This window comes from Phocoena sinus, chromosome 3 (genome assembly GCF_008692025.1).
Source record: "Phocoena sinus isolate mPhoSin1 chromosome 3, mPhoSin1.pri, whole genome shotgun sequence".
NCBI classification, from domain to species: Eukaryota; Metazoa; Chordata; class Mammalia; order Artiodactyla; family Phocoenidae; genus Phocoena; species Phocoena sinus.
In genome coordinates, this window is record NC_045765.1 from 147,054,632 (window position 1) to 147,189,377 (window position 134,746).

Here is a 134,746-nt window from a genome sequence, read left to right on the forward strand (position 1 = left end):
ATTTCAGCCAACAATTAGACAGGGTCAAATTAGATAGGCTCCCTCACTCAGTCACAACTAGTCCTGGAGGACTAGAACTTGCCACATAGTAGATAACAGGTCAAAATGCAGTGTCCCTGAGAGTCATCACAAAAGAGAAAAAGGAAAGGACTTAGCTGAGCATGCCCAGTTCTTCCTCCCAAATTCATTAACCCTAGGTGTCCCCTATTCCCATAGAGAGGTATGAATAAAGGGACAGGGGTGTTACTCGAATTTAATACTGTTTCATTAGAAATATGAAACCAGAAAAAAATGGAGGTTCCCCCAACATATAGTATGGGTTTACCAGAATTTAACAATTTCCCTGTTCATGGATATTTAAGTTGTTTCTAATCTTTCTACAGTGAATACCCTCAGGGTAGATCTTGTATATGTTTCATAGTGTACATGTGCAAGTTTTCCTCTAGGCTAGCTACCTGGAAGTGAATTTCTAGGTGGAATGTATAAACATTTAAAATTTTAATAAATACTGACAATTTGCTTTCCAAAAAGGCTGTACATGATTTGCATTTGAGCTAGAATGTGTGCAAATACCTGTTTCCCCGCATCTTCATCATTACTGGTTACTATCGATCTTTTTAATTTTTGTCAATATGGTAGATAAAAAGGATGTCTCTGTTTTGTTTTGCTATATATGATTCTATCACTGGGGAGAATGAACATCTTTCTATATGTTTGCTGGCCATTTGTATTTCCTTTTTACAGAGTTGCCTGTTCATTTCCTTTGCCCATATTTCTATTAGGTTATCTTTTCCTTATTAATTTGTAGGCATTCTTTATACATTTTGGATACTAACATTTTGCCTTTTATATTTGTGGCAATTATTCTTTCCAGTCTTTTGCTTGTCTTTTAAGTTGAGTGTGTATCTATGATAATACAGAAAATTTTATTTTTATGAGGTTACTTTTTTTTTCTTTGCTTCTGCATTTTGTTTCTTGGTTAAGAAAGTCTTCACTATTTCAAGATTCTTTTATATTTTATTCTTCCACAGTTTATTCAAATACTTTTGTTGCTTTGTTTTTGAAATAAATGTAAAAATCCATCTGGAACTTACAAAGGAGTTGTCGACTTAAAGAAAAATGCACAACATGAGATCTGTGAGTTTAAGTTTTATTCAGGGTCTTACTGAGGACTATTGTCTGGGAGACAGCTCTGATGAATTGCTCCAAAGAGGTAGGGGAGGAGTCAGTATATACCTGCATTTTTTGGCTAGGAAATATGGGCGTTCAAGCATACAGCCCGGCAAAAGATTACTACTCTTCGCAAAGAACACATATCTCAAGCTAATGATTTTAGTGCTTTTCTATGTATAGGAAGAGACAAGAATCTAGAGTCATTGAAATTCTTCCTGAGATATACGTCTAACTATCTAGGGGCCCATTTATCTAAAGTACAGAGTGCCTCATCCTGTTTTTTCATCCTGAATTCCCCTCAGGATGCACTACTGGAGGGCCACTGCAGTGGGTTTTGACTTAACCTTTATATAACTGGTTGATGAATGACACTATTTTGTTCCTTTTTCTTTGTTCACAGAGTTAAGGAGGTCAGTTTACTATTTTTTTCCCAAATGAATAGCTAATTTTCCATTTGTTCCCTACTGATTTAAAATGCCATCTTTATCAACTACTGTCTTCCCTTGCATGTATGGGTCTTAACATATGTTTCTTTTTTTTAATTTAATTTAATTTATTTATTTTTGGCTGCATTAGGTCTTCATTGTTCTACACGGGCTTTCTCTAGTTGGGGCAATCTGGGGCTACTCTTCACTGCAGTGCGTGGGCTTCTCATTGTGGTGGTTTCTCTTGTTGTGGAGCACGGGCTCTAGGCACACAGGCTTCAGTAGTTGTGGCACGTGGGCTCAGTAGTTGTGGCTCACTGGCTTAGTTGCTCTGTGACATGTGGGATCTTCCCGGACCAGGGCTTGAACCTGTGTCCCTGCATTGGCAGGCGGATTCTTAACCACTGCACCACCAGGGAAGCCCCAACATATGTTTCTAATAAAGCTAGATAACTAGGTTCCTTGCCTACCATAGATTGGAAGCAAGGAAATAAATTGAGGAATTTGTTTCTTGAGAAATGAATCAAATGATACAAAAAGGAAGTGAAAGCTGAATACAAAAAGGAATACAGATAAATAGAGGAGGAGAAATTGTGTTGTGTTGCACAATAATGGGCAAAGAAATATTCTGAGTCTTTAAAAAAGGGTTGAATTATGTTTGGGCTCATTTGATTTTTAAGACAGGTAATAAATTTTATATTTTAGAACAATTTCTATTTTTAAAAAGTGATAAAAATACACACTGTTTTGGCACTTGAAGGGGCAAGTTTCCATTACGTGGAAATAGCAGTTACGCAGAACCTTGATTCCCATGCAATGTTGGGTACACTGAGTGTTGCTATAATTCTTAGATATAAAAACAAGCCACTGCAGAACCAAGCTCATAAATGCAGAGAAAGGAAAATCTTACCTATAATTTTAAGCAAACCTGAAGAAGACCCAGGTGCTTCTTTTCCCATACCACGCCTGGTTCATGCATTGGACTGCACGGATATGTAGCCCTTTATCTTACAAGCTGCAAGCTCTGTGTGTTCAAGTCCTCAGCCTTGTGGCTTCCTGCTGAAGATAGAAGGTCATGGTCCTGTAATTTGAGCTTCTGTGGGCTCATATTTAGCCTGGGGGGTAAAACTCAAGGAGGCTGGAAATTTAGCCTGGAGGGTAAAATCGAGGAATATGAATCCAAAGTAACAGTAACAAAGGAGCAGTCTTCCGCTGCATGCCCTTACCATTGAGATATCACTCTTCTTGCGCAAGGTGTCTCCATGGTAACTCACTTTTGCCTCCAAACAGCCTTGATGGGCCCTGTGGGAGACTGGGTTCCTGCTCCTTTACTCCCTCCCTGCAGTAGAATGAAACATCCACAGCCTTTGCCATTTGACTTTGTAGGGTCTCCCACTGCAGTACATTTTCAAGCCCCATGGATGTGGGGCTTGACTATGTGATTTGTTTGTCAGTGGAATATTCATGGGTATCACCTAAGCAGAGGTTATAAATGTGCTTGCATGGTTTGGTTTTTTCTTCCAGTTTTATTGAAATATAATTGACATACAGCACTGTATAAGTTTAAGGTGTACAGCATAATGATTTGACTTATGGTTTGACTTCTTGAACTTCTGTCATCCTCCATGACATGAGAGTCGTGAAGCCACAGGCTGAAGCAGAACAACCAGCCTGAAACTGAAGACCTAGAGTGAGAAACATGAATGTGGTGCTGATGTTGCTGCAAGCCATCGAAATCTGGGTTTGTTTCTTTGTTTAAACAGGATGATTGGGCTTCCCTGGAGGCGCAGTGGTTGAGAATCCGCCTGCCAATGCAGGGGACACGGGTTCGAGCCCCGGTCCGGGAAGATCCCACATGCCGCAGAGCAACTAGAGCCCATGCACCACAACTACTGAGCCTGCACTCTAGAGCCGCGAGTCGCAACTACTGAGCCCACGTGCCACAGCTACTGAAGCCCGTGTGCCTAGATCCTTGTGCTCTGCAACAAGAGAAGCCACCGCAATGAGAAGCCTGTGCACCGCAACGAAAAGTAGCCCCCGCTCGCGGCAACTAGAGAAAAGCCCACGCGCAGCAACAAAGACCCAACACAGGCAAAAATAAATAAATAAATACATTAATTTTTTTTAAAAAAACAGAATCATTGCAGTGAAACCTGACTGATCCACTCCCCTTCTTTGGCACCCCCAGACCCAGTGTTAGCCGTGCAGCTCCCCTGTCCTTCCAACAGTCACTCCTCGCCTGACATGCACTGTGACTCTTGTGCCTTGGTTTCCACTCTCCTGCTGTGCCAGGTGCCCCCATCAACCCCTCTGAGAGCTCCCATGTCTCTGGGGTCAGAGGCAAGGTACAGCTCCCCTCAGTTGCTGATGAAGTGAAACACTTTCTTCCAACCTCAGTTAGACACTGTGAGGCCATAAAACAGAACCACCCTGTGCTGTATTTACAGCTCTTAAACTTGACTAACTTTTTCATTTTAGTACAAGACTCCTCTCCCCAGAAGATAGATACAAGACAGCTGGGCCTAAAGATCATTTGGGACTCTCCTCAGAGATGCATTGGCTCTTGTTGGGGTGAGTTGCTTTCCTTTTAGAACACCACCGAGAGGGTTAAGGTAAAGTCATTGCTCTCTGATTGCATGTGGATTACAATCCTGGGGGCCAGCTGTCAGTCCCAGTGCACCAGGTACAAGACTCTTGGGAGAAAAAGATCCGTGGGAGCCCATGTGGAAATTTACATGAGCTCCATAGCTTGTGCCTGCCCTATGGGATGCTAAGTAGACTAAGTGGCTGGTAAATAGTATTTTCACTTTCCTATCCTCTAGAGAAGATAGGTGTGTATCAGACCACTTCTGGAAGATTCACTCAGTAACTCATTCAGAAAATACTTATTCAACTACAGTGCTAAGCACTAGAGATACAAAGGTGAAAGAGACAAAATTCTTGCCCTCATGAAGCTTACATTCCTGGGAGGAGGAGAGGAAGGAAATGGAAAATAAAGAGAAAAACATGTAAATGTGTAATTTCAATCAGTGATAAGTGCTATGAAAATCTCAAAAGCAGGGTAAATGGTGGGAAGAAGTAGGGCTTTTTATATAGGGCAGAGAGAAAGCATCTCTGAAATCCTAACATTTAAGTAGACACCTAAATCAAGGGGGGAAAAAGCCATTAGAAGTTTTAAGGAAGGACAATCTAGAATAGGAAAAATGAATATAAAGATCCTGAGGAAGGGCTTCCTTGGTGGCGCGGTGGTTGAGAGACCGCCTGCAAATGCAGGGGACGCAGGTTCAATCTCTGGTCCGGGAAGATCCCACATGCTGTGAAGCAGCTGGGCCTGTGTGCCACAGCTGCTGAGGCTGCACTCTGGAGCCTGCGAGCCACAACTACTGAGCCCACGAGCCACAACTACTGAGCCCGCTCACCTAGAGTCTGTGCTCCGCAACAAGAGAAGCCACCGCAATGAGAAGCCTGCGCACCACAACAAAGAGTAGCCCCTGCTCACCACAACTAGAGAAAGCCCGTCCACAGCAATGAAGACCCAATGCAGCCAAAAATAAATAAATGAAATAAATAAATTTATAAAAAAAGAAAAAAAAAAGATCCTGAGGCTGGAGCAAACATTCAAAGACTATCTTGAAGGCCAGTGGCTAGAGGAAAGTGAGCGAAGAAGAGTGGGAAATCCCTTAATAGTGTCAAATGTCATGTCAGTGTTTAAATTTTCAATTGTCTCCTAAATGCTGTGAATTTTTCTTTTTTCATTTTGTGGAGTTTTTTTTTTAATGGAATCCAAATAATACCCACACATTACAAATGGTTGTTGTTTTTAAAATCTCTTTTAATCACAGGTTTTCCCTCCACTTCTTTTTATAACACTTGGAATTTATCTGTTGAAGAAACAAGGTTGTTTATCCTGAATAGTTTCCAGTAGTCACGGATTTTGTGTACTGCATCGTGTGGTTTACAAATATCTTCCTCGGTCTTCTGTATTGTCGATAACAGGTATCAAAAGTTGGAATTAGGGCTTCCCTGGTGGCGCAGTGGTTGAGAGTCCGCCTGCCGATGCAGGGGACACGGGTTCGTGCCCTGGTCCGGGAAGATTCCACATGCCGCGGAGCGGCTGGGCCCGTGAGCCATGGCTGCTGAGCCTGCGCGTCCAGAGCCTGTGCTCTGCAACGGGGGAGGCCACAACGGTGGAGGCCGCAACGGTGAGAGGCCCGCGTACTGTTAAAAAAAAAAAAAAGTTGGAATTAAATCTATTTTCAAAACACAGGCAACCCTCAGTATCTGCCGAGGATTGGTCCCAGGACTCTCACAGATACCAAAATCCTCCAATGCTCAAGTCCCTTATACAGAATGGCGTAGTATTTGCATATAACCTATGCACATCCTCCCATATACTTTAAATTATCTCTAGATTACTCATAATACCTGATACAATGTAAGTGCTATGTAAATAGCTGCCTATGTGCAGCAAATTGAAGTTTTGCTTTTTGGAACTTTTTTATTTTATATTAGATCAAATGTTTAATTAAATGGTTCTGTTGATTAGCTCTTATTTTCAACCTGCTAAGATTATATTGAATTTGATTATCCAATTCATTCCATTTGTTTTTTTCTTTGTTTGGTTTTTGTTGGTTTATTTTTACATCTTTATTGGGGTATAATTGCTTTACAATGTTGTGTTAGTTTCTGCTGTATAACAAAGTGAATCAGCTATATGTATACATATATCCCTATATGCCCTCCCTCTTGCATCTCCCTCCCACCCTCCCTATCCCACCCCTCTAGGTGGTCACAAAGCACTGAGCTGACCTCCCTGTGCTATGCAGCTGCTTCCCACTAGCTATCTATTTTACATTTGGTAGTGTATATATGTCCATGACACTCTCTCACTTCATCCCAGCTTACTCTTCCCCCTCCCCGTGTCCTCAAGTCCATTCTCTATGTCTGCATCTTTATTCCCATCTGCCCCTAGGTTCATCAGAATCATTTTTTTTTAGATTCCATATATATGTGTTAGCATACAGTATTTGGTTTCCTCTTTCTGACTTACTTCACCCTGTACAACAGACTCCAAATCCATCCAACACGCTACAAATAACTCAATTTCATTTCTTTTTATGACTGAGCAATATTCCATTGTATATATGTGCCACATCTTCTTTATCCAGTCATCTGTCGATGACAATTAGGTTGCTTCCATAACCTGGCTATTGTAAATAGTGCTGCAATGAACATTGTGGTACCTGTCTTTTTTTGAATTATGGTTTTCTCAGGGTATATGCCCAGTAGTGGGATTGCTGGGTCATATGGTAGTTCTGTTTTTAGTTTTTTAAGGAACCTCCACACTGTTCTCCATAGTGGCTGTATCAATTTACATTCCACCAACAGTGCAAAAGGGTTCCCTTTTCTCCACACCCTCTCCAGCATTTATTGTTCATAGATTTTTTGATGATGGCCATTCCGACTGGTGTGAGGTGATACCTCATCGTGGTTTTGATTTGCATTTCTCTAATGATTAGAGATGTTGAGCATTCTTTCATGTGTTTGTTGGCAATCTGTATATCTTCTTTGGAGGAATGTCTATTTAGGTCTTCTACTCACTTCTTTTTTTAAAATTATTTATTTATTTATTTTTGTCTGCATTGGGTCTTTGTTGCTGCACGCAGGCTTTCTCTGGTTGCAGTGAGTGGGGGCTACTCTTCGCTGTGGTGTGCAGCCTTCTCATTGTGGTGGCTTCTCTTGTTGCGGAGCACAGGCTCTAGGCACGCAAACTTCAGGAGTTGTGGCTCACGGGCTCTAAAGCAGAGGCTCAGTAGATGTGGCGCCCTGGCTTAGTTGCTCTGTGGCATGAGGGATCTTCCCAGGCCAGGGATTGAACCCGTGTCCCCTGCATTGGCAGGTGGACTCCCAACCACTGCACCACCAGGGAAGCCTCTTCCACTCATTTTTGGATTGGGTTGTTTGCCTTTTTTGATATTGAGGTATATGAGCTGCTTGTATATTTTGGAGATTAATCCTTTGTCATTGCTTCGTTTGCAAATATTTTCTCTCATTCTGAGGGTTGTCTTTTCATCTTGTTTATGGTTTCCTTTGCTGTGCAAAAGCTTTTAAGTTTCATTAGGTCCCATTTATTCATTTTTGTTTTTACTCCCATTATTCTAGGAGGTGGGTCAAAAAGGATCTCACTGTGATTTATGTCATAGAATGTTCCGCCTATGTTTTCCTCTAAGAGCTTTAGAGTGTCTGGCCTTACATTTAGGTCCTTAATCCATTTTGAGTTTATTTTTGTGTATGGTGTTAAGAAGTGTTCTAATTTCATCCTTTTACACGTAGCTGTTCAGTTTTCTCAGCACCACTTATTGAAGAGGCTGTCTTTTCTTCATTGTATATTCTTGCCTCCTTTGTCAAAGATAACGTGACCATATGTGCGTGGGGTTTTCTCTGGGCTTTCTATATTGTTCCATTGATCTAGATTTCTGTTTTTGTGCCAATACCATATTGTCTTGATTACTGTAGTTTTGTACTATAGTCTGAAGTCAGAGAGCCTGATTCCTCAGGCTCCTTTTTTCTTTCTTAAGATTGCTTTGGGGGGCTTCCCTGGTGGCACAGTGGTTGAGAGTCTGCCTGCCGATGCAGGGGACGCTGCTTCATGCCCTGGTCTGGGAAGATCCCACGTGCCACGGAGCGGCTGGGCCCGTGAGCCATGGTTGCTGAGCCTGCGCGTCCAGAGCCTGTGCTCCGCAGTGGGAGAGGCCGCAGCAGTGAGAGGCCCGTGTACCGCAAAAAAAAAAAAAAAAAAAGATTGCTTTGGCTATTTGGGGTCTTGTGTGTTTCCATACAAACTGTAAACTTTTTTGTTCTAGTTCTGTGAAAAATGCCATTGGTAGTTTGATAGGGCTTGCATTGAATCTGTAGATTGCTTTCCATGTGTTTGTGTCATCTTTGATTTCTTTCATCAGTGTCTTATAGTTTTCTGCATACAGGTCTTTTGCCTCCTTAGGTAGGTTTATTCCTAGGCATTTTATTCTTTTTGTTGCTGTGGTAAATGGGAGTGTTTCCTTAACTTCTCTTTCAGATTTTTCATTGTTAGTGTATAGGAATGCAAGAGATTTCTGTGCAGTAATTTTGTACCCTGCTACTTTACCAAATTCATTGATTATCTCTAGTAGTATTCTGGCAGCATCTTTAGGATTCTGTGTAGTATCATGTCATCTGCAAACAGTGACAGTTTTACTTCTTCTTTTCCGATTTGGACTCCTTTTATTTCTTTTTCTTCTGTGATTGCCATGGCTAAAACTTCCAAAACTATGTTGAATAATAGTGGTGATGGGGGCACCCTTGTCTTGTTCCTGATCTTAGAGGAAATGGTTTCAGTTTTTCACCATTGAAAATGATGTTTGCTGTGAGTTTGTTGTATACAGCCTTTATTATGTTGAGGTAGGTTCCCTCTGTGCCCACTTTCTGGAGAGTTTTTATCATAAATTGATGTTGAATTTTGTCAATAGCTTTTTCTGCATCTATTGAGATGATCATATGGCTTTTATCCCTCAATTTGTTAATATGGTGTATCACATTGATTGATTTGTATATATTGAAGAATCCTTGCATTCCTGGGATAAATTCCACTTGATCATGGTGTATGATCCTTTTAATGTGCTGCTGGATTCTATTTGTTGATATTTTGTTGAGGATTTTTGCATCTATGTTCAACAGTGATATTGGCCTGTAGTTTTCTTTCTTTGTGACATCCTTGTCTGGTTTTGGTATCAAGGTGATGGTGGCCTTGTAGAATGAGTTTGGGAGTGTTCCTCCCTCTGCTATATTTTGGAAGAGCTTAATAAGGATGGGTGTTAGCTCTTCTCTAAATGTTTGATAGAGTTCACCTGTGAGGCCCTCTTGTCCTGGGCTTTTGTTTGTTGGAAGACTTTTTTTTTTTTTTTTTTTTTTTTTTGCCGTACGCGGGCCTCTCACTGTTGTGGCCCCTCCCGTCGCGGAGCACAGGCTCCGGACGTGCAGGCTCAGCGGCCATGGCTCACGGGCGCAGCCGCTCCGCGGCATGTGGGATCTTCCTGGACCGGGGCATGAACCTGTGTCCCCTGCATCGGCAGGCGGACTCTCAACCACTGCGCCACCAGGGAAGCCCCTGTTGGAAGACTTTTAATAACAGTTTCAATTTCAGTGTTTGTGAATGGTCAGTTCATATTTTCAATTTCTTCCTGTTCAGTCTTGGAAGCTTGTACTTTTCTAAGAATTTGTCCACTTCTTCCACGTTGTCCATTTTATTGGCATATAGCTGCTTGTAGTCATCTCTCATGATCCTTTGTATTTCTGCAGTGTCAGTTTTTACTTCTCCTTTTTCATTTCTAATTCTGTTGATTTGAGGCTTCTTCCTTTTTTTCTTGATGATTCTGCCTATTTATCAATTTTGTTTATCTTCTAAAACAACCAGCTTTTCGTTTTATTAATCATTGCTGTTGTTCCCTTCATTTCTTTTTCATTTATTTCTGATCTGATCTTTATGATTTCTTTCCTTCTGCTAACTTTGGGGTTTTTTTGTTGTTTTTGTCGTTGTTGTTGCTCTTCTTCTTCTTCTTTTCTTCTTCTTTTTCTTCTTCTTTCTCTAATTGTTTTAGGTATAAGTTTAGGTTGTTTATTTGAGATTTTTTTTGTTTCTTGAGGTAGGATTGTATTGCTATAAACTTCCCTCTTAGAACTGCTTTTGCTGCATCCCACAGGTTTTGGGTCATCATGTTTTCACTGTCATTTGTTTCTAGGTATATTTTGATTTCCTCTTTGATTTCTTCAGTGATATCTTGGTTATTTAGTAGCATATTGTTTAGCCTCCATGTGTTTCTATTTTTTACAGTTTATTTTCCTGTAATTGATATCTAGTCTCATGGCATTGTTGTCGGAAAAGATACTTGATGCAATTTCAGTTTTCTTAAATTTACCATGGCTTGATTTGTGACCCAAGATATGATCTATCCTGGAGAATGTTCTATGAGCACTTGAGAAGAAAGTGTATTCTGTTGTTTTTGGATGGAATGTCCTATAAATATCAATAAAGTCCATCTTCGTTAATGTGTCATTTAAAGCTTGTGTTTCCTTATATATGTTCATTTTGGATGATCTGTCCATTGGTGAAAGTGGGGTGTTAAAGTCCCCTACTATGATTGTGTTACTGTGGATTTCCCCTTTTATGGCTGTTAGCATTTGTCTTTTGTGTTGAGGTGCTCCTATGTTGGGTGCATAAATATTTACAATTTTTATATATTCTTCTTGGATTGATCCCTTGATCATTATGTAGTGTCCTTCTTTGTCTCTTGTAATAGTCTTTATTTTAAAGTCTATTTTGTCTGATATGAGTATTGCTATTCCAGCTTTCTTTTGATTTCCATTTGCATGATATATCGTTTTCCAACCCCTCACTTTCAGTCTGTATGTGTCCCTAGGTCTGAAGTGGGTCTCTTGTAGACAGCATATATACAGGTCTTCTTTTTGTATCCATTCAGCCAATCTGTGTCTTTTTTTGATATGTATGTTCAATATATCAATACATGTTGATATGTATGTTCCTATTACCATTTTCTTAATTGTTTTGGGTTTGTTTTTGTAAGTCTTTTCCTTCTGTTGTGTTTCCTGCCTAGAGAAGTTCCTTTAGCATTTGTTGTAAAGCTGGTTTGGTGGTGCTGAATTCTCTTAACTTTTGCTTGTCTGTAAAGGTTTTAATTTCTCCATCGAATCTGAATGAGATCCTTGCTGAGTAGAGTAATCTTGGTTGTAGTTTTTTCCCTTTCATCACTTTAAATATGTCTTGCCACTCCCTCTGGCTTGCAGAGTTTCTGCTGGAAGATCAGCTGTTAACCTTATGGGGATTTCCTTTTATGTTATTTGTTGCTTTTCCCTTGCTGCTTTCTTTATATTTTTCTTTGTAGTTAATTTTTGATAGTTAGATTAATATGTGTCTTGGCGTGTTTCTCCTTGGATTTAACCTGTATGGGACTCTCTGCTCTTTCTGGACTTGATTGACTACTTCCTTTCCCATATTAGGGTAGTTTTTGACTATAATCTCTTCAAATATTTTCTCAGACCCTTTCTTTTTCTCTTCTTTTTCTGGGACCCCTCTAATTTGAATGTTGGTGTGTTCAATGTTGTCCCAGAGGTTCTGACACTGTCCTCAATTCTTTTCATTCTTATTCTTTATTCTGCTCTGAGGTAGTTATTTCCACCTTTTTATCTTCCAGGTCACTTATCCTTTCTTCTGCCTCAGTTATTCTGCTACTGATTCCTTCTAGAGTATCTTTAATTTCATTTATTGTGTTGTTCATCATTGTTTGTTTACTCTTTAGTTCTTCTAGGTCCTTGTTAAACATTTCTTGAATTTTCTCCATTCTATTTCCGAGATTTTAGTTCATCTTTGTTATCATTACTCTGAATTCTTTTTCAGGTAGACTGCCTATTTCCTCTTCATTTGTTTGGTCTGGTGGGTTTTTACCTTGCTCTTTAATCTGCTACATATTTCTCCATTTTCCCTTGTTTAACTAACTGTGTCTGGGGTCTCCTTTTTGCAGGCTGCAGGTTTGTAGTTCCCATTGTTTTTGATGTCTTCCCCCAGTGGGTGAAGTTGGTTCAGTGATTTGTGTAGGCTTCCTGGTGGCAGAAACTGGTGCCTGTGTTCTGGTGGGTGGGGCTGGATCTTGTCTTTCTGGTGGGCAGTGCTGTGCCTGGTGGTGTGTTTTGGGGTGTCTCTGAGCTTACTATGACTTTAGGCAGCCTCTCTGCTAATGAGTGGGGTTGTGTTCCTGTCTTGCTAGTTGTTTGGCATGGGGCATCCAGCACTGGAGCTTGCTGGCCATTGTATGGAGCTCAGTCTTAGTGTTGAGATGGAGATCTCTGGGAGAGCTCTCGCCGATTGATATTACATGGGCCTGGGAGGTCTCTGGTGGTCCAATGTCCTGGACTCGGCTCTCCCACCTCGGATGCTCAGGCCTGACACCAACAGGAGCACAAACACCCTACCAGCTGCACTGCATGGAAGAAAAAGAAAATGAACAGACAGAAGCCCAAAACAAATTGTAAAAGCAAAACTGAACAGACAAAATCACACAAAGAAACATACACATGCACACTCACAAAAAGAGAAAAATAAAAAAGGAAGAGAGCAACCAAACCAATAAACAATCCCACCAATGAAAACAAGCACTAAAAGCTAAACTAAGATAAACATGAAACCAAAAACAAATCAAATGCAGAAAGTAAACCCCAAGTCTACAGTTGCTCCCGAAGTCCACTGCCTCAGTTTTGGGAACATTTGTTGTCTATGCAGGTAGTGCACAGATGCAGGGTTTATCAAGCCGACTGTGGGGATTTTATCTGCTGCTCCTGAGGCTGCTGGGAGAGATTTCCCTTTCTCTTCTTTGTTTGAACAGCTCCTGGGGTTCAGCTTTGGTTTTGGCACTGCCTCTGAATGTAGGCCACCCTCAGGCGTCTATTCTCAGCCCAGAGAGGAGCGGGTTAAAGCAGTGGCTGATTAGGGCTCTCTTGCTCACTCAGGCTGGGGGGAGGGAGGGGTACGGTAGTCATAATTGGAATGCAGGGTGTGCCTGCAGCGGCAGGCCTGCATGACATTGCAACAGCCTGAGGCATGCCATCTGTTCTACCAGGGAGGTTGGCCCTGGATCACAGGACCCTGGCAGTGGTGGGCTGCACAGGCTCCCAGCGGGGTGTGGGTAGTGACCTGTGCTTGCACACAGGATTCTTGGTGACAGCGGCGGCAGCAGTAGTGGTCTGTGCCCGTCTCTCAGGTCCAAGATGATAGCTGTGGCTCGTACCCTTCTCTGGAGCTTGCTTAGGCAGTGCTCTGTCATCTATGGGCACACAGAGCAGGAAGTCTCTCTCCTCGCACACCCCAAAACAATGGTTTCTTTCCTCTCTGGCAGGTCCAGACATTTTCCCGGACTCCCTCCCGGCTAGCTGTGGCACACTAGCCCCCTTCAGGCAGTGTTCACACAGCCAACCCCAGCCCTCTCCCTGGGGTCTGACCTCCAAAGCCCAAGGTTCAGCTCCCAGCCCCACCCCACCCTGGTGGGGGAGCAGACAAGCATCTTGGGCTGGTGAGTGCTGGTCGCCACAGATCCTCTATGCGGGAATCTCTCCGCTTTTCCCTCTGCACCCCTGTTGCTGCAGTCTCCTCTATGGTTCCGAAGCTTCCCCTCCCCATCCCGGTTAGTGAAGGGGCTTCCTAGTCTTTGGACACTTTTCCTCCCACACATCTCCCTCCCAGAGGTGCAGGTCCTGTCCATATTTTTTGTCTGTTTTTTCTTTTTTCTTTTGCCCTACCCAGGTACGTGGGGAGTTTCTTACCTTTTGGGAAGTCTGAGGTCTTCTGCCAGCATTCAGTAGATGTTCTGTACATGTTGTTCTGCATGTAGATGTACTTCTGATGTATTTGTAAAGAGGAAGGTGATCTCCATGTCTGACTCCCCTGCCATCTTGAAGGTCTCCCCCTGTTGATTAGTTTTTGATCAGATTGTTTTCTTTTTTCTTTTTAAGATTTATTTATTTATTTAATTTATTTTGGGGGGCTGCATTGGGTTTTCGTTGCTGTGTAAGGACATTCTCTAGTTGTGGCGAGCGGGGGCTACTCTTCATTGCGGTGCACGGGCTTCTCATGGCGGTGGCTTCTCTTGCTGCAGAGCATGGGCTCTAGGCACATGGGCTTCAATAGCTGCAGCATGTGGGACCTTCCTGGACCAGGGATCGAACCCATGTCCCCTGCATTGGCAGGCAGATTCTTAACCACTGCACCACCAGGGAAGTCCCCAGATTGTTTTCTGATATGGAACTTTCTTTTTTTAATTTTGGGTGATCATTTTATTAATTAATTTATTTATTTTTGCTGTGTTGGGTCTTCATTTCTGTGCGAAGGCTTTCTCCAGTTGTGGCAAGTGGGGGCCACTCTTCATTGCGGTGCGCGGGCCTCTCAGTATCGCAGCCTCTCTTGTTGTAGAGCACAGGCTCCAGACACACAGGCTCAGTAGTTGTGGCTCACGGGCCTAGTTGCTCCGTGGCATGTGGGATCCTCCCAGACCAGGGCTCTAACCCGTGTCCCCTGCATTAGCAGGCAGATTCTCAACCATTTTGCCACCAGGGAAGCCCCTTATATGGAACTTTCTGGAAAAAAAATGTTTTTGATATCTTCTATCTATAGTTGATTGAATCTGTGGATTTGGAACTTGCAGATACAGAGGGCTGACTGTATAGATGATTTGGAAAAGCACAAATGGAAGGTAATATAGAAAAGCAACAAAAGAAGAAAGTACAATTTATTCAAAGTTCACCACTTTTAACCCTCTTTTTGAATAGTAAAGAGTAAAAATGGGAGTTCTCCCTTCGCCTCCTGGAATCCCATCCCTCAAGAGCAACCACAGGTAACAATTTGGGGCTTGGAGGACATAGTTCAAATTAAAAAATGAAGAAAGGTGTGTTGGTTAATGTATGTGTCAACTTAACTGGGCCATGGGGTGCCCAGACATTTGGTCAAAATTTATTCTGGGTGTGTCTGCAATGGTGTTTTTGGATGAGAGTAACAATTCAATCCATGGACTGGGTAAAGCAGATTGCCCTCCCTAATGTGGGTGAGGTTCATCCAATCAGTTGAAGGCCTTGAACAGAACAAAAAGATTGACCCTCCCTGGAAAGGGAACTCCTCTTGCCTGATAGCTTGCTGGGACGTTAGTCTTTTTCCAGCCTTTGGACCCAAAGTGAAACACTGGCCCTTCTTGGGTCTTGAGCTTGCCAGCTTTTGGACTAGAACTTACACCATCAGCTCTCCTGGTTCCCAAGCCTTCGGACCTGGCCAGGAGCTACACATCAGCTCTCCTGGGCCTCTAGCTTGCTGACTACAGATATTGGGAATTCTTATCTTCCCGACTGCATAAGCCAATTCCTTATAGCTAATTTATATATGTATATTCTGTTTTTATATTCTGGTTCTAGTTCTGGTTCTGGCTCTCTGGAGAACCCTGATTAACACAGAAGACTAAGTGGAGGTGATGGAATTTGAGCTAAGTGGTGAAGGATTGGTGGTATTTCAACGGTTAAAGACAGGGGGAAGGGGTATGCCAGGAAAGGAAAGTGGAAGAGTCTGGAATATGAATTTGTTATGTGGGTCTCAGTGGGGAGATTGGGCAGACTACAGCTGAGACTTGGGGTTGTTGAGTTACGCAGGGTTTTGGAGGCCAGGGTAAGGAATATGTACACAGTCCTACAGGCAAGCAACAACCATGTCCACCGTCACCAAGATAAGAGGCAAGTGTTGAAGAAATTTGATGTGTGTGCAAAACAGCTCAAAGCAGCAGGATTTGCTGGACAAGTTCCACTGTGGAATTCTGAAGGAACCCAAGATTCTCATTATCAACCTGGTGTCAGAAGTCCCACGTGGAACCTCTAAAAATCACATTTGGGAGCCCTCCAAAAGGGAGGTGCAGGGCTGTACAGCATTTACCTCAACACAGTCACACCCTAACTCTCTGACACTCCCTCCTGCTCGCCACCGCATTTGGCTCTCTGGTTCTCATCCTTGAAATGCACCTGTATCTGTGTCTCCTTGACCTCTCATGCATTCTGGTTCCCAGCACTTGCTCAGAGAGTCAGCTTCAGGTCTATGTTTATCTGCCTGGCTTATGTAAGAGGCAATGTAAGGTGCAGAATGTATCTCTGGAGCCATATTGCCAACATTTAAACCCCAGATCTGCCTCTTTAAATAGCTGTGTGACCTGGGGCAAGTGCCTTAAACTTTCTGATCCTGTTTCCTCATCTGTAAAATGAGGAGAGTAATAGCAATTTACATGAGAGTTATTAGGAGGATTAAGTAAGATGGCACGTGTAGAGTGCTTAGAATGGGCCTGGCACAATAGTAATAGTTGGGGGGGTTTTAATTAATTTTTTCATTAAAAAAATTTTTTTAAGTTTACTTATTTTATTTATTTTTGGCTGCGTTGCGTCTTCGTTGCTGAGCGGGGGCTTTCTCTAGTTGTGGTGAGCGGGAGCTACTCTTCATTGTGGTGAGCAGGCTTTTCCTTGCGGTGGCTTCCGTTGTTGCAGAGCATAGGCTCTAGGGCATGCGGGCTTCAGTAGCTGTGGCTCGCGGGCTCTAGAGCGCAGGCTCAGTAGTTGTGGCGAACGGGCTTAGTTGCTCTGCGGCATGTGGGATTTTCCTGGACCAGGGCTCAAACCCGTGTCTCCTGCATTGGCAAGGGGATTCTTAACCACTGGGCCACCACGGAAGCCCTTTTTAATAAATTTTTATTGGAGTATAGTTGATTTACAATGTTGTGTTAGTTTCTGCAGTACAGCGAAGTGAGTCAGTTATACACATCCATATATCCACTCTTTTTTAGATTCTATTCCCATATATGTCATTGCAGAGTATTGAGTAGAGTTCCCTGTGCTAAACAGTTGTGTTTTTTTATTGAAACATAAAGCACAAGGTCTCTGCTTCCACAGCTCTATCCCCTGTTGAGGTCACCAGTGGCCCTGTATTTCAGCCTCTGGACCTCAGAGCTGTGTACCGCACTCTCTTTGAGAACTCCCCCAGGAACACTGGATTTCCACACTGCTAAACTCCCAATCTGGCTCCTTAGCCCTTGCCCCAGCTAGTTAAGCACCTTCATTGGGAGAAGAGATGCATGAGCCCCTACCTGTTCCTGCACAGCTGTGGGCCCTGAGACCCTTTGCCAGCAGGCTGAACTGGCCTTGACCAAGAAGGAGGTGCAGTGGGAAAACCTGAGCCACAGTAGAAGGGATCTGGAATCCTTCCAAGGCTGCCATGTATATTCTGTGCTTGAGCTTCTCAAACCGCTAAGCCACAGGCATGCCCCACCCTCCAAACCTCTGGGCTCTGCCTCCACTCCCCATTCCTGGTCTAGACCAGGAGTCTTCCCTTTGGCAAACCAGGCTTGTGTTTGATACCCTGCCCTGCCCCCTCTGGCCCAAAGAGGCTATCTTCTGTTTTCCTCTAAAGGCTTTATTGATTTTTCCATGCACATTTAAATTTGCAATCCATCTAAAATTGATCCTGCCTCTAGTTTGAATGTTCTGCAGAGAACCGAATTGAAAATGGTTGGTTTTCATTATTTAGGCAGTGGTGTCCATCCAGGCTGCTCCTGCCTCTCCTGCTTCCTTATCCTCCAGAGCTTACTGTTCCTGCCCAATTCCAAGCCTGATTTTCCAGCCTTCCTGTTAAGTATATGAGCTTTCTAAAACCTCTTCTAAAGTCCCCTATTAACTCCCTGGTGGCACGGTGGTTAAGAATCTGCCTGCCAATGCAGGCGACATGGGTTCGATCCCTAATCTGGGAAGATCCCACATGCCACAGAGCAACTAAGCCTGCGAGCCACAACTACTGAGCCTGCATGCTGCAACTACTGAAGCCTGCACACCTAGAGCCCATGCTCCACAACAAGAGAAGCCACCTCCACGAGAAGCCCGCGCACCACAAGGAAGAGTATCCCCCACTTGCCACAATTAGAGAAAGCCCGCGCTCAGCAACGAAGACCCAACATAGCCAAAAATATAGATAAATAAATAAATAAATATATATATATATATTTTTTAAGTCCCCTATTAGTTGTATCATCCAGTGTTGGTTTCTATTGCTTGCAGTTAAAGATCCCTAATTTTTACACCCCAGAGAAGTGGATGGCTCATGTCTAGCTATCTGGGGTGAAGGTGGCAGAAATGAAGACCTTTTGGGGTACCAAAGGAATACTAATGGTGAAATAGTAATCTGTCACATTTACTTCCTTTACGCAGGAGACTAGAAATGACCATCCCCAGGCCTTGCCTAGAAACTGGGCAGTATGGCTAGCCATAAGTTTGTTGGTGGTGGAGACACTGGCCATAGGCAGACAAAGATTGCATGTGTAGGATATTCAGGAAACTGTCAATAGGCTACTGTACATCTCCATAGATTCTGGACCCTTTGGGATAAACCAGGTCACGTTCTGACAGAAGCAATGCCCCACCAACACTCAGCCTGTCTCATGATGGCTGAGATGATCTACGACACACTCTGTGCACAGATCCCATGACTAGTTGTTTCAGGCTCTAGAGGTCTGTGAGGGAGCATGTGTGAGAATGTGTCTGGGCTAAGTGGCTAGACACACATGATTTCACTTTTACTGAGAGCACCATAATCATAATTTTGGTGTCCCCTGCAACCAACATAATCCCCAGTCTGCTACCCAAGCTGGGACCACCTAATCATCCCACAGAGAAGGAATGGCAGGTATTGTTTATTGCCTACTTGGCAGGTGTGATGGGCTGAATATGTGTTTCCCCCCAAAATTCACATGTCAGAGCCCTAACCCCCGAATGTGATAGTATTTGGAGCTGAGAACTTTGGGAGGTAATTAGGGTTAAGTGAGGTCAGGAGGTGGGACCCTCATGATGGGATTAGTGCCCTTATAAGAAGAGATGCCAGAGAGCTTGCTCTTTTTCCTCTCTCCCACTGTCTCTCTCTCTCCCAGCACACACCTCAGGAAAGCCACGTGAGCACACAGCAATATGATCGCCATGTCCAAACAGGCAGACAGTCTTCACCAGAAATGAACCCTGCTGGGCCATGATATTGGACTTTTCAGCCTCCAGTTTCCTGTTGTTTAAACCACCCAGTCTATGGAATTTTGTATTAGATGACTAACACAACAGCAATTCCCTTTCTTTCCTAACAGAACCCTTATTTAGTAATAGGTGGAAACCTCTCGTAACAGAATCCCAGGGGATGAATAATGATTTGTCTAAGGCAACCATCCCCCCTTTCCAATAATGGGTTTAAGAGTGGGTATGTCTAGCACAGTAGAGGAAAATTGACACCTGTAGTAACCCATAGGAAATAAACTGTAGAGTTCCATATTCTGGTATTGTGATTATATTGTTTTATATTAAAAAAGAAAAGAAAAGAATTTTTTTTTATTTTATTTTTCCCCATCTTGCAAAGTATAGTGACCCCTGTTTCCATTAAATTTGAACAAACACTATTTTTGCTTGACAAAAAAAAAAAAGAATGGGCATGTCAATCTTTTGATTCTCAGTTATGGCCAATGAGAATCAAAAGAAAGTTGGGATAGAAAGCCATAAAAAATCCTTTTTCCTCTGCCCCTTCCTTTCTCTTGTGCAGTTGGAGCAGCAGCATCCATCTTGTAACCAGGAGATAACACACATGAGGAAGCAAAGATAATACCCTGATGATGGTGAGGCCAAGGATGCTTAACGATATTACTGAGCCATTTAACCAGCCCTGGGATTTCATGTTGAGGAAGCAACAAATGTCCTTATTGTTCACACTTACCAGTCAGTTTTCTGTTATTTGAAACTGAATGTAATAATCTCATTGATACGGGAGGAGGTCACTGGACTTCTCCTCAGACAGGCTGAATTCCAAAAGGCACTTAGCCAATGGAAAGCTGTACCATTTCTAGATGTCCAGGGTACAGGTCCTTGGCAAAAGCGTATTCTCCCCCGTTGGGGGCAGAATACCATAAAAGTTAAGAGCTCCAGCTTTGGAAACAGATGCATGGGTTCAAATCCTGGCTTTTAAGCTGATTAACTATGTGACCCTAAGAATGTTACTTAACGTCTGTGCCTCAGTTTCCTTCTCCATCAAAACCTAAGAATAATAGCAGGGACTACCTCATAAGGTTGTTGTAAGAATATAATGAGATGATACCTGTGAAGTGCCTAGCACAATGTTGGTATATAGCCTGGCATATAATAATCACTCAAATATTTCTATGATCCATGACAGAAGATGAAATCTTCAGTAGAAGATGAAGGTCTTCAGTGTTCAGTGGACAAGAATGTCCAACATGGATTCATGCCACTCTTGATTGTACAGGCTGACAAATCAGGGAGACTCTCTGCTCTGGAATGTCTAAGGAGTCATTTATAAAGGGAGTGAGTCTCTCAGGGCAGAGGGAGGGATACAGCTTGAAATTACAGGCATAATTTTCAACTGTTTATTTAGGAACATTAGTCATCTCCTTATTGGACTTTGACTTCAGGCATCAACTACAGAACACCCAATTCTTCATTAAGCAAGTACCTTAGAGAGCCTAATTTTGGGACGGATCAGCAGTGCAATGAGCAGAGAAGACTGAAGGCCTGAGAGAGTTTATTCAAATCGTTATGCCCATCAGATTACTTTGATGCAGGTACTTCAAGGGTTTCATGAATGAGAACATTAATGGCTTGTAGCCTAGAAGTTATCCTCTACACAGATGATTCTCCACCAAAGTGACCCTGTTCCCGGGGGAATATTGGAAGTTTGTGGATGTTGCAATGACACCCCTGGCATTTAATGGTCAGGGGCCACGGATATTAAACATCCTGCAATACACAGGACAGTCCTATAGGACAATGGATTATGTCAGTATCAAATTGGACATCCGTGTGCAGGCAAAGTATGTTTATAAGCGTAGAATCTAAGCCTAGAATCGAAGTTGGCTTTGATATATAAAAACAAAGTATTTTTACATTTTAACATGCTCTAGATTTGAAAGGGATGTCATTATTGTGGAAATGGAAGGATGGTTGCACTGTGTTCTGTTTAAAATGTTAGCACAGATTGTTTACCATTTCAGAAAATTCCATCACCAGTGCCTTAGTAATTAACTAGTACATTACCTGATGCCATTTGCACTTGCAAATGTTGCATTCATGGAGATTTTCACACTAGGTACAAGCACCTGTTGTACTCAGTGTCTTCCAGAGTAGTCCTAACCAAACATCAACACACTGAAATACACATTTTTTTATTATAAAGTTTTTCCCTCTCCTTTTTTTAAAAAAATATTTCTCCTAAGGCACTATGTTGATTTTAATTATAAAATTAAAATTTTATTTTAAAAAGAAAAAATTTTAATTATACATGTTGTATGTACAATTATCTACAACTTTCATTTCAGGAGAGTACAGAGGATGTCACAAAACATTTGTTATAAAAGGGGGGCATTTGGGGGCTTCCCTGGTGGCGCAGTGGTTGAGAGTCTGCCTGCCGATGCAGGGGACGCAGGTTCGTGCCCCGGTCTGGGAAGATCCCACATGCCGCGGAGCTGCTGGGCCCGTGAGCCATGGCCGCTGAGCTTGCGTGTTCGGAGCCTGTGCTCGCAATGTGAGAGGCCACAACAGTGAGAGGCCCGCGTACCGCAAAAAAAAAAAAAAAAAGAAAAAGAATCCGCCTGTCAATGCAGGGGACACGGGTTCAATCCCTGGTTCAGGACGATCACACATGCCGCGGAGCAACTAAGCTGGTGTGCCGCAACTACTGAGCCTGTGCTCTAGAGCCCATGAGCCACAGCTACTGAGCCTGTGTACCACAACTACTGAAGCCCGCGTGCCTGGAGCCCGTGCTCCACAACAGGAGAGGCCACCGCAATGAGAAGCCGGCACACTGCAACGAAAAGTAGTAGCCCCCACTCGCCACAAGTACAGAAAGCCTGTGTGCCTCAAAGAAGACCCAACACAATCAAAAATAAATAACTAAATAAAATTGATTCTTAAAAAAAAAAACTGGGGAAAAAAAGAAAAAAACTTCATGTAAGTGACTTCATAAAATTCTGTATTTATGATGGCTTTTTTTCCCTCAGCATTGTATTTCTGAGAACCATCTATGCTGCTACACATATCAGTCATTCACTCTCATTGCTGATAGTATTCTTTTTTTTTAAATAAATTTTTTAAAATAAATTTATTTGTTTTATTGTATTTACTTTTGGCTGCGCAGGCTCTAGAGCACAGGCTCAGTAGTTGTGGCGCACGGGCTTAGTTGCTCCGCGACATGTGGGATCTTCCCGGACCAGGGCTCAAACCCGTGTCTCCTGCATCGGCAGTCGGATTCTTAACCACTGCACCACCAGGGAAGCCCTGATACTCTTCTTTTGTACAAATGTAAGAGAATTTATTTTACCCATTTGACTATTGAAGAATATTCCGGTAGTTTCCAATTTTGGACTGTATGAATAGTTGCTTCTCTGAAGATTCTTGTACATATTTTTTATAAAACACATAAACATGTATATATATATATATATATATATATATATATATATATATATATACACACACATTTCTGTAAGTGTACCTAGGAGTAGTATTGCTGGATCGTAAGTGTGCGTTTGTTGAGCTTTAATGGATTCTGCCTGTTTTCCAAAGTGGTTGAAATGATCTGCACTCCCTCTGAAGCTATGACAGTTCCACTTGCTCTACATCCTCATATCTAGACATTTAAATATATTCTTCTAACCCCACCTGACACAGAATCTTGCCCTCCAGGCTTTGAGCAACTAGCAAGGTAGGAAGGTGACCTCCCCCTCTGAATGTGCTCAAGGCTGAGTGCTGCTGAGGGGCATAGCTAGCAAGTGCTATGATCAAGGCCTTGGCTGAGTGACAGCCAAGCCTCGCCACCTCTGGAGCTCCCACTGCATCTCAGGGGGAGGATGACTTCACACCAAGGCCCTTGAGGCAGAGAAGGAGTTTTTCGAATGCCCCTGGGCTCCAGCCTCGTTGGGCTGCGCAGGTGGAGCGTGGAGTAGGCAGAGGGAAGGGAAATGAGAGGCTGCCTGTCAGCTGGAAAGCAGACTCAGGGTAGGTGGAGTGGGGGAAGTCAGGGTACAAATGGCTGCATTTCCAAGGTGTTTGCCAATCAGATATAACTTAGAACTAGGTTTTTAATTGAAAAGTTAATTCACTATACAGGGAAAACTTTTTTTTCCAACCACCACAAGCAGGCATGTTAAAAAAAAGCCTCTTCTGTCTCTTAGATTGCCAATCCTCCAGGCCCCTTCCCCAAAGAAAGGTATGGTCCTCCAGAAGCAGCCTGTGCTTACACAAGAATAGACACAGAGCTATCTTCAATAAATTACTCAACTTCTTTGGGCTTCATCACCTTCATCCTTAGCACGAAGGGGTTGGGCATAGTGTTCCCCAAAGTTCCTTGTTGATAAGAATCACCTGAGGAAACTTGTTCAACGTATAGTTTCCCAGACCACACATCCTGGGATTCTGATTTAGTGGGTCTGCAATTGGATCCAAGAATTTAAATTATTGGAAGACTCCTTAGGTGATTCTTATTATCAGAAAGTTGAGGGGAACACTGGATTTAGAGTAATTTTATTGTAATTTTACTTGGTTTTGCCTGGGGCAAAGGGGTGGTGGGGATGAGGGGTGCCAACCCTAAAGATCCAGCCCCTATTTTTCCTGGTATCCCTGACATAAAGCAAAATAAGGGCACTTAAAACATTTATTTTGAAAAGTTGGGGGTTTATTATTCATACTAATCATGAATAATAAATTTATATGGTGAAATGAAACTGGCTTTGGGCTGAAAGTCAGGAGATACATCTGGATATGGCACTAGGAGCTGTGTGATCTTGGAAAAGTCACTTAATTCTCTAGACCTGTTTCCTTATGTATGCGGTGGAAGGGTGGATTAATGATTCTAAGGTACACACATAGTTTGGATTTTGTTTTGTTTTGTTTTGTTTTCATGTTTTGACATCTCTGAACTTGGAATGCATCTTATAATCAATGGTGTCTTACAAATCTTATTGGCAGAATTTTTTTCTTTGCTGCTTTCACAATCTATAGCAGATTGGAATCAATTAAACATCATACCTAGAAATTTACTTCTAGCCTGGGAGCCTTCCGGGCCCTGGTAAAGATGGAACACGTGACCATGGGACACCAACTGACTAGGAGAACTGTCTGTCATGAACTGGGTATTATCTTACCTTCCAAGCCGTAAAACTAAACCCATACAGCAGTCTTCCAAAACAGAAGCAGCATATATATATGAGACCAGGCTGGAGTAGTCCAGTAGGCACAAATAAACTCTCACAAGCTGGTGGCCCGGAATCCCATGTTACCTGCTCCCATTAGCTTGCACTCTCTCCCTCCAGCCATCCTTATAGCCCATGGGAATTCCCTACGACCAGTTAAAGAAGGAAGCGAATAAGGAAGAGTCGTTGATTGATCTGCATGGTATACTAGTTCCAGCTGAAATTGGACAACCGCTGCTCTACTGTCCCACTCAGGGTGACCCTGAAATACGGTGGAAAAGAGAAGTCCTCTGAGAGGGCAGGATTTGGGTTGTACACTTTATTGTCTACTTCATATGTAAGTAAAGATAGACTGAGTACAGATCTATACTTATTAATAAGCACTCACAGCTGATCAGGGACTGGGAAAGAACAAGGCTAGAAAATGTGACATGAAGGTCTGAGGAGAGGTACGTGGATAGACCTTCCAGAATGGTCACTGAATGTGAAAATGTTCATACCTCACGTGCAGCGGTCAGAATAATGGCCCTCAAACCTAATATATGTTCTCTTACATGGCAAAAGGAACTTTGCAGATGTGATGAAGTTAAGGATCGTGAGATGGAGAGATTATCCTAGATTATCCGGGTGGGCTTAATGTAACCACAAGGGTCCTTATAAGAGGAAGCCAGCAGTGTCTGAATCAGAGAGAGATGTGAAGATGCTCGGCCGGTGCCTTTGAAGACAAAGGAAGGGGTCGTGAGCCAGGATTGTAGGTGACCTCTAGAAGCTGGAAAAGGCAAGGAAATGGATTTTCCTCTAGAGCCTTCAGAAGGAATGTGGCCCTGTTGGCAATTTGATTTCGGCCCAGTGAGATTTCTGAACTACATCATTACAATGCATAAATGTGTTGTTTTAAGCCAGGAAGTCTGTGGTAATTTGTTATAGCCGCAATAGGAAACTAATACATCATGGAAATGCTCACCAGAGGGTGTTCCCAGAGGACGAGGCACCCTATTAATCAGGGGGACAGATGACCCATTTATGGATGTGGGTCAGCCTCTTTCCCCAGCCACCCAAGTGCTAGCTTGATAGACCCATGTACAAAGTGTATATTTAGTCATTTAATCCTCACATCAAATTTACAAGTTAATACTACTATTATTTTTCCTATTTCATAGATAAGGAGACCAGGGCATAAGGAGTTTAAGTAAATTGGCCAAAGTCATACACTCAGTAAACAGTGGAGCCAGGATTTGAACCTAGATCATCTGACTCTAGTACTGTACTATCCAATATGGTAGTCACTAGCCATATATGTGTATTTAGATTTAAATTAAAGAAAATTAAAATTTTAATTTCTGTCCCACTAGCCACATTTCAAGCGCTCAACAGCCACATGTGGCTAGTGGCTACCCTATTGGAGAGTACAGATATAGAACATCTCTATCTTTGAAGAAATTTCTACAGGGCAGTGTTGCTCTAGAGTGTGCGCTCTAAACCGGTGTGCCCTTCAGCATCTCCCATTAATGATCATATCAAGCTCTAAACCAGGTCACAGTGTGGCTCGGACTCTTCTCCAGTCCCCTAAATGGCTATTCCTTGTGGCTGCCTTGATTTCTGCAAGTTCTTCGGATTCCAAAGAATATGTCATTGACACAAAGAAACGCTTACAACACTGGCGTGAGGTGTTGAGACCTGGCAGCCGATTACATGTGCTAGAGGGTCAAGGTTGCTGGGAGGACTAAAATAGGTTGGCATTTGCTTATGTGCCTGGTACCATGCTGGGTGGCAGTTGGAAGAGGGTGGAGGAAGATACCAAAGATATATCATAAAACCATTGTTCTCAGGAAATGAAGGACACAGGATTAAGCTCATCTATCCCACAAACTGTTATTTAGGACCTACTATGTTATTGTCATGGTCCTAGGCATTGGGAATTTTGTGGCTGATAAAACAAACTTCCTGACCCTATGGAACTTATGTTCTTTCCTTGGGGAAAGAAAGACATTGAGTAAGAAATAGCAAGTCTGATGTGTGTTAGGAAATACAAAGTATGGCATACTTTGGGATGAAGTAATTAAAGAGCTGATAATATAAGTGTTCCAGTAGTTTATAAATGAGAAATAGCCATGTACACTAATAGGACATGTTCTTATTTTAGGCAGGTAGGAATCTTTGTAACATTTTCAGCAAGGTAGTGACATGTTGGTCAGAGGTGCTCTAGGGAGGTGGTGTGTCATGCAGGCTAGGCATTCTGGGATCACATTGGCCGAGATGTAAATCCTGCCTCTACCACTTATTAACTTCATGAACTCAGTTTTATCATCTCTAAATGGCATAAACATAATAGTCCCTACCTCATAGGTTTCTTTTTTTTCTCATAGGTTTTTTTTTAACACCTTTATTGGAGTATAATAGCTTTACAATGGTGTGTTAGTTTCTGCTTTATAACAAAGTGAATCATCTATACATATACGTTTATCCCTATATCTCTTCCCTCTTGCATCTCCCTCCCTCCCACCCTCCCTATCCCACCCCTCTAGGTGGTCACAAAGCACCAAGCTGATGTCCCTGTGCTTTGCGGCTGCTTCCCACTAGCTATCGATTTCACATTTGGTAGTGTACACATGTCCATGCCACTCTCTCACTTCATCCCAGCTTACCTTTCCAACTCCCCGTGTCCTCAAGTCCATTCTCTAGTAGGTCTGCGTCTTTATTCCCGTCCTGCTCCTAGGTTCTTCTCTCATAGGTTTTTATGAAGAATAAATGATTGTAATGTACATTGATGTTCTTCTTACTATTACTACTATTTTTAAAATTTTATATCGTTTGATAATTTTTAAGAAGATGGGTTTGAGAGAGTTAGATCCTTAGGAAGAGAGACCAATTAGTGGGCTGCTGAAGTGGCTCTGGGCAAGAAGCTGTGAAGAGGAAGAGAATTAGACATTTTAAAAAAGTGGTGGTGGGGCTTCCCTTGTGGCGCAGTGGTTGAGAGTCCGCCTGCCGATGCAGGGGACGCGGGTTCATGCCCCGGTCTGGGAAGATCCCACATGCCGCGGAGCGGCTGGGCCCGTGAGCCATGGCCGCTGAGCCTGCGCGTCCGGAGCCTGTGCTCCGCAACAGGAGAGGCCACAGCAGTGAGAGGCCCGCGTACCGCAAAAACAAAAACAAAAAAAAGTGGTGGTGAAAGGGGGCCGTATTTACCAGCAATCCCATTCAGGAGAATTGAAAATATATGTCCACACAAAAACTTGTATTAGTCAGGGTTCTCCAGAGAAAAGAACCAATGAGATATACAGTGATATGTATAAGAGATTTATTACAGGAAGTGGCTCATGCCGTCACGGAGGCTGAGAAGTCCCTTGATATGCCATCAGCAAGTTGGAGAACCAGGAAAACTGGTGATGAAATTCAGTCTGAGACCAAAGGCCTGAAAATCAGAACCAACAGTGTAAGTCCCTGTGGGAGCCAAAAGGCCTCAGAACCAGGAACTCCAAGTCCGAGGGCAGGGGAAGACGGATGTCTCAGCTCCAGCAGAGAGGGAATTTGCCCGGCCTCCACCTTTTTGCTCTATTCAGGGCCTCGATGGATTGGATGGTGGTCACCCACAATGGTGAGGGCATCTACTGATTCAAACGCTAATCTTTTCCAGAGACACTCTCACAGACACGCCCAGAAAAAAACTGTTCAACCAGCAATCTGGGCATCACTTAGCTCAGTCAAACTAACACATACGGCGGCTTCCCTGGTGGCGCAGTGGTTGAGAGTCCGCCTGCCGATGCAGGAGACACGGGTTCGTGCACCGGTCCGCGAATGATCCCACATGCCACGGAGCGGCTGGGCCCGTGAGCCATGGCCGCTGAGCCTATGCGTCCGAATACTGTGCCCCGCAACTGGAGAGGCCACAACAGTGAGAGGCCTGCATACCACAAAAAAATAAAATAAAACTAAAAAAAATTGACACATATGAATAAATGTTCATAGTAGCGTTATTCTTTTTTTTCTTTTTTTTTATTTGATGTGGACCATTTTAAAGTGTTTTTTGAATTTGTTACAATATTACTTCTGTTTTATTTTTATTTTATTTATTTTTTGAATTTTTGAATTTTATTTTTTTATACAGCAGGTCCTTATTAGTTATCTATTTTATACATATTAGTGTATATATGTCAATCCCAATCTCCCAATTCATCACACAACCACCAACCCCCACTTTCCCCCCTTGGTGTCCATACGTTTGTTCTCTACATCTGTGTCTCTATTTCTGCCCTGCAAACTGGTTCATCTGTACCATTTTTCTAGATTCCACATATACGCGTTAATATACGGTATTTGTTTTTCACTTTCTGACTTACTTCACTCTGTATGACAGTCTGTAGATCCATCCACATCTCTACAAATGACCCAATTTCGTTCCTTTTTATGGCTGAGTAATATTCCATTGTATATATGTACCACAACTTCTTTTTTTTTTTTTTTTTTTTTTTAATTTAATTTTATTTTTTTTGGCTGCATTGGATCTTCACTGCTGCCCACGGGCTTTCTCTAGTCGCGGCGTTTCTCTACTCGTCGTTGTGGTGCGCAGGCTTCTCATTGCAGTGGCCTCTCTTTGTTGCAGAGCGCAGGTTCTAGTCACGCAGGCTTCAGTAGTTGTGGCACATGGGCTTAGTTGCTCTGCGGCATGTGGGATCTTCCCGGACCGGGGCACGAACCCACGTCCCCTGCATCAGCAGGCGGACTCTCAACCACTGCGCCACCAGGGAAGCCCGTACCACAACTTCTTTATCCATTCGTCTGTTGATGGGCATTTAGGTTGCTTCCATGATCTGACTATTGTCAATAGTGCTGCAACGAACATTGGGGTGCATGTGTCTTTTTTTTTTGGCGTTACGCAGGCCTCTCACTGTTGCGGCCTCTCCCGTTGCGGAGCACAGGCTCCAGACACTCAGGCTCAGCAGCCACGGCTTACAGGCCTAGCCACTCCGCGGCATGTGGGATCTTCCCGGACCAGGGCACGAACCCGTGTCCCCTGCATTGGCAGGCGGACTCTCAACCACTGCACCACCGGGGAAGCCCTGCATGTGTCTTTTTGAATAATGGTTTCCTCTGGGTATATGCCCAGTAGTGGGATTGCTGGGTCATACAGTAATTCTATTTTTAGTTTTTTAAGGAATCTCCATACTGTTCTCCATAGTGGCTGTATCAATTTACATTCCCACAAACAGTGCAAGAGGGGTCCCTTTTCTCCACACGCTCTCCAACATTTATTGTTTGTAGATTTTCTGATGATGCCCATTCTAACTGATGTGAGGTGATACATCATTGTGGTTTTGATTTGCATTTCTCTAATAATTAGTGATGTTGAGCAGCTCTTCATGTGCTTCTTGGCCATCTGTATGTCTTCTTTGGAGAAATGTCTATTTAGGTCTTCTGCCCATTTTTTGATTGGGTTGTTTGTTTTTTTAATATTGAGCTGCATGAGCTGCTTGTAAATTTTGGACATTAATCCTTTGTCAGTTGATTCATTTGCAAATATTTTCTCCCATTCTGAAGGTTGTCTTTTCGTCTTGTTTGTAGTTTCCTTTGCTTTCCAAAAGCTATTAAATTTCATTAGGTCCCATTTGTTTATTTTTATTTCCCTTACTCTAGGAGGTGGATCAAAAAAGATCTTCCTGTGATTTATGTCAAAGAGTGTTCTTCCTATGTTTTCCTCTAAGAGTTTTATAGTGTCTGGTCTTACATTTAGGTCTCTAATACATTTTGAGTTTATTTTTGTGTATTATGTTAGGGAGTGTTCTAATTTCATTCTTTTAAATGTAGCTGTCCAGTTTTCCCAGCACCACTTACTGAAGAGACTGTCTTCTCTCCATTGTATATCCTTGCCTCCTTTGTCATAGATTGGTTGACCATAGGTGCGTGGGTTTTTCTCTGGGCTTTCTATCCTGTTCCATTGATCTATATTTCTGTTTTTATGCCACTACCATATTGTTTTGATTACTGTACCTTTGTAGTATACTCAGAAGTCAGGGAGTCTGATCTCTCCAGCTCCATTTTTTTCCCTCAAGATTGCTTTGGTTATTCGGGGTCTTTTGTGTCTCCATACAGATTTTAAGATTTTTTGTTCTAGTTCTGTAAAAAATGTCACTGGTAATTTGATAGGGATTGCATTGAATCTGTAGCTTGCTTTGGGTAGTATAGCCATTTTCATAATATTGATTCTTCCAATCCAAGAACATGGTATATCTCTCCATCTGTTTGTGTCATCTTTGATTACTTTCATCAGTGTCTTATAGTTTTCTGAGTACAGGTATTTTACCTCCTTAGGTAGGTTTATTCTTAGGTATTTTATTCGTTTTGTTTCAGTGATGAATGGGATTGTTTCCTTAATTTATCTTTCTGCTCTTTTGTTGTTAGTGTATAGGAATGCAAGAGATTTCTGTGCATTAATTTTGTATCCTGCAACTTTACCAAATTCATTGATTAGCTCTAGTAGTTTTCTGGTGGCATCTTTAGGATTCTCTATGTATAGTATCATGTCATCTGCACACAGTGACAGTTTTACTTCTTCTTTTCCAATTTGTATTCCTTTTATTTCTTTTTCTTCTCTGATTGCCGTGGGTAGGACTTCCACAACTATGTTGAATAAGAGTGGTGAGAGTGGACATCCTTGTCTTGTTTCTGATCTTAGAGGAAGTGCTTTCAGTTTCTCACCATTGAGAATGATGTTTGCTGTGGGTTTGTCGTATATGGCCTTTATTATGTTGAGGTAGGTTCCCTCTATTCCCACTTTCTGGAGAGTTTTTATCATAAATTGGTGTTGAGTTTCGTCAATAGCTTTTTCTGCATCTACTGAGATGATCATATGGTTTTTATTCTTCAATTTGTTAGTATGGTGTATCACATTGATTGATTTGCATATACTGAAGAATCCTTGCATCCCTGGGATAAATCCCACTTGATCATGGTGTATGATCCTTTTAATGTGTTGTTGGATTCTGTTTGCTAGTATTCTGTCAAGAAGTTTTGCATCTATATTCATCAGTAATATTGGTCTGTAATTTTCTTTTTTTGTAGTATCTTTGTCTGGTTTTGGTATCAGGGTGATGGTGACCTCATAGAATGAGTTTGGGAATGTTCCTTCCTCTGCAATTTTTTGGAAGAGTTTGAGAAGGATGGGTGTTAGCTCGTCTCTAAATGTTTGATGGAGTTCACCTGTGAAGACTTCTGGTCCTGGAGTTTTGTTTGTTGGAAGATTTTTTTTTTTTTTTTTTTGCTGTACGCGGGCCTCTCACTGTTGTGGCCTCTCCCGTTGCGGAGCACAGGCTCCGGATGCACAGGCTCAGCAGCCATGGCTCATGGGCCTAGCCGCTCCACAGCATGTGGGAACTTCCCGGACCGGGGCACGAACCCGTGTCCCCTGCATCGGCAGGTGGACTCTCAACCACTGCGCCACCAGGGTAGCCCTGTTGGAAGATTTTTAATCATAGTTTCAATTTCATTACTTGTGATTGGTCTGTTCATATTTTCTATTTCTTCCTGGTTCAGTCTTGGAAGGTTATACCTTTCTAAGAATTTGTCCATTTCTTCCAGGTTGCCCATTTTATTGGCATAGAGTTGCTTATAGTAGTATCTTATGATGCTTTGTATTTCTCCTGAGTCCATTGTAACTCTTTCATTTCTAATTTTATTGATTTGAGTCCTCTCCCTCTTTTTCTCGATGAATCTGGCTAAACATTTATCAATTTTGTTTATCTTCTCAAAGAACCAGGTTTTAGTTTTATTGACATTTACAATTGTTTTCTTTGTTTCTATTTCATTTATTTCTGCTCTGATCTTTATGATTTCTTTCCTTCTACTAACTTTGGGTTTTGTTTGTTCTTCTTTCTCTAGTTCCTTTAGGTGTAACGTTAGATTGTTTATTTGAGATTTTTCTTGTTTCTTGAGGTAGGCTTGTATTGCTATAAACTTCTCTCTTAGAATTGCTTTTGCTCCATCCCAGAAGTTTTGGATCATCGTGTTTTCATTGTCATTTGTCTCTAGGTATTTTTTGATTTCCTCTTTGAGTTCTTCAGTGATCTCTTGGTTATTTAGTAACATATTGTTTAGCCTCCATGTGTTTGTGTTTCTTAAGTTTTTTTCCCCTGTAACTGATTTCTAATCTTATAGCGTTGTGGTCAGAAAAGATGCTTGGTATGATTTCAATTTTCTTAAATTTACTGAGGCTTGATTTGTGACCCAAGATGTGATCTATCCTGGAGAACGTTCCATGTGCACTTGAGAAGAAAGTGTAATCTGCTGTTTTGGGATGGAATATAAATATCAATTAAATCTATCTGGTCTTTTGTGTCATTTAAAGCTTGTGTTTCCTTATTAATTTTCCGTGTGGATGATCTGTCCATTGGTGTAAGTGAGGTGTTAAAGTCCCCCACTATTATTGTGTTACTGTCAATTTCCTCTTTTATAGCTGTTAGCAGTTGCCTTATGTATTGAGGTGCTCCTATGTTGGGTGCATATATGTTTATAATTGTTATATCTTCTTCTTGGATTGATCCCTTGATCATTATGTAGTGTTCTTCCTTGTCTCTTGTAACATTCTTTCTTTTAAAGTCTATTTTATCTGATATGAGCATTGCTATTCCAGCTTTCTTTTGATTTCCATTTGCATGGAATATCTTTTTCCATCCCCTCACTTTCAGTCTGTATGTGTCCCTAGGTCTGAAGTGGGTCTCTTGTAGACAGCATATATATGGGTCTTGTTTTTGTATCCATTCAGCAAGCCTGTGTCTTTTGGTTGGTGCATTTAATCCCTTCACATTTAAGGTAATTATCAATATTTATGTTCCTATTACCATTTTCTTAACTGTTACGGGTTCTTTTGAAGGTCCTTTTCTTCTTTTGTGTTTCCCACTTAGAGAAGTTCCTTTAGCATTTGTTGTAGAGCCGGTTTGGCGGTGCTGAATTCTCTTAGCTTTTGCTTGTCTGTAAAGCTTTTGATTTCTCAGTCAAATCTGAATGAGATCCTTGATGGGTAGAGTAATCTTTGTTGTAGGTTCTTCCCTTTCATCAGTTTAAATATATTGTGCCATTCCCTTCTGGGTTGTAGAGTTTCTGCTGAGAAATCAGCTGTTAACCTTATGGGAGTTCCCTTGTATGTTATTTGTCTTTTTTCCCTTGTTGCTTTCAATAATTTTTCTTCGCCTTTAATTTTTGTCAGTTTGATTGCTCTGTGTCTTGGCATGTTTCTCCTTGGGTTTATCCTGCCTGGGACGGGACTCTCTGTGCTTCCTGGACTTGGGTGGCTATTTCCTATCCAATGTTAGGGAAGTTTTCAACTGTAATATCTTCAAATATTTTCTCGAGTCCTTTCTCTCTCTCTTCTCCTTCTGGGACCCCTATAATGCGAATGTTGTTGCTTTTAGTGTTGTCCCAGAGGTCTCTTAATGTCTTCATTTCTTTTTTTTTTTTTTTTTTTTTTTAAATGTCTTCATTTCTTTACAGTCATTTTTCTTTATTCTGTTCTGCAAGAGTGAATTCCACCATTCTGTCTTCCAGGTCACTTACGCATTCTTCTGCCTCAGTTATTCTGCTATTCAGTCCTTCTAGTGTATTTTTCATTTCAGGTATTGTATTTTTCATCTCTGTTTGTTTGTTCTTTAATTCTTCTAGGTCTTTGTTAAACTTTTCTTGCTTCTTCTCAATCTTTGCCTCCATTCTTTTTCCGAGGTCCTGGATCACCTTCACTATCATTATTCTGAATTCTTTTTCTGGAAGGTTGCCTATCTCCACTTCATTTAGTTGTTTTTCTGGGGTTTTATCTTGTTCCTTCATCTGGTACAAAGTCCTCTGCCTTTTCATTTTGTCTATCTTTCTGTGAATGTGGTTTTCCTTCCACAGGCTGCAGAATTGTAGTTCTTCTTGCTTCTGCTGTCTGCCCTCTGGTGGATGAGGCTATCTAAGAGACTTGTGCAAGCTTCATGATGGGAGGGACTGGTGGTGGGTAGAGCTGGGTGTTGCTCCGGTGGGCAGAGCTCAGTAAAACTTTAATCTGCTTGTCTGCTGATGGGTGGGGCTGGGTTCCCTCCCTGTTGGTAGTTTGGCCTGAGGCAAACCAGCACTGGAGCCTACCAGGCTCTTTGGTGAGGCTAATGGCGGACTCTGGGAGGGCTCATGCCAAGGAGTACTTCCCAGAACTTCTGCTGCCAGTGTCCTTGTCCCTGTGGTGAGCCACAGCCACCCCCCCCGCCTCTACAGAAGACCCTCCAACACTGGCAGGTAGTTCTGGTTCAGTCTCCTATGGGGTCACTGCTCCTTCCCCTGGGTCCCGATATGCACACTACTTCGTGTGTGCCCTCCAAGAGTGGAGTCTCTGTTTCCCCCAGTCCTGTCGAAGTCCTGCAGTCAAATCCCGCTAGCCTTCAAAGTCTGCTTCTCTAGAAATTCCTCCTCCCATTGCCAGACCCCCAGGTTGGGAAGACTGATAAGTGTTTTCCAGTTTGTGAGTCACCCATCCAGCAGTTACAGGGTTTGATTTTATTGTGATTGTCCCCCTCCTACCGTCTATTGTGGCTTCTCCTTTGTCTTTGGATGTGGGGTATCCTTTTTGGTGAGCTCCAGTGTCTTCCTCTCAGTGATTATTCAGCAGTTCGTTGTGATTCTCGTGCCCTCGCAAGAGGAACTGAGCACACGTCACCCTACTTTGCCATCTTGAACCAATCTAGTAGCATTATTCTTAATAGCCAAATAGTGGAAACAAACCAAACATCCAGCAACTTATGAATGATAAACCAGATGTGGTATATCCAAACAATGGAATATTATTGTCATAAAAAGTAATGAAGTACTAATGCATGCTACAACATAGATGAAACTTGAAAACATAAGACTAAATGAAGGAAGCCAGCTAAAAATGCCACATACTGTATAAGTCCATTTATATTAAATGTCCAGTATAGGCAGACCCACAAAGACAGAAAGTAGATTTGTGGTTTCCAGCAACTCAGAGGAGGAGCATAGGAAGTGACTGCTAATGGATACAGGATTTATTATTGGGGTGATGATAATATTCTGAAATTAGACAGTCGTGAGAGTTGCACAATTTTGTGAATCTACAAAAAGCCACTGAATTGAATATTTTAAAAGGGTGAATCTTATGGTACGTGAATTATATCTCAAAAAATTAAATTGAAAAAAATTAGTATAATAGGGTGAGAGAAATCAGAGACTGACTGTCTATGCCAAGAAATCCTTTAATATCTATTCTGTCTGGTATTAACCAAAGGATTGCATTGAGCACTTGCCATGTGCCGAGTAATGCCCCAGGAATACTTTACATGTATTCATTCATGTAATGCCCACAACAATCATATAAAGTAGGCGTCATTAGTTCCTGAAGAAACTGAGGTCCAGAGAGGTTATATAAATTGCCCTAGATCTACACAACTAGTAAGTGGTGCAGGTAGGATTTGAACCCGTAAACACCTGGTCCTAGGGCCTTCCCTAGTGGCACAGTGGTTAGGAATCCACCTGACAATGCAGGGTACATGGGTTCAAGCCCTGGTCTGGGAAGATCCCACATTCTGTGGAGCAGCTAAGCCTGTGCGCCACAACTACTGAACCTGTGCTCTAGAGCCCGCGAGCCACAACTACTGAGCCCACGTGCCGCAACTACTGAAGCCCATGCATAGAGCCCGTTCTCCACAAAAAGAGAAGCCACCACAATGAGAAGCCCGCGCACCGCAACAAAGAGTAGCCCCTGCTCACCGCAACTAGGGAAAGCCTGTGCTCAGCAATGAAGACCCAACGCAGGCAAAAATAAATAAATTTATTTATTAAAAAGAAAAACCTGGCCCTAGAAGAAACCACTATATCATAAACTCTCTTACTGAGATAAATACGTCATCTTCTGCACTAAATTTCCCTTTCACAACAGCAGCTGTCGCTGTGCTTATCAAGGATACATGTTATCTCTGTGGATTACCCTACTATCTGATCCTGGATCACGGTTCTCAGTTTGTTCCTTAATTGTTTTAAAGGCCTTCATGTATCCATCAATCTATCCACCATCCAACATCCATTGACCAAAACTCAAGAAAAAACTTCAACTGGATTCTAAAGAATATCTCTCAGCATGTCTCCCAGACCACAGAGTTATTCCTCCAAGGGAGAGGAGGAGAGCAGAGGGGAAGGGAGGGGATAGAAGGATAGAAGGGGTGGGGAGGGAAGAATCTAGATGGGCCTGCTTCCTGGTCTTTCACCTTCACACCCCACCAGCTGGAATGGGTCCTTCTGATAAGGATTTCCTAAAGAGAGTCAGAGATTTTCCTTTGAACTGTGAGCACCGTCCTACCCCATTTGGCCCTTAGGAACTAATCGGACAGCTGGGTCAGCTCCCTAGCCCGGCCCTGTTGTCCTCCACATGCTACCCCCTCCCCCCCCTACCACCTGCCTGTGCTGGTAAGGTTCCAGAATGCCTGGAGTCTGAGCCTCATTTCCCTACTTTTATTTATTAGTCCCAAGTACAGTGACTGTAATTATCTCTCGTGGGAGAGGATCACAGGTTCCACTTGAGCTTCCTGGCCTCCTTGCTCTGTCCCTGGGCTCCAGGACCAAGAAGGAAGCAGCAGCTGCTTGTCCCTCACCTCCCCTTTCATGCTTCACTATCTAGGTACCTCCCATTTTATGTCCTGTGGGCTTGGCCTCTCCCTCCCTCTACAAAAAATATTCCCATCCTTTGGCTCATTTTTTTTTTTTTTTTTTTTGTGGTACGCGGGCCTCTCACTGTTGTGGCCTCTCCCGTTGCGGAGCACGGGCTCCGGACACGCAGGCTCAGCGGCCACGGCTCACGGGCCCAGCTGCTCCGCAGCATGTGGGATCTTCCTGGACCGGGGCTCGAACCCGTGTCCCCTGCATTTGGCTCATTTTTGATTGTAATAAGAATGGGTGGTGGTTGGAATAATAGCCAACACTCACAAAGTGCTTATAGTGGGCAGGCACTAATCTAGGAGCTTCACATCTAGGATGATGTTAAGCCCTACCAACAACCCCCTGCTGTAGGTAGTACTTTCATCATCTCTATTTACAGAGGAGAAAAATGAGGCACAAAGAGGTTGTGACAGAGGTGAGTTACAGCACTGAGTGACGGAGCTGAGATCTGAAGCCAGCTGAGTCCGGCCTCAGAGTCTTTTTCACTATGCCATACTCCTCATAGTACAGAGTAGCTTATATATTATTCTTTCTGGCTGACATGTTTGTATTGTAAGAAGGCCTTTCAGGATACCAGTTCTTGACTCAAAGGTGTGAGGAAAGGCAAACAGATATATTTTGGGTGAGTTTAGGTGCAGGCCTTCTCAGGCTGGCTCCACCTATTCTGGGTCTGCCAATTGACATTTCCTCATTTGGCCTCAGATGCTAATTAAGGTTTCTCTTGATGATGCTGAGGCAGGTACTACAGGTTCCTGAACTGCCTTCTGAGTCATCCAAGAAAGATTAAGCTGTGCGCAGCCTGGTTCATTCATTAAATAAGTTCTATCACCAGGCACCCAATATTAGCGCCCTGCCTTCAACAAGCTGCAGCTTGATGGGGGAAGTACATACTAATCAAATAATCACGCAATAAGTGTAAGATTGTAACTGTGACAAAGGCAACTAAGTGTGAAGCATAATAAGGGTCTGATCCATTCAGGGGGTCAGGGAATTGACTGAGGCTGAGGAGTTGACTGAGTGGAGATCTTTCTTTAAAAATAAATTTACTTATTTATGGCTGTGTTGGGCCTTCGTTGCTGCTCACGGGCTTTCTCTAGTTGCGGAGAGCAGGGGCTACTCTTCATTGCAGTGCGCGGGCTTCTCATTGCAGTGGCTTCTCTTGTCGCAGAGCACAGGCTCTAGGTGCACAGGCTTCAGTAGTTGTGGCACATGGGTTTACGTGCTCCGCGGCATGTGGGATCTTCTGGGACCAGGGCTCGAACCCGTGTCCCCTGCGTTGGCAAGTGGATTCTTAACCACTGTGCCACCAGGGAAGTCCTGAGTGGAGATCTTGAAGCACAAGGGTCAACTAGGTGAAGAGAGGAGGGAAGAACATTCTAGGCAGGGAGAACATGCAAAGCCCTGGGGTGGGACAGTGCATAGTAAATAGGAGGCCAAGGAAGCTGGAATGGAGAGAATAAAGAGGAAGATGCTGAAAAGGTGGGGAGGACAAACTACACAGGGCTTGTAGACCACATGGAAGTTTTGCTTTATGCTAAGAGGGAGAAACACAGAAGCATTTGATCAGATTTTCATTTTGAACTCATCACTCTGGCTGAAGTATGAATGACTGTTGTTTTACAGAAATGCTACCTCATTTAATCCCCACCACAATCCCCACCACAATCCTCATTTAATCCCCACCACAATTCCTGTCATACAGGTTCAGAAAGGTTAAATAATGTACCCAGGTCATTCCACTACTAAATGCCCAGGAAAAGGACCCAAGTTTTCTTGATTCCAAGTCCTGTCCAAAACTCCTTCCTTAAATAATCCCAAATCAGGGACAGGTTGAGGCCATTCCTGCTGCCACACCTACCCTTACCTCTGGGAACAGTTACCAAAGAGAAGAGGCATGCCTCCCTCTTTCTGGTTACCTGACTGCTCATTGGGGTGTGCCTGCAGCCCAGTCCTCTTCCATCCTCTAAATACCTGCCAAGCAACCAAGCACAAAATTGGCCAGAAAAGAATCTTCTTGGGCGGGTGATTAACACCTGACTTTTCTCCTCCAGTTTTAGTCAAATAGCCTAGTAACTAACAGTGCAAATTTATCAAAGCAGTTACAGTCAGCGCCTTGAAGGCTTGATTGCTCCGTGAAGTTCAAGGCAAATTACCTTTAACATGCAGTTCTAATATCTTATGTGTAGATTTTTTTTTTTTCCTAGCAACACACTTGGAGCACAAATAACTTTTGCCTGGAGAAACATCGGTATTCTGAAAAACAATGACATTGATTTTTCTCAAATAGTCTACACTTTCTCTCTTTTGAAATGAATAAGAGGATAATTCAGACAGGATTTTAGAAACTGTACCTTTCTAGGAGGTATGGGGGAGCAGGGTTGGCACAAATAAGAACTGAGGTACTGTCTCTGCTCTGGCATGAGAAGGTGGGATAAGGCCCTAAACTTAGTGAGTCAGTTCTGATTCACCTTTTGTGTTTCTTTTTAATGCTCATATCCAGCTCAATACAGAGAGGCAAGTAGCAGAGGGTCTGGGGGATGGCTGTGGACTAGGTGAGGAAGAGGTGAAATGGATCACTTAGGAACTGATGTAAGGCAGGAATGATGTAAGGTGGGAGAAATAGTCAGAAGAGGGACTGCAGGAGGAAAGAGAATGGTTGAAAATGCACAGGGAAAGTAAAGACACAACAGTGAGAAAGCAGAGGGAACAAAGACACGGCTGCACGGTTGGGAGAGTATCCTTCTGTCCTTACCATGAAAGATTCACCACTCTTACCAAGGACTTCTGTGATCTGGACTCCCCGTCACTCGACTCCAGTCAGTCTAACTTCCTCGCTGTTCTTGAGCACGCCTGCCTTAGGACCCTCCATTTTCTGTCTTTTCCCCCCGACCGTCAACTAGGTTTGCCCCCTCACCTCCTTCACAACTCTACCCGTTGGCTGCACTAACCACGCCCTACATAAAGTAGCACCTCTCTCGCTCTCTAACTTCTTTACCACGCTTTATTCTTCAAGCTGCAGTCACCAGCCGACATCGTATTTATTTGGCTATTGTCTGAACCTCCTGCCGCCCACCCTCCCCTTTCCCAGAAGGTAAATTCCGTGTGAACAGGGACTTTGTTTTGCTCACTGCTCTATCTCCAGCACCCAGAAGAGGGCCTGACGCTTTGTGAGGGCTCCGTACACGCTGTAGGAATCAAGCGGTGGGTGCGGGTGGGAGAAGGGACCAGAAGAGAAGTGCTCGGAAGGGGTGTCCAACGCAATAGCACACCTGCCGTTCTTTTTCTCTTTCTCTTCTCCCCGTCTTTCCTTCTCCACTTTAAAGGCTAAGGACAAGAACCGGGCATGCGAGAAATAAGGAAAAATCCAAATTAGTCCAGCTCAAGTCCTGGTGAAAAGTGCACGATGGAGAAGGGCAAAAGGGAGAGAACAAATGCACACGCAAAAGTGAAAGAAGTGAAAAGTAAGAAGAAAAGGCTGGTAGACGTCACTCTCTCGGGTCACTCTCCCCGACTCCCCCTCCCGGCCGGCGCGGCTCGTCTCGCCTTCGCCACCAACGCGGAGGAGACCAAGCCCGCCTTCCCCGGAGGGCGCCCCAGGCCCGCCTCAGCCGAGGCCCGGCACGCGCCCGTCAGAGCCGCGAAGGCGGCGGGACTACAGCTCCCAGGGTGCCGAGCGCGGGGGCGCCTGCGCAGTGCGGCGGGAGGCGGCGGTCTGTTCTCCGCTGAGGAGGAGCGGGGCAGAGGAGGGAGGCAGCGGGTGAGAGTTCAGAGTTCAGCAGCAGCAGCCCGAGCCCATGATTCCCATATGCCCTGTAGTTTCTTTCACCTATGGTGAGTATAATGTGCCCCGTCGGGGTCCCCGCGTGGCCCCTTCCCCGGCCCGGGGCGGCGGGGAGGCGCGGGGGGTTGGGGCAGGCTCTGGGGAGGAGGCGGCGGCCGCCACCCGGGCGTGCGAGTGAGTGAGGGAGTGCGAGGCGGGAGGGGGAGGCGGCGCGGCCGCGGCCCGGCCCGGCGAGGGCGGCTTCTCACGGAGCCTCTCTCTCTCTCTCCCCTTCCCTCCCTCGGCGTCTTTGCCCCTCCGCGCTTCTCCTCCCGCCATGGGACCCGACTCTCCGTGCCCGTCGCAGTGCCCAGCCGGCTGGGGGAAGATGCCAAAATGGCGACCGGCAACTACTTTGGATTCACCCACAGCGGGGCGGCGGCGGCGGCGGCTGCGGCCCAGTATAGGTAACGGCTCCCCGCCCTCTCTCTCCTCTCCCCCTGCTCGCCCCTCCGCCCGGATCCCGCCGACACGACGCCCACACGCCCGCCGCCCCCCCGTGCCCCCTCCTCTCCGAGCGCCTGCCGGCGGCAGGCCGAGCCCCGCGGCCTCGCCTGGCCCGGGGCGGGCAGCGGCCCCGGTGGGGGCGGGAGCGGGAGACGGTGAGGCGGAGGGCCTCCCGGGCCTTTGGCGGCCCCGCAGCTAAAATGGCCTCCCGCGGCCTCTGAGCCGAGCCGCCACCCCCGCCGGGCTGGGAGGGAGGGAGCCGAGGCCGCGGCCCCTGCGGTGCCTCCGGTCCCCGCCCCCGCCGGGCCGGTCCCCACCTCCGATATCCCTCCCACTTGGGGAAAGAGACGGTGGGCGAGGGCACCTTTCGGGGAGTGCGTAGTCGCGCCGCCGCCCGGGCACCGGTCTTCGCCCGGTGCTCCGGCCCCCCGAGCCCAGATAACGTGTTGTTTTCTTGGGTGCCTTCTCCTGCGTCCCGTGGTCTTCCCTGGCCTTCCACCCGATCCCCGCACACAGACTGTGGGTGTCATCGCATTCGTTTGGTTCTTTTAGTTCTCCCTTCAAGGAGAGAGGTAAACACACCAACCACCTGTGAATTGTGTAGCTGGTAGGCTGGAAGAGATGTGCGAAGTTTCTAGTGCTGATAAATGAGTCCACAGCTTTGTTCTAGCTGTTGCGTTTAGGCTCCAGGTGGGCCAGTAATTTCCCTTGGCGGGTCTTTCCCCTCCAGGGAAATGAAAAGTGCAAGTGAGGTGCCGTGAAATGCACCCTATGAAATCTCTTACCTAAGGGAAGCTCTAATTTCTGAAGTTTCTGTAGTTCGTTATATATCTTATCAAAAGAAAGAAAAACACTAGATTCTGTTGTTGTTACTTTTGAGTCAGTCTGAGACAGTCTCTTTAGACTCAGGCCGTAAGCGTTCAGGGCTCCTAAGTGATCAGCTTTTTATAGAGAGAGATTATATTAGATATCTGTGTACTAGGTAAATTAGCTATTGGTTAATAAACCCAGGTAGTTTTCTCACGTCATTCACTTAAGGCGGCGGGTTGTCTAATGGAAAGGACATCACTGGGAACCAGAAGACCTGGGTTCCAGTCTTTTTTGCTCCGGATTTTAATGACGTTGGGGACATCTCTTATTTGGTCTTTCATTTTTCTCATCTGTAAAATTGGGCTATCTTTTTTGGTTAAAACGTGTAATTCTGAGGAACAGAGTTGCCATATTTCATGGAATTATAAGATAGCATTTATTATAAAGGAAGGGTATCATTATTTTATGTATCACTGAAAAAAATCACCACCAGTTAAAATATGACTCAATGCTTAAGACCCCATTGATTTTTAAGAGATATTAAAATGTGTAAATGTGTTTTATTGATGAAATTAATATTCTACTAATTGTCAAATGCGTTGAACGCATGTGGCATTGTTTTACAAGTCTCTCTTACCTTGAAGCTTATTTCCAGAAAAAGAACTGAGATGACAAATTATTGGGGCATGATCTTGGGGCTTTTCAAACTTTTAAAAAATTCTTTACTTACAAATTGTGATAATTAAACAACTAACAAAGTCCCAGCCACTTTAATAAAGAGCAAATAATTTTCGTGGAGAGAAAAATCAAGCCATTTTCTTTTTCTGGGAAACAAGATACAGCTAATCAGCACTGTGCTGTAAATCTACTGCTAGCAAGTACTGTGTGTCCTACACAAGGCTGTATTTAACCATTTAAGTTTTAATTGTTTTACACAGTATTTTTCTGTTACTGTGGGCAGAGTGATTTGTTGGATTATTAACTGTTTACTGAAAATGTAGTGGGTTTATTCTTTGTGGCAGTTTTGAAATATTTTTTCGAATGCAAACCTATAGATAGAAATGAGGGGAGGAAATGCCAATTTAAAGATAATCATTTTTTGATCAAATATTTGCATGTATGTATTTTATCCCAGTATAGGAAGCTATTACAGAATTTCTGTACCTAGTTTTTCTTTGGCTTTGAATCTTATAAAGTTTCAGTAAACTGTAACAGCAATCCAAAGTATTAAATTGCTTGTTAATATGTGTGTCTAATGAGAAAAGACTAGTCTTTTGACATTACTTATTTATGCATGTATTGGCAAAACTAATTGTTAAGTTGCTCTGTCCTTGTATATAACATACTATATAGAATTGTTTGTTTTTAATGGAAAGAAATCAGGTCCAGTAATGCTAATACCTTGGTTCAAGGAAGATGAACAAATAACATTAATAATAAAAGCATATGCAAAAAATGCAGTGATGGTGCTCATCTTTCTTCCTGTCTAGAAATCATTAAAATGTAACTTTGAGACATGGAAGACCAAGGCTTACTTTGCAAAAAAGAATTTTTTTTGGAGGATGTAAACTTAAGGAGATCTTAAACATTTACCTGTAGATTATGTGAATAGTTGCTTCACCTGTCGTTGAGTGCAGATAACTGAGAGTAACTATTCTAAGTCTAGATTTAATTCCAGTTCTTAGTTTTCTTGGTTACCACTATGTGAGGTATTTGATTAAATTTATTTTAAATTTAGACTTTCTTTTTGCTTGTTAATATTTGAGATTTATAATGGCATACTAAGTATCAAAGTTCTTTAAGAGATGTTGTAAAGATCTCTTATAAGTTCTACTACTAATAACCTTTAGATAAACCAGGTTTTTCTTTTGTATAATACATATTAAATATTTTTGTGGTAAGCATTTATTCAGTCTTTGTGCTACACGTTCCATCAGCTACTGATTGCTTTTCTTCCTGCTTCTTTATTTTTTTAAGGCTAGTAAATAAACCTATTGGTGCCATTTGCCACTATTGCAAATGTAATCTTTTCATTTTCTTACCTTTCATGTGCTTTTTTTCCCCTTGGCAGTGACAAAATCAGAAAGGTTTTAAGTATTAATTATTGTGTTTATAAGTATATATTTCTGGTAGAATGTTAATTTGGGGTGTGTAGGACAAGGCAGATCTCAAGCATGATGAAAAAACAGGAATGGCTTCATGGCAGAAAGGGAACTTGGTTAGATAGGTACCTACTTCAGTAGAGTACCTTTTTTGTTTGAGAAGATATACTTAAAAACTTTTAGACAGACATTAATTTTATAATAAATCTTGAAAAAAATGATTTCAACAGTTGTAAGAACTTAGGGTAGCAAAGAATGTGAGAAAGATAATTCTCAGTGGAAAAAACTTTCTAATTAACTATCGTAGGATCAAATGAGTTTTTTTGTCTCCTTCATTGGCAGTTTTACAGAAGTTCTCATAGGAGTTCTTAAGTTTTTGAAGGGGATTTGTGGCATAAACAAATATGCTATGTATATGTAATATAAACTAAAGTAATCCCATTATATCCCACTATGAATAGGACATAACTTTTTCTTGGAGAGTTTTAAACAGCTAGTTTCTTGTATTCTTTAGCAAAGCCTTGGTCATATCTTTCTTGTCACCTTTCTATCTACTCAAGATGCTTGTCTGTTAACCTGCATAACCTAAATGTTTAGCTTGTGCTTAAACTAATTTTCTTTGTTCTATCTGTAGCTCTTAGTGTATCATTGGTATCTGAATGTTATTCTACCTTCAATAAAGTTAGCTATTTAAAATAATCATTCGCCAACTTTTTTTTTACCCTTTTAATATCTAGAATTAATTGAGTTCAGAAACTTTATAGAGTAATGATTGTATAAAGGTACAAAACAATTGCCCCCATATTCTTAGGATCTCAGCAAATGTTGTTAAATAATAAATGTTTAAGTGGATTTCGACTGTTGTCTGGACATTAGCTTAAATTAAGCATCTGTTAGTCAAAAGAAGGCATCTCATCTAGTGATTCTTGAGATGTCTTTAGGACATCTGTTCCTAAAGGATAAGTATCTTTTCACATCACTAAGATAACTTGGGTAGGTTGATTGGCCAGTGAATTTTCCTCCTCTTTTTTGCTTTTTATTTGAATGTAGAGTTAAGAATATTGTATCTTGAAGGAAAGAAAAAAAGTGACACTAGTAAGGTAGAAAGAAGTAATCACTAACTGAGATGGTGAGAAAACCAGGTGAACAGGTTTTTGAAACCGATCTTAGTGATGGAAATTTACTGGCTCTACCAAAAAAAAATTACTGCAACTGCTAATTATATCAGCTCCTCCGTTGTTGAATCAGAGATCTTAGGATTCATATTGCATGAATGAACTTGAAATAATGAAAATTTTCTTTCCAGAAGGATTAGTGCTTTTACAATGATGATATATCCTGTATATGTTATTAATAGCCTTAAGAGTAGAATGAGGGAGAATAGCCCTGTATAGAATGCTTAAGGTGTATGTTTGACTGTGTTTTTATAACGTGCCTCACAGTATACTATAATGAAAAGGCTTTGGATTTGAATCTCAACTCTATCTCTTTAGACACTTATGCAAGTCACCTAATCTTTCTACAACTCAGTTTCCTCAACTAACTTGCTTTGAGGCGAAGTTATTAAATATAAACCTTCCTAGCCTAGTGCTTGATTTTCAATAGGCATTTTACCAATGCTAGTTTTCTATAGAGATTTGTATAATAATACTAAAAGGGTTTTAAAAGCTCTCCATAGTTGATGGCTATCATACACTTAATATATAGAGCTTCATAATCTCAAATGTTTTAAAAGTAGGTACTTGAGTATCAATTGGAGGCCTCGGTTTCAGTGTCAGTTTAATAGGGACCTCCAAGTTTTTAATTGTTTGCAAGCAACATGATTATAATCAACAGACTAATATGAGAAATAATAAGTTCAAATTTTCTGGATCTAAGATCACTCCTGTTTCAGCAATGTTGAATTAATTAGATTATCAAATTTCAAATAAGTCCTTTTTATATAGCCACAGAATCTATTAAGTAGAAATAAAACTAATGAGATATACAAAACACTTTAAGAAAAAAATACAGTAGGCTATAAAGGACATAAAAGAAGACAAATAATTGAAGATGGGCTGTGTTCATGCAGTGAAAAAAAATCAATACTATCTAGTTGTCGATTTTCTCCTAAGTAGTTTATATGTTTAATGTAATTGCAATAAAAATCACAACAGGCTTTTTGGGGTAACTTGATAAAGGAGTTCTCATGTTGATAGTGAAGAGGGTATTTGTCCAAAAGTAGTCATGACAATCTTGTAAGATCATAAGGAAGGTCTTGTATTAGCAGGGACCAAAAGATGTTATTAAACAGGAAAATGTGGTATTGGTAGAGGGATAGACAAATAGATCATTGGCTTAAAATAGCCCAGAAATAGATGTATCTTATGGGCAGTTGGATTAGAATATATAGCTGTTTAAGTAGAGGTATTTGTCAAAAAAAAGCAAATCAACCAAATTATTATTCAGAAGTACACCATCAGGATAATCAGAAGACAGTCCTTGGGCTTATAAATGTAGTAATTGACAAAGTATGTTAGAATTACTAGAATGAGATTAAAGGTGAGGAGTGCGCCAACAACATTGTCCTTGGCATCACTCTATCAGAATTAGGGTCGTTGTTCCGAGTATAACATTCCTTAGTGTTTTGTGAAAGCTGTGTGCAGTGCAGCTCTTAATTCATCCTTACAGAAGGCGAATTAATGAAGCAAAGAACACTGGGCTTTTTTGTTGTTTTAGTATTAGTCTCCTCATGTAATAATATATATATTAAAATATGTTCATAGGGAGTAACTTACAGTATGCATAGTCCCTGCTTTCAAGGAGTTTACACTCCTGGGGGATGAGGGTAGGGGCAGGTATACCTCCAGGTAACTATGCCATGATAGCGATCATAACTGAGTTTTAATGAAATACTAAAATGGGGAATTGGAGGATTCTGACTATGGAGTTTGAGGTAGGCTTCATGGTCTTTAATTCTGAAAATGGAGGGAGGGAAGGTCATTTTAGACAAAATGTGTTGAGCCAAGATAGGAATGAATTAAATCCACCCCCAACTCCTCCCCGCTGGCTGCGCTGTGTGGCATGTAGGATCTTAGTTCCCAGACCAGGGATTGAACCCTAGCCCTCAGCTGTGAAAGCGCTGAGTCCTAACCACTGGACAGCCAGGGAATTACCTAAATTAAATTCTTGGTATGGTTGATAGTTGGTGGGTTCTGAAATCAGGCTAGCTGAGCTGAATCCAGGATCCCTCTACTATTTGTCATGTGACATTGGGCACACAGTCCTTTGGTACTTGAGTTTCTTCATCTATAAATTAGAGATAATACTAATAATTACCTCATAGGATTGAAATTTAAAAAAAATTCTCCGTCGAAGTATGGTATATATAAAAAGAACTGCACATATATTAAGAATATAGCTTGATGAAATGTCATAAGCTGGACATACCTGTATAACCAGCACCCAATCAAAAAAACACTATCAGCATCCCTGGAGGCCTCTACAGTCTCCATTGTGATTTGAGAATTCAATGAGATAAAATTTGTAAAGTGCTCAGAATAGCCCCTCCATACATATATCTCCATCAATGTTAATATTATATTCAGTAGACATTTGGAAATGGAGCTCAGAAGAGGGATAAGGGTCGTAGTGTAAATCCGAATATCATCCATATGGTGGTGATCCACCGTTATAGGTGTGAGCATGGATGAAACCAGAGAAAGTACAGTGCCTGTCATACATCAAACATTTAGTAAACATTTTTTGAATGAGTGGGAAAAAAAAATAGAACAAAGCCACGGTTACAAACTTGGGGGACATCTGTGTTTAAAGTAGGGCCAAAGAAAGAAGCAAATACTGAGACAGGGTCAGGGTGGGCAGAGAGCTGGGAGAATGTAGTGTTCATAAAAACCAAAAGAAGATGGAGTAATCAGCAATGTTAGGGTTTTAGAGAGGCTGGATAAAGGACTGATAGTTAGCAAGATCTTCGGTATAATTTTCATGGGCAGCCAGTATAGAAAAACTAGAATCTGATCGTTTGGAGCTACAGAAAGACAAGCATAAAATTTTGCATAAGATAGGTCTTGTAGTCGAATTTGGTATTCAAATAAATTTTTTTGTTGCTGTTGTTGACGTGTAGTTGATTTACAGTGTTATGTGAATTTCTGCTGTATAGCAAAGCGGCTCAATTATACACATGTATACATTCTTTTCCGTTATGGTTTATCCCAGGATATTGAATGTAGTTCCCTGTGCTATACAGTTGTTTATCCACAGATAAATTCTTGAGGGTCCTAGAGGTTAAATGGGCTTAAAGTATTCGGAAGCACCGTTTTTGAAGATCGATTAAATGAAAATAAAATTTTTAATTCATTTTTTATTTCTGGGAAAAGATACTGTGCCTGAACCACCCCCTCCTGTCCTTGGAAAAATTGTCTTACACGAAACCAGTCCCTGGTGCCAAAAACGTTGGGGACCACTGACCTACAAGGATAGTAAAATAGTGAAATAATTGGAGGATGTTGCATTGTCTAAAGTATTGCATTGTCTTTCAAGAAGGTATGAAAGAAAGGAGAGATGCTGTCTTTAATAGTTGGCTTTTAGCTTTTCTTCAACACAGTTGAGGAGTCAGAATTACTAATTCTCTGTTCATACTGGCAAAGAGAAGAAAGTTAACACAAGACGATATTTGACAACTCTTAGCTAAATAAGATAAATACAAAAATAGCACCACTCTAGACAAATGATAATGGTGAAATTGATTGTATAAGCAAAATCTCAGCCTAAGTCTATAGATACAATGTCCTAGATGATTTTTTTCAAACTGAAGAATCAGTGAGTGAAAAATATATTTATAAGGATAAAAAAGGAAAGTAAGGTATTCTCATCTAGTTAACAGGAAGGACTTCATTATGTAATATTCTGTGACAAGTTCCAGAACATCCCATTTTGCTAAAAGTATATGTGGCAGAAATCTTTCATGTTTTGTGATGTTTGTGAACCAAAATTTACTCGATATGGTTCATTAGTGGACAGATGCTTAAGGCAGATATGTATACAAAGGTAGTTGGAAGGAAATAGATGGTGTAGAATTTAAAAGATTCTTTAGATCATTCCAAAGCAAAAAACTGATAATGTTTTACAGTTATGGAGCAAAGTAGATGACCATCTCTCTTCAACAAAATATGAGCCATAAAACATTTCAAAACTTTTTTAAGCATTGCATTTTGACAATTCAGATGCAGGAAGATGAACCAAAAGTAATGGTAGGTTAGAACTTATTAGAAAAATATTTGAAATGTGGAATTAGCATTTATGGGATGGACATGTTCCATGTTCATGCATGAAAGTTGATGAGCAGTTATGTTCAGAGAACATGGTGCATTTTGTGTATATGTGGAATAAAAATTTGGGTTTATTGTACTCTGTATTTAAAATTTTCTAATAGTATTTTCATTATCCCTTATTCTTATGTAAATTGTCAAATGACCTCAAAAATACAGAAAATGGAAGAGGTCCAATGGACCCAAATGATATTTCTCCTGGTATGTTGAGAGTTAAAAGATGTCAAGAAAACTGTCAACGGTTTTCATATGATATTTAACCACCCTCCCTCCCTTGTAGTCTACCCATCTAAAGAGTTGGTAGAAATTTTAGGATTAGTTATTTTATTTGTTCTAGTTTTTAAGAAGAAAATAGAGCCTGAATTTAAATTTCTTCTAAAATTCTACAATGATGCAGTTATTGTTTTAATAGCACTGTGAAGGTTAATGGGAGCATGACATTACAATAACAAGTTTAGGGAATATTTAAAGGTGGTTTGTCTTTGGGATTATTCCATGAGAAAGTTTAATTTTGCATCATTCTCAACATTATAAAATACTAAATGTAAAGATAAATTTGTCAGTGATTTTGTAGATACGTAAAATGCCATAATTTGACCTAGAAAAGTCCAGCAATGTTGAGCATTAAATTTGGACTAATGGAAAGGTTAAATTTTGTTTTGTGTGCCAAGAGAAAGACAGAAAAAAAAGTTTTATCAGTTACTTTACCATTTTATGCAAAATTGAAACAAACACATACAAAGTATGTTTTCCAGGGGAGAAAAAGCACATTTAATAATGTAAGTGAAAAAAAAAATAATAATAATGTAAGTGACAGGAGCTGCCTACATTTTCTTGCGTGAGACTTGTTTCCCTCATGGCCTTTCAGAAATGAAACATTCCGCATTTGTCCTATAGTGGTTCCTTTAGAAATTTAGCATATTTCACTTAGTCTAAAGTTAATCATCACCTTTATTCTCCTAAACAATACCAGGACTTAAAATGTTTAACTTTGGTCAGTCCACTCCTGATTTTTGTGCTTTTGTTGTACTATATTTCAGATGTTCTTAACCCCACAACCGTTGTTGAACAAAATTATTGTTTTATATAGCTAGTGAGTATTTAAATTTGCCTTCGTATTTACCACTTTTTTTTTTTTTTTTTTTTTGCGGTACGCGGGCCTCTCACTGCTGTGGCCTCTCCTGTTGCAGGGCACAGGCTCTGGACGCACAGGCTCAGCGGCCATGGCTCACGGGCCCAGCCGCTCTGTGGCACGTGGGATCTTCCCGGACCAGGGCACGAACCCATGTCCCCTGCATTGGCAGGCGGACTCTCAACCACTGCGCCACCAGGGAAGCCCCCCACTTTTTTATTATTATTTAATATTCATTCCCTCTGAGATCATTTTCATTCTTCCTAAAGTAAATCTTTGAGAATGTCCTTTAATGTGGGTCTACTGATAACAATGTTTTTTTGGTTTTTCTCTCTTTTTTAATCTCAAAATATCTTCATTTCACCCTTCTCATTCTTGAGAAGTCATCACTTAGTTTCTAGGGATTTTTTTCCCTCAAGCTACTTGTGCTTCTCTCTCTTTGGTGTTTACAGTTTCACTCAGATGTGTCTTGGTGAGAATTCCTTATTTAATCCTACTTAGGGTTAGTTGGGGGCTCCTGGATCTGAGGATTGTTATATCAGACATTCTATTTAGATGTTTCCTCTCTCCCTTTTTCTTCATTTGCAACTCCAATGAGTTGTAAGTTACTATTTTTTATTCTTTTCTCCTGGTCTTTTAACCTCTTTAATATCTTTCATCTCTTTGTGTGCCTTCTGAGTAATTTTTATAGATTTTTTTTTGCCAGCTATGTCTAATCAGTTATGTAATGCCTTTCTGAGTGTCTGATTATAATTTTTATATACTGTATTTCATTTCTGGAAATTCTGTTTTTTTTTTTTTTTTAATTCATCTGGTTGTTTTTGATTGAACTCTTAGTTCTTGGTCTTGGTTTTCATAGTCTCTTTAAGTGTACTTATTTTATATTTCGTATCCAATACTAATACTTGTAGTCTTTTTTTTTTTTTCCAAACTCTTGCTCCTAGTATCTTGTTTCCGTATGGGTTTTGTTTGTGATTTTTGATTGAGATCTCCTCTTTTTTGGAACATGGTAGCATTAGAGAGGAATGAGCATTTTGTGGTACCTGGAAGGAAATAAATAAACGCCAAACCAAGTAGTTAGTTTTCCTGGTCAGCTAATGTGAATTCCAGAGCCCAAAGTAGAGGAGTGCTGGCTTTTTGTTAAGAATTATCAGGAGAGGCTTCTCTCTTTTACTTGGAGCCAAGGCTGAGACAGGAAAGTTTCCTTACAGTTCTACCTTAAAGGGGGAAGTGAGCTTTTTCCTAATTCACCTTCTGTTAGTTTTGTGTGGGAGTTCCAAAATTCTAAGCCATTACTTCCCTATGCCTTTGATGTCTCTGCTAACATAGAAAATATTTGTACAGCAGCACACCAGGTAAACTGGGAGGAGATTTGGAGCCCTAGATAAGACTATTACACAGTTGTAGGCAGCAGACTTGGGGCTCTGGCCACTTTTTCAGTGCTCATTTTACCAGAGAACAAGTACTGTTTCCATGTCATAAGATAGAAGGAAACATTTTGCTTAAAGGGGCAGTAAGTAAAGAGCAGGAAAATGAATGGTGAATACCATTACAGACTCTAAGTTAATGTTCTGTATCGTAAAATGGTGGTTCTCAAACTTTTTAGTTGGGGACCCTTCTAACCTCTAATTACTAAAAACCCCCAAAAGCTTTTGCTTATGCGGATTATATAATACTTACTATTTTAGAAATTTTAAAAATATTTATTAAATTGTTTTAAAATAGTAAAAATACCACTACATGCTAAACAGAAATATCTTTATGAAAAATAACTATATTCTAACCACTGAAAAAGTAGTAAGATGAGAAGCATTGTTTAACATTTCTACAAATGGTTTTTTTTTTTTTGTTTTTTTTTTTTTTTTTTTTTTTTTTTTTGCGGTACGCGGGCCTCTCACTGTTGTGGCCTCTCCCGTTGCGGAGCACAGGCTCCGGACGTGCAGGCTCAGCGGCCATGGCTCACGGGCCCAGCCGCTCCGCGGCATGTGGGATCTTCCCGGACCGGGGCACGAACCCGTGTCCCCTGCATAGGCAGGTGGACTCAACCACTGCGCCACCAGGGAAGCAAACAAATCTTTTTAATATCTCAATTAAGATGGTTGGATTCTCATACCTGCTTCTGCATTGTCTGTTGAAGTAAATTGTTCGGATTAAAATATATGAAGGCAATCTGTAATTGAAAAGGGAGAACCAACCTCCTGAGCCCTCTGAAACGGTCTTAGGGACCCTCAGCGGTCCTTGCATCACATTTTGAGAACCACTGTTGTATAGAAACTAACAGAGGTGTAGGATGCCGCTTATGCGGATGAGTCATTTGTACACATAAGTTATTTTAATTTCAGTAGTGACTATAAATTTAGTAGTGTAGTATGAAGCCAGGTCATATTAATGGAATTCAAAAGCACTTAAAGATGGGCCTGAAGTTGGATATAGATTAGGGTTGAGGCCAGAAATGTAGATATTAGAGTTGTGTTGGGATAACTAGAAAGGAGTATTTAAATTCGGGGTTGGTTTGTTGGTCATTGAAGTTGCCAGCTTGAGAATTCTATTCTGATATCTTTCTGCTTATCTTTCATTACTCCCAGAGTAATGCATTAATTAATTAAAAATAGTATAGAAGGGCTGAATGAAAACAACAGTCCCTTATTTTCCTTCTCCCTGCCTCCCAGTTCCCCACCTTTAACGCATTTTGGTTTTATTTCTAACCTCCATATCACTAAATAGTATGCTGCTTTTTTATGTCTTAATTTATCAACTTTATGCATTATAGTTTGATTTCTTACAATCATGGTTAGGATTTCATACATACTCTCTCATGCTTCTCATTTCTCCTCCCAGATTCAGTGATATGACTATTTCTGTTACTTCAAACAATACACACCAATTCTAGTTCCATCAAAGGTAGACAGTATCTTGGTACTCTAAGAATCTTGAAACCCTTGTGCTTTACTTTCCCTCTTTCTCCTCCCCATCCCCCAACTCAGCTCTTGTTTTCCTTGTGATAACACTTACATTGTGTTCTGTAATCATAGTTTATCTTCCGTGATTTAGGTTGATTCTAAAACCTTAAAGCAGAAAACTGTTTCATTATTATGACTCTAAATAGTATTTACTCTGGAGCCAAGTACTGTTCTAGGATTAGAATTCCTCATGTATTCCATTTTTACAACCCTGTATCACTTAATAGAGAATCTTTGCAGGGTCAATTTCAAACAGATTTTTCCTTTTTTACACCCTACTAATTGCTCAGCTGAGATCATGACTTTTCTTGAGCAGTTTCATATTTCCTGAAGTCTTTCATTACCCTTTTTTCACACAAATCTTCTTGGTGCCTTGATTATATCATGAGATTTTCCCAGGCTCTTGGTCTACTGTCCATTGTCCAGTCATCTGTTTTCCTAGACATCCTTCTCCTGGAGGCTTCTGTCCTTCCTTTGATTTCAGTCTCATAAACTTACTGCCTTTCTGGGCCTGCTGCATAGCTGCCGACCTGGGCTTTTATCTGTCTCCTGAGTTTGAATCCACTGTTTGTAGGATCCCATGATATCTTTCTTGTTTTATTTTTTGCTGAAGTACATTTTCATGTAGCTTCCTAAGAAAAGGCATGTGGGAGGTAAACTCCTTCAGACCTTGAATGTCAGAATCATTATTCTGTGTTAATAGTTTAACTGGGTGCAGAATTCTACATTGATAATCATTTTCCCTTGAATTTTGAAGACATTACCCTATTGTCCTCCAGCCACTGGTGTTATCAGTAAGTCTGATTTTCATTTACTTGTATGTAGGTGATCTGTTTTTCTTCTCTCCGGAGATTTAAAGGATCTTTTTTTTTGTCTTGTGTTATGAAATGCTATCAGTATATGTCTCTCAGTGTTGTTCTTTCATTTCTGTTCTTTACTCTGTAGATATTTGAATTTGAAAATGCGGGCCTCCCTTCAAGAGTGGGAAATTTCTTAATTTCTTCTATCTGCTTTTTTTCTTTACTCTAGAATTCCTTTTTGTTGGAATATTAGACCTGCTATATTTATCCTTTCTCTTTTCTTTTGTCTTTATCTTGTCCATGTCCTTCAACTTTATCTTCTAACTAGTGTAAAATTCTTGTTTTATGGATACAAATTAGAGATTTTTTAAATTCTTATCTGTTGCTTTGAGATATCCATTTTCCATGGGTTCATTCTTATTTCTTTTGCAGTTTATAGTAGGTTTTCTTTAAACATCTGGTGATTTTAGCTGGCTGTTTATTTCGGTAAGGCTTCTGGCTGGCTTCACTTTTTGGTAAGCAAGTAGGGAGCAGACCATTAACCTCCAGCTTAAGTTCAGAAATATGAAGGATGTTTTTACTCTTCAATATTAATAATTTCCTAAATACTCTCCCCCCCCCCCCCCGCCCCCCACTGCCAAGAGAAATACCCTTCCATTTTATGTCTGATTGTTTCTTTTTCTTTTTGGTATCTTTTTGTTTGTTTATTTTTGGTGGCATTGCATCTTCGTTGCTGCGCCGGCTTTCTGTAGTTGTGGCGAGTGGGGGCTGCTCTTCATTGCGGTACACAGGCTTCTCATTGCGGTGGCTTCTCTTGTTGCAGAGCACAGGCTCTAGGCATGCGGGCTTCAGTAGTTGCACCATGTGGGCTCAGTATTTGTGGCTTGCGGGCTCTAGAGTGCAGGCTCAGTAGTTGTGGCACACAGGCTTAGTTGCTCCGTGGCATGTGGGATCTTCCTGGACCAGGGCTCAAACCCGTGTCCCCTGCATTGGCAGGTGGATTCTTTTTTGTGGTATGCGGGCCTCTCACTGTTGTGGCCTCTCCTGTTGCGGAGCACAGGCTCCGGACGTGCAGGCTCAGCGGCCATGGCTCACGGGCCTAGCTGCTCTGCAGCATGTGGGATCTTCCCAGACTGGGGCATGAACCCGTGTTCCCTGCATCGGCAGGCAGACTCTCAACCACTGCGCCACCAGGGAAGCCTGGCAGGTGGATTCTTAACCACTGCGCCACCAGGGAAGTCCCTGTCTGATTGTTTCTTAAACTTTCTTTACCCGTGTTGTTTTTATATGTTTGTTTCATAATTTATTATTTAATTTGTCCCAGTTTAAAACTGACTGAAGCTGATTAGATTTAATTTATTCACAAAGGATATTACCACCTAAGTAAAAGCTTCTGCTCTACTGGATGCTTAGTAAATGAAAATCTTCTCATATTTCACAAATTATTTTTTATGGCACAAGATTTGGGATTTTATGTCCTGTTCTATTTAAGTTTTTTTAAAATTATTTATTTATTTATTTTTGGCCACACGGCTTGTGGGATTTTAGTTCCCCAACCAGGGGTTGAACTGAGGCCCTTGGCAGTGAGAGCACAGAGTCCTAACCACTGGACCTCCAGGGAATTCCCTATTTAAGAAATCATTTAAAGATAGTTAAAAGTCTTACATTTTATGTAGGGATATAATTTAACACCTTTTATTCTCACACCCCAGACTAGGCAAAAACTTTGATTTGAACTGTTTCAACTTAAGACTAATTTTTATGTAAGCTAATTTGAACTTGACCTGAATTTTTAAAAATTAATTTACTTATTTAGACTTAGCTACTTGATACTTAATTGAACGGCTATAGTCCAGTCTAGTCATCTGTGTCATGTGAAAGGCAGTTTTCCTAAAGGTATTTGAAATTGGAAGAGAATTTCCCAGATGGGTCTAAGATAACAAATCAGAGAATCTTTATTCTGAATAGTAGTCAGCTGCCCTAGCCCTTGACCCCCTGGGAACTGGGACTGGATCATCATTCTTCATGATGCTTTGGTAGAGCATGTGGTTCCAGCCCAGATGATGGTTAGGGACCTGGCTCTACAGAGCAAGTTAGGCTAGACAGCCCTAGGGATGTCTATGGTAATTGCTAAATGCACTGGCATCTTTTTGTATGATTCCTGGGAAGGGTGACTATAAAATTTATTGTTCAAACTGAGACACATAGGAGAGTGAGAATACTATTAATAATTACGCTGGGGCAATAGGCATAAACCAGAGCACAAGGTCATCCCTTCCTGAGTCGCATGGACTTTTAAAGATCAGTGGCAGGCTTCCCTGGTGGCGCAGAGGTTGACAGTCCGCCTGCCAATGCAGGGGACACGGGTTCGTGCCCTGGTCCAGGAAGATCCCACATGCCACGGAGCGGCTGGGCCCGTGAGCCATGGCCGCTGAGCCTGCACGTCTGGAGCCTGTGCTCCGCAACAGGAGAGGCCACAGCAGTGAGAGGCCCACGTACCGCAAAGAAAAAAAAAAAAAAGATCAGTGGCAGTATAAGTCAAATTGCCTGCCTAGTGTACTTGACATTCCTATTCTACGCCAACTTTTGTTTTTTGTCCTATAGGACATGTTTTGGGGACCATGAAATGTGAACAGATACTCGATAAAGAGCAGTGGGATGAATGGAAACAGTATAGGAATTCAAGACTGTCTGAATTTTACATAACCATGTAGCCTCTATGTGGGAAATCTTATCAGTAAATGTTAAATACAAGTTTCATAGAACTGGTGTATTTATATTTTAAACATAATTCTTTTTCTCAGTTCTAGGAATTTTGAAGAAGTATATGTTATTGGAATTTTTCTTAAGGACGTGGAATTATCCATAGAAAATGTCAATGCCCAACCAATTTCCCACTATGACCGTTTAAACTTCCCTTTTCCTGTCTTATAATTGGCATATATGTAGGAAATGTTAGCTAATTTTAGTATCAAAATGTGGAAAACCTCATCCAAATAGAAATTATAAGAGTTTCTTTGGACTCTGTTCTAAGTTTTTGTTTTTTTTTCTTTTTCATATTGGGCTGAAATCTGCCACCCTTCCATCCATTGGTTCTAGTTCTGTTCTCTGGAGCAGCATGGAGTAAGTCTCTTCTATTAGAAGGCAGCTATCATATCTTCCAAGGTCACTTTTTCTAGACTGAATGTCCCTAGGTCCTCTACTTTTATGTGAAATAATACCCATACTTATAAACTTCATATTGATTCCCTTTGAACACATCCTAATTATCAGTGTTTTCCATAATACAGTTAAAATATGATGGCCCCAGATTTTAATTCTGTGCCATATTTTTTTTTGCTATTGTGCATACCAGTGAAGAATACCCTGTACTATAACCCATGAATCAAACACTCTAGTTTATTAGTGCAGCTTCAGCTTACGTCAGGTATTTTCTTAGCTATTCTTAACTGTTGGCTCATATTAAAACTTATGGTCAGGGCTTCCCTGGTGGCGCAGTGGTTGAGAGTCCGCCTGCCGATGCAGGGGACACGGGTTCGTGCCCCGGTCTGGGAAGATCCCACATGCCGCGGAGCGGCTGGGCCCGTGAGCCATGGCCGCTGAGCCTGCGCGTCCGGAGCCTGTGCTCCGCAGCGGGAGAGGCCACAACAGTGAGAGGCCCGCGTAACGCAAAAAAAAAACCAAAAAAACTTATGGTCAGGTAAATAACTGTTGGGGCTCTCCTTTTTTTGAGAAGGCATTTTTCTGCCTTGGTAATATAGCTTTAGCAAGTGTGATTGTGAATGTATTACTTACTCAAGAGAACCTAAAACAAAAACGTTTTCATTTGCTAACATTTGTGGGCCTGGTTTTATGTGATATAGGCTCTCAATTTAAAAACTAAAGTAAATGTTATTTTAACTTTAGCTGAAGATTCATCTGATTTACAGTTTTAGGAACTGTTTTTGTCTCTCTGAGGTTTAAATGTTATGATTGCAAAGCATCTGACTTAGGTCTCCTTTTGCAACATGTGCTACTTTTTAAGAGAAAAAGAAATGTGTATAATGAATTGCTGCCTGAAACCTGGAAAATTTATCTAAAATAATAGATATTCCATTGTAAATTCTGTACCTTAGAGCAGGATTTCTCAACCTCAGCACTGTTGACATTCTTTGGATAATTCTTTGTTGTGGATAGCTGTCCTTTATGTAACAGCATCACTGGCCTCTACCCACTAAATACCAGTAGCACACATCACCACCTCCTCCGCAGTTTAACCATCAAAAATATCTCCAGACATGGCCAGATATCTCCTGGAGGGCAAAATCTCCCCTAGCTGAGAACCACTGCCTTACAGCATCAGAAGTATTTAAGTCATCTCGGTAATAGTTTCTACCTTAAATGTTTTCCATAATTGGAGTTAGAATACAATATTTTTCTTGATATGATTTCCTTGTAGAGATTTTTTTTTAACTATAGTACATAATAAAGAACTATACATATAACAAATACTTTTTTAAGTTCCTAGGTTGATCAGTTTTTTTCTTTCTTCCTTATACTTCTTATCCCAGTTTGTCCTCCCTGCTTTGTGATATGATCTTTGATCTGAAACATATGTGTGACTATCTAATTTATTCAGATTAAGGAATGAAAATTATGCAACAATAAAAAATAGGGTGTTGGTTAGGTGGTTTATTAAGCTCAAATACCTGTTCTTTTGTAGTCCATGATTAAATTATTGGGAAATGTGCTTTTGATTTAAGTTGATTAAACTCCTAGATTTTAAAAATTAAATTGTATTATGTTTATTCTTCTACTCCACAATATAGCCAGCAGCCAGCTTCGGGTGTAGCCTACTCTCATCCAACTACGGTTGCTAGCTACACTGTCCATCAGGCTCCAGTAGCTGCTCACACAGTTACTGCTGCCTATGCACCAGCAGCCGCCACAGTTGCAGTTGCCAGGCCTGCTCCAGTAGCTGTTGCAGCTGCTGCAACAGCTGCTGCATATGGAGGGTACCCCACTGCACACACAGCGACTGACTATGGTTACACACAGAGGCAACAAGAAGCACCTCCACCACCACCCCCAGCTACTACACAAAACTACCAGGTAAGAAAACTACTTTCATTAGCCTTAACATATAGGTTCAGTGGCTTCAGTATTTAATGTAATGTCCAAGCCAATGCTTCTCAAATTTGGGTCTTCCAAAATATACCTCTAATGATACAGAAAAGTGAGTGTGTATTCCTATAATTTGGGGGCATACTCCAAGCATTAAGTTTCCTTGCGGTGAGTTTTATATTAATAATCCCCCAGTGCATTGCACTCCACTCTATATATATGTTTGCTTTAATTAAAAAAATACAGTAATTGGGACTTCCCTGGCAGTCCAGTGGTTAAGACTCTGCGCTTCCACTGCAGGGGGCGCAGGTTCGATCCCTGGTCAGGGAACTAAGGTCGCACATGCCACATGGCGTGGCCAAAAAAAAAAAAAAAAAAAAAAAGATACATTAATTACTGGTTAAGTATTTTAATTTTATTACAAGTTTTTGAGAAAAGTTAAGACATATAGGGTCTTTTGCCCCTTTTTTAAAATTTTTATTTATTTTAGGGTCTTCTGCCTCTTGTTGGTACTATGGCATTATTTATCCACTTGGGACACCCCTGTGTCTCCTATTTTGAGAACCATGAGCCTCAGCTGAATAGGACAAATTACATAGTGTCTTCTTGAAACTTATCAAGGGTGGAAATTCTATTGCCTAAATGTACATTCTTCCCTCAAGGTGTTCTTTCTTAGTTTGTAATAGAAATTGATCCTGCTCTTAATTCATCTAATTGCTTCTTGTTAGGTTTATAGGGACATAAAGATCTAAGTCTGTTTATGGTAATATAATTCTCTTTATGTCTGATATGACACTAAATTACTACCTGCTTATTTAATTAAATTTAGTCTGAATCCTTTATCCCATTTTTTGTTTGTTTGCTTTTAGGATCTGTTTTTTAAACTTTGGTCCTTCTGGACTTTGCCTGGTTTTTAAATATTCTTTCTAAAATACGGGGATTTATTTTGTTAACTAAGAAACTGACATGAATCGGCATTATTAGTATTTGCTATTAATATTTAGTAGGTTACTAAACTCAGGATTACTTTAACATGTGTGATTGTTTTCATTTTGTCCAGAGACAGAATATAATAAATTTTATTGGTTTTGATAGGATGTATGAAGCCCATCATTTTCTGGGCCCTGCCAACTCTTTCTGCCTTTCCTCCTGCATACCTCAGGTGTACCTCCCCAGTTCTCCTCACTATATGCAGTGCCAGAATTCACCCAGCTCACCGTGATCTTCATTGCCTTGGAGATTTATATTTAGCGTTCCTTTCCCTTGGAACCTCTGTTCCCCTTTCCTCCACCTGGAAGCTCCTACTCATCATTATGTTAATGAATAGTAGTAAATAAGGAAGAATGAAAAGAAAGCTGGAACAGTCACAGAGCTTAGAACACCCAGGTGTTCTTTACTGTGGCATCCATCTTTAAGGCAGATCCGCCAAGCAATTTTTTAATAAAATTAATTTTTTAAAAAAATAATGCTTATTTTAAAATTTTGATGATTTTTCCGATTGTAAAAGTTAAGCATACTGCTTAAAATGGTTTTGACCTTATTTGATGAAGTCCAAAATGAATGCCCTTTGTATTGAATCTTCTGTCTCTGTTCATACATATTTAGGCTTTTGTTTTCTTTTATTGCGTTTTTAATATAGTAAAGATAAAGGGTTTTTTCCGTCTGCCACTTCACTCATAGCAAGATTTTCTTTCATTCTCTTTCTTTAGGACTCGTACTCATATGTAAGATCCACAGCTCCTGCTGTAGCTTATGATAGTAAGCAGTACTACCAACAACCAACAGCAACTGCAGCTGCTGTAGCTGCTGCCGCCCAGCCTCAGCCTTCTGTTGCTGAGACCTACTATCAGACAGGTGGGTTTTATTAACATATGCCCTTTCATTGTACACTATTGAAACATATTATTCAAGGTGTTTTTTAACGAAAATATGCTTTTGAATCCATCTAAACTCATTGTGTTATATTACCTTGAGGGGCAGGTTCTAACCACGTCCTTCTCTTTTTTCACAAGAATGCCTTTGAGTCCCAAAGAGAGAAGATCTTGGAGGCAATTCATAATCATGTCCTTCCTTCCTGGAAGTGTATTTCATATCTGTTCTTCAGATTATAGTTCTTTTCCTGTTGAAATAAGCTGTACAAAAGAAGTTGTGGCAATAACTTCTGGCCACCTTCTTCTCGTTGTCTGAAATGCCCAGACATAACTGCTGACTGCCTTTGTAACTAGTGGAGGCCCTAGTATGGTTTCCATTTTGTGGACCCTTTTTTTTTTTTGGCTGTGCCGTGCAGCTTGGGGGATTAATAGTTCCCCAACCAAGGATTGAATCCGAGCCCTCAGCAGTGAAAGCTCAGAGTCTTAACCACTCCGACTGCCAGGGAATTCCTGTGGACCCATACTTTTAACTCATCTTTCTCTGATCTGTAATGACAGTTGGTTCCGTTACCAGCCACTGATACTACAGTATGTATTAATGGTTGGAATGCAGGAAGTATTTTGTTTGCAAAGAAGCCTACATATTTGTAGTCTTTTAAAAGATGGGTTTTTTTCATATTTAATTGAGAACTTTTAAAGCAAAGCTCTCTTAGTTCTGAAAAATAGCAACTCCTTAACTTTAATTTTTTTTTTTTTTTTTTTTTTTTTTTGCGGTACACGGGCCTCTCACTGTTGTGGCCTCTCCCGTTGCGGAGCACAGGCTCCGGGAGCACAGGCTCAGCGGCCATGGCTCACGGGCCTAGTCGCTCCGCGGCATGTGGGATCTTCCCGGACCAGGACACAAACCCATGTCCCCTGCATAGGCAGGCGGACTCTCAACCACTGCGCCACCAGGGAAGCCCTACTTTAATTATTTTTGAAGGACCATGAGTGTGTGGGTAGAGCCTTGGATTAGGAAAGAGTAGAATTGGTTTCTAGCACTGGCATTACCACAGTGTGGGCAAGTGATTTTTTACCTCATTTCGTCTCTGTTCTCTTATCTGTGAATGGGGTAGTTGACTCAGATCTCTTTTTTTTTTTAATTATATCTTATTTTATTTTATTTTTTTTGCGGTACGCGGACCTCTCACTGTTGTGGCCTCTCCCGTTGCGGAGCACAGGCTTTGGACGCGCAGGCTCAGTGGCCATGGCTCACGGGCCCAGCCGCTCCGTGGCATGTGGGATCTTCCCGGACTGGGGCACGAACCTGTGTCCCCTGCATCAGCAGGCAGACTCTCAACCGCTGCACCACCAGGGAAGCCCTGATTTATTTTTGAGTAATACTTTTTTATTATTATTTAGTTTATTTTATTATTTTTTGGCTGCATTGGGTCTTTGTTGCTGTGCACGGGCTTTCTCTAGTTGCGGCGAGTGGGGGCTGCTCTTCGTTTTGGTGCACAGGCTTCTCATTGTGGTAGCTTCTCTTATTGCGGTGCGTGGGCTCTAGGCGCATGGGCTTCAGTAGTTGTGGCACACAGCCTCAGTAGTTGTGGCCCACGGGCTCTAGAGCTCAGGCTCAGTAGTTGTGGTGCACAGGCTCAGTTGCTCCGCAGCATGTGGGAGCTTCCCAGCTCAGGGCTCAAACCCACGTACCCTACATTAGCAGGTGGATTCTTTTTTTTTTTTTTTTTTTTTTTTTGCTGTACACGGGCCTCTCACTGTTGTGACCTCTCCCATTGTGGAGCACAGGCTTCAGGCCTGCAGGCCCAGCAGCCACAGCTCACGGGCCCAGCCGCTCCGCGGCAAGTGGGATCCTCCTGGACCGGGGCACGAACCCGCGTCCCCTGCATCGGCAGGCGGACTCTCAACCACTGCGCCACCAGGGAAGCCCAGCAGGTGGATTCTTAACCACTGTGCCACCAGGGAAGTCCTGACTCAGATCTTTCTAGGGTACTTTTAGTTCTAAGATTGATTTTATGAGTCCCTTAAAAGTGGTTTAAAAATATTTTGCATTATAATGACCCTGACTTTTCTTATCGTCTTTTTTCTAATGATTTGTGGGTACAGTGAACTATAATGAACTTCCTGATTAGTTACGAAGGTTAGATAGATTGTGCTTAAGAGTACTGAAGTGAACTAAGAGTCAGAAGACCTTGGTGTAGTCTGAACTCTGACATTGACCATGTGACTTCTGTGAATCATTTAGCTCCTGGACATCAGGGTTTTTTGGTAAAATGTTGTACTCTTCTATATGTTGTGTGGATCAAATTTCATACTATGTGTAGGAAAAGTTTTATAAACTCTTAAGTGCTATTTATTTCAAATACCTTTACTTAACTAGGCATGAAATGAGTTTGGCCCCTGATATTTGGGCCTTTCTCAGAAAATTACATTTGTATGCTTTACTGATTATTAATAACAGATTAATTATTACTTTAGTGATAATAAGTCTCAGATTCTTAAAGTATACATTTGTTTTAATATGTTCAAGGGCAGTGGAAAGTTTAGCAAAGACATTAATGGTAGCCATTTAAGAACAGCTGCACTCATGCTATTGACATTTGAAGAATTAAGTCAGTAGCACCTTGTGGGTTGCAATTAGATTGAAGTTCACTATGGATAAAATCAGTAAAATGCCATGAATAGTATATGAACAAGTTCCATGTAATTAAACATTGAAAACTTCACTGTGACTTAAATTATACTTTGAGGCTCTCTCTATTCTGTTCCCAATATTAAGCGTAACTCTCAAGTAGACTGACTAGCCCAAATACACACACACACATACCCTTTTCTGAAAACTTTGTTTATTGCTAACATGTTTTAAATAGTGCTGGTGTTTTAGTTAGTGGGAAATTTTGACAAATGTCATTTTGGAAATATGTAAAAAGCATATGTGGAGGGATAGTAAATTTTTACAGATGCTGTATTTTATTAAGTTGGTGATAAGAATTTTATCAAGAAGAAATGGCTAACATAAAATTTACAGTTAATGATGTTGACATTTTTTTTTCTAGGATATTGGTACAGTAACTATAGTGGTTCACTCTTCTAATTTTCTGATGTCTCTTTCCCAATTTAGCCCCTAAAGCAGGTTATAGCCAAGGTGCAACTCAGTATACACAAGCCCAGCAAACTCGACAAGTGACAGCCATAAAACCAGCCACACCAAGTCCAGCTACCACTACTTTCTCCATTTATCCTGTATCCTCCACCGTACAGCCAGTAGCAGCTGCAGCTACTGTGGTGCCGTCCTATACCCAGAGTGCTACTTACAGTACCACGGCAGTTACTTATTCTGGTAAGGCTGATAAACTGTGTTTAAATGAGTAAGCAAATTAAAAAGAGACTCACCAAGAAACTATCTTGATTTTCTATGGAATGATCTTACTCCCAGTAGCAAGAATTGGATTAATTGATAGGCATTAATACAAATATATGTGCATAATGTGACAAATGAACCATAATCGAAGTTGTAAGGGTTTTTTTGGTTTGTTTGTTTGTTTTTTATTAATTAGATAAAATAACACCTAGTATTCTACAGGGTCATTTCCTGTCTGACTTTTCCAAATGAGTTTGAAAGTTCAAAGTTAACTTCAGGAAATAACCACTGACAGATTCTTTATATTTTTTTCAGCTCTCAAGAAGCTATATCTTCATATTTATCCTCAGGAATAAGTAACCTTGAAAATATTGGGGGCCTTTATAAACATCCATAAGATTATGGTTATATAACACATCTCTTGGAAGGACAGAGCAGATTTATTTTCCTTAAATAATCATATATTTTCCCTGGAGAAGAATAATTACTAAAACCTTCTTGCTGTGCCCAGTGCTCTTCCTAATTTCCAGCTGAGGTACTTTGTAGTGTTGCAGTGATGAAAGTCACACATGGCTTTTTTGAAGACACTTAGCCTTGTATTACTGTATGGTTTGTTGTTGTTTTGCATTTTATTTATTCCTTAATATGCTGTCTTGTTCCATGGAGGATTTAAGGTGACATAGGCCGTTGCCTTTCTTACCTCTTGATGTTTTTGTGGTAGTCTAGCTACTGAATTTCTAAACTATTTTTTTATTTTTTAGAGATTTTTTAATCTCTTACCCTATGTCAAATCCTGTGTTTGGTGCTAGGGATAGAAATCAGGCAGGCATGATGTATTTGGGATCAACAGTTATTGTGGCTGGAATATAGGATACATGGGGTAACTGTCAGGAGCTGAGGCTGGAAATGTCAGTGTGGAAAGTTTTGTAGGGTCTGCTGTGGTGTCTGTGTGTGGTGTCTGTGTTTATCCTGTGGGCAGACAGGGTGCTAAAGAGGAGATCTCAAGAAGGGGAGCAATGGGAACACATTTATAAGTTAATTAAGACAGCCATGTGGAAATGAACTGGCATGAGGAGATGTTATTCAGGATTGCCCAGATACAACTTTTCTGCCTTTCTCTGATTAGCTAGTTATAACTGTAAATGGAGTTATTTCAATGAAATCTGTTTGGACACTAAAAAAAAAATCCACATTAGCTTTAACAAAATAAGGAATACGATAGTATCCTTTCCTACTCCTTGTTTCTCTCCTGCCTGTGCTCCTTCTCCCATTATCTTTTCTGTCTCAGTGTTTGTCTCTCTCAGTTGCTTGAATATACCTTACACAGAATGAAGATAATTATTTTTATTTACCGCTTTATTATGTAAGTAATATATCATTTTAAACCTTGAAAGTATGGATTAAAAAAGGAGAAAAAATTAAATTACTAGACATCTACCCCTAGACATTAATTACCATTAACATTTTAGTGCATGTCCTTCTAGACTTTCTTCCATGGGAATATGCATATATAAACATCATGGTTTCTTTATAAAAATGAATTTGTCTTGTATCTACTGTAGTGTAAACTCCTTTCCTCATTGTGAATGTTCTTTCTAAGTGTAGAGATATACCATTCCTTGGATTCATGTTTTTTCCCCAATTTTAGAAAATTTTAATTCTGCAGAAAAGTGAAAAAATATTATAGTACAACAAATGCCCGCACAACATTTACCTAGACTCACCAAGTATTATTTTGTTACATTGGCCTTACCTCGCCTCTCTTTAAACATATTTTCAAATGGTTCAGCAGTGTTTTATAAGTTGCAGGCAACATGGTGCTTTGCCTAGAATTCTTCCACATGTATTTCCTAAGAAGAGGGGCATTCTTTTATATAGCCACAATTCAGATAAGGAATTGGACATGGATATTATCTAATAAATTTTCTCCAGTTGTCCACAAATGTCTTTTATGGCTGGGCTTTCTCTGTGGTTAATGTATTTGCGTTTGTGCTTTGTTTTAAATTTACGGTCCAGTCAAGGATTACGGGTTGTATTTGGTTGTTAGTTTCAGTTCCTTTAATGTAGAATAATCCCTGTTTTTATCTTGTCTTTCATGACCTTGATGTTTTTGAAGAGTTCAGACCAGTCTTGTAGAATATCCCACAATCTAGATTTACCTGATTTCTTTTATGTTTAGATTCTGGCAGCTTTTTAGTTAATTAAACTACCTATGTGAGCATTACATTTCAGCACATCAGGTGCACAAAATAAATGTCAGTTTATTCCTTATTGATGGTGCCAAGTATAATCACTGATTAAAGTGGTGACTACCAGATCTTTCCATTGTAAAGTTACCTTTTTCCATTTTATAATTAACCATGTAATCTGTGGGCCTATTACTCAACTACCTTTCTATCTAAGGTGTTAGATCCTATGAAAATCTCAGTAACTGAATCAGGTTCTCCAATGGTGAATGCAAAATCCTTTTACTAAGAATCAGTGTAAAAGGATTTGGATTCTTAGACATTCTTCCCTAAAAAGGAGTCCCCTCACCCTTTCTTTTTTAGTATTACTGTGGGCTCCTTTTTTATTCAGTGTAGTATCCATTGCTTTCATTTTTCTTTCTGAGGCACACAGTGTCCCAAATTTGGCCAGTGGGATCCTTTTCAAACCAACTCTGAGTCTTTTGAATTTGGCATCATTTGTCTTTGAGCACTTCTTTCCTTTCTGGCACAGTAAGATGTTATTCTGCCTGATTCACCATTGTATCCCTAGCATCCAGCATAGCATTTGACATAGGGAAAGAGATAAAAAACCTCTGAGAAATAAAAAAATATTTTTAAAATTCAGTAGCTAGGCTTCTAACAGCCAAGATGCAACAAAACATCAAGAGATAAGAACTGAAATTGCCCATATCACCCTAAATCCTGCGCAGAACAAGACAGTGTATTAAGGAATAAATAAAATGCAAAACCACAACAAACTTTGAACCTTTCCTGCCCTAGACTCACAATTAGCCATTTCACAAAGGAGCATCTTGGTTTCTGTATGGCATTGGTATTTAGAAACCAAGACCTATGCTTAGAAAAACATAGTTTTTAATGACTAATACTGTCTTATTGTATGCATGTACCACATTTTAAAGGTTCTTTTTGGGGACACTTAGTTTCATATTAAGGAAAAACTAGAAACGACACTAGGTAAACATTCTTTTATGTAAAGATTTGTGTGTTTACCAGTTGTTTCCCTAGGATAAATTCCTAGATTTGGAACTGTTACATCAGAGTATACACTTTTTAAGGAACATGTGATACACAATGTGAAATTGCCATCCAGAGAGATCATTATTAGGGCTTCTGAATTCTGTATCTGCAATTTTATATCAGCTACAACTTAAGTCAGCTATTCTTTTTATCTCATTAAAAATGAGTTCTAGAGTATTGGTACCTATGAAATGATGACTTGTAGTATGATGCATTTACTGTTGAAGTGATAGTTTTTGTTTCTGATACCATACCTTTAAAAATTATATTTTAACTGCTATAATTATGCAACTTTCTAATTGACAGGTATTTATAATAAAGGTGCTTTTTAAGTGAAAATGTTTTAGCATTTCCAAATTGAGCTTTTACTTAATTTAGAGACACATCCTTATATTTATTTTCCCATAGTGCTTTATAAGAAATGTACGTTTGTTTCCTAGTAGTTATAGGAGATTTAAAGGTATTCCTTAGCAGAATTCCAGAACCTTCAGCCTACCTTTCAGTTTATGCTTTGATTTTTTTTTTAAAAAGCTAAGTAGTAAGCTATAATTAAGCTTACCTTTTTATTAGTTTTAGACTACATGTGTACAAATGAAGGAGGTTATTTTGTAAATATTTTGCTTAACCTAGTGATTTTTGTTGTTTAAATAACACAGAGGACCTTACGATCTCTTAGCCTCAGTTTTTTCATCTCTAAAGTAAGTATAGTAATACCTGCAATACCTAACTTATAGTTCTGTTGTGAGACTTCACTGTGTCTGGAACACTGCCTCCCATATTGTGGATTCTCAATTTTAAACCTAGGGAATTCCCTGGCATTTCCAATGGTTAGTACTCAGCGCTCTCACTGCTGTAGGCCTGGGTTCAATCCCTGGTTGGGGAACTAAGATCCCGCAAGCCGTGAGGTGCTGCCAAAGGAACAAAAAAAACCCCTAGAAGTCCTGGTCAGCCAGCATTGTAGGATGCTGCTGCCCTTATTCTCCTTTTTATTTTCTTGATACATAATTCCTGAAGTTATATTTTAAGTGGCATGTTCACAGTTCCTACACACAACTAGTCATTTGGAAATTTTATATTAATAAAGATTTTATATAGAAATTATGGTCCTAACCAGTAATAATCCACAAGTAGCTTTGTTATTTTAAAAATCAGACAATTTTATGGTGTTGTTTAAAGAGCGAAATTTAAACTGTACGTGTTTCCGACTATAAATGTGAAAGTATTTGGCTGTGAGCTTAATTATATTCTTTTATCACAGACTTCAGTAATAGAGGCCACTGGTAGGACTGACAAAGAATTTATTGATTTACAGAATTTTTCTTTTAACCAATTATACCAAGTGTTTTCTAATTTTTAGAACTCTGATCGTATGCTTATTATTGATGTGTTTACCTGCTTCTTTCTACTTTCATTTTTAGGTGTTTTCTTCCGTTACCACATTTTCTTTCTTTATATCTTCATAAGCATTTATATAATTTAATAACCTGACGTAAAAGTCTATGAAGGTTTTTCATAAAAGTTGCCCAGCTACTTTCTCTCTCTCTCTCTCTCTCAATCTGTCCACTTTAAGATTCCTATGATTCTGATTTCCCATGCATCTTAACCTTCACCTTTCCAATTCTTATTTTCTCCCCTGTGTGTGTAAGATATATTGGAGTCAATGTGTCATAAGTCTTTACTCCTCAGTATAGTAGCCTGCATTTGAGATACCAAAAAGTTCAGTTTTCCTTAAGTCATTTTCCTGTGCCATCATGGCAACTAGGAATCTCTCTCTTGAGCCTTAACTCTTGGCCCACTCATTTCCACTTTAGGGGAAAGGATGATTATTAGGGAGTCCAACAAATTTTCAGAGATCTTAGTTTAGGAAGCAGTAAGTTTTCCAGTTTTGCGATAACATAATCATAACATTACAGCATGTATATATTATATCAATAACTAGTCTAATGTGTTATTCATCAAAGACTTTGAACAATGGAAATGGATAGAATCCATACATTTAACCAGAAAATTCAGTGCTTTTTCACCTTTTGGAAGATGAGAACCAGTGTATTTGGTTCTTTATTTCAAAATCTTTTCTTTGTCATCCTAGATGTTCATCTGAACTCCAACTCCATATTATGGACTTCTGCTAAGCTTTATTCACCTTGCCTCTCCAGACCAGCTTCTGTCAGCTCCTTGCTTTTGTTGGTTGCACAACCCATCAGTCAGTCCCTGGGATTCAGAATCTTGGTGTCATCTTTGTGTGTTTTCCTCTTCTTTCACATATTTTATCCTCTAAGCCACCAAGCATGTAAAATCTTACTTTCATGACTTTCTTTTTTTTTCCTTTCTAGTATCCTAGTTCAGGCTCTTCCTCAAATCCAGCACTTCCCAAATTATTCAGAGGAATTCTGTTTGGGGAAATACTAATAACAGGTTCTATAACCACATAAGTTTATCAAGCCTATCACTTCACTCCAACGGAGCTATAAGCCTTCTTGAAAGCAGTGTCCAAGTCTTATTCTTACTTCATATCTCCATGACACCTGGCACGTATTGCGTAAATACTATGTTGGTTGACTTACATTAAAAGGAAGATAAGTGAGATTTTTTCCCCCAGGTTTTGTAAATTTTGTAAATAGGCACATGAAAACCTACCTTTATTAGCAGCATTTATTGGATTTACATTCATAGCATTTATCTTAGCCTTTTATAATTATGTAATATAACCTTTGTTTGATTTTATCTGTAAGGTACATCTTATTCAGGTTACGAAGCAGCCGTCTATTCAGCTGCGTCCTCCTACTACCAACAACAGCAGCAGCAACAGAAGCAGGCAGCGGCGGCGGCGGCAGCAGCTGCTGCAACAGCTGCTTGGACAGGGACCACCTTCACTAAAAAAGCACCATTCCAAAATAAACAACTGAAACCAAAACAGCCTCCCAAACCACCCCAGATTCACTATTGTGATGTTTGTAAGATCAGCTGTGCTGGACCACAGGTACTTATGTTGTATGCTTTACCATGAGTCTTCAGTGGTTGGGTTTTTTGTTTTTTGGTTTTTTTCCCATTGCTAAACTTAAAATAAGTGATTTAGGGAAGAGTCTATTTATAAAATCTAGTGAGTTCAGCTCCCTTCCCAACTTTATTTGTTAATACTTTATTTAAGAGTATCTAGTTTTTGTATAAAACTTTGATAAGCAGTTTGGTGGACAAAAGGCATAGTATTTGAAAAGATCAGATTTTGACTCTTTAGTAGTTTCTTCCAGTTATATCCACTCCCACCCTTGCCCAACCTGTGTACCTTCTTTTTAATTTACTAGATTAGTTCTGTCTACTTTTCAAAACAGAATTTGTAGGGTATTTTCAGTTTCCAGCATTTGCTGAGTTACACCAAATTAGGGAATATTTTAATATATGTGACTAGTAACATAAAACCTTCTTTTTTCCTATTTTCAGTATGATAGGAAACAGGTTCATTGTGATTACTTGGTTTGGGGAGAGGAGACAGGTGGGGAATGTTTGCAGCAACCCAAGATTAAACCTGAACGGGAACAAGAATGTTGGTTTTAGGATTTGAGGAGTGTATCTTAGTAGTGGCTGTTTTAAAGGTAATGATGCTATGAGTGGCAAATGCAAACCATAAGAGACTTGTTGAATATGTGGTGCCATATAAAAGGATAGACCATGGCTGTAGGGTGATAGGTTAATTGCAGCATTTAAAATGAGTATATATATAAGGCTGACCATTGATCTGGGGGAGCTGGATGGTTACACAAGAACAGGCCAAGGGTACTTCTGCAAGTAAGAGGCAGTGCCATAAGGGATTAACGAGCCTTAGAGAAAAATACCATTGAGGTGGTGAGGTAGGGTGAGTTAGAGTCTAGTGTAGACATAAGGAGGGAGAATAAGTTGGTTCACATATAAGGGACCATGGTTCCAGTCCTCTTTGCAACTAACTTGTGGCCCTGGGCAACTTGGAGACCTTAACTTCTTTGGGCTTTTGTTTCCTCAGTTCTGTAATAAGGACTTGTCCTAAATAATTGAGGTTCAGACTGCTTCACGGAGCCACTTTAGACTGCTGCAGATAGTGAGAGGAGAATCAGATGGCTAGGTCTTATGCCTTCCTCTTTTGTTTCAAAAACAGTAACTTTCCTTGTGCACAAGATTTCATTTTGAGGAGGGATTCTCTTGTTTAAAATTTAGAAAATTGTTGTTTTAGTTAATCTCCAAAGTCTCATCGAGCTCTGAGATTCTATGCTGTATATATAATTTTATGCTAATCATATGTCTGTATTAAAGCAATTTTTAAAATAATATAGGGAAGAGTAACTATCTAGCCCCGCTCAAGAAGAAACAAACTACCCTGCAGTCCTTATTGACCTCCTCTCATTTTAATAAAGCTACCTTCTTCAGTCATCTGCATTGAAGACAATTTTTTTTCAATGGTTTTTTGTTTTGTTTTGTTTTTTATTTTTGGCTGCATTGGGTCTTTGTTGCTGCGTGCCTGCTTTTCTCTGGTTGTAGCGAGCAGGGGATACGCTTGGTTGCAGTGCGTGGGCTTCTCTTGTCGTGGAGCACAGGCTCTAGGCGCACGGGCTCAGTAGTTGTGGCTTGTGGGCTCTAGAGCGCAGGCTCAGTTGTTGTGGCGCACGGGCTTAGTTGCTCTGCAGCATGTGGGACCTTCCCGGACCAGGGCTTGAACCCATGTCCCCTGCATTAGCGTGTGGATTCTTAACCACTGCACCACCAGGGAAGCCCTGAAGACAATTTTTAATATATAATTTCACTATTTTGATGGCTAGTATTACAATAATACTATTTTTCCTTCGAAAGAGATAAAATTTTGGCTGTTAAATATTTTAAATAGGCTTTTGTTTAGGGTGGCATGGATTCTAACACAGATCCTATGTGAAAATGCATTCTGTGTTTGAAAAATAAAAGAAAGTGTTAGGTAAATGTATTCTTAGAAAACAAGGTACAGAGAACCACTGATATATATGTAGGGAAACCACATGCTGTTGTTCAGTTGCGTTTAAAAAATGTGTAGTGCTGATTTTTTAATGAGTATTAGAGATTTGAGAATTGAATACTTTCAAATGATGTAGATAGAGAATTAGTGAAGCAAAATTTATTCTTTTTGTTTGAAACAGACTTACAAAGAACATTTAGAAGGGCAGAAACATAAAAAAAAAGAAGCTGCATTGAAAGCCTCACAGAATACCAGCAGCAGCAACAACTCCACTCGTGGGACTCAAAATCAGCTACGTTGTGAGCTCTGCGATGTGTCTTGTACAGGAGCAGATGCGTATGCTGCCCACATTCGTGGTGCTAAGCATCAGAAAGTAGGTGTTTTTTTCCCACACACCCTTATGTCTTACTCTGTTTTCTTTTCCTTTTTCAGTGGGGGCTTTAAAGTAAAGGTGGCTTCAAAATTTGAAAACTTTGAGTGCATTATACACCTTGCTTACATGTATATAAAGGTGACATCAAATACTCTTTGCTTAAGGAAGGAAAGACTGGAGACCTTTCTTCTTTAAATTTAACTAGATCGTTTTTTTCCACCAACTGGAAATTGAGTCATGTGATTGTTTTCTGCCTTTTGTCATGCTTACAACTAGGTTGGTAAGCATGTGGCCAAGTCATTTCCTTACCTGGTGGTAGATGGAATATGTATCCATATCTGCTTCACGGAGATTATTTTGAAAGTAATAAGTTTTTATCTAAAAATGTATAACAAAAAATACAGCAAAGAAAAATATAGTTAAGATTTTCATTTTATAGTGTCTTCCAGACAAACTTTTAAAAAAAATTTTACATTCCCTGAGTTTCCTGACAAATAAATGTGCTTTTATTTTGTAGGTGGTTAAATTACACACAAAACTTGGCAAACCCATTCCTTCAACAGAACCAAACGTTGTTAGCCAAGCTACTTCTTCAACAGCCGTGTCTGCTTCAAAGCCAACTGCCTCTCCTTCAAGCATTGCAGCAAGCAATTGTACTGTGAATACTTCATCAATTGCAACTTCTTCAGTGAAAGGTCTTACAACTACAGGAAACTCGTCTCTTAATAGCACAGCCAACACTAAAGTATCAGCAGTGCCTGCAAATATGGCTGCCAAGAAAACATCTACACCCAAAATAAACTTTGTTGGCAAGTACTGAAGATTCTCTGTGTTCCTTCTAACTGTTAAAGTGATGTTTCTCTTCCATTTCAGGACTGACCCTTCTACTTTTGCTGTTGTATCAGTCTTCTCCTTTCCTGGGACCTTATTCAATCATATATCTGTATTTTTTTCTTGAAATTTTTTCAGTTCCCTTTTCTTCAGCCAGCAGGTATACCTGTGTCTTTCATAATCTTAAAAAAATATATGTATATATTTTCCCATTTCTCAGGCTGCTAACCTAATTCTTATTTTCTCTACTTACTATCCAGTCCTCAGTCTCTTACAGTGTTTCGACTCTGTGCTTTTCTGAAACTGCTTTCAGGAGTCACCAAAGACCTGCTTGCCTGATTGATTGAGTGGCCGGTTTTCTGTTTCATGCTGTTGACCTCTCTAACATTTGACACAGTTGACTGCTATACCTTAAAGCTTAAGATATGTCTCTGTCTCTATTCCATGTCCACTCACCTCTTCCTCGGGTATCTTTATTGGTTCTCCTGCCTTCATGTTCATTAACTGGTGGTGTTCCTAAGATTCTGATTTTGGCCCTCATCTCACTTACCTAGTATTCATGAGTGGTCTCATCTATTCCACTGTGTATGCAGTGAGTTTAAAATCAGTTGGGCCCATTCAAAACCCCCACCTGAGTTCTAGAGCCATATTTTGAGTATTTACTGGTCACTATCTGTATGGTTCTGTTGATGCCTACTAGTGTCTCATTCTGACTTTTTGTCTCATTACAAGAGTACCATGAAATAATCTCATAAAACTGCTGCTTTTTCACATGGAGAACTTCACTGACATCATTTCTTCTTATTGCCTCTTCCAGTCGTTTATCTAGTCCTTTTGTTTCTGTCACTACAGTATTTCTCCAAAAAGTGTCGTTTCCTCTTCAGAGCCACTGCCTTGGTTTTTTTTTTTTTTTTGTGGTACGCGGGCCTCTCACTGTTGTGGCCTCTCCCGTTGCGGAGCACAGGCTCAGCGGCCATGGCTCACGGGCCCAGCTGCTCTGCGGCATGTGGGATCTTCCCGGACCGGGGCACAAACCCGTGTTCCCTGCATCGGCAGGTGGACTCTCAACCACTGTGCCACCAGGGAAGCCCCATAGTCTTTTTAACGCCATGTTTTTGTGCTTTTCTTGTACATGCTACTCTTTCTGTTTAGACATTATTCTCTTTTTTTCTGCCTGACAGTTCATACTCATTGCTCTTCTTTCAAAGCCCAGCTCAAGTGTTACACCCTTGGTAAAGCCATTCTTAACTGGGTCAGTTTAAAGGGTTGTGGCTCCTTTCCTTTACATTCCCACAATACTGTTAATACTTATAACAGCACTTGCCACATTGTACTCTAATGACTTATATATTCCCTTAAATTGTTGGCACCTCAAAGGCAGCCACATTGTCTTACTCTTATTATATTACTAGACCTTAGGACAGTGACCCGTTCCATCCCATAAGAGCCATGGTGGGGACAGAGAGCACCACTGGATATTGGGACGTAGAGAACGGGAAAGAAAATTCAGACATGTATTTAATTAATAAGATAAAAAAGCCAAGTGGTTTACGTGGCTCTTCAAACTTCTGACCTGCTCTGTGTCAGGCAGGAGTTTGACAATTGGTAGAAAAGATCAGAACTTTATCTGAAGTTCTTGTTGTATCAAGCCATACATTATACAAAAAGAAAATTTAAATCACTATAATTCTTTTATGCTCTTCTAGGTGGTAATAAGCTGCAATCAACAGGAAATAAAACAGAAGACTTAAAAGGAACCGAATGTGCTAAAAGCACTCCTGTCACTGCTGTACAGATCCCGGAAGTAAAGCCAGACACAGTGTCAGAACCAGTCACACCTGCGTCCCTTGCTGCTTTGCAGAGTGATGTGCAGCCGGTGGGCCATGATTATGTGGAGGAGGTATTGATTTGAGAATACTACTGCTGTGAGATCAGATAAAGGGAAGACATGTGTCTTTGTTACAAGCATGCTTTACATGTATAATTAAATTATATTCAATTATATTTTAGGTTTAGATTACTTAAAAAGGAATATCAAAGGCATCTTCGTTGAAGGTTTTTTTTTAAGCTTGCCTAAGTGACATCACAATTTTTTTGTTAACTTCTCTCTTTTCCTGCTGACAGCCACCACTGTGGTGTGAAGTAACTTTCCATCTATTTGGCAGGCATTCTTTTAATATAACCCTTCTACTGTTCTTCTGAACAGAAAAAGTAATAAAAATTGTGAGCAGCAGAATTGACAAAGACAGCAAATATTTCCTTCCGAACAGTTTCATGTGTAAAATTAAGGTTGCTGATTTAACAGATACTGTTTATTTGAGTTCCCAAGTTGATTAGAAAACTATTCCTGTTTTACAGACTAACTCAATAAATGGAGGATGAGGGAACGTCAAAGGGGCTTGATAAATATTTGCTGTTAGCAGAAAGACTAACATACAGTGGTGTAGCTCTACTCTTTACTTTCGCTGTATTGTAGAACAATTGTAGAGAACAAGTTCTCTGAGCTTCAGTGTCTACATCTATAAAATTTGGTTATCTCCTAGCAAAGTTACGAAGCTTAGATGAAATAAAGTACCTAGCACAGTGCCTAGCCTACAGATTTTTAGCAAGTATTTATTTGTTCCTTCATCCTTTTCCGCATCAAGAAAAATTACATGTTGAGTTCTTTGTTTACAGGGTGGAAAACTGGGCTATGGAGTTTGAAAGTAGTTCATATACAATTTTAATTTAAAGTTATAGCTCTTGGGAATTCCCTGGCGGTCCAGTGATGGAGGCTTCATGCTTCCACTGCTGGAGGCATGGGTTTGATCCCTGGTTGGGGAACTAAGATTCCACAATGCCGTGCATAGCGCAGCCAAAAAAAAGGACATTTAAAGGTTAATAAACTTCTTTAAAAATAAATTAACTAATTAAAGTTATAGCTCTTAAAAGAGTAAGACTTGGTTGTCTAAAAAAAAAAATGTACAGCCAGAACACCTTAATTGCCAGTGATGTTGGGTAAAATCATCTTAAACTTCAGAGAATTGAGTTCAGAACCAATTTTTAAAACTTGCACCGTTTGAACTTAGAATTCGCTGTAGACTTTTTAATAACATTCTAGCCTACTTGTCTTCCTAACTGGTTGTGCAGTTAGAAAAAAATTGATACTGGTTTTCTGTAAAGTTACATGTATAAAGTCTTGGGCTTTATAGAAATAAATGTGAAAATGCCTTTCATCATCTTTATCTCCATTTCCAAGAACAGTACCTGGCCAGTAGCAAGTACTGAGTAAATATTTATTATAGAATTTAAGGTATCTAATTGCATTTAAATCTAAATGTTTATATATAGACACAAGTATTAAAAGTTAATTACAAGAGCCAAATACATGCTAACACGTCTTGCATGCTACAGTTAAAAATTCTAACCTTTAGTTCATTTCTGTAGATTATCCTTTTTAAAAAGTATAGACATTGCCCTGTTTTTTTCTCACTTCAAATTCTAAAGGTTATTTACAACCCATGAGGGTTTATAATTGAAATCTTCAACTGTAACATTCCTGTTGTGGTTCTTGAATTTTTTTTTTCCACATCAAGGTACGAAATGATGAAGGAAAAGTAATTCGATTCCATTGCAAATTGTGCGAGTGCAGCTTTAATGATCCCAATGCTAAGGAGATGCACTTAAAAGGGCGAAGACACAGACTTCAATATAAAGTGAGTAAAATTTCAGCTATTTTCTCTTTTTATATGTCTTGGAACATTCTAGATTCAAAAACAAGACCTCTAAATATAACTCCCTAAGTCCATGAACTCCCACTCTAGAATTGGCATGTAATGTCTCACATAGAGTCAGATGTTTAGTCTTTATTGACTAGTTTGTTATACTTAGGAAAAAATGATATCATATTTCATTACTTGTAGTGGCAAAATAAAGCTATAACATTATTTGGATCAAGTAATCATGTAAAGATAATTACATCACAGGAAGTGTTTGAAAGAAGTGTCAGGTCTCCATTCTTTTCCTTTATCTTGGCAGAATCCCCACTAAAATGAATTATGAGATGAGGAATTCTTCATTGAAAACACTTCAAGTGATAAGTTAAATCTAAATAGTGTATTCAAAGTTTTTAATTAGGTTGGACTAATGCACTAGATTCATGTTTTCTAAACACAGAAGTGAAAGTTAAAATAATAGTCTGTTAAAGGGCAATACATTTATATGAAAAGAAACTTTTTAACCCCACACTCAGGTATCTAGAATCATTTACTTACAAACAAAGGAAAATTAATATCTATCAGTCTTCTAAGGATTTCTTTTACTGGTTAGCACTAAGTTATGTACGTTTTACATACTAAATGTATAACTTTAAACTTTAACAACTAAGAATTTTGGGAGTGGGAAGGAAAGAAGAATGTTTATGAATGTATTCTGAATTTTTCCTCTGATTCAACTTATTTTACTGCATTTACTCTTAAAATAAGAAATTTGCAAATAAAAGCCCCTATGATGAAAGAGTATGTGGGATTGTATGATTTAAAGATACATGTAGGTTGTTGGAGGGGTTGCTGGTTTTTCAAATATCTTGTCTGTATTAACAGAAAAAAGTAAATCCAGATCTGCAAGTAGAAGTAAAACCCAGTATTCGAGCAAGAAAGATTCAAGAAGAGAAAATGAGGAAGCAAATGCAGAAAGAGGAGTATTGGCGAAGAAGAGAAGAAGAGGAACGCTGGAGAATGGAAATGAGGTTAGTATCTTTAACTTTAATAGCACGATAAGTGGTTTAGCCTTTCTAAAAAACGTAGCTATTCTGAGTATGTGACATCCATTCAGAGCAATCCAGATTTATTTAATATACTTTTTTTTAGATTTATTTATTTATTTATTTATGGCTTTGTCAGGTCTTAGTTGTGGCACGCGGGATCTTCGTTGTGGCGCACAGGCTTCTCTCTAGTTGTGGCATGTGGGTTTTCTCTTCTCTAGTTGTGACACACAGGCTCCAGGGCACACAGGCTCTGTAGTTGTGGCACGCGGTTTCCAGAGCATGTGGGCTCTGTAGTTTGCGGTACGCAGGCTCTCTAGTTGAGGTATGCGAGCTCAGTAGTTGAGGCGCGTGAGCTCAGTAGTTGTGGTGTGCAGGCTTAATTGCCCCGCAGCATGTGGGATCTTAGTTCCCTGACCAAGGATCGAACCTGCGTACCCTGCATTGTAAGGCAGATTCTTTACTACTGGACCACCAGGGATGTCCCTATTTAATATACTTTTAGTTTTCACTTCTCAGGAAGATCTTAGGTCTAGGAGAGAAATGCATTAAAACTAAGTTATTGGCTATTCTAATATTTGACTGTGTCCTTGGTATTAGGAATTAAGTTGGAAATGGTATCTTATATATATTTAAATACATAAATAGTTTAATACTATAAATAAGTGCCTCAGTTTAAAACAAGCAAAATAGAACATTTGGTTACATGATAAAAATATCCAGAATATCAGATTTAGTAGCTTCTAGACATTGTGGGTTTTGGGGTGTTTTTGTATCTCAGGAAACGTCTACTATAAAAACTTTAGAGGCTCCAGGGAAGGAGAAATGAGAAACATGTTCAAGAGATATGTAAATGTTTAGTTTTACTGATGTAATTGGCATATCTTTAAATGGTAACAATTAACTGGTTTTTATTATATTTGCAGAGTTGTGCAGTCATTACCACAATCAATTTTAGAACATTTTCATGACCTGCAAGAGAAACCACAAACCCATTAGCAGTCAGTCCTTATTCCCCCCCACAACTCCTCCCTCTACCCCCTAGGCAACCACTAATAAACTTTGTCTCAATAGATTCACCTATTCTGGAGATTTCATATAAATGGAATCACAAGATATGTTGTCTTTTGTGTCTGGCTACTTTCACGTAGCATAATGTTTTCAAGGTTCATGCATGTTATAGCATATATCAGCACTTCTTTTTTATAGGTGAATAATATTCCATTATGTGTATGTATCATATTTTGTTTATTCATCAGTTGATGGACATTTGTGTCATCTCCACTTTTGGGCTATCATGAATACTGCTGCTATGAGGATTTGTGTACAAGTTTTAAAATATAATTAAGATAAATATAAACAAGTGTAATGTATGTGTATTTTATAACCTACTTTTTTCATTTACATACCAACTCTTTTTAAAAGTAAGCTAGAATTATTTTATCTTATTTTCCATGGCTACATAGTATTCTCTTGTGCAGATGTAAAATTTTCCTTATAACCAATTACATATTGTTAGATACTTAGGTTTTTTACAGTATTTCCCTATTATAATTATTACATTGACCATCCTTGAGGCTATATTATTGCATAAATCATGATTAGTTGCTAATAATAAAATCTCAGAAACGAAAATGTTTGACTGGCAGATACCCATACGTTTTGCCTGTACTGGATAGTTTAACTGGTTCTCAAACTTTTTGGTCTCAGGACCTTTTATACTCAATAATTACAAAACTCCAAAGAGCTTTTGTGTATATGGGTTATAGCTGTCAACATTTACTGTATTAGAAATGAAAACTGAGAAGTTTAAATATTTATGAATTAATTTTTAAATGACTTTATGTTTGTAAAAATGTAGTTAAATATTGATATAGTATTAGATCAACCATATTTATTAATATAATGTGGATAAATATAATACGCTAACTATAAAATAACTATATTTCTCCCCCAGAATAATGAGAATGACATTGTTTTATATTTTTTCAAATCTCTTTAATGTCTAGCTTAAGGTAGCCTGATTTTTCTATCTACTTCTCTGCTCAACAGGTTGTGATAACACATTTTGCCTCTGGATAACTCCAGTGTACACTCCTAAGAGAATGAGAATGGAGAAGGCAAATGTCTTGTTATTATTATGAAAGTAATTTTGATGTCATGGATCCCCCTGAAGGTGTCTCAGGAACCACCTAGGGTCCCTGGACCACACTTTGAGAACTGCTTCTATAACTAATTAAAATCTCTGCCAATGAGAGAGTGAAACATGAAAGACAGTTTTGTTTCAACTTTAATTGTTTGTATCGCAGGCAAATTAAATTTTTATTTCATGCTTAACCACTTACATTTCTTCTGTGGTGAATTTGTTTAACTTACCTGTTGTTGATTTGTACAGATACTTCTTATATTATAGCTATTAATGCATTATTAACATGTTACCTTTAAATCTGTTGTTATGTATGTATCGATTTTTATTTAGGTATCTAAATCTATTTTTCTTATTCTTTATGAAGTTTCTGCCTTTGTAATGCCCTGGAAATTTTTCTCTATACCTAGATTACACAGTTACTTCCTCTTTTATTGTTATATCAAATATTTATTAAGCACTTACAGTTTGCCAGGAAGAAGCACGTAGTGTGTTAGACACCAAGTATGAATTGGTAAACAATGGATAAAGGTCCCTGCCCTTATTTAACTTAAACATCTTTAGTAATAACCAAGTATTCAGTACTGGAATGAACATGGTTTTCCAGAGCCTTCAAGCTCAAGACCTAAATAACATAGAAGTATGGTTCTTCCTGTCCTTAGTGGGATGACCTAAAAAGCACTGCTTATTCCCGACTGAAGAAATTGGTGGTTTCTACAGTGCTACTTGAGAAACATACTTCTTTCTTATGTTTTGTGTTAAACAGATTTGTCTGGTTAAAAACTTAATTGTTACAAAAATTTGCTATAAAGACAGGACTACCTTGGGAGTTATTGGTATCCTAGTTTGAAGCTGAAAGCGAAGATAGAACTGAGAAGGAGAGAGTCACATGGTAAAAAAGAAATTAGATTCTGAAAATGTTGACTATTAAAGCAGAGGCTTCACACAGGCTACACACTAGCTGCCCACAGTCCAAGTTCAGTCCGTGGGTGTTTCATTTGGTACACATGGTATTTTTTGGATACCAACATGAACCAACACTTAAAGACCATGAGATTTCACAAAAATGCTGATGACCTTGGGATTACCATCTGTATTCCCTTATGGCAATAATTAATAGCTGTGCTGTGGCTCAGAGCATGTGCTTTCTTCTTTACCATAGTTCCTGCCACCCTTAACATGTCCCCAAAAGTGAAACACGATGTGAGTTGCCATTTATCTCAGTTGTTTTTCCTCATTGTAGAGAAGTGTCTTTGTCTCTCTGCCTGTATCGGTTGAGGAAATTAAAGGTAGTCTTCAGAAGTTCTCTCTTAGAAAAAAATAGGAGAGAGCACATTTCTTTGGAGACATGAAGAAAATTTCTGAATGTATGCTTTGAGTCTTTCACTCACACACATTGTTGGTCTGGCCACATTAGGTAGGCATTTAAGTTTACAGTCTCCTATAAAGAGGGAGAGGTTAGAAGGAACTCTGAGGTATCTGGTGCTTGTTCTTTCAACCCTGTCTTCAGGCTGTGAAATTTTGTTTTGCTTTTATCTTTGTTTACTTATTTTCTCTTTTCACTGGGATTCACTTCCATTTACTGCTAGTTAAAGTAAATAAAGGTAATCAGATACAGTAGGAGAAAAGAGATGTAAGCTAGACTGATTTGGGCTATTTTTTAAATTGCTTTTTATATCATTATTGATTTAAATTCTTGGGTTGTACTTTTCTTATAGACTTACAGTATCATTCTCTATGTTTCAGACGTTATGAAGAGGACATGTACTGGAGAAGAATGGAGGAAGAACAGCATCATTGGGATGATCGCCGCCGAATGCCTGACGGAGGCTATCCTCATGGTCCCCCAGGCCCACTAGGCCTCCTGGGAGTCCGACCAGGCATGCCTCCTCAGCCACAGGGGCCTGCAGTGAGTGTCCACTTTGTTTACATAGGGGGTGAAAGTGTAAGACTGGCTCAGCATTGGAAGATAACAGTTTGGGGAGCTAATTTTTAGACTTAATAATATCCAAGTCTCAATATAAGTTTTTCATCTGATTTAGAATTTTCCCTCCTTTTATTACAGGTTCTCAACTCGTGTCCTTATTTATGAGGACTTCATAGAATTTCCATGCATCTTTCTTACTTTCACTATGAGTTAAGGGAGCAGAGTTTCTTTTGCCAATGCTTCTTTCACATAAGAGATTTTCTTGCCTTTGTTCTTTAGATTGTCAAGAACAACTAATTTTGAAGGCAGTTGCTTTGCTTTCAGAATTATTCTTATCTTCCCATTACCAGTGGTTTAGAGTCTTTTTTCCCTTTTCAAATAATGAAAAAAAAACCCTACCACTACTTCTAAATTAAGTGCAGGACAAGGGGTAAGTAAATGGTCCAAGATGAGCACACAGTGGATGTATTAGGAGAACTGTAGGCAAGAGCTGCATCTTGAGAGTTTGTGTTCTGTGGAAGCTAGATAAAAGAAGACATACTGGGCTTCCCTGGTGGCGCAGTGGTTGAGAGTCCGCCTGCCGATGCAGGGGACACGGGTTCGTGCCCCGGTACGGGAAGATCCCACATGCCGTGGAGCGGCTGGGCCCATGAGCCATGGCCGCTGAGCCTGCATGTCCGGAGCCTGTGCTCCGCAACGGGAGAGGCCACAACAGTGAGAGGCCCACGTACTGCAAAAAAATAAAAGAAGACATACCTGGGTTATGAGGAATATTTCATATAAGTTCAGACTGCAGAAAACAAGATGTTTTTATTCTTCGTTCTGTGTTCTAGAGGGCACTTAGAAGGAAACAGCAACAAATTCCTGCTCTTAAACTATTCTTTCTCATTTGTCTTTCCATAGAATAAGTATTTGTGAAACTTGTTTTATTAAAAGCAAAACATTTCAGAATCACTGGTTGTTAAAGTTGAGTAGAAAGTATTTTTATAACCTTAGATGGTGTGTATTATAATTTTACTTGTTCTGAGGCAAAGAATGCATATATACATAGATGCATACTCATTTTTGATAGTGTAACTTTCCATAGTTTACATGTTGGTTTTTACTGAGATGGAAAAAAAGGGAGAAGATAGCTTTAAATGGACATTTTGCATAATTGACTTTTTTTATTGGAAAGGTGTGACAAACATATGTATATTTGAAAAATAATAATTTACTTTTGCTTGGGAAGCATTGTTTTTTTAATGAAGTTATCTTTTTTGTCTTCTCCAGCCCTTACGTCGTCCTGACTCATCTGATGATCGTTATGTAATGACAAAACATGCAACCATTTATCCAACTGAAGAGGAGTTACAGGCAGTTCAGAAAATTGTTTCTATCACTGAACGTGCTTTAAAACTTGTTTCAGACAGCTTGTCTGAGCATGAGAAGAGCAAGAGCAAAGAGGGAGATGATAAGAAAGAGGGAGGTAAAGACAGGTGTGTTTTCAGAGTTTTTTACTTTTGTTTAATTTTGGTTTCCCTTATGTGGACTTCTTATACTTGAAATAAAAGTTACAAAGACTGAAAACTCTCTGTTGTCAGTCTACGTGTGTTATGCTTGTGTTAGATATTTAATGTATTCAGCTGTTTTTTGCTGAAATGAAAAATAACAGAATTTCATACAGTCTCCAACCTTGTAATTTTACTCATTTTATTTAAATTTATATAAAACTATTTCAAGTCTGTTTTCAAAGCAGCCTTCATAGTTTTCAATTGCATTTAGCTGCTATTCAGTCTTTATTTATCTGTTGCATCTGTTTACTCTTTGTTTTAGCAGCTTATTTTTCCTTAACACATTGACCCATAAGTGAATAAGCTCAAGCTTTAGCAACATCTTTCATATCAAGTTTGCATTATGATCTATAACTTTTCATTTTCCCCTTAACCATTTGGAAATATCTTTGTATATATTGAACATGACTTTTGTTCTAATTTGTAAAGTGAGACGCAGAAAAGTGTTAATGGCCTTTGCGTTGCAGTTGTCCTTGTGAGAACTTAGCTCTTGATTTATTAATTTATCCATATTTCTTATCTAAGTGAAGGATACTTCTAAAAATATTGAATGTTTTTATACTGTAGTTGATTGAGAATTTTAACGGTGTAAAAGTTATTTCATTTACTATTGTGTGTTGAGAGATTATCGTGGTTCTGGTTGAGAAGGGAAATGTCATAATATAACTTGATTTCACTGCAGAGCTTTAAAAGGAGTTTTGAGAGTGGGAGTATTGGCAAAAGGATTACTTCTCCGAGGAGATAGAAATGTCAACCTTGTTTTGCTGTGCTCAGAGAAACCTTCAAAGACATTATTAAGCCGTATTGCAGAAAACCTACCCAAGCAGCTTGCTGTAAGTATTATGGAAATGTTCATTTTTACCCCTTGTCTGGTTCAAAAGTTTTTGGCAGGACTAACTGTGCTTCAGCTTAATCTTAAGCCTGCCTTTAAAGTTTTGGTTTGACTTTCCAAATTGAATTTTTTCCTTGATTGTACAAATTGGTAGAACTGTTTTCTACTTTGTCTTTTTAGGTTTTATAGTGCTCCTCTTTGGCATGAAGCCATCTTGCTAATTTATTTTAAAATATAAATTTGTAGCACATGTCCTCTTCCTGTTCTTTTTTCCAAGAGTTGAATCATTAAGAGATGAGACTTTAGGAGAAAAATGGGGGTTTTTTGTTTTGTTTTGTTTTTTAAACAAAGCCCATGTATATAAAGCAAGCTTAAATTTTTAAAATTCATGAACTTCTTGCCTATTTAGTTGAATATATGTTTTTAATAAAGTATAGTAACTAAAATAGAGACTCTTTCTGATTTGAATTTCCCCAGTTTTATTATGATTACTTTCAGTTTTCTACGTGTTATAGTCGTAGGTCTTAGCTCTCACTGTCTCTCTTCAGCAAATTGTGGCAATGCACAATTAGTAGAATATCCCCTTTTGGTCCTACAAAAAAAACTTTTTTAAGTTTGAATTTTTATATAGTATCTTGTCAGAATCACAGACTAGGATTTAAAATAAAGATTTCTTGAATAATTTAATGTATAAAACTTATTTAGATATTTGAAATCCAAGAATTGACATTTCATTGGTAATATGTATTCCACAGTAATGTCAGAATAAATAGTACCTGACCACAGCAGAGCAACCGATACCAAAAGGGATAGTGAAGCATGCTATTAAACTTGAGCTCTGGGCTCCCCTGGTGGCGCAGTGGTTGAGAGTCCACCTGCTGATGCAGGGGACACAGGTTCGTGCCCCAGTCCGGGAAGATCCCACAGGCCGCGGAGGGGCTGGGCCCATGAGCCATGGCCACTGAGCCTGTGCGTCCGGAGCCTGTGCTCCGCAACGGGAGAGGCCACAACAGTGAGCAGCCCACGTACGGCAAAAAAAAAAAAAAAAAAAAAAAAAAAACTTGAGCTCTGACAACTGTGGCACTTACTGTTGTTTGCTTTATATTACCATTGTTCCAGATGTGAAGTTTCTTATTGTAGATAAGTCTTTTTAAGTGTTAGGAGCCAAGAGAATTGTCATTGTGTGTCTACTTGTTACCCTTTGTTGAGGCTGCTAGAGCAAGGAAGGGGAGGAGACTCAGAAGAGGTTTGAGGACTTGGAAAAAATTATATAATTTGCAAGAAACATCTTGATCCTAAATTGTGGTATTTAGTAAATCTACAAAGCAGGGGGGCTTCCCTGGTGGCGTGGTGGTTAAGAATCCACCTACCAGTGCAGGGGACATGGTTCGAGCTGTGGTCTGGGAAGATCCCACATGCTGCAGAGCAACTAAGCCCGTGTGCCACATCTACTCAGCCTGCGCTCTAGAGTCCGCAAGCCACGACTTCTGAGCCCGCATGTTGCTACTACTGAAGCCCACGTGCCTGGAGCCTGTGCTCTGCAGCAAGAGAAGCCACAGCAGTGAGAAGCCCGCACACCACAAGGAAGAATAGCCCCCACTCACCGCAACTAGAGAAAGCCCGCGCACAGCAATGAAGACCCAGCACAGCCCCAAAAAACTACAAAGCAGAAAATACTATATCCTAACTAAATAATTAACAATTACACTAAAAGCAGCATACTCTTTCCAAATCATTCTATGTACTTATTGTACAAGTGGATAAGCAAGAGAAATAGGATTTATTATCGTCATCATCATTGTCATAGTTAACGTTTATATAATTCTTACTATGTACCAGGCACTGTTTTAAGTGCTTTATATAGTTAATTCATTTATTCTTCCAACAATCCTATAGGTTAGATAAAATTACTGTCCCTATTTTATAAAAACAGGTAAAGGGGAGTTAAATAATTTGCCCATCTTCATATCATTAGTAAAGTAGCAGAGCTAGGATTTGAACCTAGATACTATGCTGTAAACACTCCGTGTAACTTCTATGGAGTCTTCATTTGTTCATATATCCTGAGACTTATTTCATGTGTACTGAATTGCAGTGAATCCTGGTTTTTCTTCTGTTGATCAGGACTTTCTGCTCCCTGATAAAATGTAGATCTGTTGAGTTCACAGACAAGGTACACTGGGAATGTTTGAATTATGGCTCCTGTTAGTTTCAGATATCTATTTTAGTCTCATTCATATTCTGCAAGTACTTAACTACCCAAGATGCTATTAGGAAGGTACGGTAATAAATAGGGCAGTGTTTCTTTTATCCAAGAACTCACCATCTAAGAGAGACATACACACATACAAATAACTCATATGATAGAAGTAATGGTAAATATTAGTTCAACAAAATTCTAAAAGGAAAGAGGAGCAAGAGATTTATAATATTTGCATGTATTACAAGGCTTCTTGGGGGGAGTAATATATGATCTAGTCCTTATAAAATGGTTAAGGTAGTGAGAAAATGAAAGAGCCATAGTGAAACTGCTTTGTTTGATAATGTTAAAAGGTCCATCTAATTTCCTGTACTCTTCATTACATAGGTTATAAGTCCTGAGAAGTATGACATAAAATGTGCAATTTCTGAAGCGGCAATAATTTTGAACTCATGTGTGGAACCCAAAATGCAAGTCACTATCACCCTGACGTCTCCAATTATTCGAGAAGAGAACATGAGGGAAGGAGGTTGGAAAGCCATTAAACATTCTACTTTTTTTAACTTTTTTTTCCCATTTGCCTACTCTTTAAGATGGCATTAAGCCCTAGAAGGCAACATGCTGGCATTACATATGAATTTGGTAGATTTGACTTATATAGCAACCAGTTTTGCTTAAGATCATTTCCCAGATCTTTTATTAATGTCTTTTTAGCAATGTACTTTTATATAAAACACTCATGGTATTATTGATTTTCTTGATTTTTTTTTTCTTTTCTTGCTAACCTCAGATTTCTGGAAAAAAAAAAAAGTTCAAAATTATTCTTACCAGCATAGTTGACCCATGAACAAATTAAAGAAATGTTGCTAGTGAGGGGCCACAAATTTAACTTCTGTTAAGTTCTTGTTCTTGTCTTAAAAAAAGACAAGAGAGTTCCATAAATAAAATTGGTTAAATATTCATAACACAGTTTAAGAGGCATTGTTATATATGTAATCATGGATTTGGCTTGTCCTGAGGTAAATATTTCTGGTTCTCTGAGGTTCCTCTTTGGTTTGAAGCGTTTTCATAAATGCAGAGCATCCTAATGCACGTAGATTTGGGCATCTGACCCTACTATTATACTAGAGATATTGAAAACTAAATGGTGTTGGCATAGCTAGTGAGTTATAGCACAATTCAGGGTTTTTAAACTTACTTTACAATTGTAGAATATGAAATCCTGCTGGTGCCAGCAATGTTGCTTTAGGGACTATTGTGTAACATTTTCAAAGCTTCCAAAGCTTTTAAGCCAAAAAGCATGGTCAGTGTCTGCCGTATGTTGGTTCTGTTGTTTTATGGGTCAGATAAAATTTACTTTGTTTCCTTTCATGTTGTTTTTGTACATCTTAATTTGTTGATATGGAGTTATAGTCTACACTAATATTTCTTTGTGATACAGATAAAGGAGAAAAGAATACTTAAAATTAATTTGTCTAATAGCATAAGTAGGCTCTCAATTACTGTCCCTTTAAATTTGTTTTCTTACAGCAAAGCAATTTTTTTTTAAGGCACTGGGCTTTCCACAACCCAGGAAAAGATGATTTTTACTAAAAATGTGATCATTGGGAGACATGTCTAACTTTGCATACATTATATATACACCATATATCAGGACTTGTATGTTGTGTAAGCTTTGCATCTTAAAAATAAATGGGGTTTGTGTAGAGGATCTTTTATATGAGCATGAGTTCCCACTCAAGGTCTGGCTGTGGATATTGCTGGAAAAACAGTTCCTGAGTCAATCTGGTCAATTCATATGCAGCATATGACTCTTAGGATTTGAAAAAGAAATCTTCGAGATTATGTTATAAATAATAGTTGCTGTATTTCATATGAAATTATACTCATATAACCATTTGACTTTATTTCAGAGCACATCTTGTCCAGTTATATTTAGGCTTGCTTAAATTGGTGCAGTATCAAGTAATTTTATTTTGTTGCAAAAGTCTAAAGTTAATAGTATCATATTTGTAGTAGTCTTTAATAATCTATCCCTTCTAAAGGAAACAAAATTATATTTTTGTCTGACCCAGACTTGAGTTATTGTTCTGAATTTCATAAATATTATGGTGAGAGAAGTGGTCAGTCCAAAATTGAAAGATTTTACTTCAAGACACTGAGCTGAAAAGTTGGATGTGCAAAAAGTGTAGAAACATTGATAGTGTTCTTTGCTGCAGATAACTGCAGTAAATCATGTCTTTAGCTTCATTATGAAGATTGCTGCAGAATAACGGTATGTATTCTCTCTCACTGCAGCTCTGAATGCTCTGTGTCTTAAAATCATTTAAAGCCTATAGCTTGCTTTGGGGAGTTAGTACAGGGGTAAGGAAGGCTTTGCCGGAAGAGCACTTGTAAATCGTGAGACTGGCGACTTGCGCATAGTTGTGGTAGCCTCTTAATGCGTAATGGTCCTGTTTGATAACCAAAAATTATTTAAAGGAGATGATTAAATTGCCCAAATAACTGTTAAACACATTACAGATCTATTTTATGTTACTGTGTTTGACAGTTAAACATTAAGTAAACATTTAATTGACTTGAAGCTTGAAATGTACAAAATGCTCTAACCCTTGCTACAGCGTCTCTTCTGTAGCAAGTCAAGTATTGTGTGTGTTTTTTTCCACCTTTAGCTTATCAGGCCCGGTCCAAAGCCTTCTAGCAGAGGGAATTGATTCCTGTCAGGGGTTGCTGCCAAGACATCGGAAGGATTTTTGACCAAGGTTTTCAAAAGCTCAGTGTCACACCTGCCATTTGATTAAGGAGGGATTTTGGATGCAGAGTCTGGCATTTATTGTCCTTTGTGTGGCTGTTTTGTTTGTTTTGTCTTTGTCTCTCCTAGAATTGAGCAGTGTTCACACTAGTTTTTAAATTGTTGGGTGGATTACATATTTTACATAACCATGTTAATTTAAATTAATATATTCCCATTAACTTTTAATCATAAAATAGTGTGGACACAGCATGTCTTCTAACTGGTGATTAACCCCTTAAAATTTATGAAACACACTTTTGTAGGGTAAGAATTTGCTTTCTTTTAAATAACTGGTTTTGTTTTGTTAACTGGGTGTTAGGAAGAAAGTATGATCTTAGTACAATATATCTAAGGGGTTAATCCACTTGAAATATAGAATGGGTGCAAAAATCCACACTCTAAATTTGACAGAAATTTCCTACTTATAGCTCTTAAGTTGTTTTTAAATTGCAATAGGTGTCTTGGCATCTTTGAAATTGTATCATTAATTTAAATTTCCAAAGTTATGAATGCTTGTGTGCAAAAGGAAAACTTCTTCCATATTGGAGGAAATTAAAACATGAATTAACATTAAAAATTCAGAAACTTTTAGAAAGAGATTGCACATTATCACCTATTTGCATTTTAGCTTTAGCAGATAATGTAAATAAACAAGGGACATGGAAAGGGTTCTTCAGCATGTTCTGTAACCTTGCTTTGGGGAGTGGTTTTTTGTTGTTGTTGTTTCTCGCTTTTTTTTACTTCTTTAATTAGCTGTGCTTTCCTGTGTTCCTTTTCCTTCTCTCAGAATAGCCCATTTCTTATGTTCATTATATTTCTGGATTCAGTAGTTGGTTTTTCAGGTTTTGAGATTGTTTATTAGTTTTTTAAAATTACTACCATTTCTGACTTGATACTTTTCTTTTTAGTACCCACATTCCTCTTTCAGTGTTCATTTTCAGAATGCCACACAGTGTTTGATTATCTGTAAAATTCCCTTCTAATATGTATTCTGAAAATCTGTGCCATCTGATTATGTAAGGAGTAGGAACTAAGAATAAAAAGCCCAGACAAGGGATGGAATTCTTTATTACTTTTTAAATATGCTTTTTAATATGTCATCTACTCAAAATAAGGACAGATATCTTTTAAGATTTCTGAATGCTCATATAAAAATAGACAATCAAATAATTTGCCCAGCGTTGCAATAGTACTCTTAAAGTAAAATCATCTTCATGTTTTCTTTTATCGTATATTTCATCTTTTGTCCCACATATTCATTTGGTGCCCTCAATGATTTATAAAATTATATCCTAAATGTCCCATAATTTTGGTGCTTTTTATCTAGAAGACTGTTTTCAGTAGCTTACTTGCCTGGTATGTAATTTTCCTATATTTAGAAAATATTTTAAAATCACCAAGTGTTGTGAATTAGATTGACTTATACCTATGAATAGTTTGATTAGCAAATTTGATTAGCAACTTTTATACACAGTTTACAGATATGTTTTAGATGAACGTAAAGCTGGCCTTTTATGAATGAAAAGTTAACTTCCTGTCCTGATTTAGGTTCAGATTTTCTTAAGTTTTATATAGCTCATTTATGTTTTAATACATGAAATCAGTTATTATAACTGACTTTGCAACTTAAAAGATTCTACATATATATTATCAAACCATTCTGCTTACTGCATCTGTTCTATTTCTATACTTATTCTATTTAACCATGTTAGTTCCTATTGCCCTTTTCTACTTTACTCATTGTTTCTCTCCAATTATTCTTTGAAATACTTCATGGGAACTTTGAATTTTAAAGGGCATTTCATATTCCCTTAACTCTTAAAGCTAAAATTCTCTTGTGGAAGAGAAGTCATTGAACTCTTAGAAATGCCTATTTTTGGCTCTTTATTTTTTTCTATGATTATTACTTCATTGATCATCCCATATTTATTGTTAGTTCTTTGACATATTAGCCCCAGAATAACTTATGACCATTTAAAATACTGAACAAACTCAATAGTTTATTGTACATTCTCATTTATTAAGGTGGATTTTTGTGTTCCCTTTTGTCTTGTCGTCTTTGTGCTGGTGCGCTGTGTCCAGTAATCCTTCCTTTTGATTTTATTTTGGTGGGTAGGGTTTATATTTGCAGAAATTATTTATTATATTTCTAAAATAAAGAGTTTAATTCTCATCTTGATCTTCATATTAGATTATGTGAATTTGTTGAAAATAACTCCCTGGGTACTTTAAAGTGTTGACAGACTCTCAAATGGCTCATGTGACACTGATGCTACTTTAAGGAAGTGTCTTGCTCACCTGGTCAAACACCCATTCCTCACTGCATTTTGCCAATTCAATCCATTTTAGATGTAACCTCGGGTATGGTGAAAGACCCACCGGACGTCTTGGACAGGCAAAAATGCCTTGACGCTCTGGCTGCTCTACGCCACGCTAAGTGGTTCCAGGTTCGGAACATCATTTTACTTTTTTCTTGTAGCCTTATGAGAGAGTAGTTCAGTACAACATGTTTAACTGTGTTTAAACATTTCAAAAGATTGCCCAAGCAATACTATTTTAAATTAAATATCAGAAAATGTTAACATAGAAAGCTGGGTATGAAGATCTGCATATTGCAGTTACTATTAATTTGACAATAAACTCAGGTTTTGGGGGTGTTTTGTAGTTTGGGTTTTTTTATTTTTATTTTTAGTGGCTATATTTAAAGTTGACTTGTTTAGGAACATCACAAGTTTGTGTACATATATTATATTCCATAAGGCTGCAGATTAACTTTGCTTTAAATAATGGAATATGTGTTTAAAGCTTTGTGTATAGTTTTAAGATTTTTCCCCCCCTCTTTCTCTAAGTTAATAAGTGTAGGGAATGAAAGGTGAGGAAGCAGCTGTTTGGTTTAGTGACTTTGCAGTTATGCAAAGGCACAGAAAGGAAACCAAACAGATTTCCTTAATCTTTCAGTCCCTAGACAAACTTTTTAGCTCTTTACTTTTTCTTTTATTTCTAATGTAGGCAGACTTTTTTTTGAAGTTTACTGTTTTAAATGAACACAGGTCAAGGTTCACAGGGGATCAAGAACAATTATTCTTGTATAATCTGTTTACTTTGACCTAAAATATCAGCTTTTAAATACTAACCCTGGCATAAAATATTGCTGTAAATGGCAGCTCATTGAATCCAATTTTAAGCGTGGTTATTTTTGTTTTATTTTTATCTGAGCTTCCATTGAACAGTGGTATTTTAACTTTTTTTTCATCAAGGGATACTTTCAGTATTTCTAAGATTAATTCAGTTGGTTTTTGTGTTGCTCTCAAGGCTAGAGCTAATGGTCTGCAGTCCTGTGTGATTATCATACGTATTCTTCGGGACCTCTGTCAGCGAGTTCCAACTTGGTCTGATTTTCCAAGCTGGGTGAGTAATATGTAATTGTATGGTGTGAAAAATAAGCATATAGGAAATATTTATGCAGTTTTTTAATAGACTCATCTTACATCTAATTATCAACTTTCTTTTCGTTTCCTAAATGTAGTTTTTTTCTTCTAGTGAGAAATCCTGGGGTCTTAATTTTCTGAGAATTCCACTTGATTTTCTTTCTGTATTTTCCTCTCCTTTTTTTTTTTAACTCTTCTCACAGTGTTTATTACTTTCTTTAAAATAGGACCGATTATGAGTTGTACATACATAAAGGTACAAAGAAAACTAAAAGTGAGCTATTAATCTACCTATGCAAGGTTTTGTTGACGTTTTAACAAAATAATGTAAAAGGAATTTTTAAGATTTAGAAATATACATTATTCAAAAATGCATAAAATTAGGAAATTCAAATAATGCAGAAAGGCATGAAGTAGAAATGAAAGTCTTCTCGTCATTTAAAGGCAAGCCATCTTGACACAGTTTGTTGTGTTTTTTTCCTAGGGGAAAAAAATGCATGCATATATATCGTGTATGTTCCTTTTTTAAAAAAATATTTATTTATTTGGTTGTGCTGGGTCTTAGTTGTGGCAAGCGGGCTCCTTAGTTGGGGCTTGCCGGCTCCTTAGTTGCAGCACGCCAGCTCCTTAGTTGCATCACGTGGACTCCTTAATTGTGGCGTGTGAACTCTTAGTTGCAACATGCATGTAGGATCTAGTTCCCTGACCAGGGATCGAACCCAGGCCCCCTGCATTGGGAGCATGGAGTTTTAACCACTGCGCCACCAAGGAAGTCCCATGTATGTTCCTGTTATTATTTATGTACATAAATCTCTTTGATATTGAACCGTTTGGGTTCCTACAAGAATTCAGATAGAGAGGGATTCATTCAGAAATATAACTGAAACTACTGATTCCAGAGTTGGGTTAGAGAGAGTTGAATAGCCAGGGTTATCAATTCTTTTTTTTAACACTGGAGTGGGTCATGCTGTTTACATTGTTTGCATCTTTCTCAACAAAATGCATCTTGGAGCTCTTTGAGAGCTGTATTGACTATATGGTGTTGCCTTTGTATGGACATGCAGTATTTTATTTAACTGGTATCCATTTAATGGACAGTTGCATTGTTTGCAGTCTTTTCCTATTAAATTTTCATTGTATTGTTATCAGGCTTTTATGAGTATTATATACAAGTGATAAATGGCTAGGGTCAATTGCTATAGAATTCCAAGGTCAAAGGACATGTGTTGATTGTTACCAGAAAGGTAGATCATTTAAAACTTCCAAAAATCGTTGAACTGATCATTTCCTTCACACCCTCGCTAACTTTGGGATATCATCATGCTTCTTTAACATGATAGGTTAAAAAAAATGGTGTCTCATTTTTTATTTAGATTTCTTTACGTGATTATTGGCATTTGTAATTCTTTTTCTCTTAACTGCCAGTTCCTTTATTATTCGTTTTCTCAATTTATAACTATAAAAATTAACTCTTATCTGTATTAAAAAATAATTTTTTCCAGTTGTTCATCTGCTTTTCAACTTAACTTTTGCTGTTTTATAAAAGCTTTAATATCTTTGCATATTCTAATCCATTAATGTTTTATGACTTAACGGTTTTATTTCTGCTTATAAGATTCTTTCATATTTTAGGTTATAAATTATTCACACATGCTTTCTTCTAGAGCTTTTTTCCCCCCATCATATTATATTTTCTACAAATGCTTGCTTGCTTGTTTATTTAGTTGTTTAGTCGTAATACATAGCAAACCTCCTGGAAGGATCTATTTCATATTACAACAGTGGTTGTCTCTCAGTAGTGAGTAGTGAGATTGGTAGAGATCTGTAATGTTTGGATTTTACTAGGATGAAGTATATATTTTATTACTTGTATAATTAAAAATTAATTTAAAAATCATACATGGATTAAAGGTGGATCCAGCTATGTTTTTCCAGACCAATTACCAATTATTCCAGTACCATTTAACATTTTATTTAGTAGTGATGTTTGTTCTCCCAACCCCCACTTTGAAATATCACCATTATCATAAACCAGTGGTTCTCAGCCACCATCAGTTTTGCCCTCTAGGGGACGTTTGGCAATGTTTGGGGATAACTTTGGTTGTCAAAACTGGTTATCAGTAGCACTGAGGAAGAGAAACCCTGTCACAAACCAAAGTTCCTTTTTTGCAGGCCTACTTCTGCAGCCCTCTTTCATTGCTCGGTCTTTTCTAGTACCAAACTCGTAATTTTTAAAGCTTCATAGTGTGTTTTAAAATTCTGATAGTCCTCTTCATCAGAAGTCTTCCCTCTTCATTCTCTGCTATTCATTATAAACACCATCTTACACAGAAGATTTTTTGGGGGGTGGTGGTTTTCTCATGCTTCTTTTTCTGAAAGAACTTGACTACCGTTTTGTTCAGTTTCTCCGGTTCTCTTGATGATTTTTAAGTAGCACTGTATTGAATTAGTAATTGGTGGAATGTCATCACTTTTATAATACTGACTCTTCTTTATGGGATGTCCTACTTATTGGAATGAATGTTACACACTTATTTAGATTTGAATGGGTTCTGAGCATAGTTGTTTGTGCCTAGGTATTTATCTTTTAGAGTTTTTTAAAATACCATTTTCTGGTTATTGTTTATATATGTTAAATATATTAATTTTGTAACCCACCACCTGACTGCATTCCTTTATTTGTAGTAATTGTTTTCATGTGATTCTCTTGGCTTGGAATCATATCTACCAATCTCTTTCCTAATTTAGTTGGTTGATACTCCTAGAATAATTATGGAATAAAAGAAATAATACTTTACATGCATGTTATGTTTTAATTGCTTTGGAAATGTTTCTAGTATGTAAAGTCTGTTAGCACGGTGGTATAGCCTTTTATTTATTTTTTTTTTAGCCTTTTATTTGAGATCCTTATTTCTTTGTAATGTTAGAAATGTCAACCCTCCCTTAGTTTACTAAGTAATTTTGAATCAGGAATGTAAATTGAACTTTATTGATAATTTTTCAAGGTTTCTTGACATGAATGTATAGTTTTTCTCCTTCACCCTGTTAATATTGTATATTTACAAATATATCTACTGATATTGAGCTACCTTTGCATTCCAGAGATGGATTCTCCTATATTTGAGAATAATCTTAATGAACTGTTAAGTTCTGTTTGCTGATAGTCTATTGAGGAATTTTGCAGTGACGTAAAGGAAATTTTTGTGGTTTTATTTTTGTCTTCTTCGTTAGATTTAGGATCAATAATACACTAACTCTATAAGAATAATTTAGAAGCTTTCGTTCTTTCTCTAAACTCTGAAACAGTTTTTAGTAGCATCAAAACTATATGTTTTTTGGGACTTCCCTGGTGATCCAGTGGTAGAGAATACGCCTTACGATGCAGGGGACACAGGTTCAATCTCTGGTCAGGGAACTAAGATCCCACATGCCGCAGGACAACTAAGCCCATGAGCCACAACTACTGAGCTTGCACACCTCAACTAGAAAGCCCACGTGCCTCAACTAAGACCCAGCACAGCCAAAAAATAAATAAATAAAAAATATATATATATATATTTTTTTAAAAACTGTGTTTTTTGATAATTTATAAAATTCATGTGACATCATCAGTCACTTATAAAAGGGGTCACGCTTTCTTGGTTTCTTTTATTGTGATTAATTGGTTTGTTTAGTTTTTCTTTCTCTTGGGGTAATTTTTGGCAACTTATCTTTTCCTAGAAAAATTGACCAATTCAGCCAGATAACTCAGATTTTTAGAGTTTTAAAAATACCTGTAGCATCTTTTTTATTTTAATTCTTTGATTAGACTAGCCAGTAATAGCAGTTGATATATAAGAACAAAATAGCAAGTGGGTGTTCAGTATTTATTTGTGATGAGAATTCACTGAATTCTTAATAGATTTTAAATACAAAAATTTATGAGCATTATATAACTTTAAATTTTTTAAATGTTCAAAAATATAAGCATTATGCATTATCATTTTACTTCCTGATTCCTTCAACTTCAGTCCCTTCAACCCAGGTGGCCTTGAGGCTATTTCTGTTGTAGTAAGTCTAAGCTTCAGTACTTTCGAGACTAAACTCTCAGGCCACTCCTGGGCTACTCTTGGAGTTTGGAAGTCCAACACTACAGATGGCCCTTTGCCTACACCTAACTTTTCCTCTTTATCAGAGCCATAAACTTCAAGGGACCCTCTCTCCTCTGAGGGTGCAGAGATCTAAGAACTGAGTGGAGGAGAGGATGCACAGGTGAAAGGAACTGAGGGAAGATAGGCTATGACAGGGTAATGATGGGAGAATCGGGGAGGGCAAACAAAGCCGCTGGCTGATCTTTGAAATCATGTACATTTAACATAAAATACACAAGTATTTTGGTAGGTTAAAGCACACCAAAATGTCAGTATTTTGACATATAAAAATCTCTCCTAGTATTATATTTTTTAGGCAGTAGTTTATCCAATTTATTATTTTTTTCCTCCCCTCAAAGAGCCAACTCCTTGGATTTAGCTGCCAGATCTGCCATTTTCCTTCTTAAGTAATTCATTAATTTCTTACTTCATCTCTAATTTTCTATTTTCCTTGGGTTTATTTTTGTTCTTTTATAAACTTCATGAGTTGGATACTTGTTTCATTCACTCACTCTTTAATTATAGAAGTTTTAAAGCTGTAGTTTAAGGCTGGGCATAGGTTTTGACCATATATACATGTGTATATATATGTGTGTGTGTGTGTGTGTGTGTATAATATTTTTTCTTTTTTTTCTATGCAGTCCGAAATTCATTTTAATATTGTCTTTAAGCCAAGAGTAGTTTTGAGGGAATTTTTAAATTCTACATGACTGAAGAAGAGTTGCTTTTGTTTTTGTAAATAACTTCTAGTTTTTATAGCATATAAAAATAATGCAATAAATATATTCTACTATTTGCAACTTTGGAAATTTAAAGTTTTCTTTGTGGTCTCATATGTACAGTTTTTGTGAAGTGTGGGCACTTAAAAAATGTGTTCTCAGCAAGGTATAGCATTTAATATATACCCCTTAGTTCAACTTCATCAATTCTGTTCATACATTCTATCTCCTTCGCTTCATATTTTTTGTCTACTTTATCTGTCCATGGACTGACAAAGATAAATTAAAGTCTGGTATTTTGTTGTGTTTTCTACAGTTCTTTATTGTTTCGTTGCGGTAGTATTTTGGACATAGACATTTAATACAACTATGTCGTAATTGTGAATTTGAACCTTTTGCCATTATAAAGGCCATTTAATTAATACTTTCTGCTATTAGTTAATAAGCCTTGTGCATTTATTAATATCAAAACTCTAGCTTTGGGCTTCCCTGGTGGCGCAGTGGTTGAGAGTCCGCCTGCCAATGCAGGGGACACAGGTTCGTGCCCCGGTCTGGGAAGATCCCACATGCCGCGGAGCGGCTGGGCCCTTGAGCCATGGCCGTTGAGCCTGCGCGTCCAGAGCCTGTGCTCCGCAACGGAAGAGGCCACAACAGCGAGAGGCCCACATACTGCAAAAAAAAAAACCTCTAACTTTAAAAAAAAGAATTATAACTAACTTACAATATTATATTAGTTTCAGGTGTACAACATAGTGATTTGATATTTTTATACATTATGAAATGATTACTGAAATAATGACCAGTTATGATTTGTTACCAAAGTTATTACAGTATTATTGACCATATTCCCTATGTGCACTTACCTCCCCTCTGACTTACTTACCTTAAAGCTGGAAGTTTGTACCTCTGAATCCCCTTCACTTATTTTGTCTGTACCCCCAGCCTCCTAAACTCTAGCTTTTTATATTAACATTTGTCTGGTATGATTCTGTTTGTTTCCTTTGTTTTCTTCTGCCCTTTCCCATAATTCTTATCCTTTTCTTGTTCTTTTTTATGTGTGAATGGGTTTCCCTCTGATTATTTATACAATTAGTTGTTGCCCTATTTACAGTTTTTTGTGGTATTTTCATCTATTTGTTTAACCATTTTAGGTAATGTTTGTTAACCTCTCATCTATAAAAGCTGAGAAAATTATCACTTCTTCGTACTCACATCCTCTTTTGCGTTTTTTGTTATATTTTCTTTTTTTCATTAGTTCTTTAAGAATGTATTAAAACCTGTTTCTTGATTTATGTCTTAATGTATGCTGACTCCACTTAGAAAACAAGGAAAGTTTACACTTAATGCTTTTTTAAACCTTGAAGGTTTAAAAATAACTACATTTACCTTCTGTAGTCATATTCCCTTTGTTTAATGTTCTGTATCTGAATGGTTTGATGCCAACCATTAGATCTTTTACTGGGGCTTCCTCTTTTTATTTCTTGATTGACTGCATTATATCATCATATAGTTTTTATCAAAAAATGTTCTAAGTTTTTAAAAAATAATAAAAAATAAAAAAATAAATAAATAAATAAATGTTCTAAGTTTTTAAAATTTTTCTCATGTTTGAGAATCTTTGCTAGTTACCATTACTTTATTGAGAAATATATTGTTAGGTCACAATTTTTCCTCCTCCATTTATTGGTGTTGCTCCATTATCTTCCAGCACTGAGTATTACTAAATCTAAGTCCAGCCTAATTTTTTTGCCTTTACTTTTTCTACAGGCTGCTGAAAAATTCTTTATCCTTGAATTTTAGTAACTTAACCAAATTATGTCTTGGAATCTGTTGTTCAATATCAGCATTTCATTGAAAACTTTGTCCTTTTTGCCCTGCAGATTTGACAAATTATTAATATGATTCTCTGTTTTCAGGGGCACCAATTATCCTTATATTGCATTGCCATTGTCCTACGTATCTGTTATCTTTGTGATTGTTTTAATCTTTGTTCTCTTTCCTCTTTTGTCCCCTATTATTGTCTCTTTGGCAGTAATTTAGTTTCCAACTATGTCCTAATCTTCTTTGTTATTTATAATTCATTATTCTATAATAATGTTATTTTGCATTTCAGTTTGCTTAATTAACTGCAGTCTTCCTTTTCATCTCAACTTTGAGCTCTTAATTTTATTGGCTTTTTGTATTTATCAAGTTCTCGATTACTCAGAATGTTAGCAGGTTATATCTTCATTTCCTTAAATTAAGATTCTTCCAGAATAGATCATATTTTAATAGATACTTTTTAAAGCACTTTTTGGTTCACAGCAAAACTGAGCAGAAAATACAGAGTTCTCACCTACCCTCCTCCACTATACATACATAGCCTCCCCCTCAATATTTGCACCAGAGTGATACATTTGTTGTAACAAGTGATACTACTTGTTACAAGCAGTGACATACTATTATTGCTCGAAGTCCACATGGCTGGGTTGGGTCTTTGTTGCTGCACGCAGGCTTTCTCTGGTTGTGGCAGGTGGGGGATATTCTTTCTCTAGTTACAGTGCACGGGCTTCTCATTGTGGTGGCTTCTCTTGTTGCGGAGCATGGGCTCTAGGCATGAGGGCTTCAGTAGTTGTGGCACGTGGGCTCATTAGTTGTGGCATGTGGGCTCAGTAGTTGTGGCGCACGGGCTTAGTTGCTCCTTGGCACGTGGGATCTTTCTGGACCAGGACTCACACCCATGTCCCCTGCATTGGCAGGCGGATTCTTAACCACCGCACCAGCAGGGAAGTCCCAAGAATAGATTTTTCAACTCTATTTTTCATGCTGTATTCCTCCCAAATGCACAGATGTTGTGTCTGGTTTGTTTCAGTTTTTTCATCTCGTTAGTGCTTAGCATTGTCAGTTCCATTACAAAATCATCCTTTTATGCTGAGACAACCAAACAAGAACTGTCTTTGAATGTATCCACACCTTTTAAAATACTTCTCCTTTTTCTTCCCCCATGAGCTCTGCTTTGAGGATTGCTTATGGAAAGGAGTAGGGTTTGGCTGCATGTAAACCTTGGGCTTTTTTTGGGCCACGTTACATGATTTGCGGGATCTTACTTCCCCGACCAGGGATTGAACCCAGGCCCCAGCAGTGAACGCACTGAGTCCTAACCACTGGACCACCAGGGAATTCCCAGACATGGGCTTTGTCTCTCCTGTGTCCTGATTGAATGTGCTGTGATAGTCTGTGAGGTGGATTCCATTGGCACACCTTTATGCTTCAGGTTTCAAACCCAGGATGGCCTCCTAGAGGCTTTGCTTATGCAGAATCTGCTCTGTTTGTTTCCTAAACCTATTTATCATTTCCTTTCAAGAACAATTTCTATTTCCCTGAACCAACAGAGGGTTTTGGGTATGTGAAGCCTCTTTGGGACACTTGTGTTGAGAATTCACAGCCACCTTTGATATTAATTTTCCCCTGCATCTTACTCCTTTGGAAGCTCTTACTCCTTTGGAAGATCTTACATTATTTAGTTTTTTCTTTTATCTACATGTTAGTCAAATGTCTATTTATTATTAGATATAATTAGATGTGGATAATTGGAATTTTTCTACTCTTCCTTTCCTGTCTTCCACAAAGAGTCTTCAACTTGGTAAATACCATTACAAGCACTTGTCTGTATAAAAGATGTTTTAAGTGATAGAACACTGACATCACAGGGCAAATAACTAACATTCTTTTAGCTTGCAGGAGAATCAGCAAGTTGTACTTGGACTGTATCATCTCACTCACTTTAGCTTAAAAATAATAACTCAGCACTTAGCTACCCCATAACAGAAACCATCTACTTGAGTACATACACATCCCCAAATCACCAAAAGCTGTTAGTAAACTTTTTTTAAGAAGACTTGACAGTTCTGGGACTTCCCTGGTGGTCCAGTGGCTAAGACTCTGTGCTCCCAATGCAGGGGGCCCGGGTTTGATCCCTGCTTAGGGAACTAGATCCCACATGCTGCAACTAGGAGCCCACATGCCGCAACTTAAAAGATCCCGCATGCCTCAACTAAGACCCAGCATAGCCAAATAAATTTTTAAAAATCTTTAAAAAAGGACTTCCCTGGTGGCTCACTGGTTAAGAATCCGCCTGCCATCACAGGGTACATGGGTTCGATCCCTGGTCCGGGAAGATCCCACATGCTGCGGAGCAACTAAACCTGTGTGCCACAACTACTGAAGCCTGCGTGCCTAGAGCCTGTGCTCAACAACAAGAGAAGCCCGTGCGCCGCAATGAAGAGTAGCCCCTGCTCGCCGCAACTAGAGAAAGGCCATGTGCAGCAACAAACACCCAATGTGGCCAAAAATAAATAAATTAAAAAAAAAAAAGAAGGCTTGACAGTTTTTATTAAGAATTGTTGAGTATGAAATAAAGTGCTGTGCATGTGCAAAAATATAACATCCTACACATGGACTTAGGAGTCGGAAATTTGTCATGCATGTATCAGCCTTCACCTGTGTCCACTGGAATACAGAAATGGCTTTTATACAGACAAGTGCTTGTAATGGTATTCATAAAATCCTATTTTAGTAGCATAAACATTTTTATCTGTAAAATTGGAATAATAGTTGTATCTACCACCAAGAGGTGATTATGATGATTAAAATTGGTTAATGTATGTAAAGGCTTAGAACAGTGCTTAGCATCTAATATGCACTCACTCAGTAAGTGTTAGTTATATAATGATGAAGAGGCTAACTTCACTACTATTACAATTAGTTGACCAAACTTCCTAGGGTTTGATATTTAGATTGTTTCCAGTGCATTGCAGATAAACAGCTTCACTGAATATTTTTTGTGTTTTCATTAAGTGTAAGAGCCCTATTGTAAATCTTTAGTACTGACATTATTGGGTTCATTAGTATGTGGTTTTGAACTTGCCAACTGTGTGATTTTTTTTTTTTTTTAAAGAAGGTTTTACAGGTATACACTACCACCAAATGAAAGTACCTGTGTTACCATAATCTCCCAAAGTATTTTTTTTTTCATAGCCCTTTACCTGTATCAGAACTAGAAACTACTATCCAAGGAAACTAATAATGTTATCTGTCTGGATCAGTTGTAAAGGATATTTATTGAAATACAGTTGTCTTTAAAAAAAAAAAACAAAAAAACAGGTTTGAGTCAGTAAGACCTGGGTTTAAATCCTAGCCCCTTAAGCTTCTAGTTGTATGACCTTTTAACCTCTTTAAGGTTTTCTGTTTTTTTAATCTTTAAAATTGTGGTATAGTGGCATCTAGTCATGAGAAATTAAATGAAATCATTTATTTAAAAGTGCTTAGCATGGTGCCTGCCCCTTACTAAGCATTGTTCTTCTTACTACTATTAAAGATGGGAAAGAAAAATATATACACATGAATGTTTTTTTAAGCAAATATTATAATCCTAGGTTTCACATCATTTAATAGGTAATATTTAAGATATTTTCTTTAAATAACTTCAGCCACCAAGATGCTTCACATTGTAACCTAAATAATCATTTTCTTAATTTGATTCTGTTCATCTTTGATGTTGTCCTTTTACTTGTTTCTTTTTTTCCACATCTTTTTTGGAGTATAAATGCTTTACAATGTTGTGTTAGTTTCTACTGTACAATAATGTGAATCAACTATATGTATACGTATATCCCCATATCTCCTCCCTCTTTAGCCTCCCTCCCACCCTCCCTATCCCATCTCTCTAGGTCATCACAAAGCACCAAGCTGATCTCCCTATTCTATGCAGCAGCTTCCCACTAGTCATCCATTTTACATTTGGTAGTGTATATATGTCAGGGCTACTCTCTCACTTCATCCCAGCTTCCCCTTCACCACCCTGTGCCCTCAAGTCTGTTCTCTATGTCTGTGTCTTTATTCCTGCCCTGCCACTAGGTTCATCAGTACTGCTTTTTAAAATTCCATATATATGCATTAGCATACAGCGTTTGTTTTTCTCTTTCTGGCTTAACTTCACTCTGTATGACAGATTCTAGGTCCATCCACCTCACTACAAGTAACTCATTTTCTTTTCTTTTTATGGCTGAGTAATACTCCATTGTATGTATGTGCCACATCTTCTTTATCCAATCATCTGTTGATGGACATTTAGGTTGTTTCCATGTCCTGGCTATTGTAAATAGAGCTGCAGTGAACATTGTGCTACATGACTCTTTTTGAATTATGGTTTTCTCAGGGTATATGCCCAGTAGTGGGATTGCTGGGTTGTATGGTAGTTCTACTTTTAGTTTTTTAAGGAACCTCCATACTGTTCTCCATAGTGACTGTATCAATTTACATTCCCACCAGCAGTGCAAGAGGGTTCCCTTTTCTCCACATCCTCTCCAGCATTTATTGTTTGTAGATTTTTTGATGATGGCCATTCTGACTGGTGTTAGGTGATACCTCATGGTACTTTTGATTTGCATTTCTCTAATGATGAGTGATGTTGAGCATCTTTTCATGCGTTTGTTGGCCATCTGTATGTCTTTGTAGAAATGTCTGTTTAGGTCTTCTGCCCATTTTTGGACTGGGTTATTTGTTTTTGTGATATTGAGCTGCCTGAGCTGTTTATATATTTTGGAGATTAATCCTTTGTCAGTTGCTTCATTTGCAACTATTTTCTCCCATTCTGACGATTGTCTTTTCATCTTGTTTATGGTTTCCTTTGCTGTACAAAAGCTTTTAAGTTTCATTAGGTCCCATTTGTTTATTTTTGTTTTTATTTCCATTTCTCTAGGAGGTGAGTCAAAAAGGATCTTGCTGTGATTTATGTTATAGAGTGTTCTGCCTATGTTTTCCTCTAAGAGTTTGTTAGTGTCTGGACTTATATTGAGGTCTTTAATCCATTTTGAGTTTATTTTTGTGTATGGTGCTAGGGAGTGTTCTAATTCCATACTTTTACATGTACCTGTCCAGTTTTCCCAGCACCACTTATTGAAGAGGCTGTCTTTTCTCCACTGTATATTCTTGCCTCCTTTATCAAAGATGAGGTGACCATATGTGTGTGGGTTTATCTCTGGGCTTTCTATCTTGTTCCATTGATTTAGATTTTTTTGTGTGTGCCAGTACCACACTGTCTTGATTACTGTAGCTTTGTAGTATAGTCTGAAGTCAGGGAGCCTGATTCCTCCATCTCCGTTTTTATTTCTCAAGATTGCTTTGACTCTTCGGGTTCTCTTGTGTTTCCATGCAAATTGTAAAATTTCTTATTCTAGTTCTGTGAAAAATGCTGTTGGTAGTTTGATAGGGATTACATTGAACCTGTAGGTTGTTTTGGGTAGTATAGTCATTTCCACAATATAGGTTCTTCCTGTCCAGGAGCATGGAATATCTCTCCATCAATTTATGTTATCTTTGATTTCTTTCATCAGTGTTTTATAGTTTTCTGAGTACAGGTCTTTTGCCTCCTTAAGTAGGTTTATACCTAGGTATTTTATTCTTTTTGTTGCGATGGTAAATGGGATTGTTTCCTTAATTTCTCTTTCTGATCTTTCGTTGTTAGTGTATAAGAATTCAAGAGATTGCTGTGCATTACGTTTGTATCCTGCAACCTTACCAAATTCATTGATTAGTTCTAGTAGTTTTCTAGTGGCACTTTAGGATTTTCTATGTATAGTGTTATGTCATCGGCAAACGGTGACAGTTTTACTTCTTCTTTTCCAGTTTGTATTCCTTTTATTTCTTTTTCTTCTCTGATTGCTGTGGCTAGGACTTCCAATACTATATTGAAAAAGAGTGGTGAGAGTGGACATCGTTGTCTTGTTCCTGATCTTAGAGGAAATGCTTTCAGGTTTTCACCACTGATAACGATGTTTACTGTGGGTGTGTAGTGTATGGCCTTTATTATGTTGAGGTAGGTTCCCTCTGTGCCCACTTTCTGGAGAGTTTTCATCATAAATCAGTGTTGAATTTTTTCAAAAGCTTTTTCTGAATCTGTTGAGATGATCATATGGTTTTTATTCCTTATTTTGTTAATATGGTGTATCACATTGATTGTTTTGCCTATATTGAAGATTCCTTGCATCCGTTGGATAAATCCCATGTGATCATGGTGTGTGATCCTTTTAATGTGTTGCTGGATTCTGTTTGCTAGTATTTGTTGAGGATTTTCGCGTCTGTGTTCATCAGTGATTTTGGTCTATAATTTTCTTTTTTTGTGATCTCTTTGTCTGGTTTTGATATCAGGGTGGTGGTGGCCTTGTAGAATGAGTTTGGGGAGTGATCCTCCCTCTGTAATTTTTTGGAAGAGCTTGAGAAGGATAGGTGTTAACTCTTCTATAAATGTTTGATAGCGTTCGCCTGTGAAGCCATCTGGTCCTGGACTTTTGTTTGTTGGAAGATTTTTAATTACAGTTTCAATTTCATTACCTGTGATTGGCTGGTTTATGTTTTCGAATTCTTCCTGGTTCAGTCTTGGAAGGTTCTACTTTTCCAAGGATTTGTCCATTTCTTTCAGGTTGTCCATTTAATTGGCATATAGTTGCTTGTAGTAGTGTCTTAACGATCTTTTGTATTTCTGCAGTGTCAGTTGTGATCTCTCCTTTTTCATTTCTTTTTTTTTGTGGTACATGGGCCTCTCACTGTTGTGGCCTCTCCTGTTGCGGAGCACAGGCTCTGGACTCGCAGGCTCAGCGGCCATGGCTCACGGGCCCAGCTGCTCCGCAGCATGTGGGATCTTCCCAGACCGGGTCACGAACCCGTGTCCCCTGCATCAGCAGGCGGACTCTCAACCACTGCACCACCAGGGAAGCCCTCCCTTGCTGCTTTTAATATTTTTTCTTTGTATTTAATTTTTGATAGTTTGATTAATGTGTCTAGGCATGTTTCTCTTTGGGCTTATCCTGTATGGGACTCTCTGTCCTTCCTGGACTTGATCGACTATTTCCTTTCCCATGTTAGGGAAGTTTTTGACTATAATTTCTTCAAATATTTTCTCAGACCTTTTCTTTTTCTCTTCTTCTTTGGGACCCCTGTAATTCAAATGTTGGTGTGTTTAATGTTGTCCCAGAGGTCTCTGAGAATGTCCTCAATTCCTTTCATTCTTTTTTCTTTATTCTCCCTCACAGTTATTTCCACCATTTTATCTTCCAGCTCACTTATCCATTCTTCTGCCTCAGTTATTCTGCTATTCCTTTTAGAGTATTTTAAATTTCATTTATTGTGTGTGTTTTTTTTTTTTTTATTGTGTGTTTTTCATCACTGTTTGTTTGCTCTTTAGTTCTTCTAGATCCTTGTTAAATATTTCTTGTATTTCCTCCATTCTTTTTCTGAGATTTTGGGTCATCTTTACTATCATTACTCTGAATTCTTTTTCAGTTAGGTTGCCTATTTTGTCTTTATTTATTTGGTCTTGTAGGTTTTTACCTTGCTCCTTCATCTGTAACATATCTTTTTGTCGTTTCGTTTTTTGGGTTTTTTTTTTCTTTTTGATGGGTTGGGCTATATTCCTGTCTTACTGGTTATTTGGCCTGAGGTGTCCAGCATTGGAGTTTGCAGGCTGTTGGATAGAGCGGGGTCTTCCTGCTGAGATGAGTACCTGTGGGAGGCCTCACTCGGATTAATATTCCCTGGGGTCTGAGGTTCTCTGTTAGTCCAGCGGGTTGGACTTGGAGGTCCCACCGCAGGAGCTCGGGCCTGACCTCCAGCCTGAGAACCAAGATCCCACAAGCTGTGTAGCATGCCAAAAAAGAAAGAAAGGGAGGGAGGGAGAGAGAAGCAATACAATAACAAAGAATAAAAAACAGAATCAGAAAGATAAAAAAAAATTAGGAAAAATAAAATTGAAGCAACCAATTGCTGGGGGTTCCTCCCGTTCCCTTAGGTGTCTGTGGTCCCTCACGGGTGCCTGTTAGGCGCCCTAGTTTTCTATCCTTTTACTTTTGAATGCGTACATTTCAGAGTATATAAACCTCTTGTGTTCTACTTTTGTTGCTTTCTTAACTGTAGACCTCTGCTTGGAGAACAACCGTGTTCTATAGAAAATTAACATTTTTAAATTGCTTCCTTCAGAGCAAACGATGTCAAGGCAGATAATTGACTTAGTTTTATTGTGTGATTAAATATACGGACTTTCTGTATTCCATAAATCATTCATTTCTTTCTTGGTTTTTAGTTAGTTTCTACCTTAATATATAAGTTTAAATTACAAATTCCCACTTCTAAGGTCAGTCAGTAAGCAGATTTTGAAAAAGCTTTGAATTACTTGTAACATTTTATATCTTGGCATAGCTATATTATAGCTGATTATTTAATACTTATTTTTCTCTTAACATTCTCTAAAAGTACTTATAAATTTGAAGTATTTTGGGAAAGTTGCATATTTTAGGACAATTTTGTATTTTAGTAACTTGTTAATTACAAGCCTTGATTTCTTTTATTAGAAGGATTATTTTCATATTTCTTTCCAAAAGTATTCTGTTTCATAAACATTTATTGAGTTATTTATTTACTTTCTTTGTTGCTGTGCACAGGCTTCTCATTGCGTTGGCTTCTCTTGTTGCAGAGCACAGGCTCTAGGCATGTGGGCTTCAGTATTGTGGCACGCGGGCTCAGTAGTTGTGGCTCGTGGGCTCTAGAGCACAGACTCAGTAGTTGTGGCACATGGGCTTAGTTGCTCCGTGGCCTGTGGGATCTTCCCGGACCACGGCTCGAACCCGTGTCCCCTGCATTGGCAGGCGGATTCTTAACCACTGTGCCACCAGGGAAGTCCTATTGAGTATTTTCTACATACTGGCCACTTAGGTTAGGCAGAGGGGTTCAAAATAAATGACATCTGGGGGACTTCCCTGGTGGTCCTGTGGTAAAGAATCCACCTTCCAATGCAGGGGGCGCAGGTTTGACCCCTGGTTGGGGAACTAAGATCCCACATGCCACGCGACAACTAAGCCTGGCACCACAACTACTGAGCTCGTGCACCTCAACGAGAGAGTCCGTGTGCCGCAGACTACAGAGCCCACGCACTCTGGAGCCGCCTGCCCTGGAGCCTGTGCTCCACAACTAGAGGAAAACCCGCACGCCACAATGAAGAGCCTGCACCCAGACGAAAGACCCCATGTGCCTCAACGCAGACCCCGCGTGCCGCAACTAAGACCTGACGAAGCCAAAAAACTAAATACAGTAAAATTTTTAAAAATCCAAAATAAATGACACTTGAAAGTCCTTTAATCTTCAGAGATTTCAGTCTTTTGGACATCTGGAAATAATACATGTCTGGAAAGGAAAGGTGTTTATTCTACATTCATAGAGTTGTCTAGATAAGTGAAGCTGATTCCTTAAAATACTAAAATTTTTAAATGAAAATCCTTAAAAATTGTCTTGAACATCTTACTGCATTCTTCAGTTGAATAGACTGAACCATCTTAATTTTTTGTTGTAATTTACATTTATCATTATTAACATTCATTATTCTCAGATTTTTTTAACTTCTTGCTTCCAGCTATCATTTTTTATAGCTCTTAATGTGCACTATCTCTTTTTTTTTTTTTTTTTTTGCACTATCTCTTTTAATTCACATCTCTCTTACAATTTATTCCTAATTTGTTTGGGACTGAAGCCTCCAAATGTCCAGCCTTTTAAGAATTATTCTTACTTCAGAGATCTTAGTAATGGCCTCGGGGTGAGTAGGTGGATGTAGTTTTTACCTCTGATTAAATTTATGAGTTTTTTAAGTATATAGCTAAAAATGGATTCTCCCTAAGGTATTTTAAGTTTCAGTATCATTTTAAGGATTTCATTCTAGTTTGCAATCTATTTAATTTCTTTGAAGTGTTATTGGTGGTTTTATTTATCATTTAAGTAAAAGCTACAACTTGGACAAACCTTAAACATTATGCTAAGTGAAAGAAACCAACCAGATACAAAAAGTCACATATGGTTCTTTGTATGAAGTATCTAGAAGAGGCAAATCTATAGAAATAGAAAGTGGTTTAGTGGTTGCCAGGGGATGGAAGAAAGGGAGGATGGAGAATGACTGCTAATAGGTATGGAGTTTTTTTGGGGGGTGATGAAAATGTTCTGGAATTAGAGAGTGGTTATGGTTGAACAACTTTGTAAATGCACTAAAAACCACTGAGTGGTACATTATATCTCAATTTTTAAACTCTTAAGTGGAAACAAATTTTTCTAATAGACCCTTCAAAACACTTTCTGGATCTAAATCTGTACTTTTTTCTTTTATTCATTGGTTTAGATTTTGAGTCTCTCAAATGTAATTTACAGTGAAAGCATAAGTTGTGTTTTCCTTAAGGATAATAGAAGTACAGTTGTATGGTAAATGAAAATTAGATAATTGTTCGTACAGAAAACAAAAGTCTTCTTTACTTAGTAGAATACTGTCTTGCTCTAACGACTTAGTATCAGTAGGTAGGTGTTAAAGAACATATGTACGTGAGTCCTAAATATCGAAAGAATTTTAAGGACTGTCATATTTTAATAGGAAAGGATAACAACTAAAAATAACAAAAAACCTATTAATCTATTTTTCATTTAGCATAAATTATAAAATATTTTTAAGATGTCAATTATATAGTCTTATTATTTTTGTTTTCATTACTTAATATTTAATTTTGAGTGTTTTTATACTATATGTAATTTTTTTCTAATTTTGTGACTCGGTCTATGTTAACTTTTTCAATCTTTAAATTTTTTATTGACAGTTTTGCAGGTAGTTTGTCATTCTGGTATTTGAAAATGAATAATTCCTTTGGGCTGTAAGCTGTTAAGCACATTTTTATTTTTTTGTTTTTAGGCTATGGAGTTACTAGTAGAGAAAGCAATCAGTAGTGCTTCTAGTCCTCAGAGTCCTGGAGATGCACTGAGAAGAGTGTTTGAGTGCATTTCTTCAGGGATTATTCTTAAAGGTAAGTTTTACTTCATTTTTAATGTATGTTTTTGTGTTTGATGGTTGAATGAGAACTCTTCTTTATTTTACAAATGGATGATGATAATGCTTTTTTCTCCCTACGGTGATTGCTGTAGGTAGTCCTGGACTTCTGGATCCTTGTGAGAAGGATCCCTTTGATACCTTGGCAACAATGACTGACCAGCAGCGTGAAGACATCACATCCAGTGCACAGGTACCAGTGTGTTCCCAATCCCAAAGCTTTGTTGTATCACTGCCCTTAAAGTTTTGGTTTTTTATAATTGTCCTTTAGAAAAAATCACTGTAAGTAAACCCTTAGAGAGGATATAATTTAAACTAGATTTCATCAATGTAATCTTCAAGTTTATTATTTTAACTATGTGCGTGTCTCTTTAAGTGTATTATATAAATATAAAAATACAGCAGTATTTTCAGTGTCTCTAAATCTTGGTATTACGTTGTATATCAAGGTCAGTAGAGAAGCTATTTATGTCCTCTGTATGTACAGAAGTGATATGTTGTATGGTTTATGGAAATTTTTGTTATGATTTAGCCTTTCCTGCCACTGAAAAAGCCAGCGAATGTGGTAATTAAAAGTGTGGGCCCTGAAGTCAAGACTCCCTGAGTTTGAATAGCAGCTCTGCCCGCTCATCTGTAAGGGATAAGAGCAGTGTCTGTCTCAAATAGGATTGTTGGGAAGATTAAATAAGTTAACATTTCAATCAGTCTAAAACTGCTATTGCTTTCTTTTTTTGAGTCCAGAAGTGTACCAAGAGGAGAATAAGGTTAATCCGCCCCCTCAAAAAAGGAATTAAGTAAACCTTGTCTCCTTTGATATTGTTTAAAAATTCCAAGATGACTTTTTATGGGAATAATTTCAGTATCCTCAAATTTTGTTTGCTGCTAAATAATTTACAGTTACACAGTAGAAATCTCTCCTCTTGTTAGAATTTAGGAATATATATCAATCACATGCAGAACAAGAGCTTACAGTGTGCACTCCATCCTCAGATGCTATTTTAGTTTTCCTTACTGGAGTACTCTTCTATTTAGAAACTCCTAGTATTAGAAAAAGCTGATGATCAGTAGCAATATGTCTGTGGTAGAAGTGTATTACTATTCCTTATTATACACCAGATATCTTTGGATATTTTCTTTTAATACAGAAGAAAACATTATTCTGTTTATCTTGGGGAAGGACCTTTTGTAAGTATCTCTAAATAAAGAATCAGTATTCTGTTATGATAAATGTTCCTAGTTTCACTTCAGAAAGTTAACAGCCTTATAACTTAGACGAGATAGAGAAGTACCCAGTACTGCCAAAGATCCAGAACTGCAGGCTTACACAGAATGCTGTATCAAGTTCCAACCAAGATGATTTGGGGACTTTTCAAGGTTTGAAAAGCCAATCAATGTATGAGGAGACTTCTAAGGAACTAGAATCATCTAATCTGGAAAAAAGTTTTAGAACAGTAAATTCTCACTTGGATGATTGTAGTCAATAACTGTATCTCAGCTGAAGAAAATAAACAGGGATTAAAAATAGTCTGAATAGCAGCCACTGTGGAAAACAGTTTGGCACTTCCTCAATAAGTTAAACATAGAGTTACCATATGACTCAGCAGTTTGACTCCTAAGTATATTCAAAGAACTGCAAATATATGTTCATTAAAAAGTTATACACAAAAAATAAAAAATAATTTTTTTTCATTTATGCACAAATATTCGTAGAAGCATTGTGCATAATTGCCAAAAAGTGGAAACATCCCAGTGTATATCAGTTGATGGATAGGTGGATAAACAAATGCGGTATATTCATACAGTGGAAAATTACTCAGCCATTAAAAGGAATGAAGTGCTGATACATAATATAATGTAGATGAATCTTGAAAACCTTAATATAAGTAAAAGAAGCCAGACACAAAAAGTCATATTGTATGATTTCATTTATATGAAATGTCCATAGTAGACAAATCTATCAAGATAGAAAAGTAGATTCGTGGTTGTGAGGGCCTCAGGGTAGAGGAATTGAGGAATGACTGCTGTTGGGCCATGGGGTTTTTTTATGGGTGAGAGGTGGTGATGAAAATGTTCTGGAATTAGAGAGTGGTTATGGTTGAAAAACTTTGTAAATATACTAAAAAAAACCCACTGAATTGTACACTTTAAGGGGACAAATTTTATATGGGAATTATATCAAGAAATAGTCTAAACAGTTATATTGAAGGTTTAACTATGTAGTGAAAATTGCCATTTGATCAAATGACTGTAAAATTTCCTTATATTAGTTTAAAGGGTATATATCCCCCAGAAAACTGGGGAATTATGTCTCAAATACCTTGTGACACATAGGTCTTGTGACATTGATGCCTAACATATTCCTATGTATACATAGCCACATAGTGAAAAATCTTTTTTTTTAGTTCATGAAGTAACAAGTTGTAGAAGTATAATCCTCATTTTGTAAACATGGGGGGAAGTGTGTGTGTGCGCGCACACGTGTACCCCATGCCTGAGCCTGTGTACGTGGGCATCCACAGGAAAAGTGGGAAGATGAGTGAATATGAACCAAAGAGATGTTCATTCAATAAGTGAGACACTTTTTCTTTTGCTGTATATTGTTTTAGGATTTTTTTAATGAACATTATACTAATTTTTTTTAAGAATTATTTTTTTAACTTATGCTTTAAAAAACAAAACAGCATGTACACATTAAAGCCTGAAAATAAAAACATCAGAACATATGGAGTATTTCATTTGTGAAATTTAATATCGTTCAAGATGTTTCTTTCATTAAACATGCTTTTTTATATTGTCATTTGGGGCTATAAATCTAATAAGAATTAATACTGGTTTTTTAAATTAACTAAATTCTGACTCTTTTTGTTGTTGTAGTTTGCATTGAGACTCCTTGCATTCCGCCAGATACACAAAGTTCTGGGCATGGATCCACTACCCCAAATGAGCCAACGTTTTAACATCCACAACAACAGGAAACGAAGAAGGGATAGTGATGGAGTTGATGGATTTGAAGCTGAGGGGAAAAAAGACAAAAAGGATTATGATAACTTTTAAAAAGTTTCTGTAAAATCTGCAGTGTTAAAAGGCAACAGGTGCCCATTTATTGGCTGTTTTTCATTCATAATGATGTCTACTTTGAAAAAATTATCAAGAATTTAAAGAATTTCATGGAAGAACCAAGTTTTTCTATGATATTAAAATCTTTTAATGTACAGTGTTAGGTATTATATGAATGGAAAGACACCCCCCCAAAATTGTGCTCCAACTAGGGGAAAAACAATTGTTCTGATTTTTTTTCCCATTATTTTTGGTTTTATTTACTGGTTGCCCTAGCTCCCCCTATATTTGTGTCTTTTATTAACTAGTCCTATTAAATCTTTACTATATTTAATGCAGTATTTGTGCTCAGTTGCTATGTGTATTTTGATATTTTTATTTAGAGGTTTTGTTTGCTGTTTGATACTAGTTGTTACTTTGTGTTACAGATATCCTTTACCCTCTCTTAATATTTTACAGCAGTACGTTTTTTTGTAACGTGAGACTGCAGAATTTCTTCCTTTTGTTATTCTTTATGTGATAGATTACAACACAAAAAAGTTATCCTGCCATTTAAGTGCTCAGAACTCAATGTTTCTGCAGATCTTGTGGCATTTGTCTCTCTAGTGTGATATATAAAGGTGTAATTAAGACAGATTTCTGTTAATCTAATCAAGTTTGCTGTTAGTTGTGCATTAGCAGTATAAAAGCTAATATATACTATATGGTCTTGCAACAGTTTTAAAGCCTCTGCATAATTGATAATAAAAATGCATGACATTTTTGTTTTTAATACTTTTAAAATTATAATTTTAGGTTTGACACGTAGATCTTTGTACAGTTGACTTTTTGACATAGCAAGGCCAAAAATAACTTTCTGAATATTTTTTTTTCTGCATAAGTGGAAAGGGCATTTTTCATATATAAGTGGGCTAACCAATATTTTCAAAAGGAACTGTATCATTGTGCAACTAACAACAGTAACTAGCCCTTAATTATGAAGACGTTCATTATTGGTGTGTGTGAGATTACTCTAGCGACTATTACAGTATAATAGTTGAATTATCCCTCCCCCTTGTCCCCACACCCCATCGCCCAAATAATTTACAGTTCTATTAACAGTGAGGTTGATAGAGTATTACTGATTTTTAAAAATTAAGGTTATCTAAGGAAAAAAAACAGAAAATTATTTGGTGTGGCCATCTTACCTGCTTATGTGTCCTACAAAAAGCTAAATATTCTAGCAGTGGTGTAATGAAAAGTTACATCTTACTGTTGATATATGTATGCTCTGGTACACAAATGTCATTTTGTCACAGCACTACAGTGAAATACACAAATAAAAACTTAAATTCATATAATGACTTAACTGTATTATATGTTAGAATTGACATAAATACTTCTGCTTTGAAATGACGTATGCTTCAGTAAAACCATATTCAAATTTATTGGCTACTTACATCTTGTTATTTCTGACAAATGATGTTTCCTGGGCACATAATTTCCAGAAGATTGTGTAATTCAATACCATATTCATTCAATTTCTTTCTTGGGTCAGAATCTTCCCCCAGGCTCTTAGAGGACCAGGAGACTGTAGAAGACAACCGCTGGGGGAAGTAGCACGGGAGACTCTGTTTTTTCTCCCAAATTTTGTCACATACTATCTTTGTAACTCAAGCAAGCATCTTTTCTTTTTTTTTTAAATCTTTCCGGGTCTCATTTTAGTCACCCAGTAAAAAAAATTTGGAATTTTGTTTCTCACAGTTTTCTTACTTAAGAGAGAAGAAAAGAACTGACATTTATCACTCACTAATGACAGACACCATGCTAGGTCTTTCACACGTTTTCCTGTTTAAAACAAATTAAGAATAAGTGAAGGCGCTGTATTTCTTATTTTTTAGGTGAGGAAACTAAAGCCCAGAGTGGCTAATTAAAGTTAGTACACCAATTTAGTGACGGAGTTGAAATTGAAAGTCAGGTATCAAAGTTTATGCTCAGCATTTTGCCAGCCTGCTCCCTTCATCTTGCAATTAATTATGTTCTAAAAATGTTCTCAGCCCAAGTTCCAAATTTTTGCATTTAGTTTCAGGTGTCTTCATCCAGATATACAAGTGGTGCCACTTAAATTTTTTTTACGAAGATAATTATTTCAGTATTATTTATTTTTTGCGTGGCTTAATGGTTTTCACAGCTGTAGCTAGATTCACATTAACCATCTTATATGAAATAAAGTTGACTGGAGTATTTGTTAATATACAAATACTTCTGCTTTGACAGTTTTTAAAGAAAATTATAAACTTTCTAGTCAAAAGAAGCATTGGTTATCATGCTAATGCGTTCTTGAACCAGTTGTTTCGGCAATTTACTTATCAGTTTTCTCTGCATCTCAAACTAGCTCTCCTTGTTATTATAGTACATGCTTATGTTTCAGTAATGATAACCCAGATAAAACAAATTAATTCAACCATCCCCCAATTACATGATGCATTACAAATTAGATTTTTGTCTTCACCACTATTGTTTCTTCTATTTCTTTAAATAACCTAGTATTAAAAATGAAAACTTCATCTCTATCCAAAATGATTGTTCCCTTTCTTGTCCAATATCTGTCCTCAAGATTGAGGAGTATCAATGAAAAGGGTGGAGTGAAACTGAGTGAGGCCCTATAGGGCTCCCAGGCATGGAGGCCCTTTTGTCCCCCATTTTCTGTAGTCAGGTCTCCAGCCTCCATGACCTTCCCTGAGTTCCAAAGGGCAGATTCGAACAGAGAAATGTAGTTTTCTTCAAGGTCAGGAGCCCACTGTGTCCCCCTTTGCCTGGCAAAGAAATAAAGCTATCCTTTTCTACTTCACCCAAAAAAAAAAAAAAAGGAAAAGGAAACTTGCATAAACAGCATAAGAAAGGATCTCTGATTATTTTAAGTCAACAGTATTTTAAATAATTTTTTTTGCTTATTGACAAAGCATCAAATCTTTTGCATGGTCATGCTATTATGTTGTCAGTATATGTTGTGAATTTAAGTTATAAACAGTTACTTTAATGGATTCACCATCTTTTGTACTGAATTTGGCAGAGCTAACTTAAAAATTTTTCCCAATAAAGGGCAAATTTTATAGTGTCATAGATAATATTCATAGCAGTGATCTCAAATTTGTTCATGAGAGTCATGTGGGGACCATTCTAGAAATTAAGATTCCTAAACCCTAATTCCAGAAATTCTAAGGAGGGCCAGAATAAGCCTGAGAATGTGCATTCTAAGATGGACTTTCTCTTAGTTGTTTGAACGGATTGTTCATAACATGTTACAAAAGTCAAAAATTGTAAAGGGGTTTACGGCATAAAATACCTTCTACCTCCCCGTTTTCCCATTACGTGGTTCCCCTTTCCAGAGGCAGTGTTATCCATTTGTATATCCTTCCACACGTGGTCTGTGCACATGTCAGCATCAACATGTGCTCCCCTTTGTCTTTATACAAATGGCTGGATACAGCGTACATTGTTCTGAACCTTGCCTTTTCTCATTTAATGTATCTTGGAGTCTTGGAGGTTGTTCTGTATCAGTACACATAGGGAAACTGCATTTTTAACAAGCACTGTAGGATCATCCCAAATCAATTTTTTTCTTCAATTATAGGTGGTTCTGATGCAAGTTGTACATGGATCATGCTTTAATAAACATGCTTTACAGTTCAGAATTATATTTTAAGTTTAGTATTAAAGGTATTTTATGATCAGCTATACAACATGGCAATAAGTTTATTGCAGTATTTAGCAAATCATAATATCCCTATTCCCTAAGCAATTTTTTTGATTAATTGTTTAGGTAATTTTAGTAAGCTATAGTCTAGTTAATTTTAGTCCTCCTTTTTTTATTTTCATAGTAATCTTTATTTATTCACACATTTGATAAAAATGTCACAGGCAGGCGTGAAATCATTACAATAACATAAGTACAGACCAACCCCAAGTGCAGAGTCAAATGGCCAAAAAGCACATGAGCAGTGCACAGCTCCGTAATGTGTGTACTCACGCTACTCTCCCCACACCACCCACATCCCAGCAGTCACAGGCGCTACGTTCCGTTAGTCCTCCTTTATCTTGCTTAGTGTAATAATAGTAGATGTAAAATAAAATCTGCAAAGAGGAAACAATTCTGTAACTAAATTAAAACTTTGAGTAATATTTTTGAACAATGCTTAAACTGGTTCCATGTTAAATACAGAGCTACTCTATTCACTTTAATATAGTAAGATAGTGGTACTAGAGACAAAGGGTCTTTCAGTTTGGAAAGGACTGTTTAATCAGTAACCTAATGTGAAATATTTTTTTTTAATGTAAGTAATCTGTTGCATGAAAGTACGAAAAGGCAGTTAAGTTGATCCCAGCTAATTAATCACTCATAAAATACGTTAATGTTAAGAGAGTTCACAAGTAGAAAGGGAAAATGGCAGAGAACATAACTAGGGCTTGGATCAATATAGGCCCTATATTAAATAAATACAGGATAATGCAGTACGACAGGTTCCTGATGGGAAGAAGTCCAGAGTGTTGTAATTTACCTTGCGCTTTGCCATAAGCTGTTTAAAAAGAGCAAATTGTACTTCAGTGTGATATAGTATGCATTATACTGTAGACAAAAACAGAAGGCCTGCCTTTTGCTAATGCATAATGTGGAGGGCTGGAAGGGAGTTAAAACCTGCATTACCAATCACAGCTAATTTTAGTGAGCACTGGAAGCCTTTTTTTTTTGCGGTACGCGGGTCTCTCACTGTTGTGGCCTCTCCCATTGCGGAGCACAGGCTCCGGACGCGCAGGCTCAGCGGCCATGGCTCATGGGCCCAGCCGCTCCGCGGCATGTGCAATCTTCCCGGACCGGGGCACGAACCTGTGTCCCCTGCATCGGCAGGCGGACTCCCAACCACTGCGCCACCAGAGAAGCCCTGCAAGCCTTTTAACAGTGAAGGCGCATCCTTGTATCCTTTGTCTTAGTGATATCCAAAATTGAGAGATACACAGCCCTCCTACACTAGGCATTAGTCACACCATATCTGGAATCTGGTGTTCAGTTCTGGGCATTAATTTTAATGTGATATTCAAAAAAGAGTGACCAAGATAGTGAATTTGTTCAAAATTATGGCATGTAGTTGGAACCACAGAGCAGGAGGGACAAAGGATGATATGGGAGAGAGGAAGGATAAGTACCTTCTAATATGAATAGCTATAGGAAAAAACCGAACAATTGAAGAAATGGCATTTTTAAAAATATTAACTGCAACAGTAAAATGAACGGGGTTACTTACAGAGAAGTTGTTGCCGACCCCTTACGTTGTTCAAGGGTCAGCTGTAGCACTTTCCATGGTTCTATCATTGGCATCTTATATGTACATATAATATTCAATATCGATGCTATTGATAATCTCATCCACCTTCCAAGTTTCATCAGGTACTCCTTTTGTTACGTTTATTTCCAAATCCTCTCAGTCCAAACTCCAGTCTTCCTTTTTTCTTTCTGCCTCCAGTCTCTACACTATTCAACCTACAGCCCCCAGAATATTTTTCCTAAAGCACCAATTTGATCATGTCATTGCTCCTCAGAAGAACTTCAAGCAGCTCCATATCACTGTGCTAAAATGGTACATGTGGTTTCATCCTTGGGATACCACTAGGTGATAGGTATTCATTACACATGAGCAAACCAGGGTTTTGAGATTAAGTACTTTGCTGTTGCTATAATAAAGATCATTTGAATATCTCTTCTTGAATGTGTCCGGTCATCAGAAAGCTGTGTACTTGGAGAGTCCTGTTGACTTCAAATCCTGAACTTTTTTTTTTTTTTTTTTTTTTTTTTGCGGTACACGGGCCTCTCACTGTTGTGGCCTCTCCCGTTGCCGAGCACAGGCTCCGGACGCGCAGGCCCAGCGCCCATGGCTCACAGGCCCAGCCGCTCCGCGGCATGTGGGATCTTCCCGGACCGGGGCACGAACCCGTGCCCCGTGCATTGGCAGGCGGACTCTCAACTACTGCGCCACCAGGGAAGCCCCAAATCCTGAACTTTTAACCTTTATGCTATGTACCTTCTATAGATTTGTCCCTTTAAAAAAAAATTTTTTTTAATTGAAGTATAGTTGATTTACAAAGTGTTAATTTTTGCTTTAGTCAAACCTCTTTCTGCAGAATTTTAATGCTTAAGACGTAATGTACAAATAGATCTTAAGTATCCCAATTTTGGTCCACTCCAAAGACCTGCCCATTAGCCTTTTTTTCTTCTTGTAATTCTAACCTACAAAGCTATAGCTCTTTCAAAGGTCAGTGCTTAAGTAAGGATAGGAAAAAAGGAGGACAACTTCTACCTGAGCCAGGAGTCAAAAATGACATCTAATATACTATACCCAGGATGTAGCTGTGTCTCATTTGGCCCAAAGACTGTTAGAAACTTTCAGCCAATAGTAAAGATTTCACATGAAAATCCCAATTTGACTTCTCTTGAAAAAATGGAAGATCTGATGACATAGAGCATATGTTCCTATGATGAGAGTAATGGCTACTCCCTCTAGAGGATAAATTTAAGACAAAGCCTGTTCTGGACAGTTTACCAAAGCCTCTACTGTTCCCTATTTTGTCTACCAGGCTGGCCCTGTGGGCATTTGGTTTTATTATATTTCAGATCGTGGACTTTTTACCTATGGACTCTTCCAATCTGCATGTGCAACCACATATGTTAAACTGAGGGGCAGACCATCTCTAAAAGTACTGTCAGTTCCAAAATTCTTTGATTCTATAATCATGCGTTTCTCTCCTATATACTAGGATACGTGATGTCTCCCACACCTAATGTAAAGGACAGTCGTAAAGAAACACTTGATGCACTTCCTTCATTGACTGTTTCAAGAGAAATGTCAGGAAGGAGGCCTGAAATTGAAGCAAGCTACAGCCTCAAAGGAATCCTTTATTTCAGAGCAGAGATTAAAACCTATCTCCTAAAAATCTCACAGGAACATTGGAGCAGCCTGCCTGTCTTCCTGTCTGTTCTTTGGTTGGATTAAGAGAAGGAAGGAGAAGATTTCAGATGGCAAAATTCTTAATTATATGTGTTCTTAATTTTTTCCTTTTTATGAAATAGTGCACATCAAAAGAGATAAAAAAAGGAGACGGCTTAGTATATGGTGAAGTGGAAGGGGAGATACAACTAAATTATTAATTGAAACCAAATTTATGAGTTCCAGGTACTGATAAGATGAAGTAAACACCCTCCTCCCCGTCTCTTCCTCGGAATTCAACTATAAAAACTGGATAAAATACATAGAACAGCAATTTGAGGACCCTGAACCATAGTTAGTAGCAGGCATATTGGAGAAGACCACAACTGAAGTATATCAAACTGACAATTTTGCCATCTTTCCCCCTCCAGCAGTAAACTCACTGCTTAGCCTTGGACGTGAATACAGCCATAGAAGTGTCTGGTAGAATTCAATAACTAAAGCTGCAGGTTTCTGGCCAGAGGATTGAAAAAGGGAGTCCTGGGGAACTGAACACACTGGGCAGATTGGGGAGAGGAAAGAGCTAGGGCAAGTGACCCCATAAAATTATTTATGAATAATACGATAATAATTACAGTAATTTTTTTTTCTGGAGCTCAACCCCGACTTACTTTATGAGGCCAACATTACCCTGATACCAAAACTAGGTAGAAACAGTTCAAAGAAACTCAGACCAATATACCTGATGAAATTAGACTGAAGAATCCTTAACAGAAGATTTATCAAATCAAATCTAGCAATATATATAAAGAATAATCACCACAAACAAGTGGAGTCTATCTTGGGAATGCAAGGCTGGTTCAATATGAAAATCAATATGTGAATTTTAGTACTAAAAATATAAAACTATAAAATTTAAAGACAAATAACTGGGGAAACCATTATAATATATCAGAGTTGATATTAATAAATATGTTCAAATCATTTTTTAAATAAATATATTTTTATTTTTGGCTGCATTGGGTCTTTGTTGCTGCATGCAGGCTTTCTCTAGTTGCCGTGAGTGGGGCTACTCTTCATTGCAGTGCGTGGGCTTCTGATTGCAGTGGCCTCTCCTGCTGTGGAGCACGGGCTCTAGGCACATGGGCTTCAGTAGTTGCAGCACGTGGGCTCAGTAGTTGTGGCACACAGGCCCAGTTGCCCCGCAGCATGTGGGATCTTCCCAGACCAGGGCACGAACCTGTGTCCCCTGCATTGGCAGGTGGATCCCCAACCACTGCGCCACCAGGGAAATACCTGTTCAAATCATTTGAATCTGATTCCACTAAGAAAAGAATTGGACACAGGCATAAAGATTTACTACCTGAATTGTCAAGAATTAGAAAAATGAGACATCTGTGTAGTGGATCATTACAAATAATGATATAGCTGTGTGTTTATTGACATACTGAGATTTTCATAAATCATATATGTAAAACCAATATCTGTATAAAAGTCCACATTTGTGGGCTTCCCTGGTGGCACAGTGATTAAGAAGCCCCTTACCAATGCCCGGGACACGTTTTCGAGCCCTGGTCCAGGAAGACCCCACATGTCGTGGAGCAACTAAGCCCGTGCGCCACAACTACTGAGCCTGCGCTCTAGAGCCCACGAGCCACAACTACTGAAGCCCACGTGCCACAACTACTGAAGCCCGTGTGCCTAGAGACCATGCTCCGCAACAAGAGAAGCCACTGCAATGAGAAGCCCACGCACCGCAACAAAGAGTAGCCCCTGCTTGCCACAACTAGAGAAAGCCCGCACCCAGCAAGGAAGACACATGTAGCTAAAAATAAATAAATAGATTTTTTTAAAAGAAGTCCACATTTGGGGCTTCCCTGGTAGCGCAGTGGTTGAGAGTCCGCCTGCCGATGCAGGGGACATGGGTTCGTGCCCTGGTCTGGGAAGATCCCACATGCCGCGGAGCGGCTGGGCCCGTGAGCCATGGCCGCTGAGCCTGCGCATCCGGAGCCTGTGCTCCGCAACGGGAGAGGCCACAACAGTGAGAGGCCCGCGAACCGCAAAAAAAAAAAAAGTCCACATTTGTGATACATGCATCCACATATGCAGACACTCACATACACACACACACACACAGAAAAAGTCCTAACTCAAAACTATTACATTGGGTATATGTATAACTGAATCACTTTGCTGTACACCTGAAACTAATACAATATTGTAAATCTGCTATTCTCCAATATAAAATAAAAACATTTTCTTAACTATTAACATTGGTTATCTCTGGATTATGAGATCTTGAGTGACTTTTTCCACTGATTCAGATGATTTGACAATGAATATGGAATACCTTGGTAATAAATTATAAGATATAATCTTTCTTTAAAAGGGTAAGTGGGCAATGTACATGGCTGGACAATTCTTAAGAAATATATATTCTCAAAAGAAATATAAATAGCCAATAGTCATATGAAAACAAAATTTCAAACTTACTAGTAATCAAATAAATAGAAATTTTTAAAAAGTAATAAGCTTTTGTCAACCAGATTGACAAAGGTTATAAAGATTGAAAATATCAAGTAATACCAAGATCTCAAAGGCAAAGGCAAGGGCACCAGCTCAGTCAACATCTGAATTATCTTTTTTTTAAATGCAAATATACACAGAGAGATTTTGACCCAGTAACTGAACTGCAAAGAAGTTATCTTGGGGCTTTCCTGGTGGCGCAGTGGTTGAGAATCTGCCTGCTAATGCAGGGGACACGGGTTCGAGCCCTGGTCTGGGAGGATCCCACATGCCACGGAGCAACTAGGCCCGTGAGCCACAACTACTGAGCCTGTGCGTCTGGAGCCTGTGCTCCGCCACAAGAGAGGCCGCGATAGAGGCCTGCACACTGCGATGAAGAGTGGCCCCCGCTTGCCACAATTAGAGATAGCCCTCACATAGAAATGAAGAACCAACACAGCAAAAATAAATAAATTAATAAACTCCTACCCCCAACATCTTCTTAAAACAAAACAAACAAACAAAAGAAGTTATCTTAAAGTATTAAATCTAGGGAACAGTTCTCGGAGTTTTCTGAGATGCTGTTCGTGGTTTATAATCCTCAAATTTGGCCCAAATAGAATTTTCCACTTCTTTCATGAAAAAAAAGAATTAAACCTAACCAGATAAGTATAGAAAACTATAAATTCAAATATATTTACAGAAGCATTATTGGCAAGTGGGTAAGATTAGAAACAAAATGTCCAATAAGTATTTTAATGAAATACAGCTCAATCATCTAAGTGATGTTATAGACCAGTGACTTTTTTTTTTTTAATTATTTATTTATTTTTGGCTGGGTTGGTTCTTCGTTGCTGCACGCCGGCTTTCTCCAGTTGCCTCGAGCGGGGCCTCCTCTTTGCTACGGTGCATGGGCCTCTCACTGCAGTGGCCTCTCTCGCTGCAGAGCACAGGCTCTAAGTGCACGGGCTTCAGTAGTTGTGACGCACGGGTTCAGTTGCTCTGCGGCACATGGGATCTTCCCAGACCAGGGATCAGATCAAACCCGTGTCCCCTGCATTGGCAGGTGGATTCTTAACCACTGCACCACCAGGGAAGTCCCTAGACCAGTGATTCTAAAGAGGAGTGCCCCCTCCTTAAAAACCACTCATTCAGGGCTTCCTGGTGGCGCAGTGGTTAGGAATCCACCTGCCAATGCAGGGGACACAGGTTTGAACCCTGGCCTGGGAAGATCCCACATGCCACGGAGCAATTAAGCCCGTGCGCCACAACTACTGAGCCTGCGCTCTAGAGCCCGCAAGCCACAAGTACTGAAGCCCACGTGCCACAACTACTGAAGCCCACGCGCCTAGAACCCGTGCTCTGCAACAAGAGAAGCCACCGCAATGAGAAGCCCGCGCACCGCAACGAAGAGTAGTCCCCGCTCACTGCAACTAAAGAAAGCCTGCGCGCAGCAACGAAGACCCAACGCAGCCAAAAATAAAAATAAATAAATAAATTTATTTTAAAAACCACTCATTCAACCCCTGCTACTCATGATACTCATGAGACGATGTTAGTTCCCTCAAGAATGTTAGGTCAGGGGGCTTCCCTGGTGGCGCAGTGGAAGTCTGCCTGCCGATGCAGGGGACACGCGTCCGTGCCCCGGTCCGGGAAGATCCCACATGCCACGGAGCAGCTGGGCCCGTGAGCCATGGCCACTGAGCCTGCGCGTCTGGAGCCTGTGCCCCGCAACGGGAGAGGCCACAACAGTGAGAGGCCCGTGTGTCGGAAAAAAAAAAAAAAGAATGTTAGGTCAGGAAAAAAGCTGAAAATAACTATGTAGGAGCCTAACACATAAAGAAAGTTACTTTATAATGTTTAATGAAAAAAATCAGACTATAAAACCATGTGTGAAGAATGATCCCTTTCTGTTTTAATAGAAAAGCATGTATATATAGGCCGTTCTTCCTCAAAATGTTTCCAGTGGTTATCCCTGTGAAGCATGATTATGGTCTGTTCAGTTTGGGGGGTTTATTTCTATTTGATTAGGAGATTTGCTACTCTCTATATTTCTATAACTTTTACTATGTAATAGGAAATGATTACTTAATAATTCTTAAATAATTACTACATAATAATTCTTTAAAAAGAAAAAAAAATGGTGTAAACCGCCGCCCCCCCACTAGCTCCACACGCCTAAGGATAAATGCTGAAGCCCTTAGCATGGCATTGGGCCCATAAACTATACCTTCGGCCTGTCCCTCAAGCCTCCTCTCCCGTCACTCCCCATACCAGGACCTGCCCTGTCACCAGCGGAGCAAAGCGCTTGCTCTCACCTCTCCATGTAGTGCATGTCCCGCTTCCTTTGAGGTCACCTTCATAGGCTTATGAGGGGCTCCTTCTATGACCGAGAGGGACAGAGCCCTTCCTTTGGGATGCAGAAGGTGTCACCCTGGTAATGTGAGCAAACCAGGAAAAAGGCAGAGCAGAGAGCTTCTTTCTAAAAATGAATTGACTATTTTTCTGAGCACATAAGTGGTTCCAAATTAAGTTTCTCTTCGTATGTTGTCTTTACTTGATGTTGTTTCACATGAGGTGAGAGAATGAGTCGCTTTTTTCTCCCCCTCTCTTTCTGGGTCCCCCGTTCAGCTGAGCTGTAAAACTTCTTTTCAGGCTTCTTAAACCTCCGTCAGATATTTGCAAAGTCTGAGATTGCCTCGCTTGGTGCTTTACTTGGCTGCCCTCAGATTCTCTTCCAGAGACCAGGTGAATGAATGGTGAATAGACTCCAGTGTTCTGGAGGGAAATGGGGAAATGGCCGATTATCAACAGTACTCAAGCAGAAAATTTACTCTAAAAAATATTGAGATGTTTCTTTGAAGCTCAGCCATTTCCATTCCTTACGCTATTTTCTTGTTGCCTTTGGACAAAAAGGATTTTTTTAAAACAATTTTGATTACATTTTAACCTTGGGACAGATGACTATTTCCAACAGAAAACAGTGGGCCTTTCACACCCTCTGTGTCCTTTTACGACACCTGAACAATATGCCTTTCAGGTTTTCAGTGAGCGTGGAGAGGTTAGCCAAGCTCAAAAGAGGCCTGGCTGCACCGTGAACAAAGCTCAAATAACCCATTGAGGAAGCATTCTTGCCTGTTCTTATTTGAGAAGGTTCTCCCGGCCCTTAGGACAACAACAGCTTCCTCCTTCCCTCTGAGATCATGAGGGTCCAAATGCGAGTGGCCCTCCACTGTGGAATAGAGGTGTCTTCCCACTGTTCAACCAGATTTTCAAACCAGATTCAGCCCCAAACAAAACCTGGAAGGAAGAGAAGATTCTCTCAGTGCCATCTCCCTTCAAATTAGAGAATAAACAGCCTGGATGCCAGGTCCCTCGTTTCTCCCCAACCAGCTCTGAAGTAGCAGAAATTCTAAGATCTAAACTTGATACTTTGATCTCAGTTAAAATTCAAGAAGGAATAACACACTTTTGATTTTGTGATATCCAGCCTTTGAGACACCGACAGGCTTTTTTCATTGTTCTCTCCTGGAGATCATCCCTGAATCAGATGCCAGATCTTGATTTCTACTATCCTGGAATGAGTCAAGAGAAATTTGAAACGAAAAGCCAACCAAAATAACAGGTTTTTCTGCTTGCTGCTTCCCCCCTCCCACTCCAGACACACACACACACACACACACACACACACACACACACACACACACACAGACCAGAGCTCTGAGCTGGGAAGAGACTAGCTTGGGAGTGAAAGGGCAGAGTGAGCACGCAAAGTGTCCCTGCACTTACCCCCAGCCCACCCCCTGCCCCAGTTACCCTATCATTCAGGGGCTGAGAGAAGACTGGGCCTGGGTCCAGCCACCCTGCATGGGACTTCTGGCGTGTGGAAGCCCTGCCGATGCTCTCCCTTCCCCTGACCCCAGGGAATGGGGTAGTTGAAATGGTGGCATGGCCTCTCCAGGTGCTGGAGAGATTGCAGAAGCCGCTTGGCTCTTCTAGTCTCCCAAGGGGGTTGGAAATGACCACAGTTTTCCATGGCTCCCAAGTGATACCTAAAAAGTAATTAGGAGAGAGAGCCAAGGTGCTGCTGGGAGGCTGCCCAGCAGAGGAAACGGGCACCCCCATTCGAGGATAGGGCACAGACCATCCCGGGGATGAGAACTTAGCTTCATCTCTGAGGAATCGCCGTGCCAGCCACCTGCGCAGGGGCAGGATGGAGTGACTGCAGCCCCAAGCTGACACCCTCTGAACCAGGCACCTTCCGTGCTCAGGGACACACAGGCCACGCAATGGGACCAGGTCAGGAGATGGGCAGCCTGCCCTGCCCCACCCCAGGCCTGCCTGGGGCTTTGTGCACCCGGAGCTTCAACCCAGGCCAGAGAGCAGGGGAGAAACATGGAACGGAGCTCTGAGACGGACTTGAAGTGGCAAAGATAAAGGTCAGTAATAACCAGATTAAGTCGTCTGCGTCAGAGCGCTGTAGTTTAGAACTCATGTTCAGAAATCAGCCTGCGTGACAGAAGTCAGTCCCAGGGCGGCACTGACCAGCAGTGTGACCTCGGGCAGGTGGTTTCATTTCTCTGGGGTCTTTTTTGTTTTGTTTTGTTTTGTTTTGCGGTACGCGGGCCCCTCACTGCTGTGGCCTCTCCCGTTGCGGGGCACAGGCTCCAGACGCGCAGGCTCAGTGGCCATGGCTCACGGGCCCAGCCGCCCCGCGGCATGTGGGATCCTCCCGGACCGGGGCAGGAACCCGTGTCCCCTGCATCAGCAGGCGGACTCTCAACCACTGCGCCACCAGTGAAGCCCTCTCTGGGTTTTGTGACAACTCCTCCCCACCCCCGAACCCCATGACTCTTCAAAATGAAATTTTTCCAGCTCTGGGAGTCTTTCTACAGCCTCTGGGGGTGGCCCAGCCGCTGACCTAAGCCGAGTTTCTACTGCATGTTTCATGCGGTCGTGGATTCGGAAAATGAGTCCACCGGTGGAGGAGGACAGCGAGTTCGGGGGCTCTGCCTCTTCCTCTGTCATTTCCCTTCAGCCCGTGCCCCAGCTCCCCAGCTGACGTTAACTCCCCACCCTGCGCTGAGGACACCTGCCTCATCACCACTTTTAAAATAGTCCTGTAGAGGGCACAGTTTCCTTGCCCAGAGGCTGCCAGCGTTCAGCCAGGTCCTGAAGCCTCTTCCATCCATCCATCCATTCATCCATCCATCCATCCATCCATCCATCCATCCATCCATCCAATAATCTCGTCAAAGCACCGAGGATAGCACTGCAGGGAATATGGAGAAGCATGGGGACCACCTCTGACTGCAACAAGCTCCTGGCACAGCTCTAGGGAAGAAGACAAAGACGCGGACCCATTGCACTGACTCCAGGACATATTCAAGTCAAAGCAGCATACAGATTCCAGGTGCTTAGAAATTCAGAAGACGTCAAGACTGGTGCCAGCAGTCTCCAAGGAAGATGTCAAAATGTGGTGGCACTGGAAGTAGACCTTGCTGGATTTGGAGACCAGTCAAGCCAACAGAGACAGAAAATGGCATGGTCTTATTAAAAACTCTTATTTTTAAATTAAAATTCAATGTGTTTTAATTGCTCACTTTAAAATGGCTAATTTTATGTTATGGACTTTCACTTTAAAAAAATTACATGAGATAGTTCTCTGTGTGTGTGTGCATATATATATATATATATATATATGCGCACACACATATATATGTGTTAATTTATTTATTGTTGCACTAGGTAATAATTCTCATGGTTCAAAATCCAAAGATAAAAGGAGTGTACAGTAAAAACTCTTCTTTCAGTCTTTCCTCCAAATGCCCACTTTCCCCTTCCAAAACCACTAATGCCATAGTTCCTTTTGTATCTATCCAAAGATGTTCTACGGAAACATAAAGAGCTGGGTATATGTAGTCTTTATTTCCATTCTTTTTTACACAAACGGTAGCCTACTCGGTATACTTTTGGGCACCTTGCTTTGATCACTGAATGTGCATTCATACCTTATGTACCAACTTTCTAAGCACTTTATATTTATTAACTTATTTAATCATCACAACATGCCTATGATACATCGTCTACAGGTACCACTATAATCTTCATCACCCTCATTTTTTTTTAAATTTATTTTTGGCTGTATTGGGTCTTTGTTTCTGCCCGTGAGCTTTCTCTAGTTGCAGCCAGCGGGGGCTAATCTTCCTCGCAGTGCGTGGGCTTCTCATCACAGTGGCTTCTCTTGTTGCGGAGCACAGGCTCTGGGTGTGCTGGCTTCAGTAGTTGTGGCACGTGGGCTCTAGAGCGCAGACTCAGTAGTCGTGGTGCACAGGCTTAGTTGCTTCGTGACGTGGGATCTTCCCGGACCAGGGCTCAAACCCATGTCCCCTGCATTGGCAGGCGGATTCTTAACCACTGCGCCACCAGGGAAGCCCATCCTCATTTTTATAGGCAAGAAAATTGAGGTCCAAGAAGATAAATGCCTATAGGTCATGCATCTAGTAACTGGGGGAGGCAGGACTTAAACCCAGGCAGTCTGACTCCACAATATTTGCTTTTTTAAAAAAAATTAATTTTATTGGAGTAGAGTAGATTTACAGTGTTGTGTTAATTTCTACTGTACAGCAAAGTGATTCAGTTATGCATATATATATATACATTCTTTTTCATCAGAATATTTGCTTTTAACCACTCAACTTTACAGCTTCTACCTAGAGAACTTTCTCATTCTTTCTTACAGATGCATAGTGTCCCATTCTATGGCTGTACCATAATTTATTCAACCTAACTCTACTGATGAACATTTAGGATTTTCCCCAATCTTCTGCTGTTACGAAAATTGCTGCAGTGAGTAAGCTTGGATAGATGGCATTTCACATGTGTGACTCTTCACGGTACATTTTTAGAAGTGAAATTCCTAACACAATTTTTGATGGCTATTGCACAATTGCCCTCCTTCTTGCCCAGGAGTTATAGAGGAGTCCATCCCTGATTTCAAGAACTTCCAGTCTTATTGGGAGAGGCTGGGAGACAAGTCACGACAGACCATAAGCAAACCTTTATTTAATGAATAAATGAGGATTAAAGACCTAAATGTAAGGCCAGACACTATAAAACTCTTAGAGGAAAACATAGGCAGAACACTCTATGACATAAATCACAGCAAGATCCTCTTTTTTTTTTTTTCTTGCGGTACGCGGGCCTCTCACTGCTGTGGCTTCTCCCGTTGTGGAGCACAGGCTCCGGACGCGCAGGCCCAGTGGCCACAGCTCACGGGCCCAGCCGCTCCACAGCATGTGGGATCTCCCCGAACCTGCGTCCCCTGCATCAGCAGGCGGACTCCCAACCACTGCGCCACCAGGGAAGCCCCAGCAAGATCCTTTTTGACCCACCTCCTAGAGAAATGGAAATAAAAGCATAAGTAAACAAATGGGACCTAATGAAACTTAAAAGCTTTTGCACAGCAAAGGAAACCAAAAACAAGATGAAAAGACAACCCTCAGAATGGGAGAAAATATTTGCAAATGAAGCAACTGACAAAGGATTAATCTCCAAAATATATAAGCAGCTCATGCAGCTCAATATCAAAAAAACAAACAACCCAAAAATGGGCGGAAGACCTAAATAGACATTTCTCCAAAGAAGATATACAGATTGCCAACAAACACATGAAAGGATGCTCAACATCACTAATCATTAGAGAAATGCCAATCAAAACTACAATGAGATATCACCTCACACCGGTCAGAATGGCCATCATCAAAAAAATCTACAAACAATAAATGCCGGAGAGGGTGTGGAGAAAAGGGAACCCTCTTGCACTGTTCGTGGGAATGTAAATTGATACAGCCACTATGGAGAACAGTATGGAGGTTCCTTAAAAAACTAAAAATAGCACTACCATACGACCCAGTAATCCCACTACTGGGCATATATCCTGAGAAAACCATAATTCAAAAAGAGTCATGTACCACAGTGTTCATTGCAGCTCTATTTACAATAGCCAGGACATGGAAGCAACCTAAGTGTGCATCAACAGATGAATGCATAAAGAAGATGTGGCACATATATACAATGGAATATTACTCAGCCATAAAGCGAAATGAAACTGAATTATTTGTAGTGAGGTGGATGGACCTAGAGTCTGTCATGCAAAGTGAAGTAAGTCAGAAAGAGAGAGACAAATACTGTATGCTAACACATATATACGGAATCTAAAAAAAAAAAAAAGGTTCTGAAGAACCTCGGGGCAGGACAGGAATAAAGACGCAGACCTACTAGAGCATGAACTTGAGGACACAGGGAGGGGGAAGGGCAAGCTGGGACAAAGTGAGAGAGTGGCATGGACATATATACACTACCAAATGTAAAATAGATAGCTAGTGGGAAGTAGCCGCATAGCACAGGGAGATCAGCTCGGTGCTTTGTGTCCACCTAGAGAGGTGGGATAGGGAGGGAGGGAGGGAGACGCAACAGGGAGGGGATATGGGGATATATGTATACGTATAGCTGATTCACTTTGTTATAAAGCAGAAACTAACACACCATTGTAAAGGAATTATAACTCCAAAAAAAATGTTAAAAAAAATAATAAATAAATAAACGAATCAGACTGTTAACTTGTGTATTTGTTACCAACCCAGGTTCTTGGACTCTTTAAGCGATAGAAGTTGATAGGAGGCCAGACGAGAGAGCGAGAACAAGTAGCACGTCCTCTTGCTTGCTCCCTGAGTGCGGGGCGAGCTGGCCCGTAGACAGGGTGAGGGTAGCGATGGGTGGGTGGGTAGCCAGAGGGGTAGCGTGGGTGGTCTGCCCACCCCGTTGGTGGTGGTGTGTGTAGAGTGCATGCGCAGAGCCCTGCTTTTGCTCTGCCACCTCAGAAGCGGCAGTTGGGTTTTGGCCTTTTTGTATGTTGTTCCAAATTTTTTTGTTGTTGTTGTTGTTGTGTTGTTCAAAATTTGCCCCAACTGCCCATGCGTGTAGTTGTTTTTAGTCCCTTAATGTTTCTTTGTATTCAGATCCACGAGGAGATGCTTGTCCAGGTGCAAGCACTGCAGTAAAGGGTCCCAGGTCCCAGCCTGTCTCATTTTGAAGAAGACAGAATACAGTTCATAGAGTAGGCTCATCAGGCCCCCTACCATGTGGCCAGTTTAGGCTCTGTGTTTGTGAAAGAAAAAAAATCATCAGGAAGCCCTTGTTCACAATCACTGGGTCTCCCCAGCAGGTCCTCATTTTATTGTACCACAAGGTAGAGAATGATGCGAAATGCTTCTTAAACCAGATCTATTCCTCACCATCTTCAGGGGAGGGTTGGAAGACACATGGATGCAGCAAGAGGCTAAGGAATTTTCTATTTTCAGTGAAAGAAGAAGGCATGTCTTCGCCATTTGCTAAAATTGGAATTTGGCATGCGGCCATTAAATAACACGTGCATTTTAGTCCTCCTTGACTTTTATTTATTTGTTCACTCATTCATTCATTCATTTTTATTTTTAAAAAAATCAAGTCTGGGACTTCCCTGGTGGTCCAGTGGTAAAGAATTGGCCTTCCAATGCAGGGGACACGGGTTCGATCCCTGGTCAGGGCATTAAGATACCATATGCCATGGGGCAACTAAGCCCACGTGCCACAACTACTGAGCCCGCGTGCCTCAACTAGAGAGACTGCGTGCCGCAAACTACAGAGCCAACGTGCTCTGGAGCCTGTGCGCCACAACTAGAGAGAAGCCCGTGTGCCACAACGAAAGATCCCGCGTGCCTCAACGAAGATCCCACGTGCTGCAACTAAGACCCGATGCAGCCAAACAAACAAACAAATAAATTAAAAAAAATAATAAATCAGATCTTCGTTTATATCCAAGCGATTTTAAAAGTGCAGGCTCTAACCCGGATGCTAGAGTTTGAATTCTTGCTTCCCCTTCTTACTAATCAATTGCTGGCCAGGCTGCTTTTCAGCGAATACCCTTTCACTCAGGTGCAAATATTTATTGAATCCCTACTACGCTCCTGGTACCTATCAGATAAAGATGAATAACACACACAAGTAGGCTGCTTCAAGTGACTCCCAGGAGAAGGAAATGCAAATATCCAGGCTTAACTACCTGCCGGAGGAAAAATGTTCCCCCTTTGTGGGAGTACACACTTGGCTTCAGTTTGTGGGAAGCAACGGCACTGTCTTTGGTCTGGCACTCATTTCTTTGTGAGCTAAGATTTGTTCCTATTTATAATTCTCCAAGAGAGCTCAGGGCAGCATTAGGAGAAAGGAGTGACCTTAAACTAATATGTGTAAATTAAAATATTTGAAGGTCTAGGGGCCACCATCTGCGGTTATTAATAGATGGAGAATTATTTGACCTCAGCATGACAGGGATTTTTCAGTCAGTTGGGTGGGACTCTCCCAAGGAGATTTGATCCACACCCTAAAGATCGAGTGCAAAATATGCTGATAGCTGGAGAACCTTAAGAACGAGATGGAAATGGACGTTAGCTTATTCTCTGTCCTCACTCCCTTCCTGCTCCTTAAAGAAAGTGCGGGTTTTCATCAGTGAGCAGAAAACGCCCCCGGAAGCAGCAGCCACCCTCCATCTTCTTTTTTTTTTTTTGCGGTACGCGGGCCTCTCACTG

General features: G+C 39.5%; 1 protein-coding gene across 7 annotated transcripts; it reads left to right on the plus strand.

The window, feature by feature from the left end:
- Window positions 1–40,704: 40,704 nt before the first annotated feature.
- On the plus strand, window positions 40,705–116,087 carry ZFR (zinc finger RNA binding protein). 7 transcript variants are annotated; one of them, XM_032626191.1, is made up of 21 exons: window positions 40,804–40,951; window positions 41,248–41,347; window positions 57,615–57,638; window positions 59,324–59,606; window positions 61,328–61,472; window positions 64,611–64,829; window positions 70,828–71,075; window positions 73,228–73,419; window positions 73,937–74,228; window positions 75,957–76,150; window positions 77,826–77,945; window positions 78,831–78,976; window positions 82,884–83,046; window positions 84,337–84,542; window positions 85,300–85,450; window positions 88,037–88,178; window positions 92,793–92,890; window positions 93,756–93,851; window positions 111,469–111,580; window positions 111,699–111,796; window positions 114,478–116,087. In XM_032626191.1, the coding sequence occupies exons 1-21, from the start codon at window positions 40,915–40,917 to the stop codon at window positions 114,655–114,657; spliced, it is 3,246 nt and encodes a 1,081-aa protein (XP_032482082.1). In that variant the 5' UTR covers window positions 40,804–40,914; the 3' UTR covers window positions 114,658–116,087. The 7 variants fall into 7 exon arrangements, 5 of the variants coding, with proteins under 5 accessions (XP_032482083.1, XP_032482082.1, XP_032482084.1 ...); XM_032626192.1 differs by lacking the exon at window positions 57,615–57,638 and having other exon boundaries at window positions 40,705–40,951; XR_004349135.1 differs by lacking the exon at window positions 92,793–92,890 and having other exon boundaries at window positions 111,703–111,796.
- The last annotated feature ends 18,659 nt before the right edge of the window (window positions 116,088–134,746 follow it).

Bases quoted from the DNA above. Each gene is read 5' to 3' on its own strand.
- ZFR (XM_032626191.1), top strand. From the start codon at position 40,915: ATGATTCCCATATGCCCTGTAGTTTCTTTCACCTATG. The intron at 40,952-41,247 runs GTGAGTATAATG...TGCCCGTCGCAG, and splicing joins TGTAGTTTCTTTCACCTATG to TGCCCAGCCGGCTGGGGGAA. The intron at 77,946-78,830 runs GTGAGTAAAATT...CTGTATTAACAG, and splicing joins GACACAGACTTCAATATAAA to AAAAAAGTAAATCCAGATCT.